We start from the raw sequence: 144,179 nt of genomic DNA, 5'->3' as shown, positions 1-144,179 counted from the left end.
GTGGCTCAGTGGTTGAGCATCGACCCCTGCACCAAGAGGTTGCCGGTTCGATTCCCGGTCAGGACACATGCCCAGGTTGTGGGCCTGATCCCCAGTGGGGGGCATGCAGGAGGCGGCCAATCGATGATCTCTCTTATGGATGTTTCTCTCTCTCTCTCTTTCTCCCTTCCTCTCTCTCTAAAATCAATGAAGAAAAAGAATTTTTAAAAAAAAGAGAGATTCATTCAGCTGGAAAAGACCCTTCCTTCTGGCCCCCAGCACCTCAGGGCTCAATGGGTAAGTGACCCAGCTGGTTACACAGGGCTGTCAGCCTGATTCTGGATTCCCAGTGCATTTACCCCCAGCCTTCTTGTTCTGAGCCCTGTGCTCGCAGGTCCCGGTCTAGATGAGAGGCCCTGTTGGGAACGCAGATCCATGAATCGGACTTAGGAGCCCTTCTTCGCCCAAGCCTTGTTCCTTCAAGCACCTGGTAGTGAGGAAGAGGCCAGACCCCAGTAATCACCAAATGTTGCCGTCGGGGCCTGCGATTCACGGTGCTTTACTTCCGGGGCTCCTGGACCACCGCGGACCGGCTCCCTCCTAGAATGTCATCACTCTGGGGCTTGGACTCAAGGGACAAATGGCCACCTGTCAGCCAGTGAAGCTTACCTGGCCAAGGTACCACCCTTACCAGGACGGTCGTCTGTGAACCTTGGCAGGGAAGCCTGGGACTGTTCAGAGAGGAGTGGAACTTCTCAGGGGTGCCTCCCACTGCGACATGGTATCTGCCACTCTGCAGCGGCACGAGGCCCATATCCCGCTGAAGTAGATCCAGCCATGGTCTATGCCCAAGGATCCCGCCCTCCTGAAGTGACCATCTACAGACGCAGCACGACTTCACCTGTCATCCTTCTCCCTTTCACTTTTTCAGTCATCTGGTTCTTAAAGTACTGGGGTGTGGGACCGCCACCCTGTCAGCTCCTCACAGAGTCACGGCCTGTTTTAGAACACCCAGATCATCACTGGGAGCTACAATCTGATGAGGTTCCAGAAGGTTCTGAAAGAGCCCGTGTTGGGGTCAGCTCCAGACTGTATAAATTCCCCCAATGCCCCTCCACCCCTTCAGAGCTCTGAATGGGGTCTTCCACTCTTTCTGGACACTTGGACACAACTTTATTCATTTGCATAACCTCATCTCAGATGCCCGTCACATTTGTGACATCTCTAGATTTATTTATCTATTCATCCAGACAACACTGGTTGAGAATCCGCTGTTTGCCTGGTGCAGTGTGGAGAAGTGGGACTCTAAAGATGAACTAAACATAGTCCCTTTCCTCACGGAGCTCACAGTTCAGGAGAGGCGACAGATCAGTAAATCCACAACTAGAGAACAACGTGGTAACCGCTACTAGCTTTGGGGACATGGAGATGGAGGCTTCTGATTCAGTTCCCAGGTCCCTGTAAGGAGAGTGTGACACCAGCAGTATGATCCTCCCGACACCACCCTCCCATCCTAGGATGTCCAGGGGTAGGTGCTAAGATGACCAGTTTCTCCAGGTCACGCCAGTGTGGAGCTGGGGTCATGCTCCGGTGGGTGGCCTCGACCTCCAGCTGCAGTGGAAGGCCTTCATTCACAGGCTCTCTGGGTCTTCTGGGAAGTCACCCGCAGAGGGGATGTCACGTAAGTCCTCTCGGCCCCCTCGATCTCTGGGGCTCTGCCCTACGTCGCTCTCTGGAGGTGTGCCTCGTCCTACCACCGTCACAGCTGCGACGAGCGTGCTGATGTCTTCCCAGTGGCCAGTGTCCCTGCTGCCCGCCTCTCCCTGCTGCCATGTCGCTGTGCCAGCCGCGATGGGGCGCCCACTTCAGGTTGAAATGTCCCCCGTCCTACTTTCCCGTTTTCACCCTTCCCACCATGACCCCTGGAAACTTCCACTCTGCTGAGGAAGAGCCTTTCTGGACTTCTGTTCCACACTCACGTGCCCTGGCCCCAAAGTCTCCTGCCTCCCATGTCCCACCACTCAGAGGCCCCTGTGGAACCAGCTCCAGGCTGTTCACGGGCCGCAGGGCTCAGGCCCGGGGGGGGGGGGGTCATCTTCGCCTGCAAAGGCATCCCTTTGATTACCATGTCATTCTTTTTTGTTTTTTTAATCCTCACTTGAGGATATTTTTCCATTTATCTTCAGATAGAGCCGGAGGGAGGGAGAGGGAGAGAGAGCGAGAAAGAGAAACATCCACGTGAGAGAGACACATCGACTGGTTGCCTCCTGCACAACTCTGACCGGGGCCAGGGACCGAACCACAACCGAGGGTCATGCCTTTGACCAGAATCGAACCCGAGACTCTTCGGTCCACAGGCCGATGCTCTAACCACGGAGCCCCCGGCCCGGGCACCAGGTCATTCTTCTGTAGTCTAGTTCACAGGCCTGGCACTGTCCTCAGCACGAATATTTCCAGAAGATCCTTCCATGACGATTCAGAACCCCTCCAGCAGCTGGCACATCCCGCGGCCGTGCCCAGGGCCGGGGACCCCTGCGGAGGCCGCCACTAAACTTTAGAGCTTTGGGGCGATGACAGGCTGTGTCTCCTGGGGTTCCTGGGGTTCCTTCAGCAGTTTATTCTTCGCTTCTCAACTCCTATGTTCTCATGTACCCTCTAAAGAAGTGGCAGCTGAATAAGGGCGAGTCCCCAGAAACCAAGGAGAATTTCAGATGCAGAAGCAACATATCTTATTGGACCAGTGGTGCCACTCCCATTTCCCCCCGGAGCCAACACCCAGCGTGGCCTTCGTGAGTACCCCGCACTCAGCAAACCCACATTCTGCTCTCACAACCCCCCTTTTTGCAAGGGAGGGCAGCCTTGCACGGAGCCCCAAGGCTCCCGCCGGCAGCGTAGCCTGAACCCTGGTGGGGGCAAGGGCCTCACGTCCAGCGGAGACTGGGCTGACAGCCTGTCCGGTATCCCTGAGCTGCACGAATGTTACCTCAGTGGTGCTCTTCCCGGTGTTTAGAGAGCTTTTCTTTTCCATTAATTCCAGATATGGAGGGTAGTTGCTGAATAGTTGATTCTGGATAAGTGAGATGTTGCATATATCCAAATTAAGCTACTAAACAGACTGTACCCAAGGCACATTGTGTTGGGTGCCTATAGGCATTCCCTGCGATCTGTTTCTGTGGCTATGGAGTGATGGAATTGCTGAAGCAAAACCCTGATGAAGGCGACTCCTAATTTAGCATTTACCATCATATGGAAATGTCACTTCCATCTACCAAAAAGAGTTTTACAGGCATGTTCAATATAAAATGCAAATACGACGGCTCAGTGGGCCGGAGGTATCAGCTGTGTTTCACTTAAACCTATTACCTTGGCAGATTAAATACAGTTCCAGATCTTCCGCAAGGAGGATATTCTAATGAAGTTACATCTTCTATCGGCTTTTGTGGTTCATCAGTTCAATTGGACAGGAGTAAAATGAGGACAGAAATAGGTCAGGAATAAGAACAAACGGAACGCAGCCACGGAGAAATGGAGGACCTGCCTCCCGGGCCTTCCAGTACCAACAGAAATATTGTTATTTGCTCAGTGATAAATGTGAGCCCTTTGTAGCAAACATCCACCTCCTAGGTGACGAAATAGGTGAGGGTCCCCAATCCCACCAGGCCTGCCTAAGCACTAGGGTGCCATGTCCACCTGGGAGCGTATGCAGCCATTTGGGGCACCCAGACCCCTTAGCTGAAGTCCACAGCAGTGCGTGCACCCTCTCGCATTTGACCACGACTCCGGACCCTGACCTCAGCTTCACCTTCAGGACTCATGTGCACATCACAGCTCGTCTTGCTGTTGCCACCATCCGCTGGATAGGACGTTTTGCTTGAATGCCATGTCATCCATCATTCCGTGGCACCACCCAGTCCCACAAGAGCTTGTGCAGGGCCACCTTGTCTCACCTCCCCCCCACACCTCCACACCGATGGCAATGTTGCTGGTTTCCGAAGCCCCACCCAGGCCCTCCCACAGCTCCAGTGTCCCGCCAGTCATGCGTAATCAGTTAGGAGCTTTTGGAGTTTGTGTGTCCAGCGGCATTTCCCTGTGGGCTTTTCCAGGGGAATGTCTTACAGATTACTACAGAGAACTGCAGAAATAATTGATCCTTTTAGAAAGAGCATATTTTTTTATCCTCACCCAAGGACATTTTTGCATTTATCTTCAGATAGAGTGGGAGGGAGAGAGGGGGGAAGAGAGAGAGAAACTTCAATGTGAGAGAGGCACATGGACTGGTTGCCACCCACACGACCCCAACTGGGGCCAGGGACAAACTGCCACCGAGGAAATTACAACAAAAGCAACAATTGCCAACTTCCATTTCCATCATTTCTGCCAGATGTGGCGCTCAGCACTCTAAATACATCACCTCATGGATCCTCACAGTCATTAATAGGAGACGGGCACCATGGACCCCATTTCACAGAGAGGGGGCAGTTCTCAGAGAAGTTGCCCCCGAGTTAGGTTCGCAGAATGGACGGAGGCCAGAGCAGCGACTCCTCTCGTGGAACCAACTCTCCGCTCACTTGTAGTGAGACGTACCAGAGCCTCTTCCCGGGACCTCACTGTCTGACATCTCGCCGATGCCTCTCCCTCGGTCCAGCCTCCGTGCCTCACCACCCCCTTTCCCGACTCACGCACACGTGTGTCTGTGTCTCCGGCCGGTGTGAATTGAAAGCAGTAGCCAAGTGTTTGAGAACTCCACACCCACTCACTCTTTGCCACAAGATGGGACCCAGTAAAAAAAGAACAAAATTAATTTATCAGCAGCCACTTGCCATGTCAAATGTAAGTGATATGACCCAAAGAGGGCAAGAGTTCACTCAGAAGGAAAACTTTCCCAGACAGTCATGTAAAATCCTTTTCATGGGGCAGAGGCCTCACATGAGCCATTGCAATCTTGCCGAGGCCACCTTTGAACCATACACCTCGGGGCGCCAGCAGTGGACACTTCTCCCAGCTGGCGATGGGGCCTTTGCATCTCGTCACGGAAAACCAGTCTTGTTTCCTTGAGGAAAATGCACCACCCACACCCTTCCACTCAATGACTTCTGTGCCGAGGCCTAAGCAAGTGCAAGTGACCCTTTGCCAGAAAGTAGAAGTTTTGTTCAAATAAAAGAATGGACTTCAAAGTCAGGATTGTGTGTGCACAAGGTCATCATAGTCTATATTTGGAAGTAAGCAAAAGCTCTACTGTTTCATTTCTATTCTAGTAGCACAGCCCTTCCTCATTAGTCCCAGATTCCATATTTGCCAGTTCACTTACTCACATGTATTTGTAACTCCGACATCGGTCCTCGCTGTGCGTGTGTGCGGTGCGTGGACGCGTACAGAGAGAGGCTACAGTGTTGAGTCATCCAATGCAGACATTCCCAGCTGAGGGCGAAGAGACAACGCTCTGCCTCTTGATCCAACTCGCATGCTGTAAACAAGTGTTCTTTCTTTTCACAGTCTGTATAGGGTCATGCTTTTCTGGGTGAACTGTTTAAAATGCCTCCAAGTATAGTGCTCGACGCTGTGTCCGTGTCATCGTGTTCACGGAGGCTGTGGCGTGCCTTGTGGAGAAAACGTGTTAGAGAAGTTTCAGTCAGGCATGACTACAGTGCTGTTCCCGTGCGTTAAATGCTAGTCAATTAACACTATATATTAAACAAAGGATCTTTAAACAGGACTACACATAAAACCAGGTTTTGTATTGATCAGTTGACAAAAATATTGGCACCAGAAGCTTGGAGGAACCTAACCTTGGAATTCCTCTAGGAGCAAAGGCTCTGTATTTGCTCATTCAGAGCTCCAGGCAACTGCAGAGCATAACTAGCTGCATAATGAGGACCAACGGCATTTACAAGTTTAAGAATTCCTAACGATGTCTTGAGACAGTTCTTGGTACAGCCAAGGGGCTACTGTACATGATCCCAAACCATGGTCTCCTTCTTGAAAGATGGAAACTTACAAAAGTGTCCTCCTTCCCTCTTCTGCAGTGGGCATCTCTTCTCACTCTTCCATTCGACCAGTGGTGATTGAGTGCCCCAGGACCTGCTGCCACAGGGGAGATATGCAAAAGAAGCATTTAGCAAGCTCTGAACTCAAGAGATTTCATCTCTGTTGGAAAGACCAGGCTTGGGTGGCAGATGCAGCCAGGTCGCGAGGAAAGTGGAAACATCTCAGGAATGGCAGGGAGAACGGGCTCCCCAAGGCATAACCTAAGGGAAGCAGTCTATTTTTCTAATAGTAACCTTGAACTGTTAATTTAGTGTTTCCTCCCAGGAACTCTGCAAAGGAAGTTCAGCTTTAGCCAGAGCTTCTAATTAACTCCAAAGTTTCTACCACATCAGCAAACACCTAAAGACCACCCCAGTGTTCATTTCTCACCCGACAGAAGTAAAAAAAAAATTAAAAAAACTGATGTAAGTGAGAATTGCACCATAGGAAATCCTTTTTGCACTATGGGAAATGGTTGCTGTATTTCCCCTCAGTTTCATTATTTGGGGGGCCTGTAATTTTCCAGCTAAAACTAATAGTATCTCTGATACTTATAATAAAATAGTAATATTAATTGATTAAGCACACACCATATACCAGGACCTGTGCTGGGAACAGAGGGACAGAAGGCGCAGTCTCTGCCTTTAAGTGTCTCGCGACGAACTTGGAGAACCTGATCACTGTAAAGTGGAGTAAATATGGGAGCGGGAAGCAGGGGTGGGAGCCCATGGCAGTACAGCACCCAAAGTGAGGGGCCTGGGGTGCGGGTGATGCTTCTTGAGGAAAATGCACCACCCACATTCTGTTCTGCTGGAACAGAATCTTGAAGGTACAGAAGAAATTGGCCAAATGAACAAAGTAGAATTAAACATTCCAGGAGGCAGGAACATTGTGTGAAACCCTAGAAGCATGAAACACCACGGGGTGTTCTATGACCTGTAGCACAGAGTGGGAAATGCAAGCGTCCCAGAAGAGAAGGCTGGGGAGAGGCAAGGTCACGGGGAGCCCTGTAGGCCAAGTTAGGAAGGTGGAATCCACTGCAGGATTCACGGGGGGAGCAGAGGGGTCGTATTCGCATGTTCTATGGATCAAGTAGAGGAGTACAGAGGCGCATTGTGAGCAAGGGCCATCTGAGAGTGAGGAGGACATTTGGGCTGTTGGGAAATAAACCAGGAGAGGAGCAGGAGGAATAGAGTAAAAGAGAGGTTATAAAGGAATCAAGAAGGTAGAATTGGAAGAACTTGAAGAGTAACTGCCAGTTAGAGGGAAGGGGGAGAAGGGATGTGGGAGGAGGAGCATCTTTGCAGATGCTGATTTCAGTTTGGGGTGCGTTGAGTGGGGGTGCCTGAACCATTGAAGGAGAGGTCAGTGGGCAGCCAGATACCCAGGACAGAGTCCAGGAGATTAGATCATTAGTTTACAGATGACTACTGAAGTCAGGGGGTTATGTCTACACAGAGCAAAAGATGTACACCCTCTTGCAGGAACAAACATTTAAGGTTTTAAAAAAGAAAGATAAGTCTGAGAAGAAACAGCCATGAGTGAAGGAGGAAATCTAGCACAGAGCAGTGTCAGAGAAGAGTGTCGTGAGGAGGGGTGGCCAATGGAATCCAGCCTTGCGAGGAAGTCGAGTACCACATAATTGGTCACTAATGACCTGGAGCAGTTTTCATGGGAAAGTAGACGTGAAAGCAAAGTGCTTTGTGCAGAAGGGGGTGAAGCAGCAGAGACAGGGTGAATGCAGACCAGCCTATGGGTCATTGTGACTCCCAAGGGGAGGAGGGAGACAGGAGCAAAGAGCGGGCACTGGAAAGCTAAGGAGGATGTCTTCCACTGGAACTTAGCAGTGGTTCTTAATTGCCAGCAGAATACAAGGAGTGTTTTCAAACTGCATGACTACAAATTACACAGACTGCAGGATGAAAACCTCGCAGTGAGGAGGTGAGATAGGGGGATGAGAGAGGATCAGGAATAGAGGAAGCCTTGGGTCGGGGGTTCTGAAGAGGATATTTTTATGAGAACCTATGAAGAAGAATAAAATGACATCAGATTAAGACTCTAAAGACCCATAAATGCCTCTTACCACTTTGAACCTTATTTGAACCTAATTTCATCCCTTCTCTGAGCCTGAATATCCTAATCTGTTCAATAAGCTAAAGAGTGTCTCTCTTGCCTAGGTGGGAGAGCGAAGCAGGAGGGCGAGTGAGCAGAGCCCCCTGGGCGCCGGAGAGCCCTGCACGGCCGGGGAGAAGCGGGGCCTTCTTGCTGCCCTTCCGCGTCGCTCAAGAGCTTTTCTGGTTGAAGTTATTTCAGGTGTCGTGGAAAACGTTCTTCCAACCGACAGGCAGGATCTCTCTCCTCTGGGGATTTCTGTCCTTTTTTCCTACCCTCTTGAGGTGTAGAGTTCTGTGGATGAATACGAAGAAAACTTTTTGAAAAAACTTTTCATGTTAAAATAGCACTGATCAATCGTTCTAACAAGTGATGGAGATACACATGAAAAATATGCGAACCCGTTTCTTTCTAGATCTTTAATCTTCCCAGTTATGACCTCTGGAAAGCAATCTTTGTGCATTGTCAGGTAAAGAAGACAGTGGGCCATACCTGCCAAGATGCCAGGGACCGCAAGGCCGGGAGACCACACAGGCAGGCGCCACCCCTTCCCTTCTTTCTAGTTCAAATTAGCACTTGCCTCCTGCTGCAGCAAAACACACATCCCGTGAGGTTTGCCGTGCAGTTGCTACTACCTATATTTTTAAAAATTACAACAAAGTAAAATATTTCACGGATAGACTGGACTTAAAAAATATACAAAATAAAATAACAACAAAAACACCTGTGCTAGGTATTTTAGATCAAAACGAAGACTGCAAGCTGGCATGCTGTAGGCCAAGCTTATCCTCACAACTATGTTTTATTTGACCCATGGAATGATTTTTAAAAATACTCTGAGCCAATATTTCAGTATACTTATATTTTGTTTTTAAATACCCCGATTTCTACCACCTCTTGTAACATTGGAGGGTCAGACAACACAAGGCACAGCTTTTACTTCCCTGAATAAGAGCGAGTGGCTGCTTCCAGTTCTTCCCAGGCCTCAGTCCTCCCTATTGCCCCCTCAAGCTGGTGCTCCCTGGTCCCTAGAGATTTCAGAGCCTGCGACCCCTGGTTTAAAGCCAAACAGTAGAATAGAGTAGGAGAGAAGGTATTTATTTCTGAGGACAGAGTGGCTAATATATAAAAAAAAAAGGGGGGGGAGCAAACGTCCCCCAGTCCAAAGACTTGGGTGGAGCGTCTGATTCTGTCCACTTCAGGGGGGCTGGCTCTGCAGAAGTTGGAGGCCACGTGTTTCGTTTGTGTGCTTCTTTGTATGACAGAGATTAAAATAAAAGCAACTACTTTCTTCAGGAGAAGCCTCATGTGTAGCCCAGAAGAAAAATGTGCACTGCTTCAAAAGCTGAAGCAATCGGCCAAAAGATTCCACAAGCTCTTCTACCCTCCCAAGGTCAACAAACTTTGCTAACCTGGGACGGAAGGAAAGACGTCTGGCAGACCACACTGTAGAATTCGGAAGATAAAGCTCATTCCAGGTTTTACTGACACAGACGTACTGGCCATGGCTGGTCTTTGCCACAGAGAAGAAATTCCCCAGCAATACATTCTTGGCTCTTGTCAAGTGGTCTGTTGTCTGTGGAATTTCCTATTCTCTAGCCCCAGAGCAGAAAGCAGCCCCCACCGCCACCCCCCACCCCCGGCTTTGGCCGTCAGGAGGTTTAAAGAGGATCATTTGTTTTCATTACAGCCCCTTGAAGCCCTTCCTTCCCTCCTCATTAATGAATTTCCAGTCTTTCATCAAAAAACAAAAACAAAAAAACAAACACAAAAAAGGACCTGACAGAGGACATGGTTAAGTGGCTGGCGCGCATGGCGGTGTTGGCTTTTAAAGAGAGGAGACGGCCATTTACTGATTGCAAGGAGGGGTTGACATCCTTGGTTAGTATGCTAATTTCGTCTCCTGCATTTAACATTCAGATCAGGTCTGCACAGGCCCTCCAGAGCGGCAGTCCAGGGGTGGGTGGCTGGCTGCCTGGCAGCACTGGACATCCTCTGCATGAGTTACAGAAATGCCCACACACTCCGTGTGCTCCGACTTCATTCTCTCTTCCACCTCTTGGAGAAACACACAGACACAGAGCCACTCACATGCACGCACACACTTTACATAATGCCATCACACACGTCTCTATGAATGCTGAAGAAATGCAATGCAAGGTGCCAGAGTCATCCGCACCTGGCTTATTTCCTCTCCTTTGGGTCTCCAAGGCACACTTCTACTCGATATATTTCTCCTGCTCCAGAAACTTGCAATATATTGGGGGGTCCGAAATAAGGAAGCAACGTGACCAGTAAAAACCTCAGTCAAAAGATGACATCTTATCTATTGACTTTCCAGTCCCAGAAATAAAAATTTTAAAAAGCCCCAACTCCATTCATGTGACAGAAAGCCAGACAGCTCAGTTAAGTGAACACCCAGAAAGAAGGAAGAGCCAGCTCGTTCTACTCCATGGAGTTCCCACTTTGTTATGTGTGTTTGGAAACTTACATTTAAACAGCCCTATTCATGGTTGGTTTGGGACTCACCAAGCCACAGCTGGGTGACAAGAGAAGAGGCACCCCAAACCAGCTCCCGCATGGCAGTCCAACTGGCAAAGACAATCGGCTGGCACCTTTTGCCAGAAGCCCAGTCGATGGAAATCTGAATTTCCTCAACCTCCTTCTCCAGCATATTTTTGTAACATTGCAGCATCTTCCTGGAGACAAACAGAGAATCAGCAGCTCCTATTATCAGAAGGCACATTTAGGGGTTGCTTTTAATAGACTGAAGCAATTTTGAGCAAGCAGGAACTCCAATTAAAGGGAAGAGACAAATGGTTTTTATTATTTCGTTTTGTTTTGTTTCGTTTCTCAAAGTATGACATAACTGTGTAACCTGGCATGCCGTGGTGCCCTCCTCCAGATATCTTGTGTCCCTGGTCCTGTCCCCTGGTGCCCACACAATATTCCAGATTTGGCTGAGGAACACCGGGCAGTTCCTATCGGAGTCTCCGACAGGAGCGACGGGTGTTTTCTCCAAGCTGCAGACTTGATTTGCCTCGATTTTTTTTTTTTTTTGGCTCTGGTCCAAGATGTTTTCCTGTCATCATTTCACTGTCTTTTCCAGTAATCCCTTTTTTAAACATTGCCAACAATTAGTCGATTTATCTCCACCACCAACACCCCCACCCCCATATCCACGTACACACACACTCCACTGAGCCCTATCACTGCCTTGTTTTGCCTTGAAGTATAAGAAATTACAGCTTCTCATTAGCTGGAGAGCACGTTTGGAACGGCTTTGTGTTTACTCACTTCGTAAGTGATGCCGGCCTTTTTAATTATTCTCCCTCCGCGTGCCATCGGAGCTGCGAGCGGTTCCAGGCAGACCAAGCGGCTGCGTGTCCTCCGCAAGGCTGCGGGAGCGACCGTGTTTTACCTCGCTGCTGCTGCTTTCTTCCTGTCCTTGTCAGCACGCCCAGGGATCCCCCAAAGCTCTTACGTAGGAGATACCAAAACTGTGAGTCACTTCTCACTCCCCGAGCAGAGTCCACGGCATGTGGCACGAACAGCAGACCCGAGACGGGGCTTCCCTCCAAGCCACTGAGCTCCCTGGATCCAGACGTCCGGCCATCGCCTCGTTTTTCTTGCTATTGCTCCCTCTTTCTCTTCCACCCGTGTCCAGCCCTTCGTGTTCCAGCGCGTTCCTCTGCTCCTCTTCCTTTCTGTGTGCCGACAGCCTCAGACCAGCCAGAGCTGGGTCCCTCTCGCCTTCTGTTATTTTTTTCCCCCTGCAGCAGGCTTTGGCTGCAACCTCTGCAAGCTGGATCACCAAAGACACACGACTCACTCACAATGAATAATCAATACAGATATTGATCTGTGGAAAATGTTTGTAAATTCCTGAAAGGGAATCAGGAGCAGGGGGCAGGGAGGCTCGTGGGGGACGACGCTGAAGGGCTGGCGGCGGTCGGAAGCAGAACTTCATTTGGATCCCAAGTCTCGCTGGCTCCGAGGCGACGGTACCGGAATGCGTGCGAACGAGGGTGTGCGCGTGGGAGCGCGCGTGTGACGAGGGTGTTCTGTATTCTCCTTTCTCTACAGCTGCTCTCCCCGAAGAATCAAGAGCCAAATGGTCGGGAGCCCCCCCCCCCCCATCAGTGCCATGTCTTGGCTGCGGGCCAGCACTGTTTTGTTTTCATTATCACACGCTACTTTGCAATTTGCATAAATACAGGGTTATTTTTTATCGTGTCGCCCAAAAGATAGAAAGGGGGAAAAAAAATAGAAGTCTTTGTTGTGTACAAGAGGGGCTTGCTGCCTACTCATCATGGCTAAGGATTTAGTGTATGTGGAGGGCTTCAGAAGAAATACTGGCGAGGAAGTGGTAATCACAGAGGGGAAAGAACATGGGAGAGACAAAAAGAGGAATTTAAAGATGACTGCAGGGCACTCTGCTTGGTGGAACCAAATATTAGGGGTATATTGTCCTCTGTGGAGAGGTGGGAGGGTCTTAGACAAGCAAAGAAGAGATAAAGACCACCAAGGTCAAATCCGTGCCCTGGAGTATCCACATTTCACTCGATCTGCTGGAATGAACTATTTATCCTTGGTAGAAAGAGTACACAGGACATTGAACACAAACTTGCTTTTTCTGCCTCATCCCAAACCTAGAGAGCGTGGGAGCTGAAGAAGCTCTCCCTCTTCAGCTGCTGTCCATGGCTTTCCAGCAGGCGAGAAGTTGACATTTCCACCTTGGTCTGTTTTCCTAACCTTCCTACAGCTTGAGCAGTTCAACTGGGTTTCCTGAATTGCTGGTGCCCTGGTATTGAATGGGATTTGCACCCTCCCCTTGGCTTTTACACCTTCAGGAAAGTGGGCACAAGAGTATCCTAAGTCAAATGACAAGCCATGGATGACTTCCTTCTGCCTGCTCTGATCCTGGTTGCAGAGATGAGACCCCCTGAAGTCATGCTCTCGCAGGCCATCGGACGGTCCGCATCCTTTGGTTTCCTATCCTTTTTTGTCTCTCCCCCACTAGCTCTGTTTTTGTGAGTTGCCAGTAAGATCTCTTTGGGATACCCGATTCTTTTCTCTCATTGCTCTCTCTCTCTCTCTCCTGACCTGGCAACAGAGGGATGTGAAACCTTTGAGATAGTCATCTAGAGAAAGACTCCCCTCCTTGTGAGGATTCGATTCCAGCACCCTCTGTCTTGAAAGGAGCTGTCCGCTTTATCAGCAGCAACAGCAGGAGGAGGGGGAACATAGATTTTTTATTCCCTTTCTAGCTTCTGATTAGCTCCAGCAATCTAATTAGCAGAGGAATTTATATCACACAGGCTGAGGTGCCTCTACTCATCACAGCAGCTCAAACCCACTCATGAATTCCACCAATACTACACCTTCCTGTGACATGGATTAATTGCAGCACCAGGCCTTCCTGAGTAGGTCTACCAGTGCAGGTGTATATGAATATCAGAATGAAAGAAAATGTAAAATGGGATGACTTTTGTGTGTTACCAAGGATGCCTGAGGGTTGCCCTGTGCATCCTTCACTCTGTGCATCTGGGTGGGCCAGAAGTGAGCATTATGGAGGATTCAAAAGTGGCTAAACTGTGGCACATCCATGTATTTTCTTCCTATCATTAAGACATTAGGAAACTTCAGGGCTCTTAGAGACTAATTTCCTGCTTCCAGTCTATACATCCCCCAACATAGTTAAACTATTTAAAATAGCTCCACAAAGAGAAATGTCATTAACTTCATTGGTATTCCACTCCAGTTGGGCACAATCATGATATGGTTGTACCCTTTCATCTATCTACAATTTCATTCCAAATTTATCCTTACATACATCAATCTCTAGCATCTATCTATCCATTCATCTAGCTATATTCATTTATATATCAACTATTTATTCTGCTTCCCAGTCATCTATTCATCCATGTGCATCTAGATATCCATTTTCTAACCAGATATTGATCTATGGATATCTTCCTATTATCTGTCATCTACTTGTCTATCCATCTGTATTATTCATCTATCTGTTTTTCAATTCATTATTTTTGTATCTATCCATTCAGTCATCTATCATTTGCTTATCAGTTACCTTTTTAATTTGTGCCTTTTGTTAGCTATGTTCTTAACAGAATCCCAGATTCACATTTGCAATCATTTTTGAGGTAAATAATGCCTAATTTCCCAATGAAGTCCATAAATGCTATATGCTTGGTTTCTGTTCACTGGTATAAAAGTCCTGTGAACTGAAGAAGTCGGTCAGTAAAATCACATGATTTTCAATGAGTTAAAAACTACAAGGAAGACATTTTATCCTGGTTTCCTGGAGCTTTTTTTTTTTTTTTTTGCAAATAAAAGTGTGCGTTTTTTACTCTCTCTTTAACCATGGCTTTAGAATGAGGGGATTTCAGATAGCATATACATGTAAATCTCATTCGGGCTCTTATAGTGACCACTACGAGACTTTCGTAAAAGTTGTCCAATTCAACCAGAGCTGATTTCAGATTACTTTTTACCATAAAGCAAAAATAGATACTGAACCTTAACAGGGTGATGAGATTATACATGTTTGCCTTGTCCTGTATCCAGGTCCAGGGTCCAGTAGCAATTTGAGAACTAAAAAAAATGTTTTTTTTTCTCATTAATTTATCCAGACTACATTAAAGTCTGGGCCAAAACTTGAGATTCAACACCCTCTCAGAGTGACCCCTGAGGGTTCGCCCCAAAGAAACTGAGTCCAGCAAAGCATTACTGGGTTGGGGAGAAATGTTCACGGAGGACTCTCCTTTCTCAGTGGGCAGGCAGTGTGGTTTGCTGCCCGGAGGGAGGGAGCACTGGCGAGTCTGGCAGAGTTTCGCTGTGCTTTGGTGAAGACAGTAGTCCAGGTCCGAATCCTAATCAAGCAGCGGATCTTGTCTCTGACATCTCTAGTATTCTGTTAGTTTTTAGGCAGTATTATCAGTTAAAGATCCAAATTATTCTTTTTAATCCTCACCCAAGGATTTTTAATTAATTTTAGAGAGAGAGGAAGGGAGAGAAAGAGAAAGAAACATCCATGTGAGAGAGAAACCTCAATTGGTTGCCTCTCATACACACCCTAACCGAGGATCAAACCTGCAAACTAGGTATGTGTCCCGACTGGAAACAAAACCCACAATCTTTCGGTGTACGACATGATGCTCCAACCAACCAAGCCACTGGCCAGAGCAAGGATCCAAGTTGTTTATAAAAAGAAAAACTAACCAGCCCTGCCGGTTTGGCTCAGTGGTTAGAGCGTCGGCCTGCGGTCCAGAGAGACCCGGGTTCGGTTCCCGCTAAGGGCACGTACCTCAGTTGCAGTTTGTCCCCGGCCCTGGTCGGTCGTGTGGGTGGCAGCCACTCGATGTGATCCTTTCACGTCGATGTTTCTCTCTCTCTCTCTGTTCCTCTCTCTCCCTCCCACTCTACCTGAACAAAAAATGGAAAAATGTCCTCAGGTGAGGATAAAAAAAAAAAAAGAAAAACTAACCATAAAAATATTGATTAAGGTAAAACTTATAAAAACCTCATTCATTCTGTGGTTGCGATCACCAAAGAGCAGGCAAGAACCTAAGCCGTGTGTCCTCCAAAAAAACAAGGGAGGTGGAGACCACCTCGTTCCTCTTCTCATGTTATTTCCATTCGTTCCATCACCATGGCTTTCTGGATCCGGTTGTAATCAGAAATGAGATTACATGATCTCATGTTCTACTCTTGGCTTTTTTGTCATGCTAACCAGGGCTGACTTCTCCATTAGGCACAGTAGACACAGTGCATAAGGCCCATATATGTGTTAGAAGCCCATGAAAGTGTTTTCATTTCTTTTAAAATCATTTAAAAGATATACTTTTTGGTCAAATGATATATATGTTTTAATATATGGTATTAAGATATATGTCAGTGCAATCATAAAACAGAAGTTTGAATAAGATTTTAGGGTGGAAGGGACCCATGAAGGCAAAAGCACCCAGCTGTAAGCCCCCAGTGAAAGCCATGCATAACATGGTTCTGTTGTCAACCAAATAGATCACTTATAATCTAGTTGTTATGCTTGACAGAGCCAGATTGCCTGGGTTCAAATTCTGGTGCCACTACTGCTAACGTCATTTAATTTCTCTGAATCTCACTTTCCTTGGTTGTAAAACAGGTAATAATAGTACCTAATGCCTAACGAGGCTGTGATGATTAAATGAGATTATACATGTAAATTGCTTCACATAAGCCTACACATAATGAGGGCTCAACAAAATGTGTTAGAATAGTTGTTGTTATTGTTATTGCTTTAGCTTTGATGTTTTTGCTGTAAACGTCTACCCTTTTATAATCCAGCAGCTATGACTAAATCAATTACTTTTCTTTTAAAAAATGAGATGATCTTCTAGTTAGCATGGGTGGGAGAAAAAAGTGGTACTGGACGTGTGTTCCCTACTCTGGAAGTCAGACGTTTTGTCTTCTAAGAGTAGTAGGTTCTGCACTCCACCTGGAGCTGGGTCCTTATTCCATATTATAAAACTCCTCAAATAAATCAGTGCCACCTCTCCAGATCGGAGAGTTGATTTTTTTCTAACCTAAAACAATTTTGCAAAAATCTTATTAAGAACCACAGGTTAAAAAGAGTATTGTCAAAACTTTCTTTTTCCTTTTCTCTCTTTACTTTATTATCCCCTCATTTTTTTTGTCATTTAACTCCAATTATGAGATGCTAAGTGCTTTTGGAAATTCCATTGTTAATATCTTCTTACAGTGCTATTAACGTAAATCAAGTTTAATAGTGTCCCAGCAAGTGTAAAAGCAATCAAAAATTCAGTACTCACGAATCATTCTGTAATTTCAGCATAAAATGTTAATAGAAATAATATCCAATACCATAAAATATCGGTAAATTCAACTTTAAATATATGTGATGAATTATTTTACCATCCTATAGCATTGGTGGAATTTTCTAGCATGAGGTACTTAATTGGCAGAGCCATACCTCAGTCATGCTCAGGCCTCCAGGAGTCCCCTCCTCTGCGTCCCCCTTACTAGCCAATCGTGGCAGAATAGACAGCTCAGTGACAGACATTTCTTCATCTCAGATGCACTGAGTTATTTGGCTATAAGAAAAAATGACTCCGGATCAGGGTAGGAAGTACTGTCAACTTGAAGGAATTCAAATTAATAAGAACAAAGACATTCCATTTCAATTCTAAGGAAATTGATCAATAACTGTAAGGCCATAGCTCCTTTCAATCAGCAAAGATGGCTAAGATAGAGGCCCTGTCCTTTGGGAGCTCACCTCTCATGAGACAGGCCTCGGCCAACAAACCTGACGCACAGTATTTCAGACCCAGCAGTGAGAACAGTTAGCATGCATGCCCATACTGAAAGCTCTAATGGACAAGTAGTTGGTCAGTTCATTTTAGAAGTTGGCTAAAGCAAGGGGCACATAAAAATATGTATAATGCCATGCACTTTAGGCATTTTAAACTTAAAACATCTTTTGCATGAACCACTGCCATGTTGCCTGACTACAGCGTTGTCTTTGAAGTGAGGGGAGAACTTAAGGCACCAGGAGGCCATTGGAGACAGAATCCTTCAGTTACAGTTGCTGTGCTTCCTCGGCAATGTTAGCAACTCACCTGAGACCAGAGAATGCAATGTGGGGTCAGAACATGGGCCAATATTTAACCTGTGCTGGGATTACATGCTGCAGAGCACAGTGTTAATGGGTCCATCTGACATTAGAGAGTCAAGTTAGCATCTTGAATACCCCTAACTGAACAGCTTTCTGTGGCTCTTAGACCTGCAGGCATTCATTCAAGTCTTCTTAACGGGGCTTTATTTATAGCCCATATGGATATTCAAGAAGCAAGCCTCAGATGTTTTCTATCTATTGTAGACAGTCCTATTTTTTGTATTTGGCCTAAAAGAGCTTTCTTTGAACCCTAACCCTCAAGTGTGGAATGCATATCCACAGTGATGCGAAAGGCCATGTTTGGAGGTACACTGACACCTTTTCCTTAATTGTAACATTTAGACACATATAAAAATATAACCAGCACATAATATCAGGATTTGATGGATATTTTCTCTTACCGTGAAGCTAAATCTATTTAAGCAAAATTGTGAGTCCACTGGAAGAAAGCTAGTAAGTCAGCCTCGATGCAGTACAGGAATAAGACACCATCCTAAAGGTGGCAGTCACATGACTGAAGTGGAGGAAGGCCAGCTGAAGCTTTGAGAGAGGTCCGAGATCACGTGGTCTACAGTTTAGCCACTCTACCCTTCAGGCTTTTCAAGCAGACGATTCCAGAAGTCGTAGGTAGTCGGTGTGTATGAGAAGCAACTCACCTTGCTGATTTTGTGCCTATTTCCAGTGCCTTCCCGCCTTTGTCCATTTGACCGAGGCACTAGGGCGTCCACTTTCAGGCCTACGTTTAAAAAGACACCGGAAAGACCTCTTCTCAGCAGACAGTCCCAGGTGGTTGGTGCAACTTTTCATCCATCTGCCAACATGGAGTCCCTTTTCCTATAAATAGAACTGTGTTGGCCACAGCTCTGCAAAAGCTCTCCTTTCTTGACAGGCCACACCTGGACATGTGGTGCAGGGCACCGAGAAACTGCCCTTGAGGAACACTGCTGATTTGACTTGACTTGCTTAGGTGAGCTCCGCCCGCCCTTCGTGACTGTCCAGTGGAAAGTTCCATGGCAAGAACAGGGATACAACCATGGAGGAGCAATCTAGAAGCTCAGTATGAGGCTGATTTGAACAAGGAAAATTTCTGAGTATTTTTATATACATATTGTGCTGCTAAATGCACTTTTTACTTGGCATTTTTTTACATTGTAAGAGAAAGTAATACTGTAAAGCCAAGTATTTTCAACATGCCATTTTGCATTGTTGATCTTGGTATATGGCACTCGTATGAGGAGAGCTGATTCACACCTGGTAAGTATCTTGTTCATCTTTTAAAAATAATTATAACCAGCAGTGACAATTCAGGGTCTGTGGTGTTACACAGAAGTATAAGGAAAAGATGTGAGAGGCTTCTGGGAAACAATCAGAGATGTGAAATAACAAAGGGCTTATTGCTGACTTCTGTATCATCGGAAGCAGAGTGAGTAAAATATAATTGTCCATACAGTGAGCTACACTGTGCGGCCGTGTTGTGAGGTGACATTTAAAGACATGGAAAGTATGTACAATACATTGATAAGTGAGTTTTTTAAGTTAAAAATAGCATAGACAGGAGATCCCAATTTTATTTTTAAACCTATAAAAAGATGTAACATTTTAAATAAAATGTATACTTATAAGCAATATATAAAAATAAAATACAGCCCAGCCAGCATGGCTTACTAGTTGAGCATCGACCCATGTACCAAGAGGTCACCAATTTGATTTCTATTCAGGGCACATGCCCAGGCTGTGGGCCTGATCCCCAGTGGGGGGCATGCAGGAGGCGGCTAATCGATGTTCTCTCTCGTTGATGTTTCTATCTCTCTCTCCTTCTCCCATCTTCTCTCTCTAAAATCAATAAAGGAAAAAAATTTTTATAAAATACATACTTATATATAAAGATGTATAAATATATATACCAAATTGTGACTGTAAACAGAGGTATTATGGTGTTTTTTATTTTACTCTTTGTGTTTTTTGCATTTTCTATAATGGTCACTTATCCTTTATAAGCAGGAGGAAATAGCACATGATATATAAATATATGTATGTATGCATTTATTACAAGGCAAGATACAGATAGCTACCTGACATGCAGAATTACTTTCATTTGTCAGCCTTTGGCTTTTAATGCCACCAATTTTGTAATTATAGAAGCAGGTTTATCCAGTAAACCCTGTTTTCTGTTGTGATCATGGCCATGGTTGGGATGTTGTGATTAGACAAATCTTCGTAGAAGTATCCCACATGGAGTACCAGTTTTCAGAGAATTCGAATATAAATACATGAAAGTAGGCAATATCAAAAATAATTGAATCATCCTGAGTTGACTCAGAAGGAATCTCATAATCCCTTAGTGCTCCAATATTCTTTTCACTTTGAACATCAGTACCCTCTGCGCGGGGAAGCCAGAGGTGAACCCTAATAGATGTGTCCGGTTCCAGGCCAGCGCAACGCCTCCCTGAAGACTTTCCAGCCTGTCCGTCCCCCTGATGACTCCCTCTCTGCGTCCTTAGGTTTTAGAATATGTAGCTCATCCTTTGGCCTTCTGTCAGCTCTTCCTCTGCGTCCGGGGTCCCAGGCCCTCACCCCGGGCTCCCTGAGGCCCCGTCCTGACCAAGGAGGAAAGCACAGCCTCAAGCTCCATCCTTCAGGGGGGCAGCGTTGTCAAGTCCAGGACCTCAGCGATGGCGGCTTGATTACAACAGTGGGGTCCTGCCTGCTCCCTGAGATTCCTTGTCCCTGGTGAAGTCCAAGCGCAGTGGCTCCAGGGATAAACCTTTGAGTGCCCGTCTCCATCCATTCAGGCTGCTATAGCAAAGCCCATAGACTGAGAGGCTTGTTAACAACAGAAATGTACTTCTCCCGGCTCTGGAGGCCGGGAAGTCTAGGAGGACGGTGCCTGCTCAGGGCCGCTTCCTGGTCCACGGAGGCCTCTCTGTCCTCACATGGCAGCAGGAGGAGTGAGCTCCCTGAGGCCTCTTACAAGGGCACTCATCCCATTGGGAAGGTTGCACTCTCAAGCCTAACGCCTCCCAAAGGCCCAGTCTCCTAATAACCATTGGTTTCAACATATAACTGGCGAGGGAGGGATACAAGCATTCAGCCTATAGTAATTACTGGCTCGTGGTGACGGTGCTGCTCCCCAGGGCTGGAGCCTCGCCCCGTATAAGACATGCCCAGCAACTCCCTAGAACACTCTTTTGTTTTGTTTTGGTTTTTGGTTGTGTTTTTTTGTTTTTGTTTTTTTGGTACATGCCCCTAGCAGGAACCAAACCCGGGACTCTCTGGTCCGAAGGCCGATGCCCCAACCTCTGAGCCAAACTGGCCAGGGCCCAGAACACTCTTGTTCCCTGCCTGCATCCTCCCCCGGTACGCAGCCAAAAGGTTTCGGCAACTCTAAAACTGAAAGAGCACCCCCATGAAAATAAGATAATGGAGACTATTCTTAGAAGACAGACAAACACACACAGGCATGCAGCCCCACGCGCCTTTAATTTGGCCAGCAGAGCGCAAGGCACATGCATTCAGCTCCCGGTAGCTCCCTTCAACAGGTACCTTTGTGTAGCACAAAACTACGCAATGGGCACAGCGGCATCGAGGGTTTTCATAGGGGATTTTAGAAAATCCTGCATGTTGCCTTGGAGCTTTAGAATGTACATGGGTATATTAAAGGGCTCTGGAAAGACCTGGATCCCAAGACCTACTGAACTCCTGTTAACCTACATTTGGACCACATTTCTCAGACTTGTCTGTCAATGAAGACCATGCCATTAAAAAAAATGGTTTATAGTTCACCTAGCTTTTCCTCAAATACATTTTACAAAGGAAATCGTACCCAGTTTCCTGGGGCCCTCCTGACCAGAGGAGGCAGCCTTCCAGCTGCCCCCAGCCTGGCCTCCTGGAGGGCCAGCAGCTGCATCGCAGCACCCTACTTCCTGTCTGGTGGGCCACTCATTACTCCGGGGTCTCTATCACCAACTATTTGTGGAAAGTGATAGGGCATTAAAATACCTCTCAGAAAAGGGCTCACCGGTCTAACAGGGCTTTGGCTGTCAACAGGGCATGTGTTAGGTACAGGCTCTGCCAGAGTCAGCAGGTCTCACCCCATCTCAACTCCCTCCTGTTCCACAGGGCGGTGCATCCATAGGCCACCTGCATCATCCCCTAATTACTTTGTTTAATTCTTGTGTTATGACTGGTATACCCAATCAGAGCCCCTGGAGGCCAGGACGAGAACTCATGAAGCAATATCGATTGAGTGCCTCTAGTGCAGGTGGACTGCTGAGAGTAAAAGATGTTAATAACATGACTTGTTAACAACAACCACCACATTAGATCTGTGTGTTGATTATGTGAATTATCAGTTTCCACAAAGAGAAGCAAAAATCAGATCTAAGAACCCAAATGCCTATCAACAGATGAACACGTAAAGAAAATGAGGTGTATCCGTACAATGGAATATTAGTCAACCATAAAAAGAAAAGAAGTGCTGATCCAGGCTGCCGTGTGAAGGAGCCATGAAGACACTACGTTCAGCAGAAGAAACCAGACGCGAAGGGGCCACATGTCGTGAGATCCCATTCATGTGGAACATCCAGAACAGGCAAATCCACTGAGACGAAAGCGCACTTGTGGTCGCCAGGGACTGGGGAGAAGAGGAAGTAAGGAGTGACCACTAATCGGAACAGGATTTCCACTGGGGGCGATGAGAAAGTTCTGGAACTGGGTAGTAGTAATGGTAGAACATTGAGGACGCCTTGATACCACTGCGTTCTATTCTTAGAATGGTTCAAATGACCCATTTTAGGTTACGTGTTTTTACCACAATTTTTTTTTGTAATCAAACTAATTGTAAGGAAGATCTGGGTGCAGTAGAGATGCTTAAAAGAATTCATTTGGTCATTCCCTGGAGCCAGCCCGGAGTTATTCTCCATAATCTTCCGCGAAGTTTCATTGGACACGTTAATCACCGCATCTCTGTTGTGAGATTTGGCCATTGGAATTTCCTTTTAGTTGCGTGGGCCAAGCATACTGAATGGTTCTCTTTCTCCCGTGTAGGTGCGGTTCCGAAACATTACAACGGTTCTGGTGTCCTGGGTCTGGCCTCCTTGTGTATGTAAATCCGGGTCAGGCCACACTTTGTATTAGGCTGCGTTCTGCACACCCCATTCTGTGGGATGAGTGATTCCAACTACATTAACTATGGAAAAACCGAAGAGACCTGAGAGTTGGGGGAAGGGTGGGGGGACACAAATGCTTTCACTCTCAGAATGAAACTGGAGGAAACCATGACTTCTATACTCTAGAAATGACTCATGGACAACATAACTCACCAACAAATCTTTTCTTCATAAATCCTGGCATCTACAGGTTAAAAGAAATTAGATATTTCTGGGTTAACTTCAAAGCCACCAGCAGGGGGGAGTATACAAAGGGATGTTGGGACCGCCTCGGGGCCCCAAAATGTCCTGGGCTCCTCTGTAAACAGGGAGATTTCCTTTGTGCCTTTAGTAGAAAAAAATAGTCCTATTGTGAGGCTGTGAGAGAAACAACCTTTAATCCTTGCAAAGCCCAATAATATTATGTATATTGACTAAGACCCCGTTGAGTGGGCCTGACGGGGTTTTTTCATTACCACGGTACATTGTAACCTAGCTACCTTTGAAAAGTAACCAGCATCAAGAGGCACTTGACATTTGCAAAGTATTATGGGTGTCCTCTCTATGTCCTCTCAAGTTCCCAAATTTACAATGGTCTTAATTTAAAAGTTAAGCCAGGGGATCAATTGCTTAGTGTAGGGCCAGGCTGCCCTTTTTAAAACAAAACAAAAAATACCAAACCCCTGTGGGCCAGTGTGACCTGACTTCCTCATGTGGCTCAGGGTTTGGTGGGTCGCATGTTGTGTTGTGTTTAATTTTGAAGGAAGGTGTCTGAACCCCCATCAGACGGTCATGTTCCACTCCTCCAGGTGTTGCCGAGATGTACAAAGGCAGCAGCAGCTGGTAATGAGTTGGTGAAAATGAAAAAGGAACATAAGGAGCTTCTTTAGCAAATCCTCTGGAAATGACACGGAGCCTGGAGGATCGATAGCATCGATCTATCCCAGGGCTATAGCGCCACTCCATCTGACACGTCTGCAGAAGTCAGCCCAGGGAAAACAGCAACATTATTACTGGCAAAACTGTGACCAAATCAACTGGGAAAATCAAACTCTGGCCTGCTTTCAGCTCCCTCTATTTGGGCAATGGCTGTGGGTCAACATTAGAACAAGGATCAGGCTGAAATCCCAGGGGAGAACTTAAGTGGGTCACGGCCTTGCTTTCGGCACATATCTTTATGACCTTCGATGATATTTGCGCCACTATCTATCTCCTCCCGAAACCCAGACCCGTGTGTAAACCTGGACTCCTGAACTAGGAAACGGGGGAGTCTGAGATACTGTTTTTGAAAATGTTCAGGTAACATTTGAGTCTGTCAGTGTGTCCTATCAAAATCAGGCATGTTGTAATCATTACTAAGCAAATTCTATTTGTTTACTGTAGGCTTGTTCTAGGTCTACAGGATGATGGGCTCACTCTTGACTCTGGAATTCAGTCATTCCAGGGAGAGAGATAAACCCGGTGACATCCAATATAACAAATACTGTTGAAACAGATCATGGGAGTTCTCTGGAAACCCAAAGGGGAGGAGCCAGCTCAGTTCAGGAGAGTTGAGGAGAGACTGACACTGCGGCCAGGACTGGACTGGGAGAGGCTCTGAATTCCAGGGTGAAGAGTTTGCCCTGTTAAGTGGCAAGGAGCCATGAAGCAAGGCCCTAGCTACTAGGGCCTAACACAATCCCAGGGCAGTTTTGGAAAGTGGACTCAGGTGGTAAGTATATCGGTCAGCTATTGCCACAATATTGGTGTGTAACAAGCCTTCCACAAACCTAGTGTCTTAAAATGGCAAGATTTGCTTTTCCCTTGTGTGTCTATAGGCCAGCTTTGGCTCTACTGTGTTTGTCTGGGACCAGCTGGCTTGGCTCCAGGTTGTGATATGGGTTCAAGTCCACTCCAAATGTTTTGTCATTCTTCTTAGATCAATTGCTATCCAGGGAATGTCATTCTCTCAGTAGATCAACCGAGCATAATGGTGGGAACAAAGGTGCGGTGCCACTCCAGGTCTCCATTCAAAGCCAGCACACACACATGCACACTCACACCCTCCATTAACCCAATCAGGTTACATGGTTGAGCCACACACCAGTTCAATGAGGAAATACACTCCACTTCTAGTGGGAAGAACCACAAAGTCACAGGGCAAAGGTATAGATATGTAATTCTAGTATATGGAGGGCATGAAGAATTAGGAACAGTGATTCATTCCACTACACCAGGAAGAGGACAAGCTGTGGGTGGAGAAATCATAGGCAGCCTGTGATATGTTGAGGGGGTCCATGTGAAACAGAGGCGAACAATCCACTGGGCAACACAGAGCACTTTTCCAACGCTGCCTAGTCCAACCGAGTTGGCCTCGCCCATCTATTTAGAACAGGGAGAAAACGCTAGCTAGAACATTATTAAATGGTTGGTTGAAACATTTAGGAATTCCTAGTTGAATTATAGTCTTGGCAGCAGCTGCCTTCCAGACCCATCTGGTTTGAATTGGCAAAACTGCAGCTGTGCTTGTTGGTAGGGGTGAGCCTCTCCTTTGAGTAATGGGCCTGCATGGAAGGGGTGGAGAAAGGGAAGAGAAGGATGAAACTTGTCATGAAAAATGGGTAGAGAGAACAACAGAGCTACTACCGTTTTGCTGTGCAACATGGAAGTGGCCTGTGGTTCTGGACCGGAGGACAGATTCCTGTAGGATGACTGGGTCCCCTCTGCTTCTCTTGTCAACTCCAGGAGATGCTGTCACATCCATATTGGGTTATGAATTGATTGTTTCGCTTTTATGGGACTGGTATAATTAGTTTCACATTTTTAATTTATAGCATCAGCTAAGCTTTTTAATCCGTTATTTATGGCAAAGAACTAAGGACTAAATTGCCCCCCGCCCCCCTCACAGAAAGCGTTTCAGTCCCACAGTTTGTAATCAGTTGTTTGGCTAAGACATGTGGCCTTCTTCAAGGAAAACTTCTCACAGAGGAGTTACTGCAGCTTCTTTGGATTTCTTTGGATTTCAGTCCTGGAAACCCTGAAGAAGAAAAAAAGCCTGAAATGTTTAAATGGAGAAATGTTTCTCTAAACCTCTGCTTTAGGAGAAAGTGAAGTTGGCAGGGAAGAGAAACTCACGCCAGAAAAGTTCAAGAAAGACTCTTGTGTGTGGTCACCTTTTCTGTCTGTGGCCGGCCCTGTGCAGGACTCGGGCGTATCGTTATTGTTCTGAAACAGCTACGGACACGCTGGTAGATGAGAAGTGAACTCAGCGAGTCGGGATGTGCGAGAAGAGGTTGGCATCATAAACCAAGAGTCTTGGAGATTAGGCAAGTGAAGGGCGAAGGAGCCTGATAGAGAGCATCCTGATATTCTCAAGTTCACTTAGCAGGGCTCCGACGCAGCTGGTCTGGTTGGGGAGAGCAGCTGAGAGGTTTTTGGCATCCTCCTCCTGTTGAGTGGTATTGATGGCCACACCATAAGTCACTTAAAAAAAATTCAGTCACACTTGTAGATCTGGAAAGACAGGATGCCCCAGAGCTCACTCGTAGCATCATTGCTGAGATGGCACCAGGGAGCATGGACCACATCCAGACTGGTAGCCCCCGGGGAAGCCAGAGCTGGAAGCTACAGTTTAGGCTTTAGTCCTGACTTTGATCCTTTGCCTGAGCCCATTTGAGTTGGAGTGTTGAAGGGTTAAAGATGAAGAACGAGACTGCAGCAGGAGCAGCTCCTACGGGACGCAGGAGAGCATCGGTGCTGAGCTGGGGGCCTCCCCTTCCCCGCCCCCACCCATGCCAAGGGGTCTCAGTGTTTACTGAATGTTAGAAATACCAATTGAATCGTATGTTTAATGAGGTGTATCAAACATGTAATAAGATACACATCTATTAAACAGTTGTGAAATCTCAGTAAATATGTTCTTAATAATAAAGGGTGCAGATGGCTTACAGATTGGACAGAAGAACAAAGACTGTAGGAGCTTATGGAAGGAATAAGAGAGCCATCTTCTGAAAACTGAGAAGACAGCTGATTTCCAGCCAGAATTTGATACATGTATCTGCGCTCGGCTAGAGCAAAAATGGGACCCAGGCCCACAGAGGAGAAGACTATAAACTTCGAAACCTGAAGACTAGGAGAAAGAGCGACACAAATTAAAGACAGAAAAATGGTGGTTCGCAAAATGTCCCCAGTATTTTAAATATACCTTCAGGTTGCAGCAGTAGATGATTCTCAATATCACACATTTACCCCTCAAATGTCTCCAAACTGCAGGAACTAGCCAAGTATTAGAACACAAAAGAGTCACATGATATGTGGGTAAAGGATTATTAACTTGTTTTTCTTTCTCTAAAAAGAGGTCATTATCATATTATATTGCAATATGCTATTGAAGTTACATCAGAAAACTACTATTGAAAACCAATCTCTTCCTTCTTGCACACGTAGGTCAGGCTAAGAGCGTGCTTAAGCGTGACTGTTTGCCAAATAAGGGGTGCTTAGCGTTGAGAGGGAAGAGCAGGCAAAGCAGATTTTGCAGAGCCAGGGCATCTTAGAGTGAACTCTGAAATAAACACAAAGCTTATGCCCATGCTGCCCAACCTTTTACAAGTGTTTGCACCCAACGAAAAAGACTCCGTTTGTTCAGCAGACTGGAGTCAGCCAAGACTGGATGCTGTCTGCCCAGGACCTCTGATGCCCCAGGCATTGCCATGCCATCTCGAAAAGAATCAGTCTCATCACACCATTTGAGACCCTATGTTCTAGACCACACAGAGACACTAGAGCTTCTAGATCCCTGACGCAACATCTGTCTCTCCGATCAGAAACCACCCCAGCTTTGAAATAGTCAAAAAGTGTGCCAATGTATGTACAGAAATGATAATAATTAATATTGTTTAATGCTCCCCATGTATTTCACACTATTCTAAGTATTTACATGTATTAACTTACTTAAACAACACAGTAGTTATGAGCTAGATAGCATCATCACCTCCACTTAAGAAATGAGAAAATTGAGGGACACAAACAGAAAGCCACTTCCTCAAGACCCCCAGCTGGTAAATAGTGTCACTGAGACTCAGCCAGCTGGTTTGCCTGGAGAGGGTATATTTGTAACTTCAACTCTATAGCAGTACTTTTTAAGCATTGAAGAGTCCTGGGTCACAAAGAAAAGCCTGTTTGTAGAGTACATGGAGATAAACCCAGGTAAACACGAGGCAGCTCACAGCCCCAGGCACAGGGGTGAGGGCAGATCAGCCAGGGGGCTGAGTGGCCCATCCCCCCGCCCTGGAGCCCACCTGCACTCTGCCAGTGTGCCATGGCACAGCGGTGCAGAGGTGCTGCTCTGTGGAGCTATCCAGATGTTCCCAGCAGGGTTATTTATAAGAGCAAAACTAAAGCCTTACAACAAGGCAGTGGCTAGACTAGATGCATGATAGAAACGGGCAAAGCCCCGCTGCTGACATGCTGGGGAGTCTGTATAACATTTGATGGAGAAGTACATTTGTTGGCATGAAGAGATGTTCATGATGTATTATGTAAAAAAGAATCAAGTGACAAAATAGTATGTAGAGTGTGAACTCATTTTCATTGTAGGAGAGAGTCACCAAATGTTTACAGCAATGGGATTACACGTGGTTTTTTGTTTTCTTTTCTTTTTTCATGTCTGTTTTCTCTATCCTTTTTCTCTAATGAACATGGATAACTTTATAGTTTTTTTTAAGAAGAGGAGTCACCTGCTTAACTCCTGCTGAAGAATTATTAATGCTCGGGTTCCATGTCCCCAGACCAGTGACTTTCAGCCTTTCATTGTCATTGTGTTTAGCAGCAGAATTCTTTTTCTAATAAAATCATACTTGTAGCCTCAAAAGAGTAAAAAAAAAAAAAAAAAAAAAACCAGATCAAATAAAACTTCTCTGATTGAACACAGGTGTGAGGCCCAGAGCCTGCCACCCCATCCCTCATGGGCTTGGTTCAGAAAATACTACCCTGGACCACTATAGGAGATTCATGGTAACCCACAAAACATGCTCTGAAGGAATAAATCTATCGAAATCATCAAAATGTAATCACTAAGATAAATAATAGAAAATTTGATTGTTAAAAAAGAGATTATTTGGGATTTAAATTTAAATGCATAGGCTTTTGCCAGATCCTACTCTATGGATACCAGCTAGGGGCCACCAGGTGGTTAATCCATGTAGCAGCCTCATCACAAACACAGGGGACTGCTTTGTAGCTATACTTCTACTGCTTGATTTATGCTCATTTCTGTATTGTCCTTAAGTGTCATTGAACTTCAAGAAGAGTCCAGAAAGAGGCCCGATGCCTAGAAACTGTACTTTTCCACACCTTGTTTAAGCTTGCTTTCATGTTTACCTGCCTCTTCAAGGGGCAAGTCAATTGCACTTGGTAGAAAATTATTTTAAAGAACTCTGGGTTGTCGTTTTTTATGCAGTATGGTTTCCAATAACCAATATATGTGGCAGATAAGTAACGTCAAGGGGAGACAGACCAGAACCCAGCCCTGATGCGAACTTTGAATCTAAAGCCAGGGGCTGTTAACCTCATCCTCTCTTTCTCTAGCATGGACCCAACTGTCAACCAAACAGATACCTTTCTGCTTATATTTATCACTCAATCTCAAGAGGAAGGCTGAGTAGATCCATAATGTCTAAGAATGTGTTGAGTCATTGTTCAATCATTGAACAACTATGGTTTTGTTATCTTTGCATCCCAACTGTTCAGGAAACCAAAATAATATTTGAAGACAATTTTTCTGAAAAAAAAAAGCTGAGATGTTTCCACTCTGTTCCTCTTTCCATGGTTTTTGTGTCTGCCATCTCCGGTGTGTTCCCCCACCTACGAGTAGCCTCTTGACTCTCAGAAAGGATTAATTGTGACACTCTAAGCTCAACTCCACTGAGCTGAGTTGAAACCTTATTCTGTACGCTACAGGTTATTAGGGTTAGCTGAAAGAATGTGCATTTATTTGCTGAAGGTACTTTATAAATCAATACCTTGTTTTTGAATTCAGGTCAATAGGAATAACTCTGAAACACCACCAACAACTACAGCAACCCTAAAACAGCACTTTCAACTTATTGATTTTTAGAAAAGTATCTTTTCCTGGCATTATTCACACACCCTTGATAAGCAACTCCATGCAATAAAAAAATTTAATGGATTTTTTTTACCCCAAAATATTTATTTATATATTTTCAACATGTCTTTGAATTGAAGCCAGGTAGGTCCTTTGAAAATGATAGTGTGGGGGAGAATGGAAGCTGGAGTTTGGGTTTATTACTTCCTGTTTATAGGGGGAGGCATTCTGCTGATTCAGTGTTAGAGCAGAACTAACCAGATCCGACAGCTATTTACCATTTAATTTCATTAAGTCTTTTGGTGATTTTAGATATTTCCCGAATTTTGCTGAGAAATTTTTATCTGTCATGCAACACTACTGACCAAGCACTTTTACTGAGCAATTATGTTGGGGTACTTCAGAAAGCAAATGTGGCCAGCATAATTCTTACCTTCCTTCCAGGCCAAGTATTCTTCATCTGGGTATCCATAGGCTTCGGGGTGTTAGTGAACCCCCCAAGTTATTTGCAAACTATTGTGTGTGTATATGTACATGCACTACATTTTCCTTCCTTGGAGAAGAGAGAACATGTATGGTCCTTGGGGGGTTCATGACCCTGAATGGCCATGAGTCATAGCTCTAGAGTGCAGTTCTCAGTGTGGGCTGAGAACCCCTGGGTTTCCTGTGGCCTCTGAGGTCAAGTGATGTTTATACAAAGACCTAACAAAGACACGCCTCTTTCTCTCTCATCCTCTCACAAGGAAACGAGCATTTCCAGAGGAGATGCAGAAGCAGATCTGAGAATCCAGCTGCCCTCTTACACCAGACATTAGAGATTTACCAAAATGTGCCACAATGCCATGCTTCTACTACATTATTTTAGTTTGGAAAATACAATTATTTCCATAAAAAATTTTACCGTCGATTTGTCTGTGTTTTAGTTGTAATTCCAGTTTGGTTCTGGAAGACGGTCTGTGTAGCTTCTGTTCACTCCGCCGCCATTTTTTCGAGTCTGATAAAAAAATTTAATTAGGTTAATCTGTAATGGTTTATTACTTTATTTTTAAGAGAATGTATAAATATCTTTTTAATTTCTGTTTCAGTCTCTATTATATCCATAGATAGAATGCAAACAAATTAAAACTCTTTGGCATCCTTAATCATTTTTAAGATTGTAAACAGGCCCTGAGACCAAAAAAGTTTGAGAATCCCTACTTTTGAATTTTACAAGCATTCTCTGAACAACACTAACAGGCTAAAGTAAAAATAACAATAGACAGTCTGATAATTAATTTTATAAATAGACAGTTGTGCTGTTCCTCATATATTGATTTGAATCATATGAAATTGTCAATGTTTGACCATCATTTGCTTACAAAAATTGTCATTTCCTCTGGTAAGTCTAAAAAGATGATATTATTGTTAACCTACCAAATGGGTGATAGTTACGTCGGCATTTCCGAATTAACTGGCCAGTGTTGGTGAAGAGTTGTCTACATTCCACTTATAAAATAACATTTTATTTTCTAAGTATTTTATTCATTAAGTTTTATTATAAAAGTAATACATGGCTTGGCCGGTGTGGCTCAGTGACTGAGCGTCGACCCATGCATCAAGAGGTCGCTAGTTCGATTCGCGATCAGGGCACATGCCGAGGTTGTGGGCCTGATCCCCAGTCGGGGGCATGCAGGAGGCGGCCAATCGATTGTTTCTGTCTCTCTCTCTCCCTCCCTCTCTCTCTAAAATCAATAAAGAAAAAAAAATTTTTTAAGTAATACATGACTTAGGAGAAGTACAGACAAGTATCAGAACGGGCACCTCTAATCCATCTTCCAGAGGTAGCCTCCTATAGAGCATTCTTATCAATATATTACTTCACTCAGTTTTCTTGGCCTAGTTCACCAAAATACAAGCATACTGTATTTTTCCGTCTTAAATCCTACTTTTGTCACTTAGCACTCTTATATTAACATTAGCCATTTTCCTTAAATCTCTTCATTAAAAATATGTAAATATTGCCCTGGCCAGTTTGGCTCAGCGGTTAGAGCGTCGGCCTGCGGTCCAGAGAGACCCGGGTTCGGTTCCCGCTAAGGGCACGTACCTCGGTTGCAGTTTGTCCCCGGCCCTGGTTGGTTGTGCGGGTGGCAGCCACTCGATGTGTCCCTTTCACATCGATGTTTCTCTCTCTCTCTCTCTTCCTCTCTCTCCCTCCCACTCTATCTGTACAAAAAATGGAGAAATGTCCTCGGGTGAGGATTAAAAAAAAAAAAATGTAAATATTTTTCTGAATATAAAAATTAACATACTCATTTTATTAACCTTTGAAAATATAGAAAATTATGAAGAATTAAATTACATATCCTTCTCCAGAATAAACATGCTTATGATTCTGGTGTATTTTTCTCTGTTTACACATATTGTCTTACATTCCTGATGCCATATTGTTTACACAGTTTTATATCCCATTTTTCATTATGAGGAACATTCTTCATGTCAGTGGGAAACTTGTCATAGACACTTTGTTTATGGGATAAATTTTATCATATGCATGGGCTATTATTAACTATCCCACTATTTTTTATGTTGTTGGCACTTTTTCACGAACATAAATAAAGCTGATGTGAACATCTTTGGGCAGACATAAATCGTGTTCTCTCCTGGAGCGTTTTCACCTTGTTTCTCAAAACAGGAGTCACCGCCTTCCACGCAGAGGCTCCTGCCGCACACGCAGGAGCCCGTGGGGAGACTGTTCCAGAGGAAAAGGGCAGCCTCCCCAGTTCGGTGGGAGACATTTCCAGGAACTACAGAGCCAAAGGGGATGAACACATGTTTGGCTCTTTTAGTGCCAAACTGTTTTCTAAAAAGGTGTCCCAATTTACATTTCCGTCCGCCGTGACAGAGCGGTTCCTGTCTTACTCACCCATGCCGGGACTGGTTTCTGTGTCTCTTACTCATCTCTTCTCCTTTCTGCCCCTCCCCTAAGTGATCTTAATAGGAAAAGTGTTATCTTACTGTAATCTGCACAACTTTGATCTGTAGTGATGTAGCAATTGTTTCCCAAATATTATTTGCTGGCCACTGACCATGCCACTCTCTCTAGTGAGTCACTTATTTTCAAGGTGGTGACTAATGCTGGAGTCAAACCTTGATTTCTCTAGTCTGTAGTTATAAAAGGAGTGAAGCCAACTAGCCCACAGGGCACTGAACTCATTCTTTTGGCTTCATTATTACCTATTTGCTAACCGAGTCCACTAACCAACCCACTGTTAGAAATATCCCTGGCCAGAATGCAAAATGTAACCACATATAGTAACCTTCTAATTACACCCTGCACTGGTCAACACCCCGCTATAGTCTAATTTGGGGCCTTATAATTTAAGAGGAAAGTGAATAGCTTATATTTCAAAAAGAAGCAGTAACAGGAGAGTGAACTTGGACCTGGTCTCGTTGAACTGGGAACGAAGGGTCAGGAGGCCCCGCACGGCAGCTGGCTCCCTTCCTCTGCTGAAGTCCCTGAGTGATCGTGACAGCCCGTCTCTGGATACGTGCGTCCATCTCACAAGACGGGCCGTGCGAAGTCTTTCTTTGCAGTTTTGCACAAAGGATTCCTGGAGAAGCAATCGTTCTGTTGTACAGAGCTAGCGGCCGTGTGTGGGGAGGGAAAAGGAGGGTGGGGAGGACAGTTGTTGTAAATGTATTTAATAGAAAAAGTACTGAATGCAAGGTAATAAAGGAGAGGACCCCAGACAGCAGTAAGAATCCTTGAAGGAAAAACCTTGAGAAATCCTACTTATAATGTGACAAACTATGGCCTAGACAGGAAATATAATCTTCCCTAGGGATATAAAGAGATCAAAATTGAAAGGGAAACACCCTGACATAAATGTCTAAAAACAGCAGACGCCCCGTTTTCCTGTGTTCTGTTGACCAGATCTCTTTATTAGCTGTCTCCCAGGCCTCAGCAGAATCAACAGTCGTTCGTGATGATGGCCTGGGGGCAGAGCAGGGTCTCCAAGTGCCCTCTGACTCATCAAAGAAATATTAAATTAAACATATTTTGTCGTGGTCTAATTCTTTTAAAATTGGTAATCCATGTGTGGTATATATGACGATTCCCTATTAATCCAATATGTGTTGCGACCAGAGCAGTATCTGAAGAGCCTGCTCCCCGGCCAGAGCGAAGGGTTGGGCTCCGTCTCCAGCGCGGCGTCCACGTCTCCATTGTACGCTACTCAGGAATTTACATACGTGCTGCTGCCTATCAGCCGTGTGCCTGCTCTGTGATAAAAGTTCATTCTTAAAACCTCAAATTGCGATTTGTCAAAGTCCATTTGCCAGTTCTTTAACGATTTCAGCCAAATTGTAAATTGTATAACTGTCTGCATCATTTGCATACGTAATCATGTTAGAGTGATGGTATAATCTAGGCGCATCATTTATGAGAAGCGAGAACAATAGCAGCCAGCTTCCAATTCTTGGGATACTCAGAGTAATTTATTACGTGGCTGATGTTTTCTTTCTAATTTCCGCCAAATGATCTCTTTTAGAATGATGAGCACTAAGGACGGCTGTCCCTCGTGTATTATCTTTACTGCTTTCCTAATCCTGAATTGAGAACCAAGAGGAGCACCATGTTACATGTCTGCTTCATCCAGACACGTGCGCGCGCACACACACACACACACACACACACACTCACAGTGATTTCAGTCCAAAGAATATCACAAGGGTTCAATGAAACATTCTCCTCAAATGGTACCCCTGTGTTAAATTAATTTAATCTCTGGATCTGGTTATTGAGTATTCTTTTCTGTGCATTGACAATTTGCCAATTGCTTGCTTCCTATTTTTAATCAATCTTGCAGATAATTTACCAGCCAACTAAATCGTTTTCCTGGCCTATCACACGCCTCTACCCGACAGAGAGCAAAAGTAAATACAATCATTCTTGTGTTGCGCCATCAGAAATTTATGATGACCCCAGGCAAGTAGCTTTCTGCAAGACTAATTTATGTATAGTCACATCTGTCACTATGGCACTTGGACATGTCTTAGGCATTTTTATTAGTTATTCCTGGTAAAACCCTGTGAGATCACAAGGTGGGTCAGATACACCCTTTTTCGAGAGGTTTCTGAAATTGCATCCAATGCCTACATTTTGGAACCCAGCCCTCAAATCAGGAGTATGGTCCAGACCACAGATCAGGGTCACCAGGAGTCCTAGAACTACAGCTCTCTGCCAGGCCCAAGTTCATTATTCCACTTATTAATTTCTTCCCTCACAATAAACACTGCAGCCCAGAGAGGAAATCACATTCCTAGAATCATAAAACAATTTAGAGGTAGTACAATTATGCTCCCTGGTAAGTTAAGGGGTAACAGACTCAGACAGATCTGGATTCAAATCCTGGCTCAGCCACTTACTGTGTGACTTTGGTCTAATTGCCTACCTTCTCTGGCAACACTGTCCTCTTCTTGAAAGTGTGGAAAACAATGCTTACCCTGTTGGGGTTACTTTGAGGGTTAAAGTAATAACAGCTCACCATGTGAGGGTTTTCTGGGCTAGGCTATTTTTACTTCTTATTGGGTTTAATCCTTGCCCAAGCCTTACAAGGGATGGAGGGTGTCTCGTGTGGTGCTCCCAGTTCCGGATCCTCACTCATCCTTCAGGAAATCATAGCCATCTTTATTATGATACCATACAGTAGAGCATAAAATACCATCTTAGTTGTCATTCTCTCCTGTCTGAAAACCTGCTGTTTATTTACTTTAAACATCTTGGAATTCAAAGAGACATCTATTCAATTCAAGTTGCAAAGACACAGGTTAATAGGATTTAAAATAATTTTGGCTTAAAATGCTCGTGTGGGCAGAGAGCAATTCATGAAGCTCTCTGCTAATGCTCAGAACAAACCCATACAATGTCAGCTTTCATATGCAAGCCTGAGACTCACTAGATCCAACTCTCCCCTGAGCTGTAGATGTACAGTTGTCACTGCCTCAAGCAGGAGTCATGCTCACATGCACTGAGCATCACTGGGTCATGGTTTTATGCATGTAAGGCTCTTAGAACAGCAAGGGTCCTATGGCAAGTGCTCGGTACATATTAACTAGGCTTGTTCCCACTAGCATTACCCTGCCCTCATCCCACCCCACCAGTTATATTTGATGGGTCAGCTTTTTTAATATCTGAAGCTAGGAAGATTCTACTATTCAGTTTGGTATGAATGGCTTTCACATTTTTCGCCTAACAATATTGTGCAAGTTTCTTGAAACATTTATGGAACCAAAAAAAAATGTGCGTGCACTGTGCACAAAGCGTCTTCAGAGATATAAAAGTGGAGAAGCCTTGAATCCTGGCCTGAAAGCGATTCCATGGTGTTGAAGGAGCGATGTAGGACTTGTCCACAGTGCAAGTCAAACCTAGGAATTGTTTTTATAATGTATAGACGTTAATGCAACAGGAGAGGAGGGATTATAGAACTTCTCAGAGGAAGTGATGTTTGAAGGGTTAAGACTTCCTTCCTTCCCTCCTTTCTTCGTTCTATCCTCTCTTTCTTGTTTTCTTTATTCCTTTGTTCTTTCCTTCCTTCCTTCCTTCCAGCCATCTATCCACCCTTCCTACTGAACGCCAGGTACAAAGTGATAGGAAAAAAAATTAGTGGACATATGATCTTGACCGTCCTGGTCATTCCAGTCATATGGAAGGTCATTCCAGTTACATGGAAGAGATGCTCATGTAGTCAGTGGCTACTGGACAGTGGGGGGTGGTACAGAGGGGCTATCGAAGTCCTGAGGAGAGTCCCCTAAATGGGAATGATAGATCAGGGAAGGCTTTCAGGAAAAGGTGATGCATGAGCCAGATTTAGAAGACTAGCTTGGGGAGATCAAGAAGATAGAAGATGGGAAAGAAAAAGAAAAAACAAGCGTGGTCAAGGCGTGGAGGCAACAAAAAGGATGGAGCTTTCTGACATGCAGGGCAGTTCAGACCCTGCTTGAGGGCGGGGAATGAAGACAGGAAGGTTGGGGAAATGCTTAGGACTTCAATGGGGTGGAAGAAAGCAAAGGAGGTAGCTGTTTCAGACAGAGCGACCAGCATCCGCAAAGGCACAGGGATGAAAGAAGTGAACGACACAAAAGAAGGCCGACAAGTGGTGTAGTGTGGCTGGAAGGGAGAGGAGCCTAGAAAAGTAAAATGGGGCAAAGTCCACCTTCCTCCTGTGGAATTCCTGCCTGCTTCCCTCAGCCCCATCTGCCTGGCCCATTCTCAGTGGTACAGTACAGTCATTCCAACTGCAGCAACCCTGACATTTCCCCTGCTGGAGCGATGGTTTTACAACTCTGATGTTGATCCTGGGCCAAATTGGCCATATGGCTGGGCTGCCTTAGCACAGAAACTCTCTGAGCCATTTGCCCTAGGTAATGTTCATATTTTCTTCTTGGGCCTCAGATTTCTCTTCCATGTGCCTTTTTTTCCTTTGTTTTTTATTTAATTTATTGGGGTGACATTGGTTAATAAAATTATATAGGTTTCAGGTGTTCAGTTTCATAATACATCATCTGTATATTGTATTGTGTGTTCACCACCCCAAGTCAAGTCTCCTTCCATCACCATTTTACCCCCCATACCCTCTGCTACTTCCCTTCCCCCACCCCCTTTCCCTCTGGTAATCACCATACTGTTGTCTGTGTCTGAAGTTTTTTTATTTGTTTAATCCCTTCACATTTTTCACCCAGCCTCCCTACTTCCCTCCCCTCTGACAGCTGCCAGTCTGTTCTCTGTATCTATGAATCTGTTTCAGTTTTGTTTGTTAGTTTATTTTGTTCATTAAATTCCACATGTAAGTGAAATCATATGGTACATGTCTTTCTCTGACTGGCTTATTTCACTTAACATAATACTCTCCAGGTCCATCTGTGCTATCACAAAAAGTATGATTTCCTTCTTTTTTACTGCCAAGTAGTATTCCATTGTGTAAATGTACCACAGCTTTTTTATCTTCTCATCTACTGATAGGCTTTTGATTGGCCTCATATTTTGGCCAACAGTTAGTGTCAGAAAAAAGGTGGTTAGGAAATAAATACCTAAGAGATAGTTGGTTCAAAGTGAAGGCATTCTTTTAACTGTGTTCCTTCTAGAGGATTTCAAGGGCTCAGAAATATTGGATCTAGCTCAGATTTTAGCCACATGTACGATTCTAATGAGGGTGGTATTCTTACCCACTGTCCTGAGGTAAGTCCTGTGCTGGGCTACAACAGACACAGGATAGATAATATTGAGCTTAAATATTTGCATTTAAATGTCTTTTTGTAGAAGGTGATTACGTGAGCCACACAAAGAAGGCTCTTCCCACTGATTTCTCTTCTTGATGTTTTCTGTGAATTCTGTCCATCTTCAGAAAACAGTCTCAATCATTTTTAGATTGCATCCAATTCCTCAGAAACACTGGCATGCCACAAGTGTCTCTCAGTTTTTTCATATGTAGTACGCATCAATAACTGACAGCAATTGTCCTAATAAATGTCATCAAATAAATGCCTACTGTGCCCTCTGTTTGGTATTATAGATGCCAATGAGACACAGTGCCTTTCTTATGGAGATTTCATATAATCCAGGATTATCTAAAATAAAACAAAAATAGTAAATCTTCCATTTTTTTATTTTTTAATGAATTTTCACCATCTCTTTTCTTGCTCTACAAAGGGACTTTCTCAAGCCAAGGTAGTTGCAGGGTCAGGTCTCAGATGCGGTAGCAGCGTTTCTTTCTCAGATGGATAACACAGCCATTAAATCTTTGAACTCAGTAAACCCACTTAAACACTCCAAGTCTGTTTCAGAACAATAGGAAAATCCACTGGAAACATGCATATCCTTCATATACAAAAGCGCCCTAATTGATCAGGCTATTTTGGTTGAAACTAACTGAAACCAAACTCACATTAGCTTAAGTAAAAATGGTAAATTATGACTTCATTGACTAAAATAGCTCGGGGATGTGGCTTCAAGCCACCTGGAATAAACAGCACAAAAAATAACATCTGTCTTACTCCACCACCTTCCCCACACCTGCTCAGGTTCAATTCGCCTCATTTCGAGGTGGGCTCTATGCTTTGGTAGTCCCTGCCAGCTCCGGGCTCACATCCTACCACTATAGTCACCCCAGAGGCAGAGAGCTTCCTACTGCCAGGCTCCAGGAAGCCCTGCCTTGGGCTGTCCGTGTCTCAGTGTCTCAGTGTGGACCCAGCACTGTGCAGAGTGGTGCAGTGTCAAGCTAGCCAGGCTTGGGTCATCCCAGAGCCAGTGGGTAGTAGGGTCAGCCCTACATTAACCAAATAGACTGAGAGCAGGGTAAGGTGCCTCCCCTGAAAATAAATTTGGAGGCATGTTCCAAAAGAGAGGAAAGAGAGACAGAGCACGTAACAACCCTGCCCGTTACAATTGCCTCCATAAATCTGCATGTATTAGAAAATCCAGTGGGACGAGTCAGATAAAGAATGTATAACCAAAAAATAACAATAACCATGTAATTGGAAATAGACAATTAAAAAGTCAAATGTGTCATCAAAATTTGTGGGAGTTTTTTCTCTTCGAAGGTCAAATAGCTTATTTGATTGCATTCTTTTCACTGATTTCAATAAATTAAACTATAATAGGCCCAGATGATTCCTACACTCGCTTTAAGTTAAAAAAATTTTTCAGTAATTCTATGAATTGGTTAGTTGATTAGTTCTTTGTTTTGGAACCATCTAGAAGTGACTTTCGGGTCATAGAGTTAGGTAAACTACATGATACTGTGTAAACAGTCTGACACTTACCGGGTTTTCCAACTATGGCTTCCCCACAAGGCCAGTATAAGACACACTCCTTCAGGGAATTCTTTATTTAATATCATTTTGTAGAAGAAACAAGGAGAATTCAACTTTTTATTTGAATAAAAATATATCACATCATTTTTATATGATTATTTAATAATGTTAAAATATTCCTTCAAATTTATAATTATATTCTCACCATAACTCTAAATATATAAAATAGAAATTTATGAAAGAACTTTATGGGTAAAGTAAAAAGTATTTTCTAGAAATATATAAAATGTAGCTAAATAATTTTTAATTATTAACTTTTAAAGCAAAATATAAGTGCAAATGACAGATTAGAAATTCTGCTAATTTGATTTGATGTAGTACTATGAACCTCAATTATACTTTTCTGAAAATATATATGATTTTTTAGTTTATTTCCCTCTTTATAACACTGATGTGTTTTACCCAAGCAAAAACTCTCCAGATGATAGTTATCATCTTAGTCTGTTTATTTCATCATGCACACATTTTCCTTTACTTCCATTTTTTTCCATGGAGAACCTCGATTACAACAAAAGGCAAACATATCCATCACAAATTGACAAGAGTGGTGATTCTTATGTTTTTTTAAGATCATCATAAATCCAGATGCATCCACTGTAGTGTTGTTTCATAGGTCTTTAAATAAAAAGAAGAAGCTAAGTGCTACAATCTACAAAACACTCTTTACTTCATTTCTGAAGCAAACGTTGTACGAAATTCAGCATCTCCTCAAGAATGCGACCACATTCTTTTCGGGGTCAGCATCCTTCATCCTCTCACTGCAGCATCTGACCTGTTCTGGGGCTCCATTTTCATCCATCATGGCCTCCCAACGGTATTGTTTTAGTGATGAGATTCACCAATTTTTCATCATTCCAGAAAAGCCAGTAGCCGACTGTCTCTCTCTGGTGGACTCGGTGATCTTACCTCGAGGTGTTAAGAATCGCTGAAGGCTATCAGGACTTGTGTAAATTACAGCCATGCAGAGCAGCGTGGAGAAATCAATAAGTAATGAAATCGTACTGGAGTGAAGTAGCCAAGAGAGCAATGGGTGGGAAACTCCCAAGGATGCAGTTTCATTTTGTCAAAAGGTAAAAGAAGATGTTCCGATGTGTTTCTATGAAACGGGCTTCCTTGGAAATGAGAGGCTATTGATATGGGTGGCAGGAGAGTCACTTCGGCGTATCACAAAGCGGGATGAACTATGGACTTGTTGGGATGACAGTTTCATTTTAGACAACTGTGTATTTTATTCCAGGCAAGCAATACACAAGGCATTTTCTTCATCAGTTTTGATCTGCCCCACCACAGGTTTCTGTACCATAGATACCCAAGTGTACTGCATTTCTTCCATTCTGTAAGGGACCATCCACTTGCCTTCACAAACCACCCTCATCCTTTCTGGCCCTTCATTAGCAGTGGTCCCCGAGGATGAGATGGTGTGGTTGAACCTGGACATCACTTCCCAAGGGTTCCACTCCTTCACAGACGACTCCAGGAACATCAGCCTGGATGCTAAAACTCTAGTCTAAGGAGCACTTCTGTGGTCGAGAGTCCCTGAGTTGATATTTAAATCTGCTGGTTTTTTGTTTTGGTTTTGGTTTTTTTTTTGAAATTTAAAGTTACATCGTTCATGTTTTTGATATTGAGCATTTGTTTTGAGATGACAGAAAAGATTGTTCTATAAAGAAGATTGTGGAGTGTTTGAATATAAGAAAGAAGTAGGTAGGGAGAGGGATCCAATGTAGTCAACTTTGCTTGGGAGAGCCTGCTTCTCTCTGCTTCTGGGCGGAGGTCCCCTTTCATCACTGCCCTTCCCAGCGGTGACAGACAGCCTTTGGCCTTACACATCCACCTGGTGTATAATGAAGCCATCTGTATGAGCCAGCCTCCACTGAATCTGGGATCTAGATCAAGGAAAGGGGCACCATGAGGATATTACCAAGAACTTATTGAAATGATGGGATTATAGCAGCTTTTTGTTTCATATATATATATATATATATATATATATATATATATATATATATAGCTGCTGGCCTTTGTTTCTCAATAGAACAATAAAAACTAGAGAATATCCACCAACCTCTATTTTGGGTCAGTTGGAGTCACTCCAGCTATGGGGGTTTAAACTTAAAAAAATAAAATAAAATAAAGTGATACCAGCATGGAAAACAAGAAAATAACCATGGGTGTTTGTTCAATGAAAAGACTTACAATCCTAGTGATATTGTGACTTGAGTCTTAAAACACCAAATAAAACATTCTGCTTATTTCCTTTCCCTTTAACGACACCCAAGTACATTTGGATCAGTGGCAAGCAGAATCTTTCTATCAGGGCAATAAACATGAAGTGAAAAGCTTTGAGATGTAAACCAACGGCCAGCCCGTTTCCAGCCCGGATGTGTGATATGTTGAGTATGTTTCCTGATAATTAATGAACTAGTCTTAATTATCATTTTCTACTCTCAGTCTGTGTCCATCTGTGTTATGTATCATTGGAAATGAAGGCATTATTGCATTTAACAAAAATATGTGCAATTCGGGTCCTAGAAAAACACTTTCCTCTGTAATATCTAGATAAATAATTAATGAGGAAGTGGTTTAGTCAGCCTGAGTTATCTGGTAGGTTGACTTCCCTCTCCTTACATGAACATACAGAATCAAATTGTTGTCTTTGTCCCCATCGCATGCTATCATCATGTCTGGATGAGGGTACCAAAATGAAAAGTCTAACAAAGTACTTGTTCCACTCACCATACCCAGATTGCTTGTCTTCCCTCTACTTGATGTTCTCACAGTAAATACCTGCTCGTCATGCTCCCATACAATGGACATAGCAATACCCACCTCCTCCAACAGTTCGTCCATTGATGACATTATCCATTGTTTATGACATTGCAACCGCAGTAATGAATTGATATGTCTTGATCTTTGAAATGCTTAGACAGGAGGCCACACATTATAAGAAAAAACAATGTCAAGACAACTCTATTCAGCACGGGCTGGAAATGGATATTGTGCTGGAAAATGCATTAAAGTTGAAGAGGGTTTTGTTTAACATGATGGTTTTAAAGACATAAACAATTATGATGTGCAATAGCTCCTTCAATCAGAAGATTGTGGAGAAGCCCTACTTAGGCCAGGGTGCTGGTATGATTCCAAGTCGTGCTACCACCATGAAACACTAGGGGTCACCATATTAATACCAGTGTCCTGGCTCCATTGCCCTCCAGAGAGCCTACCATCCCACAGCTCTTGGCTCCGTCTATTCAAGGAATGTTGCTCAGTGCCTATCATTCCTGACGTGACCATTTGCAGTTATCTCAAGCACCACTGAAATAATGGGGTAGAGTCCTCTCTAAGCCTCTTTCTGGTGAATGACATCTTTTTAAGGGCTACCTAAGAGTTATCCATCCATTATTTTGGGCTAGGTGTAGTTACAAGGGGTGTGCAGACCAGTCAACCAAATATAGAACTTTTTCATTCACTAGCTACACGGTATTCCAATTCAACGGTTCTGTTAAAGCCTCAGTCCCTCAAACCCCAGACAACACTTTTTATTTGCCAGAATTGATACTTCTATTGACTGTTGACTGAAAAAAATGAATGTCTCTCCCTCCCTTTGTTTCTCATCTCTTTATGTTTGCAATCCTCAATTCGGAAATTCTTTTTCAAAGAAAGAATGTAAGCAGTTGTCTAATCTACAGATATGTTATCGCCAGGCTCGACCGCAGTTCCTAGCATCAGAATGGGAAACCATTGGCCTGGGTCCAGAGGCCGCCCCGACCTCATAATGATATGATTCCACCTATTCCTGTTTCACCTTTAAGAATAACCCTACCCACCCCATCACCATAAGCAGGAAGCTCTAGTCATGTCGTTCAGGGTAGAGCTTCTGAGGCTAGGATTAAAGCAGTTGAAGATCTATGAACAGCATTTAAGCATTAAAAAAAAAAAAAAAGTATTGCAAGGAGAACAGATGGCAATTGAGAATAATGGTAAGATCATAACCTAGATAAAGTGCAGTTCTAAATTAAAACTAATATCAAAGCTTCTGGGTTTTTTTAGACATGTTCTCTTTGTTTCTCCTCCGTTTGTACATTGACTACCTAGTATGTGGGGGCATGTGTTAGGCAGGGGAGGAGATATAAAGATATATGTGTGCAAAGAAGGTAGCCAGTGATTACTGTTTTCTCTTCCCTGCCCTCACCATTTGTGCAACTACCTGACCCAGATATATGCCTTCTCCATCCACCGCTTCTCTGCCACCCTGCTTGGTCATGGTCATGGCCTCTTACTGGCTCCTGCATCCCTATTGCTCTGGACTCCCTGCCGCTTATCTGCACTACTTCCTCTTTTTCTCTCTCGAGCATGTTGAAGTGGACATAATGGTACAGAAACTAAAATGTAGAACAACCATGGTTTAGTGGGACAGTGATTTAAAATATTTCTATCTAGCAAACTAATTTTGCAAAGCCAGTGGTACAGAAGTAGAAAAATAAATCAAAAGCATGCACAAGCTGGTATTTGTTAAGTAGGTATTTGGGGAGACTTGAACTATGCTCTGTCTAACCTGAAAATTAAACTCTTGCGGGTCCAACTCTTAATTCCTATCAAATTACGATGGGGTTGTTCAGGGTATAATCATATCTAAGGGTGTATTTGCCATTATTTGTTTTTTTATTTCAGTTCTCCCAAACCCTAGCCTGTAAACACCATATGTAAGAGAGTCTTTATCTTACTTGAAATAAGGACACTTGCATTGTTAACTGACAGCTTCGCACCTTTAACATTCCATTTTTCCAGAGTTGGGAATTCTTACCAAAGTGACCCTTGACTATTTGCAGCAGCCAAACAGTGGGGATAGAGGGAGAGAGAGAATCTCTACAAGACTGCCCCAGAGCTAGATGCATTGGGCTTGGACAAAAATTGCAACGGTGTGCACCAAAAGCAAAGTACCTGAGAAAGAGATTGTGTGACGTTTAATTCAGGTTCCGTTATATCATACACTTGACTTTCTTTTGGGATCTTTAGTTGATGGTAACCATAACAAAATTGTCTACATGGAATGCTTGTCCTCACTGCGTTTAGGGCTGTACCTGGATGGCCCTGATGATGTAAAATGAGAAGGTAATAGACAGAACTTCCTAACCAAGGGTCTGGGCCCCAGTAATTTCGTGGGTGGGTTGAAACCCCTGAAAAACTACATGTGGCATTTTTAGCACATGTTAACTTTCTTCAGAGAGAATCCTTAACATGTATCATCTCGAACAAGCCGTGCCTCCCAGCAGCTTAAGAACCCACTGGGCTTGAGTGTCTAGACTTAGTGAGGTCTTTCATAACTGAGTCAGGAATCTCCTGGTCTGGCTCCATCACTCTGTGGACTAGAAAAATCTGATCAATAAGAATAATACTCTTTTTTTTTTTTTAATCCTCACCCGGGGATATTTTTCTGTTTATTCTCAGATAAAGTGGAAGGGATGAGCAGGGGGAGAGACAGAGAGAAAAATCGACATGAGAGAGACACATCGACTGGTTGCCTCCCACATGACCCTGACCAGGGCCGGGGACTAAACCACAACCCAGGTACGTGCCCTTGACAGGTATCAAATCTGAGACTCTTTGGTCCGCGGGCCGACGCTCTAACTGCTGAGCTAAACCAGCCAGGGCGATACTCTTGATATTTCCTGAGTGTTTACCATGTGCCAGGGACTATTCTAAGCACGGTATGTGTATTCATTTAATCCTTGTCAGGCAGAAACTATTATGGTCACGTTTTATAGCTGAGGAAGCGGAAACACAGAGAGGTGGCAGTGTCACCATGACACAAAGTGGAAAAGTGGCAGAGTTAGGATACAACCAAAGCCTGGCCTCTCATAGTCCATGGTCTTGACCAAGTGCTTGACCATTAGGAAACACTGCCTCTTGACTGCGGGGTACTCCCAGCCAAGGGTTGTTCCTTTTGAAACAGAACAGACTAAGGAACTGTGGCCACTAAAAAGTGAGTGAGAAAATAAACCTCACCCCACTCCTCATTCCCAGGATACTGGCGATTCAGAGGAATACCAGCAAAATGCCAAGGTACTCCTTGCTGCTAGAGAGGGCTCCAAGGACAGCAGGCAGGGTCTGTGGGCCCCAGGGGCTTGGCTAGTCATCTGCCTGCAGGGCCCTCAGCACGTGGCGTTTGGGGTCAGATGCGCTGCTGTTGCGCCAGGAGCTGGACCGAACACATCGCGTTTGAATAGCAATTTCTAGTTGACCTTCCACAGCCCTGCCTCTCCTTTCAGTTGATGTTCCCTAGTTCCCTGCAAGGAAGGCAGGGTGGAGATTATGCCACATTTTGGAAAACTGGGGCTTAGAGAGGTTGTACCTTCCCGGGGGTCACAGGACTAGGTTGCAGTAGAGCTGTGTCTAGTCTAGAGCCCAGGACTCCAGGGTCCAGCTCTCTCCCCGCTGCTCCTCACTGCCTGTCCCCTCGCATCACCTGGCCCTGGAGAGCAGAACAGCCAAACAGGCAGGCATCCACATGCACCCAACTCTGCTGCAGTGGGCATCTCGTTATTTGTAGGCATATCGTAGGCACGGTCCCACACAAATGCAAAATACATTATTGCTGTTATCTCATTTGATCCACAAAACAACCCAATGAGTGGTCATCATTTCCCCAATTTCACAGACAGGGAAACTGAGGCATAGGAACACAGCTAGTAAATTACAAAAAGGGGACTTCAGACCCCTCCGCATCCGGTTCCCCAGCCTTTGCCATGCCACCGTGCAAGGAGACAGGAAAGAGCAGAGGAGGGAATGAACAGCCCGTGTGTGATGAGCAACGCTTTCTACCTTCTCTGAGGACGGGGCGAACGGAAATCTGTTTCAAGCGCTAGCACATGAGGTTAAAATTAAAGAGGATAATTATGAGCGATTAGTCACTGGAGTGGGGCTCCATGGGCGTCTTCAAAAATAGGATCAGCTCTCACTCACTTGGACCTGGCACAGAGGAGCCGCTGGAGAAGCCTTTCCTGGGCCCAGGATTCTGTGATTAACTCTCTTAAAGGAGCCAGACTGCTGAAGCCACTGGAAACAATGGCCCCGTTTCTCAGGGGCTGTCGAGTCAAGTGGGTCCTGAGGAGATTTCTTGGCACCCAGGGATCCTGAAATTAACACCAGAGCCGCTGGCCCGGGATCACTCTCCTGCGCTGAGGCCACAGGAAGGGAACAGCCGCTCCACCTTTTTGTTCTAAAAACCCAGGAAGCCCGGGCGGCGGGTGGTTTGGGTTTCAGCACCTCTGAATGCTTCGTTTCAAACAGCCGCTCCTCCTAAATTTTCATTCATTCCCAGGTCCCAGGAGAAGCATCCTGAATGGACACAGAGGGGTGGGGAGGGCTCTAAAAGGCCGTGGGGATAAAGTGTTTGGGAGGGAGTGTCTGAGCTGGAGGGAAGGCCACGGCGGGCGAGGCTCACGTGCCAGGGCGGAAGGGGCCCTCTGTCACCGAATCCCCTCGGAATAAGCAGCACGACCTGAACAGGGCCTTCAGGAGTTTTGCATGAACCCCCGGCACAGACAGCGGCCCACGCGCCTGAGCTTCTGCCAGCAGTGCTTCCCAAGGGAGAGGCCCAGGATGCCACATCTTTGATGTGCTCCGTGGTGAAATTCCTCTTTGTGGAACCTTCCTCGGCTTCCAACATTATGTCTACTCAAGAGTGTTTTCGCAGCACGGAGGAGGCCTGGCCCCCAGGCGGCTGCAAGCCAGAGAGGCTACCGGGCTCCCTTCCTGGGATCCCTGGGACAACCCAGGGCAGGTACCTGGCCCCAGCTCCCAAGAATTAGGTTTCTACTCCAGCAGCAAAAAATATATTTATCTTGAGGGTTCTTTCCAAAAGAGCTATAGGCAGGAGGGAGCCAGAGAAAGGTCTGACTTATGGCCACCGAGAGAAAAGGCAAGAACTGGAGAGAGAAAACCTGACTGGGGAGGGGAGAGGAGAGGGGAGGGTTTTTGTTTTGTTTCTGCAGCAGTTTCTCTTTTGGAGATCTAATATCTGCAAGTTTTACCTCAAAGCTTTCTCCAAATGACTTGATGGAGGGGTTTTTTTGTTGTTGGGTTGCTGCACTCCCAGGACTCATTGGGATGGCAGGATAGAAATTAATTAGAGGCTGTTTGGAGGGGGCTTTGCAAGACAGCCCGAGGCTACGCTTCAGTCTGGTTGTTAGAAGCAATATCATCACCAGCTCCTTGCCTAGAGAACAGGCCTGCGCTGGGGCGGCCGGGGGGAGCCACGGAACGTTCAAGGCAGACATCTGAGCCCAGACTTTCTCCCAGAGAGATTACTTACCACAAACCAGTGGATCTACCTGCTGACAACCTCAGAAATATGTCTTGTTTCATTTTCAGGTTTTTAAGGGGGGCTGCATAGGAAGCTTACAGAACCCTGATGAAACAGCTAGAGGAGGAGGAGGTGCCCCTGCCACGCCACTGGATGTGACATCCAGGCCCCCAAGCAGACAGAAGGAAGGCAAGATATGTCTCCTTTTAGGGGGTGGCAGACTGAAAAGGGGACTTGAGGAGTTGGCACATTCTTTATAATCAAGGCTGACCAATGCTTATTTCAAATTCAGAGAATTTACAAGAAACATAATCCAAGCCTGCTTCGCTCTTCTGGTCTTTATGTTTTTCCCTTCCCGTCCTTTGCCATGTGACCCTCACACCACCTCTCCTCTCTCATCTGTTAATCCCCCTCTACCTGAAGTACTGGTTCAGCGAGGGAACCTGAAGTTCAAATAATTGGGAACTGGCTCCTCAAATCTGGGTGAAACAGGGCCAAGCACGATATCAATCCTGGCATTTCATCAACCCCAGCGGGTTTCCCAGCTATGAATTCCACCCCGAAGACAGAGAATGCAAAGTGAGCGATGCCGGGGTCCCCTTCTGGAGAGTACTTCTCACTAGCGTGAACGCGCCTGTGCACGTCACATGTGTGGTGCATCTCCAGACAAGTGTGAAAGTGTTAGCTGGTTAGTCCTTAGCACATTTCCTGTGATGTGGGCAATAATTAAGATCCCTGTTTTATGGATGGAAAAACTGAGATTGTTCATGTTCCCCGTGTCCAGAAAAAGGCAATCTCTGTGTGAGCTAAAGGAACTTTGAAAACTCCTAGCGCCCTTCCCTCTCCCTGAGCTTAGCCGTGTCTATTTTACTGCCTGTAATTGCTTCCTTGCGTCATGTTGAGGGTGGGGGTGGGGTAAGCCAACGGGAACAATTACCAAAAGAAAAACAGCAAGTTTCCCCCCAAACAGCCATTTCCAAAATGAGTTCACCAGCTGCATTCGCAGCACCGCACACATCAGCAACTGCCGCTTTCAAGGTGCGTCTCTTCAGGTGAGTCCCATTCTCTTGACCTGGGATGAGGATGACCGGGCGCTCCCCACATCGTCAGAAGAAACGAGGAGGTGCCTTCCTGGAGAGGCTTCCGCCGATCTGCAGGCTCGGTCACTTCAGACGGATGTGAAGAGCGGTGAGTGGAGCTCACATCGCTGCCAGGCCCCGACCTCGTTCTTCCGCGTGGGAGCCAGGCAGGTGGGAAATGCTCCCCTACCTGACAATAGGAGCTGGTTAGTGAGCTGGGGGGAGCCTGAGACCACCTCTTGCCCCTTCGGTCTCTACAAAGGGAGGTGAACGGAGCCACACGAGGACTGCTCTCAGGAACCAGGTACCTGCCAAGGTGAGGGTCAAGGGGCACGGCTGCCTATCGCCGAATCTCCTGCAGCCAGTGCTTTCAAAACTGACCAGTGACCCGACAGTCAACCTGCCGCTTTCTCAGCAGCCAGCATATTTCGAACCATGGGAACTAAAGATGGAAAAGACCTATTAAGTCTTCTAGATCATTCCCTCGGGCCCCGTGCAGGCTCGTTCCCTGTAGTGCATTTGTTAGCACGATGTCAGGCCTCATTTCAAGTGTCTCAAGCAATGAACATACAGGAGGCAGAGACAGTGGTGTCCGCCCCCCCCACCGAGCAATGATCATGTGATTAGAGCTCCCTGAGCCGCTCCCGGCCTTTGGCATGCCCAGAAAGGGTTTGGATTCCCCAGGGCTTCGCCTAGACGAAAGCAGCAGCTTCCAGAAAGTGGAGACATTTAGAGAACATCACCCCTCTGTGTTTAAGCAGAGGAGCACACTGCCTTCCGGAAGCATCCAGGTGCCAGCCTCTCGGGAAATACATCGCCACCGAGGAAGAAGAGAGTCCGATCGTACCAGGACTCGCTTCAAAACCAGACAAACCCTCCCCAGGGAGTCCAACCCTCTCTCAGTTTTATTCTGGGCTGATCGGCAGTCAACTAAACCATGTTTCCAACTGGTGGCAAGACGGAAGACGCATTTTCAGAGATGCCAGGACTTTATTCTAGAACATTCAGGACCCAGTACTGTGAAAATAAGGGCAGATGACTTCACAATAGTACAGTCAGGGTTTTTCTGAGAAAACCATTTTTCTTTTATCTTTGTTCCCAGCTGGAGAGGAAGCAGGTCGAATTCACAATTTCAGGTGGAAGGCTCTGTAAATGAGGGTAAATAGAAGCCAAAGCTAATAGGTGCCAGAGTACAAAGGGATCAAACCTAAAGCAGGCAATGTTCTTCCAGCGTCTCCTTTTGAAAGAACGGAGACAGTCTCTTCAATATTCATATTTAAAATCCCGAATCCGTGTGCTATATGGTCAGCTCTGTTAGATGACGTGGGTGAACTGCAAGAGATTATTCACTCATTGGCCCAATGCAAAAACTGTGCACCAATGATCGTGAAAAACATGACCACTTCACATTTCCTGGAATAAGACCATCCAAAGAGACTCCCTTGTTCTATATCTGGTCTAGAGAATGAGCCCATCCTCTTTGCTGGCTACCTCAAGCGAAACTGAACTTTTAAAAGCCTGGAGTTGAGCTCACAGGCCAGCAGCCCATTCACTTTTGAAGTCCCCCTCCCCCACCTCCTCCCCACAGTCCTTTTCTCTTCCCCTCTAAAACATTATCTCATCTCAGCATTGCAGCTTTTTTAAGTTCAATGTCAATAGCTAGTTAGGAGAGGGCAGGAGGGTCAGAGCTTAGGACTCCAAACCGTCCTTGACGCTTCTCTGTAGACGGATCTGCTGTTTGCGCCAGCCCAATGGAAAAAAAAAAGAAAAAGAAAGAAAGAAATCCCTCTCTACTATCTGAGAAAAGATCAGAACAGGAAAATGTCAGTTTGAGAGCCGACAGAATTCTGATAAGAATGAACTGGAAATGAGAGAAAGAAAGGGAGAAACGCTGTCACTCTAAGAAGTTTTTAATTTAATGTCTTTGGACAAATATGCTTCCCGCTGCGTGTGTGTGTGCTTTTCACACACGGCTCTTCCATTCCTCCATCTCTCTTCCAAATGCCCTTCTTCAGAGAAAAAGAGCTGTCCATTTTGACTTGATTTGATTTGATTTTTACGGTCTCTCCACAACCTTTCAAAGATCTGGAGGGGTCAACCTTTCTGGCCTGAAGGCTGGGCGCACACTCACTCCCACAGAATTTCTTCTAAGCCCTGGAACAGTTTCCACTTTCAGAAGTATCTGTACATATTTTTAGAGTTAGAGAGATCATTTAAATTCTCAGGCTTAATTGAACCGACAGAAGGGAGAGTGGACTGCCGCAGATGGAAGCAGTTTCCACGTGGACGACCTCCGAGTTCAAATGTAATACCTACATCATAAAGGCTGGAAGACAATACAATGGGCATTGTTTCTGCTGCCCTATTTTTCTTAACTTACATAGCAACTTTACGATGAAAGGGTATGGCTGGTGTTTTTAAATACAGGCTGCGCACAACATGGAGAAGTGACCTCTATTAAAAGATATATCTCTCACGAAGGAAAGGCCAAGTCGTTGATGAATAAAACACTCGACAGGAGTTAAGTATTCTTCTGAATGAAAAAAAGAAAAGAAAAAAAAAGAAAAACTTTTTCTGGAAACTAGAAAATTCCTAGTTCACAACAAAACATTTACTGAGCACCCACTCTCTGCCTGGCACATTTTCGGGCATTTTATATCATCTCAGTTAATTCTGTAATAACTCTACGAGGTAGATATTATTATCCACATTTTTCAGCTGAGGAGAATGAGAGGAAGAGAGGGTAGGTTTGCCCAAGATCACTCAGAAATGATGGAATGAACCCAATGTGCACACCTGCTGGGGTTACTAAGCATCCTGTGTATAAGGGACATGTCCTGTGTTTGATTATTTTGTCCTGTACCTTAAATTTTCTGTACTCAGCTATTTTCTACCTCTAACCAGGTATTCTGTATTTTTCTTTGCTAACTCTAACATCTGGGTCTTATGCTCCCAAATCTAGAAGTGCCCTTTCCTCCACACAGAGGAAATGGGTTTTTGGACGCTGGATAAAACGAGCAACGTATACAGTAAGTTCAATCTATAGTCGGTATGAGTGTAGACTGTCATTTAGACTTGGGTTCAAGTCCTTGCTCTACCACTTTCCAGCTGTGTGACCTTGGGCAAGTGTCTCAACCTCCCTGAGCCCCAGGTTGCCTATGTGGAGATTTACAAAGTGAATGTATATAATAAAATCATTAACCCAGTTCCGGGCACATAATAGGTGTTCAGGAAATATTAACTATTTCCTGTGTGTTCAGATGGGCATTCTACGGCCCATCTAAGGCACAGCTCTGCTCAGGTCATCCCCGTGTTGAAAAGCATTCACTCTTGTAGGCGACAGTGCAGAGCCCTTACTTTGCCATCTTGTATGTACCAGCCCTGCCAAGTTTGCCAGCCGTCTCCCACTTCCACACTAGGAGCTAGGCCGTCAGTGTTTGCCAGGATCACTTGGTGAGTCTAACTCTGAGTTTGGTTAAGGAAATAACTACATTGCCAGTAGGTGTGAATTTTTCTTCTGCCCAGTAGGATTTCACAGATATTGAATCTTTGGGCCCCCTCATCCTTATGGGTAGATTTCACTTTTAATCCAAGATGCCAGGTAACTTACATGTCCTAGAACCATTCCAAGCAGGAACAGCACACTGGAGTGGCCGGAACGCTAGACAAAGTGTCAGTAGGAAGACGTCTATGAGGAAAAGAATCTGGGTTTGGACCCTCCCTCAGGCCACGCCCACTGGCCGTAACTTGGGGAGTTCGCATCTCACCTCCTGGCTTAGAAGTAGCCAGGCCGTAAACACCAAGGAGGAATTTCACTGGCCCATCCTCAACTCGCTCTTTTATTGTCTGGAATTTCCGCTACCTTCTCTTGAAATGGACAAAAATATCTTCTATAAAACCCGCGTTTGGTTTTCCGGGCTTGCATCCCATCGTGTGGGGAGGCTTCCTACATAGCCGCGTTGTCTCCGTGCCCCCTGCGGTCTGTCCTTGGTCGTCCTGAGTTCTTGTAACTGAAATGGGAGGTGTCAGCCACCGCCTGGACACTTCTATCGCTGAGCTGGGCGGTTCTGAGAAACACCCAGGCCCTGGTGGCATCACTGTTCCTGTAGCAAACGCTAGCACCCCAGGAGGTAGGGGGAAGCCTGGCTCAGAAGGGAGGGTGGGAAACACCCTCCAAGCACCGACGGTCCTCTATGAGGGAAAAGCACTGGGCCAAAGGCCTGCCTCAGTGAAAAGCAAGGATACAAAACAGGCCTCTTTGTAGACACAGGACCTGCACCCCTGAGGCCCTGCTCTTTACAGATTCGTGCACTGGCATAAGCTCTAAATTGCTGCCAGTTTCACAACTGTTTCTAATTTAAAGGCCTCCGGGCCACGATATTCCAGGGCAAAGAGAGATTTTTCAGCAAGCAAAGCAAAAGAGCAAGATCAGAGCGCCCCCACGGCTCGTGACAGCCGACGTCACCTTCTCAGCCCGTGGAGTCGGTCTCTCCCCATCGCCGAATGTCCTTCCATTCGGAGCGAGGCGCACATCTGGAAACCGGCGGAGGCTCCAGGTCCAAGGGGCAGAGCCGTCAATGCAGCAGCTGTAAACATGACTTGCTTTAAGAAAGAAAACGATATATATATATATCTCAGTCTCAGAGTCGTCCAGACCTTAAGACAGTGTGACGTCCAAACGGTAGCATCTCCGGCGTTTATGGAGAGATGGGCGCAGGGACACTCCCAGACAAGGAGTTCATTCAGGCAGGGAATACTTGACAACTCCCTTCAGGGAGGAAAAAACAGACAAAGGAACACTCACCTGGCTTTACGGTAACCTCACTGTGAAAGAACAGGAGAGCCAGCTGGATGATTAGGCAGACATTTTATTACTCACGGCTGCCTTTTAAAAGGTGAAGTACGAACTTCCAGCTGGGCTCTCCTTCGCCTCCTCTTCTTCCCAGCTCCAAGGAAAAGGCCGGAAGAGTCAGGGCCTTGTCCAACCTGTTCTATAACTGTGTGCCATTTAGAAAAAGGCACTGCCTCTGGAGGGACAATTAGGAAAAGGTACCTGCGTGGGTAGACACCAGTCCACGGGCTGCACGCTTGATTGACTGACTGCTCCTGCGTACGAAGGAGAAGTTATCTGTTCCTCCAGGTGGACACTGCGCTGCATCAGGGCACACGGCACAGCAGCTTGACAGGGAGGACACTAGCTCGTTTTATTTGGGCACCTTTACAAAATCCACAAAATGCCCACCATGACCATCTCCTCCTCCAGATCATCAAAGCCTGTTTCTCTCAGAACGTTTTTGCCCGCTCCCCTTCGCATGAATGCATAGTCACAGCCAAGGGCACAAAAGAACAGGAATAGAGCTTGGGTTCAGAGGGCAAAATGTAACCCTGAGACCACTTGTAAGTAATGAGGCCAGCAGTGACATGAAACGGCCATGCAGACTCCCCGTCCATCAGGCATAAATTTGCTGTCCCTCATTGAAACAGTGTTTGGGGTGATGGTCTCACCCCCACAGGCAGGGCTGACAGAAAGGGGCAGGGGTCTCTGAAAAGTAGGCTGCAACACTGCTTTACAGCCCTCCTTGTGCAGCTCACTCCCAGACATCCCCACAGGCATTCTCTGACTCCAGAAGAACCCCATGTAAATAAGCAGAATGACATTGACCATATGACACACCTGGAGAGACCAGGATGGCAGAGCGCAGCTTCGGCTCCCCCTGGGGACATCAACACGGGCACACCAGAAATGGTTGACAAAGTGGGTTGGCGTAAAAGGATTACTGGCGACAGTTACCAGCCGCCAACCTCTCTGAGAGTAACCATGCCTACTCATGTCTCTTATTGTCCTCCCTTAAGTATCTGTGACCTCAGGACCTCCAATGGCAGGCAGTGCATACAGACCAGTGTTCTGGATCCTTCTAGTGAGTCTAGACCAGACATGAGAGTCAAAGCTAAATAAATAAATAAGAAATAACAAGATCCCTTGTGAATGCATCTGAATCCTGAATCTCTTCCCAACAGGGCTTTAAATTTTTTCTACAAATACTTGGATCTGTGCATAACAAGTCTGATTTCATGGAGCAACTTGCTCTCTTGGTGACCCCTAGGTCCAAGAGTTGGCTAAAACAAAAATGACTGGCCAACGCCTGATGGATTCAGCTGGGCTCAGTCCCTGAAGGCTGTGTTCTTCAATCTGTTTATACAGTTTCCCGTAGGAGTCTGTAATTTTAATCAGTAAATATCGCCCTTGATTTATCACCTTCTATTGACATAGTGGTAATTCAGGCAATGGAAATAAAGCCGGGCCTGCTGTGTGTTTTTTCTCCTCATGGTGCCCGGCCTCTGTTTGATTTTTTCTCAGTCCTCTTAGGTAATTGGTCTGCTTCTGACACTCTGTCTGTGACCAGCTGTGGTCAGGGGTCAGTGGGTTCTCCCTTCTGAAGAGCAGAATATTCTAACCAATCACAATGCAACCCCATCTAGAGTTTGCTAAAACCAGAGCAGACAAACCACAGACTGATAGGACCCAGTGGATTTCATTTTAAAAGTAGAAATCCAAGATGCTTAGAAAGAACACTGCTATTCTCTCCAGCCCCAGAGACAGTTTGGAGACGGAATCCACTGATTTAGTATCTCCCAGTTGAGCAGGGAGGTCCTTCTTCCCAAGCCTTCTGGAGCTGCCAATTTCCACATTAGCAGATTGATCCTTCTGTAAACATGGGGTTGGATAAGGCCTGGTATTCAGCTCTACTTTGTATTAATGCATATATTTATTTAGTATTTATACCAGTAAATTGGTAAAAATTCTCTGGGCACACAGTATCCTGATTTCAGTATCACATTTGACTAAAAATGATTTATTTGATGGCCAAGAGAAAGAAATGAGGACTCGTGAGTCACAGAGCTGAGTGGTGCAAAGCTGGCTTGCTAGGCACACAGGTTCTGTGCTGGACTACTTGTGTGTGCAGGTGGGAACTAAAAGGAAAGGCTCAGTGTGGAGGACAGGGCCTAGATTCCCAATAGATCTCAACAAAGTTAAATGATAAGCTGAAAATTAAAAGGATAAAGTCCATGTAAAGTTCTGAAGTTTGCCCAGCCGGTGTGGCTCAGTGGTTGAGCGTCAACCCGTGCACCAAGAGGTCGACAGTTTGATTCCTGGTCAGGGCACATGCCCAGGTTGTGGGCCCAATCCTCAGTGGGGGGGCATGCAGGAGGTGGCCAGTTGATGTTCTCTCTCATTGATATATAGATATAGATATAGATATAGATATAGATATAGATATAGATATAGATATATAGATATAGATCCCTTCCTTTCTCTCTCTCTAATCAATGGAGAGGGAAAAGATTAAAAATAAAATTATAAAGTTCTGAACTTTTGTTCCAAAAATCAATTGCCATGGCACCAAACAAGGGCAATCTGTTTAAACATGTTTTGTGAGACTATGTTAAAAGTTTAGGAGTCCACCAGCTCAGTAGGTGCTGACTGTGTGACTCACGGCTGCCAAAAATACTCATGACATCTTAGGTTGTGTTGGTATGAGTGTGCTTCCCTCCAGTCATGTCACTAGACATGACTTTCATTGAAGTTTTTAGTCTTTTATCCCCTACAATAACTAGAAAAATGCCTCATTATCACAGAAGCTTATTTAAATGTCATTTGAAGGGAGGAAGGGATGGATGTAGAGATGGAGAGGTGGATGGATGGATGTACAGATGGATGAATGGATGGATGGATAGCAAGGGTAGAAATGAACACACTGGTCACTACTCAGTTTTCAATACATGTCCATGTTCAAGGGATAAAATAGAGTGAAATGTGTTAAGAGAAGAATGTCCAGGTAGTGAAGGATCTGGGAATCATGCCGTAGGTGAAAGGGTTGAAGAAATTGTGGTATTTAGTCTGAAGTAGGGGAAGGAAAAGGAGTCACTGGGGGAAGGGGTATTAGAAGAGAAAAATGTCATCTAGGTTTAGAATTGTGAAGGGAGGTATATGGGAGAGGGATTAAAATATTGTCCATGGGTTCAGAGGATAAAGCTAGAACCACATGGCGGAAGCTACAGACAGAACAAGGAAGAACTCTCTACCAGGTAGGGTTCCCTGGTGCCTACAGGGAAGTGGCCTGATTCTACTGATGGGTCTTTCTCTTTCTGTCTGGATAGGCAGCCCTTATCCAGAGCAGCTCCTCCACTATGATACCTTCACAACTGTCAATATCCCTCTCTCAATGCTCTATTTAATAGTGGTTACATTACATTTAGTGTATGTGTCTATAGTTATTTATTCCTCGAGCACAAGGCCTGTGCCTTTCATGTTTTTTATGCATAGTAGACACTCAATCAACATTTACTTTGTCAAGTTAAATAGAACTTGGCTGCCTCTTTGATTCAAGACTAATACCAAAAACATTCATTTGGTCTAGTCTGAGATCTGGGGAAACACAGAAGCTCTGGAATGGCAATATAGTGCTGTTGGCTCTCCTTCAAGTTTTGGGGTTTGGGGGAAGAGCTCGTCTGTGAATCTATTCTTTCCATTTCTAAAGTAAGGGTACCTGTATTCTTGAGGTTTGCAATACAGTATGCATAATGTCTCGTGTTCTTTCAAACAAAGGTAAGCTCTAAACTGAAGGTGTCAGTAAGATAATAAATACTGTATTAAAGAAACATTTCTCCCTGCCCTTTTCCCTCTGCGTTCTCTTTTGTTCCCAACATTCCCACCATGAAACACTAGACAATTCATTTTAATAAAACCCATTTATCTGCTACCCATCCAAACATGTATAAACCAGTGGAGTCTCTTTTGCCTATAATGGAAGAGATTTTTACTTTCTTCCTAAAGGCATTCATAACGAATTGGGCTTTTCCTAATAATTCAAATCACTGAGTAGTTTAGTCCAGGGCATATGCATATTTCACCTTCAGACCACAGTCATGGAAGAGACTGGCTCAAAGGTGCTGATAATCTTACTTTCATGACTTGGCCATGCTGGTGGTACCAATCCGGGTGGGGGCTACGGGTAAAATGATGAAGACAGTTATCCTTGTGCTTATTCTGTTGGCTGAAAAGAATCGCTGTGATGCAAGTCTTGTGCTATTTCTCATGATTACATCATTGCCTTCATATTGCATGAGATTGTAGGGTGGGGCTGGGCTGGGCCAGCACTTCAATGAGGAGACCTTTCTGGAAGCTTAGCTCTTCTCACGCCTACATTCCATCACACTACCACGTTCATTCCCAAAGGTGGCAGCACTCTGGTGAATGGTAAAGGAAAATGATTTCCAGAGAAGTAATTAGTAAAGTGCACGAGGAGGCTTAAGGAGGAAAAAAAAACGACAGGCTATCAATCAGTAAATAATAAAAAATTCAGTCGAGGCATTTTCCATCTTAGTGTTCTTGCCTATGAGAGAGAGAGAGATTCATGAGGACAGGTCAGGTTACCCCTTCTTAGCTCCGTTACAGAGCCTTCATATAATTCAATAGACACTCAGTGAATGGTGATAAGGATCAAAAATGGGAACTATGATTGCGCCTCTACCTGGTTTCCTCTGTCACTTCAGGCTTTTGGGTAGGGCAGCGAGACACCTGATCTTGGATATTCATGGAGTAATTGCACAGACATCGATCTCTTGATGGTAGATGATGAGTTAATTCATTCTCAAACCCTTCTAACTTGGCAGATGTGGAGTTATTAGTCATCAAACTCACTCTGGGCATTACATATTCTATTATTTATAATTTACATATAAATGAAAGTGTGAGCCTCTCTCAGGCCCACAGCAGAGGAGAGTGGAGCTGTGGAGAAGGGAAGGGACAATCCCCAGGTGATTCAGAACATTTCCATTGCCAACAGACCGAGGTCAATATTGGCAAGAGGATGAGAGGAAAAAATAAATAAATACCAGATTTAGGGAGAAGAACGTGGCCCAGGAGACAAGGTGGGTTGGGGTGGCTCTGGTATTAGGAGTTAGATTCATTCACTCACACATTCATTCACAAATGCTTCTTATGCTAGATGAGGCTATACAGACATAACCTTGCCCTCAGGTAAACAAATAATAACTAATTACAAGTTGGAAAAAGTGCTATGAAGGAAACATAGGATGTTACAGGAGAAAATAACGGGAATCAATTTGAAGAGATTGGTCAGAGAAGATCTCTAAGGGGTTAACAGTAAACTCAAACTTGGAGGATAACAAAAAGCCAGTCACAGGAAGAGAAAAAGGTGAGTGACAGAGGCTTTTGTGAAGGCCTTGAAGCAGGGGAGTCCTTGAGAAATTCAAAGAAGTAAACGGCGAACGGCTCTTCCCTTGATTGAGCACCTGTCACGGTCAGACCTGGTCTGGGTGCGTTATGGTGTTAAAGCACTTCCTCCTCCCAACCCTGTGAGTAGGCACCGTCATCACCCCCACTCATCCGATGAGGAAACTGAGGCTAGTGTGTCTGGGCCATAAAGGACCGAGGAGAGCGCTCAGTATCCAGTGGGGGAAGTGGGAAGGGACCAGAGGATCTCAGCAGGGAAATGAAATTAATCTGATTTGGGTTTTTAATTATCCCTCTGGCCCTTCATTGATGGGTAGACTGAAACAGGGCAGGAGAGGAAGTGGAAGGACCATTTAGAAGGCATTTCAGGTCCCAGGCAAGAGAAGATGTGGCTGGGACAGGACAGTGGTAGAGAGGACGGTGGGAAATGGGGGTTCGAGGCATGTCTCAGCTCCAGTGAGACTTGGAAGGCAGCCACACAGTGAGGACACAGGAAGAAAACATGGACTCAAACCTGATACAAACTGCCTTCTAAGAAAGACAGGAAAAGGAGAGAGTTGAGAAACAGACATCTTGAAAGTGGAAGATTTCCAGACTCTTAACCAGGATCCTGCTTGCTGTGAATATGAGAATTAAATACCTTTGCCTATATGTTGTGGATTGGCTGCCCTAATTCCGCTCATGTTCTTCTGTTGGATGGACACGTGCGTGAGTGCGCGCACACGCCTCCTACCTCTGAGCCCTTGAAACAGTCAACAAGTAAGGCTTCCTTCTGGGACCAAAGAAGTCTCGTGCGAAGGAGACAGACAGACCTGCCGCCAGCAAGTCCAGTTACAGAAGAAAATGACCAACTGTGAAGGCGGCTCACCTGGGGGAGCAGGTCCAGGGCCCCTCCAGCCAGTCGTTAGCTCTGCCCACGGCTCCCAGGACGTGCACACTCGGGAACTTTAGGAGCCCGGAAACTCAGAGCAAAGTTTATTTTCTGAACAAGGCCCGAAGAAGGAAGCAAAGGATAAACAGGGACCAAATGTTTTAAGTATTTGAAACGGTTTCCACCCCAACACCATTCCCCAAATCTTGAAAGAACAAAGGTCAGGAGGACTTGTGGGAAAACGTTTTCCCTCAGCTCTCTGCCACCCAGGCTTGCCACTGCCCAGGGCCCCCGCTTCCATGACGTTGCCTTCGCGGGGGCAGCTGGTGCACCCATGGCCGCTGCGACTTGGGCCAGAGCTGGTGAGATTTCCCGGCGGCCGTCTGGAACTGTCCTCGGCTGCAGCACAGTAGCCACAGCCGGTCCTCCAGGGACTGCCTCTGAGTTTCATGCGATGCAGTTCTTCATCTGGCTTTTATAGAGCACGGAGGTCCTGACCCTGAATGGAGAGAGCACAGCCTCGTTAGCAAACTGTCCGGGGAAAACTTGGAGGCAAACGAATGTGGAGGAGGAGAGGGGAACGGGGCGAGCTGGAGGAACACAGGCCCTTCGTGGGCGCGAGGCGAGGCCCCGGCAGCTCCCTGGGTGTGGCCTTCGGACCAGAAAATCAACTCCAGATATCTCGGGGAGATGGAGAGGAGAGGACAACGTGTCGGGGAAAAAATAACTGCTAATATGATAAAATGCGAGTGGATGTGACAAGCTGTGGCCCATCGAAGATCTCAGGAAACACAGCTCGGAAAAAGTGCAGAAGTCCTTCAGTGTGAGGTAATGAGGCGCATCTAATTATATTCCAGAAAAACAGCAAGGAACGCCTCGCAGCCTTCCCCTCTTTCTTCCCTCACGAACGAGTCCAAATCCCAAACGGAGAGACACCGTTATTGCAGAGAAAGTGAGGAATTTCCGAGAGCATCACGGGAAACCAGGTTGGGATTTTCCCAGAACTGATAAAAAACTGCCACACAAACCCTTCCCTGCCTGCTCTCTCTTCCCCTCCCCCCAAAAACTCCCATCAGGAAACAGCAGGGGGAGGAAGGAAAAAAAGAAGCAAAAAACACACAGGCAGCCCCACCATGAGAAATCAAGGCAGTCGGAATGACATTTGACACCGCCAGGCCACAGCTGAAGAACAAGGGAAAAGTTTTAGGGTGACTGTCACTGACCCATAGTCTCTCACTCCTAACCTTGCTCTCCAACATATGTTTCTCATTTCCTTGCTTATAGCTGGTCCAAGCTAATGATATGTGTTTTGGCCGGGATCCCGTGCTTGGCATACAGCCGGTCTTGTTCTCATTGTCCGGGCTACTTACAGAAACCTCTTTCTCTGTCTCTTTCTCTCTCTCAAAAAACCAGCTTTAAAGAACAGTAAATATGCAAAACATCCCCCATGCTCTATACAGCTACCATCTTGAACATGGCCCCCTCTACCCTAACACACCCCATCAATAAAGGCCTAAAGAGACTGCCCACGGGTGAGGGGTACGTTCAACACAAAAGCAGTGGAAATTCAAACAAATTGGCCCATTAGAGTCTCACACGGCTATAAATACAGCTCGGCTCGGGCTATTTTGAGGGACGGTGGCATGGGAAAGTTCGGCCTGGAATCTTGACTTTGTCAGAAGAGACAGATCTCTCCCAAGACATGGGAAGGAGATGAAGCACCCAGCAGGCAGGAGGAAGGAGGGGGTTTCTGGTTCGTTCCCCGCGAAGTGGACGGGAGGTGGAGGGCGTGCAGCCGGGCCTTGCCCCCGTCCCGGGCCTGCCATCCTTGATGTTAGAAGCCTGGGCTCTGGCGTTACTCAGTGTGTCCATAACCTCTGAAAAAGCTGAACATGCCCTTCTGCTCCTCAGGGGTCAATGGACCATTTCACTCTTCCTGGCGGGGCAGGCAGGCCAGTGGAGGAAGGGTGGGAACAAGAGTGGGCTGGCCAGTCTGGGCAGGTCCCAGGCTGCGCCCAGTGCCTCTGGCTCACCCAGAAGGGAATCGTGAGGAGGCTGAATGTACTGATCAGACCCCAACGTGTGACATTCAGTACATGCGTATTATGAAATTAGGGTACAGTCACATGGATTTTAAGAAATTAGGGCCCATAAATGTGCTAGCAAATCATATGAACAGAGAATGTGTGTGCAGCGTTGAGAGTTGCTTCCCGCTTCCCCTCAGGGTGTGTCAACAGGTCGGCGAATTGCAAGCGGCGGAGAACAGGGAAACCGCACAGAGGTTCCTCGGTGCACCTGTCCCTCTGGGGCCGCGTCGCTGCTGGGGCCGCTCGGCCTCTGGTCTTCGCAGACCCCATAACAATTTCCGCTCAGAAATCACCCCAGGACAACTTTGGATTTACTCATTCGGTGAGTACGTTTGAGCACCTACTGGATACAAGCATGTGGGAGGCACAGAGGAACAGACACAGCCCTGACCTCTGAGTCTTCCAGCCCCGTGAATGCGTTTGATGTGTCCCTGGTCCCTACAGTTGTCCTGACAGCACATCTCAGTTTGCCTGGTTTATATCTATTGTCCCTGGGTAATTATTAATAGCGCTTCTTTTCACTCTCCAGCGTGTCCCAGTTTGGATGATAAATTATAGGGTTACTCCATCCAGAGTCCCTTTTTTAAAAATGCTTTTTTTGGGTATGAAATCTAATACACAGAGAAAAGTACAAAAATATAGCATCCTCTATTTTGAGGTTCTTTGGGACTTGCAAAAGGCAAGACAGGGTTCCCAAATTATCAAGAAAACGGCTTTAGCAGATTAAATTTTAATTAGTTCAAGAACAGGTTCCACCGTGCTCTGGGCTTGACTCCTTGCCACATGCTGGGTGATTCTGCCGTCCCAGCATTGTCCGTCCCGGACTTTCCACGATGCGTCTGAAACCTCAGCGGGGCTGCCCTCTCCCACCACACGTGGGGACAGCTGGGGCACACGAGGGTGCTTGTCCCAGTGAGGGGAAGAGCCAATGCAGGTTACCATGACAACACTCTTTCCTGAAAATCTCTGACTGACACTTCCTGGGGAGACAGGAAGTAAGGACAGGAAGACACCGAGGTCACTCTCTTCCCATGTTGAGCTGTCCCACCTCCCAGACTTGTCTGCTATTTGAACTTTCCTAGCTCAGCCTTTTTTCTCCCGTTCCCATCAGCAAAGCTGCCCTGGGGCTGAAAGCAACCAGCCGCGTCTGTCCCCTTCTTTACAGCCAGCCCATGGAACCCCAAACCACTCAATAATAAGCCATAGAGAAGTCCCTAGTGAGGTCAAGATGCTTCCAAATTTATGCAGTTGATTCCAAAGTAAAAAGTAAACAACTCATGGACTGTCTACACTTTTGTAATCAGTATTATGATATTAATAATCACTCAACAAATGTTCCTGAGTACCTACTGTGTTGCAGGCCCTGTGCTAGGGATTGGAGGTGCAGTACTGAGCGCAATGCACATGGTCCCTGCCGTCATGGAGTTTACAGTGTCCCGAGGGGCACGGCATTACAGGGATAGCCACGATAAATGCCTAGCTCCCGACTAGTAAGTACTACAGAGGAAAAGTACAGAGTGTGAGATACAACAGGGGCCTAAGGTACCTTTAGATGAGTCAGAGAAAGCCCCCTAATAAAGCAACTTTAATCTAGGACAGAATGATGAATAGCAAGTAGGCAAAAAAATCCATTTATATCAAGAGTCCATAAGAAATATTTCACTTCAAGATCGGAAGAGTTTTGGGGGTATGACTTTCAAACTTGCACATTCAGAACCAGCATCAAAAATAATAGAGCCCTGGCCGGTTTGGCTCAGTGGTTAGAGTGTGGTCTCGAGGACCAAAGACTCACCGGTTTGATTCCAGTCAAGGGCACATACCTCCGTTGCGGTTCGGTCCCCGGCCCTGGTCGGGGCTGTGCAGGAGGCAACCAATCAATGTGTCTCTCTCACATTAATAATTCCCCTCTCTCTCTTCCTCTCCCACTCTATCTGAAGATAAATGGAAAAATATCCTCAGGTAAGGATTTAAAAAAATGTTTATAAAAAGCCAGCATGGCTCAGTGGATTGAGCACCGGCCCATGGACTGAGAGGTCCCGGTCGATTCCTGGTCAGGGCACATGCCCGGCTTCGGGTTCATCTCCGGTCAGGGTGTGGGTGGGAGGCAGCCATCGATGGTTCTCCCTCACATCAATGTTCCTATCTCTCTCTCCCTTCCTCCCCCCTCTCTAAAATCATTTAAAAAAAAAAAAACTTACCCTCAGGTAAGGATAATAATAATAATAATAATAATGCAAGAGGATAGCAGAGCCTCACTTCTAGACGAACCATGTGTGAAAGAACTAGTGCAGGACTTTGAATGCGAAAGTGCTCTGAACATGCCAGTCAGCTCCCTGGAACTATTTTAACCAATGTCAAGTCTCATATCTGGATCCCCAGCACCTAACACAATTCAAACTATTGCTACTGTGTACTCGTTTTATGTATGAAGTGTTCGATATACATTGAATGAATGAAGGAATCCATGAACAAATGAATTAACTGCTACAGGATATTTTCTATATCCAGGCACAGTGCCAGGTACTTTCACAAATATCCTCTCATTTCATCACCATAACACTGTCGCACCTTTCTCGAGGCTGGGACTCTAAAGGGCTGAGCTAAACAATGGCTCTGAAAATCATAAAATATAACCCTAATGAAGTTTTCAGACACAATAAGGGAGAAAAGGCATTTGGAAATGTCAAGGGAAGATGCAAGCCAGCGAAAGGAAAAGACACAACTGCTCCCAAGTAGCAACAGGAGGAGAAAGAGGCTTTCAAGTGGGCTGAGAGGGATGGGCAGCGTTGCTGAAACCCAGAGCACAGTCTGAGCACCTGAAACAGTCCACAGAATGTTATGTGGACAGAAATCATAGCATTGGATTCTGTCGTCTTTGGGACAAGCGTTGGATACACTCCCTGGTTCTTGGGAGGGGATCGGGTTCGGAGAGTGCGGAGAGAAGAGGATTTGAGCTCAGAGGAACGTCTAAGCGCAGGGAGCCCTCGGAGGCAGGCATTTATGGGCCGGGGGAAGAAGGCCGCCTTCTGAAACACAGGTAAAGAAAGGAAGCATGAGCTCAGGAGCAGCTCTGAGTCTCACTGGTTTAAGAAACGACATTGGATCAGGAAGGAAAGTAAGCAGATGATTTTATATTTTAAGAGGTCCTTCAGTCTAAAAGAAGCAAATCTTATTGTAAGCAATTTCAACAAAACAAAACTTACACAGAGGTAGCAGTTTATTTCATCAAAGAAGCATAGACGTGCCCTGGCCAGTTTGGCTCAGCAGTTAGAGCGTCAGCCTGCGGTCTGGAGAGACCCCGGTTCGGTTCCCGCTAAGGGCATGTACCTTGGCTGCAGTTTGTCCCTGGCCCTGGTTGGGTCGTGCGGGTGGCGGCCACTTGATGTGTCCCTTTCACGTCGATGTTTCTCTCTCTGTCTTCCTCTCTCTCCCTCCCGCTCTATCTGAATAAAAAGTGGAAAAATGTCCCCGGGTGAGGATAAAAAAAAAAGAAGCATAGACTTGTGTTAGGGTCGGAAATCTCTACATTTTAAAACTATCCATCTTAAACTGGGGATGAATGGAAAAGGAAAATATTTGACAAGGTTCAAGGGGGGTGGGGAAAAACCCAAAGGCAAAAATAATCCCCCCTTGTAGGAAGCTCTAATGTTCCAGAGGATTTTCTACAGAACTGGACATGGGTTTGAACTTGATGCTCTTTGGTTGAATCCTGGCAGTTCTTTGAGATGGTAACAAGCCCATAATTGTCCTAGCTTTATTGTTCTTCCTCCACAAACCTATTTGTGAAAATGCCATAGAGTTGTCCTACCCAATGCTCTCAGTTTCAGGAAATATGATACACAGCAGATCAGGAGAAATGACTTTATTTTTTCCTACGTTACAGCATCTTGGCACAAGTTCAGCACTGAAATGGTTAAAATATCAGCACATTTCACTGGTCTTGGGTTACTCATAAACATTCAGCAAAGCAATTTCACTCAATCGCACATATTAACTGCTTAAGTTCTTTTCTCTGAGGATGTGGACTGTTATTTTATGCCAAAAGTCCTGTAATTAAGTTTGACATAAGCGCATGGATTAAATATGTGGTTGGGGTTGGGGGGGAGACAAGGAATGGAAGGTTTTCTCCCCTCGCCTTCTTGCCATATGGAGACTGTAACCAAATAATGTGCAAAAATTTTTAAGAGAATTTCTAATCTTATTACTCGGTGTTGTTTATCAGGTAAGTCTTAAGGCCAGTACAGTTACAAAAGCAGTTCTTCTTTTCCCCAATTTTGCAATAAGATCAACAACAGAACATACCCCAGGCAACAGCCCCGGACCCTCAATAGTGTAGCCTTTTGTAAGGCAGAGAACAGAACAGCTACCAGAAGCTCTTCCGATGGACAAGCCACTGTGGCTATGGTTTGGCACCAATTTCTCCAACTGATCTTATTCGGGGATGTGTCTGAAATGCTGAACCCATGAGGAGGGTACTGTGCATCGTGTTGCTTTTCCAACGGTCGGGGGTGCTTTGTTCTGTGGGGATGCTCATCCCCGCCCAGATTTCCCCTGTCTGAGGTTCCTCAGGTGATCTGAAAAGGTCCCGATCATCTAAGGCAGGGTAATGACAAATTTGCTTTCCATTTCTAGCCACATTCATGAAGGTTTCTTGTGGTTTGAGAGAGGAATGCTCTTGTTCCTCCCTTCCTGAGAACAGCTGAAAATAGCCTTTTCAATGTTTGAAAGAGAAAACATCCTCCTTGAGTTTCCCCCAAATCCCAAATCAGAGGGAGCACAGAGGAGATTAACCCTCAGAAGGAAGCTGGGCAGCAGCACCCCCACCTTTCCTCCCCACGAATTTGCTCCCAACCTCCTCCCCTCTTCCAGATCCTGGTCGCTCTTCTCTTCGCTGGCATAACTGAGTTGACCGCCTTCCTGCCATATACCTTCCTTAACGCAGCAAGGAACGTTATCCAATCACTGCCAGGCCCATGCTCTTTCTACTTTGCCGTGATTCCGAACAATTTCATTGTAGTCGCTGCTGATTGGTCTCCATTTCTCTGAATCTTTTCCTATCAGAGGGGCCACCATCCAGGCTGCTCCTAACATTCGCGTTGGAAGCCCCATAAATCTCCACATTGCAGCGGGCCTCTGACCGCTTCAGCGGGCCTATTTTTACGTTATCGTTGGTGGCTCAAGCCAAGCATGGTGTTGAGATAAAGCCCTGAAATTTGCTACACAGCAGTGAGAATAATTTATTTAGGCTCAATACAACCTTCTGTACTCTCCGTAACTTGGGGGAACTATCTGCCACGTGGTTCAAAAGCTCATCCCAAGCCCACCAGGAATAATCTTGTTTCTTAGTTTATCTTCCTCGTTGTATAACTTCTATTTCTGCTCATTAAATTACATAAGCCTGTTACTAGGCCCACAGCCTTAATGTATTCCAGGCATGCTGAACTGTACTGTACTCTTCTGTATTTACCTCCAATTTGGTACGAAATATAATTAACTTCGACTCTACTGTCCATGTCATTGTTAGGAGTTGCCTGGTTCTCTTAAATGGCTTTTGCTTTAAATAATAATGATAATGATAATAACAATATATCTTAGGTAGTTCCTTCTATTCCCAAACCTAACCTTACTCTCCAAGGGGCCAGTTTATAAGATTTGTCCCAGACGGATAATGAAATGCATGCCCCGCCCAGAGCTGCCTCCTGATTGGGTCGTGAGGGGCGGGAAGAACAGACTCCAGGGGGTTGCTGCTCTGTGAGTCCAGTCCAGGGACCTGAAAGTAATGGGACTGGTCCAGTCCACTCGGAGAGAGCTGGATGCGTTCCTCTTTCCAACCGCATCTGGCAGCATTCTCCACGAACCCAAGTCGGCCACTTTATTCTGTCAAAGTCTGATTTCTCCATAATGACTCCAGAAGAAAGCAGAAGTCCAGCAAGGACAGATGTCACCATAGACAGGGGCCATGTGGAGTGTATCTGGTTGCGTGTCGCTGGTGTACGTGGGGCAGAGTGTGGTATATTAAGGATCCAGGGCCTCCCCTCTCTCTAGTGATGCGGCCCTTCTTGGAGGCCTGTGGGAACCTCTCTGCACTTGAGCCTGTCCCACCTTGGTTCCAGATAAGAACTTATCTCCACTTTTTCTCTCAGATGCTGTCATATTTTGCCTTCAGGCTGGGGTACCTCCAGCACAACCATTCATTCTCCAGCGCTTCCTGTTTCCCTCAGAGATACCTGTAGGACCAAGAACCTGTCAGGAAAGTTTGAAGTCTGTGCTCACCACTTTCTAAATCTGACTAGAGCCACATTGAATAGGATTGTCTTTTTCCCTATAGTTTGTGCACAGCATTCTTGGCTTCCAATCTTCTTGAGCATGATTCAAAATTACCCTCCCCTTACTTATCAATGAGTGACGGCATGTCATGGTACAGTGAATAAGAATGCAATGTCGGAAGCCCAACCACCTGGGTTCAAATCCTGGCTCTGACACTTATTAGCTGTCTGAACTCAAGCATGTTAACCCAACCCTCGTGACTCACTTGCTTTATCTGTGTAATAGGGACTAATAGTACCTCCCTCTTGGGGTCATTGTGAGTATTGAATACATAAAGGGCTAATGAGAGTTCTTGGCCCATGGCAAGCCTTCAGTAAGGTTGGCTATATTCCAGATTTCCTGAGGCGTCTCAGCTCCGTTGTTTTTGGTCTGGGATGAACTGGTCCTTCAAAGACCTACTATGCTTATGCTCCCAGGGGGTTGAGTAGTAAGCACATCCACGTCTGCAGGTTGCACTGTGGTCGGCAGCATTTAGACTCAGCCTTACCTCAAAACTGTCAACCCAGGACTCAACCTCTCACCACCTGGTATTATTTAAGGACATGGAGACAGGGGAAATGGAAACATTGGCGTAAAAATTATTAGAAGAATTTCATTTCAAAGTTCTTATTGTTTCCTCTGCTGCACATAGATATAAATTGCAGAGTTCTCGACCGGGCTCCCTGTAGAAGCCAGAACCTTGCTACCATTTCAGGTGGGCTACCAGCTCCAAACACTCCGGCAGGGCTTTCGCCCACCTCTTCGCCCTCTGCTGCCAAGAGGGCATGATTCTCTGCATGCCCCCCTCACAAGGCTGTTGCAAGCAAGCCAGAGAGTAGAGATCTTGGAAATAAGATCGTGGTTATTATGAAACACATAGCTTCCACGAATTAATCTATCTTGAAATCAATAATAATGCATTTTAACATTGATCGCTTTATTTATTTATATTTATACAAAATGTTGCTAAATACCCTTGGAGTACTTCATCTCTCCTGTCTTGTTGTCCAAGTTCTACCCTTTCCTGATGCTCAAATTAAGCCTCCCTTCTTCTTCTGAAAAACCCCATACACACACACCGAAATACAACATTAAACCTTCACTCCCTTGAGCTGTTACCCTCTTACTATTGGCCTTTCCACTGGTTTTGGTGTTTGCCCATCTATTTCAGGAGTCAGCAGGCTTTTTCTAGAAAGCTCCCGATAGTCAATATTTTAGGCTTTGTGGGTCATATTCTCTGTCTCAACCACTCCACTCTGCTGTTGTAGCCCAGCCACACCACAGACAACATGTAAATAACATGGCTATGATCCAATAAAACTTTATTTACAGAAACAGGTGAGGCCCACAGACTCTAATCAATAGCCTGGCTTTGTCCTTGAGCACTGTCATCTGTGCCTTTTTTGTCTACCCAATGAGACTGCGATGACCTCATGACAAAGTCTCTATTAGGGGTTTATAATGCCCGATTCCCCACTTCTCCTGAGCCAAGAACCTGGTTCAGTACATACTTGTCAGATTAAACTACCTCATGGGAAAATTGTGTATTTATTGTGAATAGATGAATTTCAGCAACCAATCCCTGTCGAATGCCCTGAAGAGTTAAATTGGAGAAAAGAGACGTGTTGTCTCTGGAATGAGAGACGGCCATCTGCACGTCAAATCCGTGAGTGCAGGAGAAACACTGCCCACTGATCACTGTCAGATCCTGGGGGGAAGCTGTGGAAAACACCTGAAGACCACATGTTCCTGGAATCTGAGCTCCGTGTATGAATAATGCCATGAAAGACCAGGAACGTGAGTAGCCCGACTCTTTCCTAAGGACATAGTTATAACTCTGAATTCACAGACAACTATCCTTCTTTAGAGGCAATTCTTTGCTCATTATCCTCAAATTTAGAATAACTTCACTATTGTTTCCCATTTAGATTCATCTGAAAATAACATAATACTCCAGGGGCAGGTAGAACGGTGGCTGAGAGCAGAGGGCCTAGAGTTATACCTAATTCACACCTCTGGGCCTTGCAGTGAGTCAAAACTCTCTAGACGTCAGTGTTTCCTTCTGTGAAATGGGAATTTTGTGAGGGTTAAAGGAGACCAAGTATATGAATAACTTAGTATAGGGCTCAGGACAGAGTAAATACTCAATAATTATTAACATCCAGTAATAGCAGTAGTAGTAGCAATACATCACAGACGTGAAATATATTTCTTTAAACACAGAACTACCATTTGACTAGGAATCCCATCCCTAGGTACATATCCTAGAGGAATGAAAACATCTATCCCCACAGAAACTTGTGCACAAAAGTTCATCATAGCATTATTCATAATAGCCAAAGTGGAAAAAACCCAAATGTCCATCAACTGGCAAATGGATAAAGGAAAAATGTGGTATATCTATACATTGGAATATTATTTGGCCATAAAAAGCAACGAAGTACTGATACATGCTACAACATGGACGAACCTTGAAAACCTGCTAAGAAGTGAGTCACAAGCGACCATTGTATGTGTCTATTTATACGAAGTGTCTAAAGTAGGCAAATACACAGAGACATAGTAGATCAGTGGTTGCCAGGAGCTGGGGGAGGGATGCAGGGCAGAAGAGGAAGAGGGACTGTTAGTAGGAATGGAGGATTTGGGGAGAGAGTGATGAAAATGTTCTAAAAGTGGGAAGTGGTCATTGTCACACAACTCTGTGAAATACTAAAACCACTTTTAAAGAGTAGGTTTTATGGTATGTAAATTATATCTCAATAAAGCTGTTTTGTACAGCATTTCCTTTTTTAAAAGTAAATTAACTTAGCTATCCTCATCAAAAATTAATCTGCAATATATACCTTTTTCCCTTGATATGAGCTAGAAGTTTATAGGCTAAGAATTCTACACAAAGAAATGTGTTAAGTACAGAGATCTTTTTACAGTAGATAGTGTAGATAGTGATTAAGTTCATATATCCATGGTGTTTAAATGTCCTTACCAAAGGCATGTATAGACCACTGTCATTCACAAATCCAGCTAGCTGTCAGAATTACTCAGAATCAGGAACTGTGTCTTGAGGGCCTGCTATGTGCTGCCCACTACCTCGGACATAGGGACACGGGAGAATATGATCCTAGAGTCGTGAGCTTATGGTCCAGCTGTTCTTTGCACATCATACCAACCAGGATGATGTGGTCATGCTCCCCTTTTCTGGAGTTTATATCATAAGAGCAATGGCATTTCCCCCCAACATAAATATATCATCATCTTAATCTGCCTTTCCAAACCCTTCTTCCCAGGGGCACACCACCCCCATTCCGTTAAAAATCAGAGTTCTGGATTCTAGAGTTTTCAATACGTTCAGGATTCCTCAGTTTTACCTGAAGAACTAAAGGGCCCAACCAAGCCATCTATGGATTACATTTTCTCCCTTGAGGACTTGCAGCAAAAGGGGAATCTCCAATTTTTATTCACAGAAGACTCTTTCGGACACTTGTTTACCACACAGCTTCCTGGGTCTTAGCCAGAGAAAGGCAAGTTCAGCTGGTCAGAGAAGGGGCCCCGGGGGACAGAGTATTTAACAAGCACCCTAGGTCACTCTGCTGCAAGAATGCATGAACCACACTTTGAGAAACACTCACTCAAGTGTTGGAAACTCATGCAATGCCACATGTTTATTGAGCACCAACCCTAAACCCATTCTGTCTGGGCACTTTGGGTGATCTAGGTCATCTAGTCTCTCCTGCAAGGGCACATATTCAAATATGGAAGACTTGACACAGCAGGATAACTGGCTTTACGTGCTGGACACGATTAATAACAAATGAATAATGAGACCCTCAGGGCTGTAAGAATTCAGCAGAGCAAAACCGTTCCTTGGGCCCAGGTGGCCGCAGAACTTGTCAGAGGAGCAGGGTTACTTAGGCCTACACATAAAATGTAACTGTGATTGTAAAGAAGAAAATGAAAGAATCTGGAGCAGACAATGAGGGAGATTTGCCTCAGAGCGATCAACTATAGTGTGTTCACGTGAGGAATAAGTAAAACGAGGCCCAGTTGGTAAAGCAGAGTGAGGCCACATTCTGGAAGGCCCTAAATGCCTGGCAAGGGACTGAGACTTTACCCACAGAGTGTGGGGGCCCTCTGAGAACTTTTGAACTGGAGAGTAGCAAGCTGATATCATTTCTGTAAAGGATTAATCCAATAACAAAGTCATGTGCGTTTTGGGAATGACATGATGCATAAATAATGAGCAATAGCATGATAGAAGAAGGATCCAGAGTGGATGGAATGAGAGGAGTCTAGAAATAAGAGAACCATTTGGAGGCCCTAGGAATCATCCCCCTCAACAGCTTTCCCCCCAAAGAAATAAGCATGCCATGACAGAGTTCCTATTTTACCTGAAAGAAAAAGCAATACTACTGCCCTTTCTTTATACACTCATGATGAGAGAGATGCCAACCTGAAAGAACAGTTCTGAGAGAGGTAATAAGGGACATGAGGATAGAAAGAAAGATTTAACCAGCTCCAGAGATTAGACAAAATGCTGTGTGGTGAAGAAGAGGATGGAAAACTGCGTGTGCCACACCCCGCGTGGAGTCCTCACCCCAGGACCTTGCTTGGAATAGCTAGAATGAGAGCCATTGATTGCTTCTCCTTCAACTGGTCCACGAATACATTAGAAGCAAACTTTTACAAATGACCACTATGGAAAACTTGATAAGACTCTTCTTAACCAACCAGAAAGAGAGTGGTCATTGTGTAATAGTTAATAATCAGATATCCAAACAATGCCTTATATTTAAAGAACAATGTCCCTAATAATAGAGCTTCAAGGAGAAAAATAACAAGTTCGGTTTCCGTTTGTTACACAGCTTTTGCCATGCAACAAGCCACCCCAAAACAAAATAGCTTCAAACCGTAAATCATTGCTCACGATTCGGTGGGTATGCTGGACAGGGCCCCTGGTCTGCATCGGCTCGAGCGAAATGGAGAAGCAAGCACAGCCTCGCTCCCATGGCTGGCAGCAGGCTCGGGGGCCGCTGAGTTGATTCTCTCTCCGTTCACAGGTTAGCCTGGCCTTCTTCACGTGGCGGCCTAGGGCTTTCAAAGGCAGCCAGAGGACCGGGCTCAAAGAGTAGGCACTTTTCAAGCCCGAGCTGCTGTCCTATATGCTGTAGTCCTGTTGGCCAGAGAACGTCACATGGCCAGACCACAGTCTTGGGAGGCTCTGCTCAAGAGCATAGGGACAGGGGAGGGGTACGTGTGACCATCCTAACCACCACAGCGACACGTGCTGAACAGAGCGTGCACTCTAAAGGAAGTGACAATTACCTACTTAACTCTGCTTACAGACGCGGGAAGAAAAAGGGTCACTGTTGGGCTTGTGCAGTACTTGTCTAAATGTGAATATCTGAACTGTTGTGAAAGAAATTAATAAATATATATACTGATAATACGGTTTTTTAAAGGAGGAGAGGAGATGAAAAAGGTAGAGAGAGAGAAAAAAAAGGAAGGAAGAAGGTAAGGATGGAAAGAAGAGAAGAAAGGAGGAGGAAGGAGGAGGAAGGAGAAGAGGGGAGGGAGGGAAGGAAGGAAGAAAAGAAGGAAGGATAAAAGGAAAAAATAGATAGATAAATAGATAGATAGATAGATAGATCTTTCTTAGCATACCCAAATTTATTATTTTGTGTTGACAGAACACTACCAATCTTATAAAGATCCTAACTTTTTTATTGTCTTTAGTTGTCTTGTAAAATAGCCTCCTGTTTCCTGGGCTCTTACGTGATCAGATTCCAGCCTGTGCGGAGGTGCTCAGCAGGGCATGTCCAGGACCCTCTCAGAGCTCAGAGTCCACGTGTCCACTCCACACAGCAGCCAGCGCTCGGACGGCTGGCCCGGCCTTGGACAGACGAAGATGCAGACCAGCAACACCCCATTCTTAGGACATAATTAATGTGCTGTTAATTTTTTTTTTTTTTCATCAACAAAGGATTACCAAAATACCACATGATTTCCTTCAAAAATGTGACCCTCCCTTTCCTGTCTCATTTTTCTTTTCCTGGATCTGACTGTGGTTTCCATTGGCCTCATGAAAAGAGTTATTTCTGTTCATTTTCTTCAACTTGTCTCGGCTCCGTGATCGCAAGGAGTCCAGAAAGGCTGAAGCAAGCTATCAGCAGAAATTCAGGGGCTGCTCCCCTCGCTCAGAGCTCTCTCCGCAGCAAGTCCCCTCTTTGTGAGGCCAGTGGCTTCTCTGCGTCCACAGCAAACCTCATGCTGTTATAAAAAGCCAATAACTAAATAATGCCATAGGAATCTTAATGACTAGGGTCATTTAGCCAACAACATTACACAGCCTTTTCCTCTCAGGATTCAAGCATTTAAAATTACAAATATTCCATCCAATTCACATTTAATTACCACTGTTCAAACTTAAAGAACTTTCTCATTTTCAATTATGTAAAATTGGAAATAATGAACTACTGTGAAGGGATAGCCAGTTGACTCCTTTTCCAAGGGGGAACAGGAAAGTGACATAATTGTTGTCTCTTTCTAATCAAATTTCTCTTGTTGATGACCACTTCTTTATTAAATATCCCTAAATTGTTCCCATCAGTTTATCCACCTTTATCATCAACCAAGTTAACCTGTGATGGGCCCTGATGTGTGATTGACCATAGAAACCTTCGTTTCCAGCACAAAAGTCCATGTTGAGGGCTATCCCAGTACAAGAATGGTTGAGGGCATTCTAAGGAAGAACTGTCGTGGGAGACCCAGGACTTGACAGTCACCACCAACTCAGACTGACTTGGAGCTACTCTGACCACCTGCTGGGCGAGGAAAGAGAATTGAGGTTGGGGGAGGGGCAGCAGGTGCCAGCACCTCTGGGGTTTCTAAATGATCCCACTCATGACTTGCCCTCCTTCCTGGGAAAGGCTAGACTTTCGAATCAGCACATCTGGCCGTGCACTAGGAACGCACACAGGTGACTGCTGAGAAGGCGGGGCTAGGAGCAAAGTCTTCCTTCGAGAGGGAGCGCCTTGCCTGTTTGTGAGTGTCTCCTGGAAACAACGGTGGACTTATGGTAATGGCTGTCTGAAAATACACCTCAGTTTGCTTTGCAATCTAGTCCATTGTCTCTAATGATCATCTTTTCAAAAGAACAAAAAACACACTTTCACATGCTTAAAATCGCCTCTTTAAATGGGATCTCCTTAACCACCTATCAAATAGTTCTTACAACAAGCCTAACTTTTGCATTACCCAAGAAAACAAGTTATATATATATACATATATATATATACACACACACACACACACACACACACACACACACACATATACAGGGTGTGGTATATAAAGAGTGGGCAAAAGTGGGTTCATAATAATGATAATAAGTACAATAATTAAGTAATAAATAACAATACAAGAATAAACCTTTTTTAAAAAAATTTCCCTTTTATTGGTTTTTAGAGAAAGAGGAAGGGAGAGGTAGAGAGAGAGAACATCGATCTGCCACCTCCCACATGCCCCCCCACTGGGGATCAGGCCCACAACCTGGGCATGTGCCCTGACCAGGAATCGAACCAGCGACCTCTTGGTGCACGGGTCAATGTTCAACCAGTGAGCCACACCAGCTGGGCAAGAATAAACTGTTTTAGTGAGCTCACAGCTGTGAACCTACTTTTGGCCCCCTCATTCCCCCCCCTTAATAGATCCGGTGTAAGTGTATCTGTGTGTGTGTGTGTGTGCGCGCGCGCGCTCGCACCCGCGTTTATGTAATGACATGGAGCCAAAGCACGTGTGTGTCCATTGTATCATCAGCCTCCATTTGATGCGTTTTGTCACCACTGTGTAGGACTGGGATAAGGACTTCATTTTCACTCAGCTTCCTTTTTGGAAACCAGTCCTTGTGTCTGGGAGATGCTCGAAGTTTCTGGGAGGAACAGCATCCTTTCTCTTGGCAACTAAACCCTGAAGCCCTAAGGAGTGTTTCCCTTTAAAGTGTGCTGTCTGTCAGGCTTTATATGTCAGCTGGAAAAAACAAACCCTTCTTTATTTTTATGGTGGAATTCTGTGCAGGCTTCTTCATCTCCACAATCTTGCCTTTCCGTTTGTTTTCGAGTGGCCTTCACTACACACGTCTCCCCCATCCTTCACCCATCTTTCTGAAGGTTGAGCGTTTTGTATCTGATTTACACTTTTCCCCCAGAGCATATTTCTATTTACCAAAATTTCAAATTACCATGGTAACTATCAACAGGCCCTAAAATGTTGCTTTTTCTGTACTTCACCTACGCAGAGTCACCAAAAATGGCCACAGGGATGACATAGCAGCCACATCCAGGGCTGAGAAAAGAGCCAGCGTCATTCATTTCTTTCCATTTCGTCCATCTCGGGGGAGGCTGAGTGGCAAACCTACGAGGCTCATACAATGGTCAGGACAGACTCTTGTTATCTCCGGGCAGGGAGAGATGGCCCAGGGCCCAGTGCCCAGTGCCCAGTGCCCAGCCCGCGGTGGAGCAGAGAAGAGGAAGTGCTGAAAAACAGAACAGGAAACAGATGGGAGATGTGATCTCTCAAAACTCCCCAAATTCTGAAAAACCTCAAACCAGCCGGGTAGCTTGAAGATTAGGACAACAGTGAGGTTGTGCCCTGACTGAGGAAAGGCCCGCGCAGCGGGGAGCCGGTCATGTGGACATGCGTCCGGCTCCGGGCCACAGCGCCAGGGGACAGGAGGAAGCCCGGCCGCTCCTGAGCCGTCTGGCCGAGGCGGGAGAAGGCGTCCACTCTCGCAACAGCCTCAGCTCTAGTTCCACATTGACGGCTAAAATCTCTGCAACTGTAAGACTTTTGTTTCTTCATTAAGCATTCAGAGGTATTTGCTAAGAGAAAGCCCAGAAGCAAAGGACTCAGTTTTCCACATCTGCAGCCTCAGGGCTCATGTGAGGGAGAGAAGGGAGCCGTGTCTGGAACAAATGAGTTGGGGTCATTTTCCCTGACCCCAAAGCAGAAACATCAAAGAATCTGAATGGCTTCATTAAAATTCGTCCCAAGGTGCAATTATGTGTCTAAAAACGATAAACTTGAGTTCAGAGCTCTGGGAGAAAGTGTCGTGGTGACTGTTTTTTCAGGGCTGGACGGACTACCCAGGCTTGACTTTCCCCTTTCTTTGCTGGTTTGGCAAGTCTGGTGGGGGTCGGGGGAGTGATTTCTCCCCAACAACCAGAACGTTAAAGAGATGCTAAAATCTGACAATCCAGCTGACCTCCTCCTAACAAAGCCCAAGAGCTGAGCCATCCAAAAATCCCAGACACCCCTCCCCCTTTCAGGCAACTGCGCTTCACTTGTGACCTTGCACAGCCTGTGGTCAGGAAAGAGCCTTTGAACACATCTCCAGAGCTGCGGCGATTAGAAGGTCTTTGATTACTCAGCTCAGCTGGTCCTCCCTTCTCTGCATTTCTCTTCTCCCTCCCCCAAGCCCCTTCACTTCACCCAGTAGCCTACGAAGTATTTTTTTGTTGTTTTTTTTTAAAGCAACCAATTTTTTTTCTCTCTCTTTTCATTTTCCTGTAACATCCTAAACCTCAAGATGCAGTTAACACTAATCCCGATTTATTTAGGGTTTATCTGCATTATTAATTCCAATCATGAAAAGAAAAAAAAAAGTGCTCCAGGCCCTCCTTTGTATACAAAGTTTGGGTGTTTGTGAAAGGAGCCAGCGGCCACTGAGAAACATATTTTCTTTAGATAGCTTTTAAATTCAAACAACTTTCTCTTCTAGTCTGAAAATATTCCTGGGGATGGGTCCTATCCTTAACAATTGCAGTTATTATTATTTTCCCCCCAAGTCGGTATCCTTTGAAGCTGCTTCTTGCATTAATCTGGACTTAATATGGATTTAAACATTTACAATGGAAAATAATTTGGGTTAAAAAAAATAATCTCCCTTGATAAAACTAGAAAACCCCCCACAACTGTCACTATCTCTGTCACCAGCCAGGAATGGGATGAGATTCTTGAATATGCATACTGAAGAAAAGGAAAAGCAAGACTAACAAGGTGTATGTTATATTTTATATTTGTCAGCTGTTATGACTGACTGGAGTTGAGTGATATCCAGGGTCTTGACTTGTTGTTTGAATGAATTCATCATCACTCAGGACATACGAGCAGTTATTTGGTGCCCAGGATATACTAAAAATATCTTCCATTGGAGCGAGGTAGCAGCCTGCATCCGTCACTCACAAAGAGGGTTCTCAGCAACTAACAGGTTCCAGCCCCCTTCCCTCCCATCCTTTCCATTTTTGCATTCTTCAGTCTATCAATTTGTTCAGCGCTAGAAATAGAAAGTTTACATTTCTGTGGGTAGGCCCCCGGCAAGGCCAGTGATATCAGGGGAATTCTTCCTGGATTTGACTCAAGGAGCTTGAGGGGACTGGAATATTTTCATGGGAATTTGAAGGAACTCAGCTTAGACCTCCAACTCCACTCTGTCAGACCTCAACAGTTGAGGCAGACCTCAAAGTGTTTTGATTTCTTGGGGACTTGCAGAATGAGGCTAGGCTGCATTGGAGAAGCGCCCCTTTTCCAGGTTAGGGAAACACTGTGCACGGGTGCCGTCACTCCTCACACCTGACCTGTGGCAGACATCACTAGTCAATCACAACGTCCTTGCACCCTGAGCCGGGGGCAGCTTTCGTATGGCTCTCAGCACAGTGCCCTGTGAGCCACCTGCAGTGGATCTGACTGGGAAGGTACATGGAAAGCCATTCGCCATTCCTGCTGGGCCCTGCGCTGCTCCCAGAGACCCTCGGCTGACTGCCTGGTTTTTAGCATTTCCTGTCGGCCTGTCTGGTGCCCTGGCCCTGGCTCCTACTCTTGTTCTTGATAATGTGGGGTCATGGTGTCGAGAACAATTCCAGAAAGACTATAAAGACCAAGGACATGGTCCCTTTGACTGGTGTAGCTTCCAAAGCAACCAGTGCTAACCAAACACATTGGAAACTTGCTCAGAAGGGGCCACCCCACTCCTTTCCCCGAGCCCCAGAAAGTCTGTCTCCTGCAGATTTCCTTCCGACGTCCCTGTCATGGACCAGGATGTCGTGTGGCTTGGATCATCTTCTAAACACTTGACCTCTCAGAACCAGTTAAAGCAGACTCAGAGGCTTCTCATAGTTCTTCAAGGCCTTCCTCCAACATGCCTCTGGCCACCTCACCAGGCTCTTCCTCTTCCAGCCCCGACACGTCAGCCGCTTGCCATGTGCCACGTGTGACGCTTCCTTCCTACCCAGGGAGCCTTTCTGACAGCCAAACCCGCCTCTGCCCTCTGAGACACCCGCCCCAATTCACAGACCCTCGCCTTCGCTCTGTGTCCCTGACCACTTTTTGTCTCTATCGTATACTTGATTTTAGTAACACTTATCTCTTCTCAAAGTAATATAAGTTAACTGTAGAAATTTGGGAAAATACAGATATACAAAAAAGTAGAATATTAAAATGACTTATCATTCCATTAAGGTATGTATATTCATGTCTATGCTTCTAACTCTTCTTGTAAATGTTTCTGAATTTTAATTTTTTTTTAAATATACATACACTTAAAGTGGGTGAATTTTATAATTTTTATATGTGAATTATATGTCAAAAGGCTGATCATATATCTACATATTATACATAGATTGATGTATATATTATACATACTTAAGATTTTACAATCTTAGAACATTTACCTGCATTATCATTATTCCAAAGATATCTCAATGTTTGCCCATTCTTTTAAAAATTTCTTAACACCTTTCTCGAGATATAATTCACATACCAAACAATTCACCTGAAGTATGCAACTTAATGATTTGGAGTATATTCAACCATCATCACCTTCAATTTTAACAATATGTTTATCACCCCAGAAAAAACCTCGTATCCAGTGGCATCTCTACTGCCCCCATGTCCCTCCAAGCCCTTAAGCCCTGGTCCACCACTAATCTGCACCCTGTCTGTGAATGTTCACACTGTGGCTTCTTCCACGCAGCATGTCTTCAAGATTCACCCGTATGTTTTAGCATCCTCAGCTTCCTTTTTATTGCTAAATAGTATTTCATTCTGTTTGTCCATTCTTTTTTTTTTTTTTTTTTTTTTTTAATTTTTTTTCTTTATTGATTTTATAGAGAGAGGAAGGGAAAGGAAGAGAGAGTAGAAACATCGATGAGAGAGAACATCGATTGCCCTCCTTCTGCAAGCCCCCCACTGGGGATCGGGCCCACAACCTGGGCATGTGCCCTGACCGGGAATCGAACCAGCAACCTCTTGCTTCATGGGTAGCCGCTCAACCACTGAGCCACACCGGCCAGACTGTCCATTCTTTTTAAGAGTTTCTATTTGTTTTTGTTTTGTGTGTTGATGTCTGTACTTGACTGAACTAAGTGACTGTCATACCTCCCCTCTGCACACTTTTAATGATCCCAGTGGTTACTTTTCATAGGATTCCACTACATTTATGAAGAACTTCAGTTCAGTTCAGTTCAACAGACACATCGTGCACGTTGAAAGGCTCAAGCTTCTTTGCTAGGAAATGCTGGGGATACAAGATGAATGGGCACAGCCTCTGTCGCCCAGGAGTTTACAATTCGTTTACATCAAATTGTAAGAGTACACTCCGATACATTTAGTTGTTTTTTTTTTATGCTCACCTGAGGATATCCATTGGTCTCTAGATAGAGTGGAAGGGGGAGAGAGAGAGACATCGATGTGAGAGAGACATATCAGTTGGTTGCCTCCCACACAACCCTGACCAAGGCCAGGGATCAAAGCTGCAACCCAGGTGCGTGCCCTTGACCGGGAATCCAACCTGTGACCCTTTAGTCCTTGGGCCGACACTCTAACCACTGAGCAAACCAGCCAGGGTGATACCTTTAGTTCTTAAGTAATTTTTATTTTACATTATTTGGATGTAGATGTGTAAATTTTTTCCAAGTTTATTTCATATGTTTATACAATGCTATTCGGTAAGTGACCCCAAAACAGAAACTATGTGTTCTGTTTCTTTTCTAGTGTAATGATAATAATTACGGCAGTTACTGCATACTGTGTATTTATTTTATTTGATCTTCAAAACAATCCTGTGAGGCAAATATTGCTTTTTTTGTTGTTGTCGGGTAAACTGAGGCTCCGGGTGATAAAGCAACTTGGTGGGGTCACTCTCTGATAAGGGTGGTCGCTGGACTATAGCTCCCACCTGTGTGGAGGACATTCTTAGCAGCCAGTAGATAATATTGTCCACCTACCACTCTGGTGGGCAATGCTGTATCTTGGTCCGGGCAACCTGAACTAGTTTCTGGGATGAAGGATAAAGTCACAGAGTCTCAGTCTTCATCTCGTGGCATTTGTGGTCAAGTCCATTCCACTGTTCTCTTGACAGTGATGGAAAACAACTCCCCAAGGAGCTCCTTCTGCTTGGTGCAAGAAATCACTAGATGACATTTTTGGCATTTACCACTTTGGAATCAAACTGTAGAAGAGGCACTTAGGGGTAACCAATTAGGACCCTCTCTATACCCCAAATGCGCCATTTGACAGGGTAACGTGACACAGCGGATCTGAGAGCTCTGGCCTCCCGTTTGGGGCTTCTAGAGCCACACGCGTCTGGACAGTGCTGTCATCTCCAACAGGAAGGCAGGTAGGCTACCTCCGTGCGTCTACATGTCACAGTGAAGACACTCAATAAATACTAAATAACAATTATTGTTTCTTTCACATTCGCTGACAGGATAAAATCCCGATAAAGAAGCTTTAAGGTCTAATTACTTTGTAGGCATCTAAACCAAACTGCTCGTTGAAAAATTAATTCTGGAGCTATTGGAGATGGAGTAGTAGGAAGCTATTTTGAGCAGTGGTGTCAGTCAGAAAGCCAACGTACGACGCAGAGCAGTAAGCACCATCGGGACTGCTGAGGGGGACTGAGGGGGGGACCCCAGGGTGCCCTAGCGCCTTGCGGCCTGCGCTCACGGCTGCTCCCCTGCACGCGGAACGCAGCTGGTGAGCACCCAACTGCATTAACTAACGAACGGGAATGGCATCATGCAGACGCTGTCCACAGCAGAAACGAAGGCCCAAAATATTAACAGTAATAATTACAACAGTAATTAACATTCACTCCGCACACACCATGCGCCAGGCTCTAATTTCAAGTGCTTTAAATATTATTTCACTGAACCCATTCAACACATTGCAAGGCAAATATTATCCTTATTTTTAAAATGAGAAAACGGAGGCACAGAGATGTTAAGTAACCTGCCCAACATCACACAGTTCATAGTAAAGAAAAAGAAAAAAACAAAACAGGATTTGCCAGGCATGGCTATTCACTATGCTATTCTCTATGTCTGAAGAGATCACTGAGTTTCCAGGGCCTTAAAGAAATATCCAGAGATTATTCAGTCCGTGGTTTTCAAACTGCTCCATGGAACTATGAGAGTTGCTTCAGAGTTCTACCAACAATCAAGTATTTGTGCTAAACGAGAATGAGTTCCGCTCCCGGGGAAATATCTGCTGCTTGAACCTGCTTTGCGTATTGGATTTCCACATAACATTTTGTTTCTAAACAAAAGAGTGTTCCAGTGGAATAGGTTAAGGGCTAACACAGGTTTTCTGTAAAGGGCCAGAGAGTAAACATATTAGGCCTTGTGGGCCACACTGTTTCTGCCACAACAACTCAACTCCGCTGTTGTAGCAATGGGCAATGTGTACATGAATGCGCACGGCTGGGTTCCAATAAAACTTTGTTTATAAAAGCAGGTGGTGAGCTATAGTTGGCCAACCTCTGGTCTAGGTCATCCCCCTGTGGTCGAATGGAGTTTGCCTAACTTTGTATATGTGGTTGTCTTACCTGCTCACAAAGAGGAGTTATATTGTCCAAGACCCTTGTGTTCATTTACGCCCCTCATCAGAAAGCTCCTGCCACAGTTTAAGGGAAAGGAAACCAATGTGCCTCGCATGTGAACTTGGTGTCAAGTATGCTGCTCACAGCTCTGCATCTGAATTCGTCCTCATTGCAACTGTGTACGGTGTATGGCGTGATCCTCTTTAACACAGAAGGAAACTGAGGCTTAACGAGGAATCAAGTCAAAAGCTCACCTAATGCCGTCACACCATACTGATGTGGCTTAAAGACACACCACTTATCCTGTCGTCTGATAGATGGGAAGGTCGTTGACAAGTCACCCTCGGTCAGTCTTCCCTGGGAAAACCATTCAAGTTCACTTTAGAACCTCACCTTGCTCCTCGAAGATGCTTCACCATCTCTATCCAGTGAGAGACTTAAAGACCAGTGGAACCGCCCTGGCCAGTTTGGCTCAGCGGTTAGAGCATCGGCCTGCAGTCCGCAGAGACCCGGGTTCGGTTCCCGCTAAGGGCACGTACTTCGGTTGCAGTTTGTCCCCGGCCCTGGTTGGTCGTGCGGGTGGCAGCCACTCGATGTGTCCCTTCACGTCGATGTTTCTCTCTCTCCCTCTCCCTTCCTCTCTCTCCCTCCCACTCATATCTGTACAAAAAATGGAAAAATGTCCTCGGGTGAGGATAAAAAAAAAACAAAAAAAAACAGTGGAACCATTTCTACACGCGTTTTTACAAAGTATAACACGAGAGGAGAAGAACCTTGCAATTTCAATAAGCTGTTCTCCCATTAGGCCTTCTAGTCGTTTATTGTCTATCTTAACAGGCACTTAGGGGCTGAATTAGCTGGTGATCCTCCACGATCCACACTTTTTAAAGATCATTTTCTATCTCTACACTTTTTTCTCTACCTCCTCTACTCATCTCTCATGAATTCATAGCATGGTGGAAAATTTGGGAATTCTAAGTCTTCAGTAACCTCCTGACTTCAAATATTGAATGGCATGACTTGCTTGGTTAGATACTACCAGCAAATAATGGTGTGTAAATTCTTCCTTCTACAGGGGATAGGTTAGAAATTTGGCTGAGGGTGATGCCCAGGACGCTGATCTCTTCCAGAACACACACTCATTGCTTCTTTCACGTTCACCCAAAAATACCTTGGAAATGAAGGACCTCTTCACATCTATTTTCAACTCATTTGGGGTTGGTTTCCTTTCAAGAACCAGTCAGTCCCATTCAACTGGCAATAGGAAGTTGGTGTCACCCCAGAAGTCAGTGGCAGCCTCACCTCTAGCATCTCTCGGATCCAGAACAACTCAGGTCTGAGTCCCACGGCCCACTCCACAGCGGAACAGTAACCCAGCTGCGTGTGCAGCAGAAGAGAAATCCATCACATGTGGAAAACTCAGCCATCAATAAGCAGCTTTGCAGGCCTTTCCGTTGGGGACCGACCGCAGAACTGGCTCTCCGTCAACAATCAAACAGTCTTTAGCTGTGATCAGCCACTTCCATCACCTCTGAGACTGGCAGGTTTCCAATAAAGCCAATAGCCCCCTCCCTCAGGGTAAGGTCATCAGCAGGAGGCCGGCATTGTCGTTTAGCCCAGCAATTTGACAACAGTGTTAGCTTACACTCTATTAGCCAGCAGCTACACCCTGACCCATGACCCTGACATTGACCTCAGGCCGCCCTCTCCTGAGGTAGACTCTGATCATTTGAGGTGGCTTGCCCTGCTGGTTAGCATGAGAGAAGGCCCATCAAGACCAAGCAGGGCTCCCTGGTCACCCCTGCTCCCAACAGGGGGCTTAAGGCTTGAAATACAGAAACAAGCCAGAGTTGAACCCAAGATGGCAAAGGTGAAAGTTCAGAGGCATATCCATCAGCAGCCTGTCACCAAAGGACATGTAAGAACTATGGAAGCTTTCAACACAGGCAGAGCCGTTGTCTGCAGACAGTTCTGCTCCTTAATGGAAAAGACATATCAAAATATGGCTTACAAAATACAAAATAATGGACTGAGATGTACATGATATGAGGGTGTTAGATTGCAGCGTACTTTACAGTGGGGGAATTAGATTGAAGTGTTATGCCAGGGTAGTTAGGTTGAAATATGGATTATCCTGGGCATGTTAGCTTGAGATGTGCTTTATAACACAGCTGTTAAATTAAGATGTGCTCTTCAGCGCAGGCGTCGCCTGAGATGTGCATTACAGCAAAATCGTCGGGGAAAGGTGGATTCCAGCTTGGGAGGGGGTGCGAGAGGGGACACCGTTGTGGAATGCTGTTCAAGCTGACGGACTGTCTTCTGCCGTACGTGGATTTGGGGGTTGGAATGCAAAGGGAATGAGCATGAAGTACATGTAATGATCCTTCCCTCCTCCTCCCTCCCCAGCCAAACAATCTGCCACGTTCCCCACTTTTCCTGTTAGAGACTTAAAGGCCTCCCCCATCAATAAAAACATTAGCTCACTAAACAGTCTGATGGCTTTTCCTTCCCTAGCTTAACCCTTCGGGAGCTGGGGTTTCCTTTGGATTTGTAAAGATATTGATCCCAGATAATGTTTGCCTTTCTAACTCTCTCTTCCCTGGACTTGATGGATAGGTTCAGGGCTCCATCTCGGCAGCCAGCTCACCGCAGCTACCCAGGGAAAGGGAGTGGAGCGAGGCAAGTGTTCAGTAGTTAACACCCCCGGAACGCTTTCCCCGGGATGGACAGGCAGACACACAGCGGCTGGGGAGACGCGTGGGGGCCACGGTCACTTCCCATCAGCCCAGGATTTCACTTTCAGTTTCCTCACTCTTGTGCGGATCCCTCTACCAATATTTCTTCAGTTCAACTTATAGCATTGTATAATTTCTAATTAGTATCAGATGCGATCTCGAGGTTGGCCACCCCGAGCTGGGTTTTTAAAGACTGCTTCCGCAGTCCAAGTGCTTGTCTACGGCATTGTCAGCAGGGATGAATGCAGGTAACCGTGTCGTTAGCTTGTGCGACCGGCCTAGGTGGGATCGGCTTGAATAAACCCTCACCCTAGATACAAATCTTACGCAGGAGAGATAACTAAAGAGGATGGGGGAGCATCGTCTCCCTCATTAACCACTTGGCCTACAAAGGTTCGCTGACCGTCTCCCCAACAATGATTTTGTTCTTTTTTTCTCTTCCCTAGCTCAGAAGGTATAATTTACAGACTCCAGAAGCCCAGCCGAGTGCAGTTGGATGGTGTCCAGCTTTGCCGGAATTAGAGAGGTGAGTTCCAGCCTTCTTGTTTCTCAATGAATGAAAATGTTATACCAGGTGAGTTACGGCAGTCCAAAAGACCGACCTGCCAGACAAGGGCACCAAACAAAACTAAACAGATCAAAGGAAACTGCAGTGTTACTAGACACCTCTGCATTGTGCCTTGAGGTGCCAGGAAAGAGGCAGCGGGCACTTGTGTGTGCGTTTTGTCAGGCTCTGTCTCTCTAGCTAGGAAGGTGGCTTTTTTGCGGGACAACAGCACTTACCTTCCCTGGTTGAGCTTCTGTGGGAAACACACAAGGAATGTGGCAGAAATGTGCCATCCAGGTTAATAAAAAAAAAAAGACAGTTCCACCCACCCTGGTCTGTCTTTGCCAACTTTGGTCTGTCGGCTCTGAGCATCTCCAGGTTAAGCACTCTAGAAGTGCCTTGTTCTCCAGCCTGGTGTGCTCTTTTCTCTTCTTGGTGTCCATGCCTGCCTCGTTCTCTGACATCACATTTTCCTTAAAAATAGGCTCTGAGAGCTATTTCTATCCACCGTCAAGGGATCTGTCCAGCCAGACTCCCACGGGATGTAGGAATGAGTTTAAAACCAATCCTGAAGAAGAAAGGAAAAAAGGACTTGGCTTGGTCCCAGATTCCACTTTTAAACAAATCTTCTCTTGGGTCAAGTGAGATAGTTGGGGCCCCGCCCTTCCAGAGGAATTATAACATGGTTCTCTTGAAACACCACCTAAAATCCCCTCCCAAAGAGGACACCAAGCAGTATCACCGCAGAACTGTGGCAGCCTGGTGGTCACCAGCAGCCTTGGAATCAGTCCCGTCCCCATCACCTAGTTGCTTTGTGAATCTGGGCAAATCACAATACTTTTATAAACCCCAGTTTCTCCATCCATGAGATGGGTTAATGGTAGTATTGGCCTCACAGGGATAGTGTGCAGATCAAATGGGCTAATGATATAGAAGGCTTAGTCTTACGCCTGCCACAGGGTAAACACTCAACAAACAGTGGCCGTCAACTTTATCATTTCGTCACCACACCAACCACTAACAGGAGCAGCTCCCTCGGCACGGCCCTATCACAGACCACCCGAGCCTCGTGTGCTCATTCACACATCTGGTTTAAGAAACACACTGTATTTCTTAGCCTCGCTCCTTTCCAGGACAGCAGTGCATGAGGATGTTCTCTGTGCAGGAAGAAGGACAGCCCTGCCAGGGAGGGGAGGGACGGGCCAGCAGGGCCTCCGTGATGGAATGCAGTCCCTCCCCTGTACTCACTGGTAACTAGCCATGATTGTATTTCAAAGGTAACAGTTCATCTCCACCGTGGGGATTGGTGCACCGTCTACAAATAGGGCCTAATGTGATCCGACAGGCCTGATTTCTCTAGATATATATTAAAACAACATGCCCGGTGCCGATGGCTCCAAGGTCCTGACCTCTAACAAGGACTTATGACGTAAGGCAACCTGCCCAGGAGAGCAAGCCGGGCGGGCCAGGGGACAAGGTCATTGGCTAACGAAGTGGTCAGCATTGAGTTCCTGTCACTCAGCTGGTTAAGCGGAAACTGAGAGGGAAGCAAAAGAAAATGAGAACATTTGAGAAGCAAAGAGAAGGAGCATGTTTGAGCGAACACTCCGAAGGTGACCTGATGCTGTCAGGAGGCCGGGTAACGAAAGGCAGCCGGTGCGAGCCTTTGTGGGGCCTTCTCCAGTTCTGCCTGCTGATCGTGGCCTAGTTGGAAGAGGGTTGAAAGGCTCTAACTCTATGTAAATCCCAGGTTCGATGGAAAATCAGCAGGTACTAAACCAGCCTGCTCTTTGGCTCAGATCAACGCCAGACGCACAGTGAGTTAAAGCGGTCAGGAGCCCTGGGCCGGAAATGGCTTCCAGATCGGCTCTCTCTGGGCTCTGAGCACACCCTCTGAGCTTCAGGGTGACTAGACGAGAAAGTTCACGTGAAGGGTTTAGCGTGGCGGTTGGCACAAAGTAGGCCTCAGCATCCGCACTTGCTCTCGTTACACGCTCCGGCAGCCTTGGAGAGAAGGTGTGGGGGTTGAGGTGGATGAGTTGTGCGTTGTAGAGTCAAAGGCCGTTTGTTTGCAGTTCACAGTAGGTCTAAGACTGTTCTCCAGTCTCCAGACTCCCGGGAGGGAGCCTTCTCGGCGGCAGCAGGGTGAGCTCCGGCCACCGACGGCCACGGAGGCCGAAAACATCTCTCCTAAGCGTAGTTCCTCAGAGCCGGTTTACTCCAGCGCCTGAACACCAGTGCGCCAGGACGCAGGTTTCAGCTCCATTTCCTGGACTCTTGAAAATATCCTTTCAACCCCTTTTCCTCTCATTTCTAAAAGGGAAGCACTATTGTACATCAGCTATAATCCAAGATTTAAAACAATAATTAAAACTAAAAGGGAAGCACTAAGGTTTAGAGGAAGAAGCACTGAATGGAGAGATCGAGGACCAGCACTGGTCTCGGCAGCTCATGGTTACCCTCCGGTTTCATGGCCACCGACGTCTCAGGTCCCCAGACCAGGAGACTTCCCTGCCCACTTCTGCCTTGCAGAGATGACGTTAGGATCATCTGGAAGCATTGATCTGAGGAAGCCCTCGGAGTGTTTAGTGGGGACCATAAAGTTCTGACGGAAATGATTATCAAATTAGACTGTAGCAGCCCTGAACAACCAACTTCTACTCCCATCATCACGCAGCCAAACCTCTTTCTCAGGGTTCAGTTCTTCGGGACTTTGTGGGTTTGGAGACCCCAGCAGAGCAGCACAAATAGTCATATGCCATTACCCAAGGCTGCTCTCTTCTTTCTTTCAAAGATAGACGTAGCTTTAAACTTTCTTTCTCATTATAAAGATAATATTTCATCTGTTTTTTAAATGCAAGCAATTTATCAAAGCATAAAGAAAATTTAAATCACCCAAAATTCCACCACGCAGAAGCCAACACTGTTAACCACGACTACATCCTAACAGATGTCTTTTCTGCACACATATGCACAAATGTGCCTTATTTAATGTCAGTGGTTTCATATTTTACATGCTGTCTAGAACAATACACCATGTCAGTGAATGACAGGTTTGCATGTTCCTTTCCAGTGGCTACATTGCATTCCAGTGTTGGATGTACCATCAGTTATTTAACTGATCCCCTATGGATGGGCAGTAATATTGTTATAAACAATGCTGTAATGAACATCCTTGTGCTTGGTGAATCTGTCCAATTGTCTCCTTAGGATAAATTCTCACAAGTTGGAATTGCTGGAAAGGCTGTCCCCCTCAACCACATATTAAGAATGGTTTCCATGGAGCAGTGAGGGGATAAAAGGGCAATGGCTGGCCAAGCTGAAAAGCCCCATCAATCCTACTGACCCTTATCTATTCATCTCTGGGGAAATGAAGGAGGGGGGTGTATTCTCTTGTCCCTGAGATAAAGCACCGTGCCTTGAGGTTCTAGAACTAAATGCTCGCTTTATTTTCCTTACCCACCTCCTACTCTTCTCACGTTGGCCTTTGGATCCGTTGCTCAGCATGCAGCACGCTCCGTCTCCTGACACTTGACTGTCAGCCAGGGGATTCCATTTTCTCTTGACTGGGTTTTTTTCCTGGTTGCTTTTCTCCATATGGGGCCCGGAGGTTGATTAACTCCTTTGGGTAAGAGTCAGCTCTGAGACCAGCCAAGCAGTGAGTTGAGTTGGGTGATTACATTGCAATGTTTTAATTTACCTTTGGACAAATTCTCATAAGCTTTCCTGAGAAAATCTCCCATTAGATGTAGTCATTTAATTCAAGAACAGTTGGGAGAGGAAGACGAGCTAGGGCGCCAGATGGAGGAATGCAGATGTGAGTGTCTGAGAGGCGCAGAGCACGCTGGGGTCTGGCACCCATGGCTGCCACTGCCTGTGTCCGTGGACTTGAGAGATTTTCATGAAAACACAGGGATTTTCTCAGATGACAAGCAGATTTCATTTCATTTCTTTTGCCTGCAAAATCATAACAAGGTCAACTAAAGAACTGGATACCCCACAACTTACCCGAAGACCAGCAAACACACAAAGAAACAAAAACTTGAGTAGCCCTGTAGGAAGGCAAAACAAAGCAAACAATAATAACAAGGCCGCTGTGAGAAGTCTCCTTTGGTCACGTTGCCACAAAGATAACATTTTTAATTCCATGCTTACTCTGGTTTCCTTCAAACGGATTTTCTGGATATCCTAATTTGGCATTTGTATAATTCAACATCTATTACTGTTTTAGGACCGCAGTTATTATTTTAATTATAATTCAAAGCTGCCTAATATACCCAGAGGTCACTGGGCACCTAAAAGAAATCAATAACAACAACTTGCCATTTTTAAAAGCAGCATGTTTATTTGGAAGTCCCATGAGCTACTCAACGAAGACATCATAAAACCTTCAAATAAACTAAAACGGAAACAAAATAAAATGTCTGGTCTTAATCTCCTTAGAAGGCAAGCGGGAGAAGGCTGCAGCTAGCTGACCGCTGGCGTGAGAACTCTCAGAGTGATTTTATTACCGATCCAGGGACGCCATGTACGCCTTGATTCCCATACTCCTTATTGCAGGCTCTGTGGCCCTAGTTCTGGGTGTGTAATCCGTGAGCCTTTCATGGAATTTTAGTGAATGAGCGCTCAGTCTAGGAACAAATTTTGAACAGAAAAAGAAAAGGGCACGCTAGAGGCTTGGGAATGACTGCCCACTGACTACTTCATCCAGGTGGCTTTGGATGGTATAAGTGTCAATAGAGTAGATTCTGGTCCCATTAGCTTTGATATTTTAAATGTAGAATTGCTGAAATATCAACATCTAGTGATTTTACATTGGGAAGGCTAAAGAAATTTCAAAACAGTTCCATAATGTTTCTACATGTGAGTTCCCATAACAGAAAACAGTAAAATCATTTTCAAGCCATTTACTGCTAGTATTCTCCGTGTAATCAGAGCTGTTATGGTTTGTTAAGCAACAGAATTATCTAGTGGGCAGGAGGTTTATGCTGCTTCAAGACCTAGCTACACAAGTATGCAAACCAATAAATATTATAGAATCCATTGAACAGGCATGGTCAGGGTTTCCAGAGAGAAGCATCTATTCCCTCCACCCCTAGAATGGTTTTAGATAGTGCAGGGTGACTCTTCCTGGGGACCAAGGAGCCAGACAGTCAGATTTGGGCCACTCAAAGTTCTGAGAAAAAGGTAGAGTGGGGTCCAGAGGCAAAGAACAGGTTCCCAGAGATCTGCTTCTTTACTGTGGAAGAAATAACAAAAAGAAAAGAAGTTAAACAAATGCTGCATGGACTAAGTGAAGTCCATAAATAAGCGAAGTGGGTATAGTATAAGGCAATAGGGAAAGGTGGGGACTGTGGAAAACATGCCCAGCCTAAAGAGCAACTGCTGCTCAACTCCAGCTGATGTTTCTCAGACCCAGGGTAACCAGAGTTCTCAATTTAAGAGCAGCTGTAAATATAGATTTTTTTTGCTTGATATATCTCAAATTTTAAATGTTGGCAATCAATTGAATATAAAAATCCACACAACCAAATATAAATTCTACATGCTACATTCAGCTCATGGAAAAATAAGTTTGTAAACTGTATGAGACAGTTGGGAACTAAAAATAGCAACAGGTTCTGAAATATGGAATGGATCATTTATGTAAAAGAGTTATTTCATTCCCTATCTCATATAAGGGAGAGTCTTATCACATTTTGGTACTAATTCCCATTTACAAAGAAAAATATATACATTTTCTCTCCCATTCTACCCAGTGCCTTCAAACTTAAAATGACCTTTAATCTGCTTCATCCTTCCTTTATGATTCTTTTCGTATTAGACTAATGAGTGATGAACTCAGGATGTACTGAGCTTGGCAAATGCTTATGCTTCTTAGTCTTCTAATATGGAGATGGATCACTGCATTGAAAGTATTTGTAGAGATGGAAAGCTGTTTTGAGCTTGCTTGCAAGATTTCTTGGATTAATTATAATACAGTTTATTGGTTACTTAAGGATATTTTCTAAATAGACTTCCTTGTATTTCAGCTTAAAAACATTAATATTCAGAGGGTATATCAGTCAGTTTTTGGTAAGCAATGTTGCAGTAACAAATAATCCTCAAGTCTTAGTGATTTATAACCAAGATACATTTTTCATGCACAAAATTTCATGATTGTATCTTTGCTCCATATCATCTTCATTCTGAGCCCTGGGCTGAAGGAGTAGTTCCTCCCTGGCTTCAAAACGATACCATGCTAGAAGGGAGAAGAGAAACCACATGATAGCTTTTAAAGCTTCTGCTCAAAAGTAGCATACATCACTTCCTCTCACATAGGCACATAGCTAAGCCTGATGTTGAAGAGGCTGGAGAGTCTTACCATCCCACTGGGAAGGGCAGTGTTTAGCAACAATGAAACAATCACCCACAGAGGGCACTGCCTCAGGGTCTTTGAGGGAAAGTAGTAGGGAAGCTTCCCAACAACTATTGGAGAAACAAAGCTAGCTCTCCAGCCTCCCTCTGATCTCCATAGGAACCACTGAGGTAATTGCACTGATGAGGGCTTAAAAACACGGTGTCTGGAGTCAGACATCCTGGGTTCAAATCCTGGTTCTACCATTTTATTCTGTAAGACCTAGGATATTTTACTTAACCTTTCTGTGTCTAGGTTTCCTCGTGTAAGCATAACTACCTCATAGAACTGTTGGAAGAACTTAATGAATAAAGATAATACACAGCATGGGGCAAAAGTAGGTTTACAGTTGTGAGAACACGAAACACAGAGTTTATTCTTGTATTATTATTTATTAATTATTGTATTATTTTCCATATGAACAACTGTGAACCTGCTTTTACCCCACCCTGTATTTAGAGAGAGAAAAAACTTAGAACAGTATTTGGCACAGAATGTGTGTTGACCATTCCTATAGGGAAGATGATTGGAAAACCGTCAGCTCAAAAATGCATCTCGGCCACTTTCTCAGTAGGGCCTAAACCCCTCTGTTAGAGCTGGATTACTCCAGGTTCTTTTTGTGTGTGTGTGTGTGTGTGTGTGTGTGTGTGTGTGTGTGGTACGTGCCCCTAGCTGGAACCAAACCCGGGACTCTCTGGTCCGCAGGTCAATGCTCAACCGCTGAGCCAAACTGACCAGGGCTACTCCAGGTCCTTTTGACTTTAAGAATCCCATCTTAAAATGCATTTACTCCTGGGAGGCTAAAACCTTAAGTCTTTATTAACTAATACCTTGTCGGGGATTACTTTGACTGCAGGTTCCATCAAGATAGGGTAGATAGAAGACAGTAAGATAGAGAAAACAGAAGTTGAGAAACTAAGACCCCCCCCCCCAAATAAACTTGCCACACCTGATGATTTTACTAAGGGCCACCCTAACCAGATCACCCTCCACTATGCGTTAGAATCCCCTGGGGATGCCCAGATCACTCCCTAGACTGATGACATCAAATCTCTGTGGGTGGGATACAGGACGTGGAACCTCCTAAAGCTCCCAGGTGCTTGCTGTGTAAAACCAAGATTGATCAGCACTGGAGCAGTCTACCTTCCACTAAAAGCACCTGATTGCTTCCTTCTTAGTCCAGATTTTGCTCCACCATGGACCTGCATTAACCCACATTTCTCCAGCACAATCCAGAGGGGCTGACCAGGAGAAGAACATTTGCTGACAAAGAAGAAGAGCAAGAGATATAGCCAAAGTCGAGCATTTGTCTTTCCGCTTCTCCTGATTGATCACTTTATACAATAATGAAACTTTTAAAAGGTTGAACCTGAACTGAGGCTGTGACTGTGACACAATTAATCAAACTCCTGAAGAATCATGTTACATTATGTGCTTGAAGCATTGATCCACTTCACTGAAGTTGGCCTGAAATCCAACCTAGACATGAGATATTCTATCCATAAGAGATGGCCAGGGTGCTGTCAATGGCTTTGCATCTCCAGGCAACATGTGGACCTGCAGCTGACCAGACCATAAATCAGGACACATTCTAACACATCAGAGAGGACGTCACCAGTCCCCACCTTGCCCCAAAAAGCATGGAATGGAAGTTAGAGAAGACAGTGCTGACTCTAGTGGGTTCCTCAGACCTGCTGTAACTGTGCCTAGGTAATAGTGACAGTGCTCATCCACGAGCCCCCAACCTCCCTACCTGTTCTTGACTTGGTCACAGACTATACTGCCATCCTGGCACCATCAAGTCTTCCCCATGGAGGCATATTTTACAGGTCCTCTCTAAATCTAAGTTTTATAGGACCAAATACATCCCCCCTTTAAACTCATGGGTATGCATCAGGTCAATAACAGTATCTAGCCTCTCTGTGCAGGACTTTCCAGTCAGTCAAATAAGTCAAGTCCCCAAGCTGATTTGAGCCTCACAACAGCCCCATGAGGTACATGGGTGAGCCACGACTTATGATCCCCATTTGACAGAAGAGGCAACTTGCTGGCGAAGTGATGCCAGCTACCAAGGTCATGGAACTCATGGCGGAACCAGAACACCTGGCTTTAGGACTCGAATCCGGTGGCTTCCAGAAAGTTCCAGTCCACATGGGAGACCACAGAGGAAATCAGATCTAGCGTTGGCCGCATTATAGGCAAAGCTCCTTGGACGCCTTTCCTTGACCCCCTTGCCAACCTCCCCACTCCTGCAGGCATCCCTCCCACCCGTGCTGTGCTCTGCATCAGCCCACACTTCACTACAGCATCTCCAGGCCCAGGAGTCTCTCTCTGTGCTCCCCCCTTGAAACTGCCTCGGCCTTAGCTGGGCCAGAGGAAAAACAGATGTGCCCTCAAGGCTAACCTTGCCCTTGAGACCTAGCTGCATGACCTTGGGCATTACATTATGCTTTTTGTTTCCTCCTCTGTAGAATAGATTATTACTAGAACCTACTTCTTGGGGGTGTAAGGAAGATCATATGAGTCACACACATAAAGCACTCCGGACCCTGTCTGTCACTCATCAAGTACTCAGAAAGGGCCGTTGTTTTTAAAATCATATACATTTAGTTATTAATTATAATAGGTATAATAGCTAGTATTTTCCAAGACCTACTCTGTAATGCTATGTATTTCATTGTTCTCGACACATCTATTCTTCCGTTGATTTCTCATGACAACCCTATGAAGCAGGTACTATTATTACCCCACCTTACAGAGACAAAACTGAGACACAGAAAGGCTAAATCGACCAGCAGGGGGTAGAGCCTGAATCTGGCCTAAGTAACTTTACTCCAGAACCAACATTCTTAGTTCAAGCACTGGCTCCGGTTGGAGGAGGGTGAACGTGGGCAGCGCACGTTTAACATTACTTCTTGTCACCTGCGTTTTTAAGTAAGAATATCTATGAATAAAAAAAGTAGCTTGAGCAGATAGTACTGACGTGGAAGGAGCGAATCTGTGACAGTGAAATACCAGTCATTACAGCACAGAGGACAGACAATGAGTAGGTTGAGGGCTGCTAAAATCAAACCACGAATATATGCTTTAAAATGAAGGAAACCATGGTGGTCTTTGTGGAGCAAGGAATAAGCTCAGGTGAGGATGGCAGGGGTTTTCCTTTTTGTTTTGCTTTGTTGGGTTTTTTTTTTTTTTTTGTACTTCTCTGTATTACTTGAATTTTCAAATGTGGCCCCACAAGTTGGTTTTGTTTTATACCAACAGCATTTATCTGGACGATTGTTTTATTTTGTTATTTTCCTCCTGAACTACTTCATATTTTAAAGTTAATGAATGTAACGTTTAAAAATTATACTGTAGAAACAAGCACATGCTTTGCGCCAGCAGCACACCCGCAAGCTGCTTATCATCGCCACGCAGAGGCCGGACGACCAGGCGCGCCCAGAGCACGTTAAACTAAGTGCCAGGGACACAGCCCTCTCCTGAGACTGTAGGAGTGGAGCTGTCTTCCCAAACAGGGTATTTTCCCCGATGTTTTTTTCTTTTTCCTCCACCAGAAATTTTCCACTTTAATTATGTGGGTTAGGTTAGAAGAGTGCACCTTCAGAACTGGAAATGCACAGACAGCTAATCCCTTCCAGAAGACACATTTCTGGGAACGCCCGAAGAGCCATGTTTACAGCCTGTGCTGCGAGAATAGGGCCCAGGGCCGTTCAAAGTGATTTGAGCATCCTGTGCCCGAAGAAACGAACCCCAACCTCTGCATCCTGGAGTTCTGACCTTGGTTTTCACTAAGAGTGGAATCACTGGCAACACTCATAGGTTAGATTTTTCCCCCTTTTCCTGGTTTTGCCTTCAACTTGAGGAGGATGGTAATTAAAACCATACTTAAAATATTAAGTCTACTACCTAAAGGAATGAAGTTTATTAAAGTTGCTAAGCGTTAAGTACAGAAACTCAAAATAGCCTGAGCACACTCCCCTCGGCATACATCCAAAATATTGGTTGAGAGGAGCCCAAGCATAGAGATGGTGAGAGATGTGTGCACGCGCACGCACACACACAACCACATGTGCACGCACACACATCAATATATTGATATATCAATAAATGGAATGTATTTCTCAAGTAACTTGCATTTTTGACAAGCAGAGAGCAAAGATGACCCCCTAATTAAGGTACTTAGAAAGGCCAGTTACTCAGCAAAATTATGACATGATCTCATAAGGATGTAGAGAAAATAAGGACCAATACTAGATACCATTTAACATCTTGTATATGGTTTCCTCATCAGTCTCATGGGATCAGTGAGATCCCTTTGGGAAGATGCAGGGAAGGTGGAAGGAGACGCCTAGCACAAAGTAAGTAGGTACTTAGTGCTAAGCCCCTTATTCCTAGGGGGTCCCATAGTGGTTCAGCTGATGAGAGATGAGCACCCTTCTTCCTACCTGCAGGGCTGGATGGAAAATCTACTCCTCAGTTCAGGTAAATTCCAGCTCACCCAAGGTTATAAGGAAAGGGCGGCACGGTATCATGGTTAAAAGCCCAGTCCGGGTTCAAATGCCAGCTTTGCACACAGGACAACTCATGTCGCCATCCTGAGGTTCTTGTGAAGAATGGATGTGATCCAGAATGACAGGTGCTCAGCACGTAACAGGTCCTTGGCTGCTCTGGCTGCTCCACTCTCCAGGGGCCCCTCTCACACCTGCACAGCTGCCCAAATGCCCTGCTGGCTGGATGTGGAAGACACCTTTCAGCAGGACCGAGACCCACCAAGAAAGCCCGCCAGCTCCGTGAGAGCTGCTACTCCCTACATCCTGCCCACTGGGTTGGCCTGGGGGCCCCTCTGCTCAGTGGTTTCTAGGAATCTGACACCGGGCAGGCCAGGGATATCTTGAAAAGCACTGTGGACAAAAAGTGATTTCCTTCTAAGTTTGCTTTCAAAGTTCCTTGAAGAATTCCTTTAGGAATTTCTTGGAGCACCCTACCTAGAGCATAGTAGTTGCTCAATGAATGTTTCTGTTTGAATCATAAGTGATAGCAATTATGAAGTTACTGCTATGTGCCAGGCTCTGTACTCCCAAGGAAATCGTAACTGTGCCATTTCATTCTAACTCCGCAGGTGGGAGAGAGCCACTCGAGTTTAATAGAAAAGAAAACTGGCTTTGGAGTTGTGATTTGAACTGGCCCTCATCCTTCATTCTAGCTGGGTGATCTCTGGAAAGTGTTTACATTCTCTGAGCCTCAGTTTTCTCAACTGTAAAATGGACATAATATATCTACCTCCTAGGATTGCTGTGAAGATTAAAAGAGATTGAGAGATAGATACATAGATCAATCTTTTACATATGTGTGCAGGCACACACATATATATTGATGTGTGTACATATATGTATATATAATCACATAGTACAATGTCTAGTGTCTAAAACCTAGAATATGATGTTAAGAAAACAAATGAAAAAGCAGTGTATTATAACAAGCCAGTGCAATGGGTGTTGTTATCCCCACTTTATAGATGAGAAGGTCCTCAGAACAATATCCTCTGACCGAAGTCCAGTCAGCCTCTCTCACTGATAAGGAATTCCCTGGACTGTATCCCAAATGAGTAGCTGCAGCTTTAGAAACACCCAGGATTGGGTGAGCCAGTTGGAGAAGGACATTCCAGACAGGCTCAAACCCGCAGAGGCTTCTGGGGGCTGAGGGTGGGTAGTAAAAGATCAAAAGAAACACTAGCCACATCTTCTCTTCCCATAGACGGCTTGAGTGCAAGTCAGTGAATTTATCCCCGAGTCTATACATGGAGACGTGTTATTTGTTAAGTACCTAAGCTGAGAAGCAGGATAGAAAACAGTTAAGAACGAACAAGAGCTCTGGAGTGGTCTGCCTGGGTTTGAATTTCTTCCTGTCGTTTATAAGCTATGTGGCCACCGGAAAAAGTCTTTTAAACTCTCTGATCTTGAGTTCTATATTTGTAAAATGAGGATAATAATAGATCCTTTGGAGGGCTGCCTTGAGAGTTAGACAAGTTAATATATGCAGAGCCTGTGCCACGCCTATACCCCATAAGCATTCAGTACATCATCATTTTTATTGTTGTTGCTGTTTTCATGTGGTTTGTATATGTAATTCAAGGTTTGGGTGGATTGAACAACAAGCCAAATCACCCAACTAGTAACAACCAGTACACGCAGGATTCTAAAACCCAATCTTCATGTATTAGTCAGAAAACATTAGGTTATGCTGGGAAACAAGCAAGCCCCAAAATTCCATATTGTGACACAATGGACATTTTTCCTCACTCACACAAAGTACACTGCAGTTCGGACAACTGACCATGTGTTAGCTTCACAGCCCAGGTGGGTTTGCTCTTATCCGTGACCAACACAAGGGCCTGTGGTTAGCAAGCCAAGAGCTGGAAGGCTGGGCACCTCCAATGAGATGCCTCTACCCAGAAGCGGCACATGTGTCTTCTACTCACATTTCATTGGCCAAGACAAGTTACACAGTTATACCAATTCAAGAAAGAAATATGCCACCCTTCTGTGTGTGTAGACATTCGAGAAGACAAGGTATCGGTGGACACCGTACCCCGAAACAGTCTTACTCTGTGTTGCGGCGTTCTGCCTCTCTGTGCCGCAGGCCAGCCTTTGTTCGGTTTTTCCTCGCTGCGACAGTTCAACACCACTTCCTTAAAGTCAGAGAAAAACATCAGTGCTGTAAATGAGCTAATTAATCAGTGGCTGTTTCACAAATTCCAGCCTAGCTCTTGTCCCTTTCCTGCCCGTCAGCAGCACTCCTTGGTCGGTGGCTATCCTCCGATGCCCCGGTCAGCCCAGCCAAGACCAGGGCCCCCCATCCTTCCGTCCGGGGGGCTCTCCTCTTCCCCATCCGTCACCAGACCCTGCAGTCTCGCCTGTCGATGCCAGCTCTTGCTTGATGTCTCAGTTCCGGAATAGAGATGCTCCAGCTGCTACCTGGGAAGGCTCTGGCCCCAAAAATATTTAGTTAGCAGCCATTCAGTTAAGTGGAATTGACTTTTTATCGGCTTTCCTCTGTACGGCTGCCACCAGCGAAGGCTGTTTCCTCCTTCCCTCCTCGCTACCTGTCAGTTCACTCCACATTCCTATCGGCAGCCTTTAGCTCTGATCAATACTAACCGCTGTGTAACAGCTCACGCACGGCTGCCCTGGTTTGCATCGATCAGACCCTTCTTCCAACAGGTAGGCAGCTATTTGAGGCAATGACTTGAGATAAACACCTACTTTTACTTCAGGCTAATTCATTTCAGGTGGGTTTCAAGGAGGCTCTGCACCCCGTGTCTGTTAGACAAGCTGAAATCATAGAGTCAAGATCAACTCCTCGTGCACTCGAGATCCGAGGAGACCTTTCTTCCTCTCCCCATTTCCCCCTTCCCTTGTATGTTGTAAGTGCCACTTATAAACAAGATACCAAGACTTGGGGCATTGAAAATGCCACTTCATAAAACGTGTCAGCCAGCCGTCCCTCTTTCCTTTTAATGAGATGGATGCACGGGGGACGGCAGGAAACCAAGGGCTGCTGCGGAGGCAGCGCTGTCGCTGGGCAACCGAGCATCCTTCCAGCTTCCCCAGAACTTCTCACAAGATCCTGCCACCCTGGTTCTCTTGCCACCTCAGGGGGCAGCCTTGAACCCACCCCTTGTTCCTGGCTCACCAATGAACTTGCCAGGAAGCTGATATTGCAAAACCAGTCGCGATGTTGCAATTGATTTGGAGATTGGTACAACTTCATGGCACTTGTGTTATAACCAAAACACACACAAGACTGGATGATAGGCGCTCTTTTTTTTCAACATGTACTCAACCTGTTTCTCTTTCTCCAGCCCCCATGACACACCCACCTCATCAGTCCCCAAGTCTTGTCAGTCCTTCCCTGGCTGTGTAACCGGTGTCCCTGCCCTCCATGTCAGGTGTTATCATCCTTATTCAAGCCTTCATGTCCTGGTGCGTGGACCACTGCGGTAGCCTCTAGCAGCTGGTCGCCTGGCTTTCAGGTGTTCCCTCCTTTGTTAGTTTCACCCTGCAGGTAGATTAATTTTCCTAGTGCTCTGCAGTGGTTGCCTTGCTCTTCTCGAAAATCCTCAGTGGCTTCCCATCCCCTGCCAGATGGAAGCCAGACTCTCCAGCCCAGGGCCCAGGCTTTCAGAGATCTGATGCTTAGCTTTCTCTCCAGACTGTCTCTCACTGTCCTCCAGCAACAGTCCCACACTCTAGTCCATCTGGGTGACTTCCTGCTTCCTCTACAAGAGTTTCCTAGCTCTGTGCCTGAAAAAAAGAATGTATGCCACACACCACCTTTGAAACTGGTTCAAATCCTGGCTTTACTACTTACTAGCTTTGAGACCTCAGTGGAGCTATCTAACCTCTCTGCCTCAACTTCTCCTCTGTGAAATAGGGATAATCATATCTACTCTGTGAGATGGTTATGAGGATTAAATAAATCAATGTATCTAAGGCATCTAAATGGCACCTGCACGTAGTAAATTCCATGGAAATGTTTCCTCTTATCATCATTGTTATTATTCTCCTCTCCTCCAAGCCACAGCCCAAAGCATACCTTCCCCATGTACTCTCCAAGTCACCCTAGCAAAAAATACAAATTTCCTTTTCTTCCACCCATAGTTTTGGTCTATACTGATAATAATAATACTTAGTGGGCGTTAGCCCAGTGCTTTTGATGCATTATTGCTTTTCAAGCTTTGGAATGGATACCCTGCATCTGCCCAGATCCACTCTGCCTCCTGCTCCACCCTGTTCTTTGCCAAGGGAGGCTGATCTGTATGTCCAGTAGTCCTCAGCTGGATTTGGCCAACAAGAAGCTCTGGCAAGAAACAGGAAAGAAGAAGACATGCAGGTCGGAGTTTTTATTCTCCTAGCTCCTTCCTGGTTTTGTTCACTGCAGAGCAGCTTCATCTCTCAATAGAAGTCGTGGCTCTTGTCAGGCGGCCCTCTCGGCCCAGCCTGCTCTGTCTCCAGAGTCTCTCCTTGCCTCTTCACCTTGGCTGGTAACATGGCCCCCGGGCATCGCGCTCTGCCTTGTGGTTCCCAGAACCCTGACCACATCTTTCTAATACAATTATCCCTATAGAAACACTCACCAATTCCCAATCACCACTCTGGCTGACACAGTTCTCGTTACAACCCTCCCTACCAACTAGGCCCTGTCCTTGTGACCAAGGTTGCCGAGATCACATCAAGCGCCCGATGGAACACAGCTGCCTGGCTCAAAGCCCGTACTCCAAATGACTGCTCTTATAGTAAGGTGTGAGATGGCTGCTTCTCTATGGATTCCCACGCCTCTTAGCCAGAATGTGCTCTTTGGCTTTTGCCACATATCTTAGAGGCTTAAAGCAGCAGTCACTCATGGGCTCACCCGCTGGGGTGTCGGCAATTTGGGCTGGGCTCAGCTGGGAAGTTCTTCTGCTGAATTCACCCCATTTGCTTCCATGGCTACAATCAGCTGAAGGATTATTTTCGGAGGCCTGGTGGCTCGGATGGTGTCACCTACATGTCTGATAGCTGGTAGGGAGCTACCGGGCTCGCCAGGTCGTGTGTGTCCGGTGTCTAGCAAGCTAAGCTAGACTTCTCCAGGTGGTGGCTGGATCCCAGTGTGCAGGCCCTTTTCCAGCTTCTGCTTGCTTCGGGTTGTCTAATGTCCCATGAGTATAAACCAGAGTCAGAGGTTGGCAAATCCACTCCACCTCTCAGTGGGAGGAGCTACAAAATATTGCAGCCAGTCTACCACATGGGACACTCCTTTCTGGAAGGATCTGTGTCCTGAAAACTTTATATCCTGTATCCTCATAACCCAAGTCAGAAAAGCAATGTAGGCAAGTCCTGTGTTTAGGGGGTGGGGAGTATCCGCTTTACAGCTTGGTGAGCATCTGACACCCTTCCTGCCTGTTACCACCAGACTGAAAATAATTCTGAAAGGGAAGTCTCTTAAAACTTAGCATGAGGGAGTGGAATTTTTTTAATTAGGCTTCAGCAGAATTTTTAAAAGAATCTTTCTTTTCTTCAGTTGCCTCTCCCTTGTTATAAATTTTAACTCCACCCAGTGGCATACCACAGCCGGCCTGGCTTCGCCTTCCCAGCCTCCCACACCACTGCTTGCTTGGCAGCAAGGCTCAGCTCTCACTGCCGCAGAAGGCACAGGGGAAGTCTAGCTTCCTGCTCTCCTCACTTCCTCCTTTCTTTTCTCCACTCCTGGAGCTCATCCTCGTCTGCTCACTGCTGCCCTGTGCCCATCTGGTGCCCTCCTAGGAACAGAATTCTAGAAAGAGCTGGAGGCTTACCTATAGAACTGCCCTGTATGCCCCCCGCCCCCCGGCGGGCACTGCACACAGTGATTTAGCCTAATGGCCAAGAGACTGGACCTCCAGGAAGCCCTAAAACTGAATATTAATCTGTAAGGTTTTTGTGCGGGAAAATATACTTAAAAACACCTGTGAGAGTATGAACTTGATGTGGCTAGCCATTCACTAGTTTATTTCACGAGTATTTATTGAGTACCTACTATGTGCCAGGCACTATGCAGTCCCTGGGAATATAAAACATAGTTTCTGCGCTTGAGAAACTTGTAGTCTTGGGGCCAGAAGAGAGACAGACACAAAAAGAGATAATGTCAATTAATGAAGTAGGTGCTATGTAAGAGGGTGTCACGAGAAGACAGGAGGCCACTGTTCCCAGCTGGGGTGATTGGGGAAGGCTTTCTCAGAGGACAATGATCAGGTCTTGTCCATTGCCATCCAGTAGAAATATACTATGAACCACATGTGTAATTTTAAATTTTCCAGTAGCCACATTGAAAACAAAATACCAAGAGAAAATAATCCTAATATATTTCACTCAACCCATCCAAGATACTACCATTCCACCACACAAAAATATATAAATTATTTGTAAGATATTTTACATTTTTTAAATCGTACTATGGCTTTGAAATCCGGTGTGTATTTAATACCTACAGCACATCTCAATTTGGACACCAAATTTTCAAGTCAAAGGAAAATGTAGCCCTATCAAAGCAATGAACTGGTGTTTAATAAAAACATATTTTATGTTGCTTCAGTTAAATTTTTGAAATTTAAGTGAACTTAAATGAAATAGAGTTAAAAATGCAATTTTTCATTTCCACTAGTCACATGTCAAGTTCTCATAGCTGTGTGTGACTAGGGGCTACCATAGGGGAGAGTACAGGTCGAAAGGACAAATAAATGTGAAGCAAAGAAAGGAGAGAAGCTAGGTTGTTCTTGCTCAGGAAAAAAAGAAAAGAAAAGACTAGGGTGAGCAAAGGCACGTAAAATAGTGTGAGGTTTGGGGCTCGGCGCAGTTTAATATCACTGTGACGCAACGGGCAAGACCAGGTGGGAAAGGAGCCAGCGGGGGAGGGCGAGGCAAGAGACCGTGATAATGAGCTTTGCGTGATCCGAAAGAATTGAGAATCATATATTTCATAAGTATGTACTTAATATGGGGGAAATTGAGCACAGAGGGAAGTCTCTGGCTGGGGCCACTAAACGTTAATGTGAAAAGCATCCACTCTCCTGGCGGCGAGGGATAGGGACTCAGCAAGTCCACATCAGAGAGTGTTTGGCAAAGCATAGTACAGAGTGGGTGGAGCGTGTGTTTTCTGTGATGTAACTAACAGAAATCAACTCAAGTAGGTATCAATTAGTGGGCTCACTGGCCACAGGGCCAGTCCAGAGGTAAGGCGGGCCATGTGTCTGCCTAGTTCTAGTGCTCAGGAGCCCTTGGTGGCCTCCACCTGTCACTCACACTGCTGACCTCATCCTACGGCCTGCTCCTCTCCAGTCAAAGGGTAGCTGCCCGCTGAGTCTAGAGCCCATGTTGGCTCTCGCATGTTCAGTAGTGGAGAGTGCTTCTGTACCATTATTCCAAGTAAGTTTCCTGAAATGTACCTGACGGGACCATCTCAGGACACAGTGCCCATTCCTGAAAAAATAAGTAATCAGGCAATAAAATGTGCTGACTGACTCAAGTTATTCAGGGTTCGTAGCTGGAATAGCCCACCAAGTCCACGGGCTGCATGGGGGTGCAGTTACCTGAAGAGAATCTGCATACAGCTAAGATGGTGGACAGCATCCAGTAATTGTCATCCACAGTCCACCCCTTTGATCGCTCAACATCCGTCTATGCCCACCTTCCACAGAAACACTTTCACAAATGCATGACCACAGAAAAATGTAAGCAGCTTGAGTGGAAAGAACCCACAGGCTCATACAATGACCACATTCTGTGAAATCCCTCTCCCTGAATCCAGAGGCAACTCTTTGTGGTCCAGGGACCTGTGGTTAAAGGATGAGTTATTTACCCCCAATACACCCAGTACAGTAGGTAAAGAACAGGATGTATGCAATAAAACTCTGTTTGGCGAAATGAAAAATATCATACCCTGCAGAACAGAAATAATTAGGACCCATGGCAGTAGAAAGAATTCTTAGTATCCAGTATAGACCAGAAGGATCATCTTGTCCACGTGTCCATTGAGTGTATTTCAGGAAGGCATTTTTTCCTACCAAATTAAGCTTTGATAGGTACTCAGTCTGCATCCCTAGGTACAGAAACGAACGGTTTCACCCATTGCATAACGAAGGCCTCCAACCCCCCAGCCTGGGGTCTGGTGCTCTCCCTGGCCACCCCTGGCCTCCTCCACTAGCAAGTCCATGATTTAGAGGGTATTTCTTGCAACAGTTTCTGATCCAAACTCTCATTATGCCTCTTAAACGTTAGTCTCAGTTCCCCAAGCCCTTCTGTCCTAAGGAAGCAGCCTTAAAGTAACTTTCGGTAACTCTTAATGTATTAGTCACAATTTTCAAAGGAGCCTCCACCAACCCCACTCCTCCCCCAACACCTCTGGAGTGTCTGGTTTTATGTGGAAAGTCTCTTGGCGGGAGAATGTTTTCAAAATCCAAAAGGCTACATCTAGTGGTAGAATTTGGGGCATAGGCTGAAGGCAGGAGGGTGGAGTGGAGAGCAAGCCTTTGGGGCCCTGTAACTCTGGGTTTGCACATTGGCTTCATCATGACTGTGAATTAGAACCTCTCGAAGCCTCGTTTTCCTCGTCTGTGAAATGGTGAAGAGCGGTACCGCTTGTCATTGTGAAGGCTAAACAGAAGCTATGAAGCACCAGCTCCGTGATGGCCGTAGAGCAGTTGCCGAAAGACTGTTGGTGTCTCGCTCTGGAAGCATGGAGACGCCGTGGAGATGCTGCAGAAAGTATGGACAGCAGGCTCTGGGACCCTGCAATCTCAGGGCTGGGGTGGCACTCGGACCACTGGATCAGGCTCCAAGGTGCCCCTAGAGACACCAACTCGGCAGTGTCTGCTGAGACCTGGAGATGAGGGGCCGTGGGCTCCCAGCTGGCTTTCTTCAGCAGCTGGTCCTGACCCTCCAGGTCTTGACTCCCTCAAGGGAAAACCATGCTCAGAGTTGGTGGCCAACAGAAAGGCCTGAAGAGAGAAGCTGAGTCTGTGACTCCTCTGGAATAGTTAGAGCAGGGCCTGAGCCCCGGGGTGAAAAGCAAGGCCACCCTTGCCTGTGAGCTGTCCCTGTGATCAAAGACAGGCTACCTGCTGAGACAATGACGCTTAGATCCTTGAAGAAAATCGCCAAATGAGGCTGCCCAAAATTTTATGACAACTTAAGTAAGGGTTAATAAAGAATATTAAAAATGCAACTTCAGTGAATAACATGCCAACTTACCTTCAACCCGTGTTAGACTGTTCACCAAACAGCCTCAGAAAATGAGTAACATATGCAAAGCCCATCCCCTTAAAGTTTCTTTTCAGAAAGTCCTGGTCATGGGGACAACCACTTGATTTAAACCTTCTACCCTGGGATATAGAAACTGACACCATTCTACCCCACCTGTTGGAACCAAGACGTCTCATCCACGCTTGATCCCGCTTCCTGTTATCTCTTCTAGAGCATTCTTTCCTGTGCGTTTGTGGCCCTCACCGTCTCGCCTCGCCCCAGTGGTTCGCGCAGTGGGTGTACGTGATGATAGCCTGTGGCGGTTCTTGCTGAATGATAATTACTTGCACTAAAACAACGCCTTGGATGATGCTTCATTCTCCAGATAACATGGACACGGGTGTGGATGGGCCTGGGCCACATGTCTCATGCCTGAGGTTTTTACTTCCGGGAGGCAGCTTTATGGAAGCTTTTGTACTTCTTGGGGTTTTCGCTATCCCTCAACTCAAACTTATTCTTTATTTCCCAGGAAGGTTTGTTGACCATCAGGATATGGTGAAAGGTCTTACATTATTCCCTCCTAGGGATGTAAAATGCCTCCTTCTTCCCTTCCATTTCCTTCTTTCTGCCAGCGGCTCTCCCTCCTCTCCTTGTTTCTTACCCTCTCTCTTTTTCCTGTCGTCTCGCCTCTTCCTCCTGCTGTCCTCCTTCCTTCAATCCTTGTCTTTCCCTGACTCTTCCTCCCTCCCTCCCTCTCTCTCTCCCCGCCTCTCCCCCTCCCTCCTCTCACTCTTCTCGCTCCCTCTTTCATCTCTCTCTCCTCATCTCTCTCCTTCCCTTGCCCTCACTTCCATGACTCATTTATCTGGATCGCTGCTCCTCTGTTGAATTTGGTCATTTTCGATGTATGCACAGAGACTCCTGGGCAAATGGCAAACTCTGAAAATCCCTAAGACAGCAACAACCAAGGTGCAGGGCCTGTGGGTGTCTGGGCCTGAAACGTACAGAATGCTTCCTGGGCCTGCAGAGCTGTCATGCCTGTAGCCATGCGGGCCGCAGACCCCCAGCTGGTCGGCCAGGCCCCAGGGCAGTGGCTGGGGCCCTCCACCGCTCCCCTTGATGCAGAAGGAAGTGGTGGTGTCTGGGTGCTCTGTCCTCTCCCCTTACACTAACCCCTCCTTCCCCTCTATTAGGAAAAATGTGTATTAAAAATATATATTTCCTGTGTGACTTTGTTGGCATCCTTTTAATTTACAAGTCTAAGACTCCCATCGTTCCTTGTGTCATAGATCCCTCTGCTTCCGTTCTGTCCCTTTTCTCTGTGTTCCTTCTTTGTTGGCTCGTCTGTGCTCTCTGGCCTCTTTCTCTGGTTACCTCACCCTTCTTCACTGATGTGGCTCCCTATTTCACTCTGGCATCTCTCTTCAGATGGGGTACCACGGGCAGACAGAAGCAGAGAAAGTAGGGCACTGTGGAGGAGAGTTTGACGAATGTGCCCAGGGCAGCACCCAAAGCTTTTCTAGAGCATCCCTAAAAATGGAGGGTAAGGTCAATGAGACACCCAGACCCATGAATCCAAGACGCCCGAGCGGCAGATCCACTCTCCAGCCACTCCTAAGTGCTCCTTGAGAGAGGAGGGTCAGTGGCTTTGGGATCAGGAGGGACTGAGGCTGAATCTAGGCTCCGTCACCTGCCGCTCGGTGTGCGCAAGACCTTGCAGAAATTTGTGAAACCTTCTGAGCCTCGGTTTTCCCATCTGTGAATTGGAGGAATAGCAATATTTTTTGGAGTTTTAAGCACAGAATGAAAGAGCAAATATGACCCTTGGAATGTGTTAAGCACATCGTGAATATTAATTCCCTTCTTTCATCCCAGAGAAGGTTGAATCGATGAAGACAGAATAAAGAATAAAGCTTGGCAGTTGAAGCGGGTAAGAGCACAGCACTTTGTGTATTGGGGTTGGTGCTGTTTCCTGCCGATGGCAAAAGCCTGCAGGTCAATTTTTATTCTGGGTACATTTCAGTAACTGCATTCGAGTCTTTAATGTTTAAATAGTGCCTGCTTTCCTGAGCTGGCATGATGGTTAGACCTCCCATTAGCGTGTTTATTTATTTATTTTTAATTTCACTAGCAATGTGTGAAAGCATTCTCATGGGCAAAAAAGCAAAATCAAACTAGTAGGGTAAAATGAAAATGCCCCTTGGCCGTCCCCAGAAACCCTAACCCTCTCCCAGGGGTAGTGACAGCTTGGCGTGTCCGTGCCAACCAAAAGGAGAAACTCGTTTACAAGTGTAGTGTACGTACAGAAATGCATGGATAGATTTTGCGATTTTGAACATAAAATGTATCTTCACTTTCCTTATTTTGCAACTTGGCTGTTTATTTCGTTCTGCGTTTGAAAGGCTCTGCAGATCTCTTCTTGTCATTGTACAGAGCCCGTCTCATGTTTCCTACCTGCTGCCGTGCATTCCATAGTCCTCCCACTAGAACGTAAGCCAATAAAAAGATGTGTTTTCATTCCCTTATCCCTTAAACTGCTATATCACCTGCCACATAATAGGTGTTTTACTGCTGTGTTAACATTTACAAACATTCCTTAAATGATCCAGTGAATTAATATGGCTATACCATATTCCTTTGTGACCACCCCCCTGCTGCTGGCCATTCAGTTTATTTCTTCTTTCAAAATTCCTGTTACAAAACACACTGCAGTGAACATCCTTAGGCCTGCCTTATTGGGCAAGGATGACTCTAGCAGATGTCCCAGGAAGTAGAACTGCTGGAGCAAAGAACAGTTCTTTTTCCAAATATTGATCAACACTGCCAACATATCTTCCAAAGACTGTGACGTCAGACTATAATCCAACTCATAATACTTTTTCTTAGGTGTATGCTTCTAAAATAACATGTTCCAAAATAATCATATGTAGCTCTTTTCTGTTTTGATTTCAGGGAAGGAGGAGGAAAGATGATAATGAGAAAGAAAATAATGGAGGTATAGAAGTCCATTCCTTCATCCATTTTTCCAGTCATTGATTCCATTCCATGTCTTGCTCTAAATGCTGGACACCTAAACATAAGTGAGGCCTGCTACAAACCCTGGAAGATTTCATACTTAAATACCTAACTCCTTTTTTTAATTGAATTTATTGGGGTGACATTGGTTAATAAAATTATAGAGGTTTCAGGTGCACAGATCTATAAGATATCACCTGTATGTTGTTTTGTGTGTTCATCACCCCAAGTCAAGTTTCCCTCCATCACCTTTTATCCCCACTATACTTAAAATACAATGGCATAATGAGACACAGCAACTGAATGAAAGGTCTGATCCTGGATTTGATCTTGGACCAGAAGAAACAATAGCCATAAAGAAAAATATTGGGACGTTTGATGAAATTCAACTGTGGTCAGTGGATTAGATAATTTCCTATTGATATTGAGTTTCCTGATTTAGCTCATTGAACTGTAGTTGTGTCAGAGGGTGTTCTTGTTCTTAGGACGTACACATTGAAGCGTTGAAGGGTGAATACACATGATTTCTCCAACTGGCTCTTAAATGGTTCAAAAAATATGCATTTGTATAGCTCAGAGCTCCCCGTGGAACTTTCTGCAATGATGAAATGTTCTATATCTGCTCTGACAATATGGGAGGCAAGAGCTACACGTGATTTACCAAGCACTTGAAATATAGCTAATGCAACTGAGGGACTGGGTGATTAATTTTATTCCATGTAAATTGAAATAGCCACACGCAGCTGGTGGCTACCATATTGGACAGCATAGATATAAACACCGGGAAAGGGAAAGAATAATAGAACAAATGGGACCAAATGTGAAGAAATTGGTGTGTCTGTATAAAGGGTGTGCAGAAATTCTTTAGATTATTCTTGTAATTTTTCTTTAGGTTTGAATTATATATACAGCATTTTAATTACACAATAAATGCAGTGTCCTGTCAGAGAAATTCAAATTAAAATATCACTGACATATATTTTATTACAGTTGAATTGTCACAAATAAATAAAATTATACTATCCAGGAGCCACAAGAGGGACAGGCTCAGACACTACCCCTGGGTATGCAGATAGGCACAATGCTTTTGAATGCACTCTACAGAAAAGCTTGCCGAAGCACATGAGAAAATGGATAAGGATGTTCACTGCAGCTTTATTTATAATACCAAGAAATTGGAGATGGTCAAAAATGTTCCACAACAGGAGAACGGGTCAATATATTTTGCTTTGTTCTTATTCTGAATTACTATTATGCTCTTCACCAGATTGAAGTAAATCTTTATGCCCTGATATAGAATGGTGTCTAAGATGGATTGTTGGGTGAAAAAAAAAGCAAGTTGCCAAACAGAATACTTGCGTTTTTGTAATAAAAACACTAACTAATGCATGCACACACATTCACTCACATTCATACATACATAAGGAAAAGTTTGGAGAAATGGACATGAAACAGTTACCAGACCATTCTCCAGAAATTCCCCGAGTCCTGTGGAAAGACCACCCAGCTCCATCTCTTGAGTCCTCAGGCTAGCTGTGGAGGGTCCTCTCTGAGGCATGTTATGCTGCAACAACAGAGGTTCCTCCGGCCAGCCAAAAATCCCAAGCTGGTGCCCATCAGCTTGTTAGCTGCACCACCAAATCTCCTGGAAATGCCCCTCACATGGCCTGCAATTTCCAGGCCCACACAATGCCCCTCCCCATCGCCCCGCAGGCAGGCAGGGTCATTACTGAGTTCCAATGAAGAGAGTGTTTATTATTGTTGTCGGTTTGATGCTGATCCCAAAAGGACCTAATCAACAGGTAATAAGACCTCATGGGAGCGATTAGAAACCTCAACTTTAACCCTGTTATAACCATAGCAGGGAAAGCCAGACTCACTGCAGTCCCGTGCCTCCCACCGTGCGGGACCCGATGGAAAGGAGAAGGCGTAGAAAGTGGGGGGAGAGCCAAAAAGGTACTGATGGGTCTGCTCAGGGATGGGCTGAGAAGGGAATGGGGAGGGGCAACCTCCAAACTTGAGTCTACTCAATAACACAGCATCATCATCATCATGCTTAATTGAAGAGCTGTGCTAGGTTTATGAAGAACAAAAATAAATAATCCATGATCCTGCCTCCAAGATGCTCTCAGACATGGGAATAAGGATTTACAAGACAGTCAGAGGTACACTACAGAATAGGTTCATTCAGGACACGGGTGGTGCAGAGAAGAGAATTATCAACCTTGTTGGGTGGATCAAGGAAGACAAGTGCACCAGTGAAGCGATATCTTGCAGTATATACATGTGACAACATCTCTGGGTTGGCCGTAAAGGACTTACATTTAGACACCAACTTCTAATGTGGTTCTCCTTTTGTCTTTGAAGCTGCCTTAAATCCTTTTTCTTTCTTAAGAAGGTTGGATATAAAGAAATAAAACTAAATGGTAATTAATTTTAAAATACATACTTAAATACTTGCTTTTTAACTTTATTTTTATTGTTGGCACTATTACAGATGTCCTCATTCCCCCATCTTTGCACCCTCCCACCCAGCCCCACCCCTCTTCCTCCTGGCCATCACCTCACTATTGTCTATGTCTATGGTCTATGCATATATTTTCTTTGGCTAATCTCTTCATCTTCTTTTATTCAGCCCACCCCACACTTTTTGATACTGTAAGTTACTCACCTGTCAACCAGTTTGATGGAAAGTTAGTCCCACCCATTAGCAAAATTTAATAAACCTGATAACAGTGTCATGACCTATTTCTCATACCCACATAGCAACCAAGTACATTGTTACATAATTATCACATGAACACACCCTTCGAATTGGACCGACTAACTGCACACGAGCACATCGTCATCCTTGCTGATGGACAGTTGATAAATGTTTTGATTACTTAAAGTTTCCAAAGCAGGGCCTCTGTGATGGAGACAAGGAGACAAAGTCACATCTACAAAGGCCAAATTGGCCCCCGGTCTTTTCCAACTTGCATGGAATTGCAACAGCTTCTCTTGTTGTTGCCCAAGATTATGTATTTTGCATAAAATTAGCTGCAAACATATCAGCTTGGGGGATAGATCTGACCAGGCCCGAGAGCACCATGAAGGCAGTGAAAGTGAACAGCAGCACTGCAGTCCCTTCACTGCTCAATCCCTCAGACTTGGAAGAGTACCACCCTAAGAGGAGAGTCTGTAGTCACAACTGGCTTCGTCCCGGTTCTCATTCCACTAGAACAAAGGTCCAGGAAAACGAAAACTGACAGCATACACCAATCAGTGTCCATTTAAAGCCTCTCAGAGGTGGTGAAGAGCATCCACTTCATTAAAGCAAAAAGAAATGTCAAATTGCACAGATTCTTATTTCATGAACATTTATTTAGCCACCTGGCACCTGATGCTGGATGTATAAAAAAGAACAAGACAAAATCCTTGCCCTTGGGGAGCTTACACTCTAATGGGAGGAAACAGAAATAATCAAAGCATGAAGAGAAAGGCCAGGCAAGTAGCAGAAGCTCAAGGAATTAAGAGGAGAAACCTCTGACATGGCTTGGAGGGAAGGGGTCTGGGAAGGCTTCAGAGGACATTTGAACAGGGTTTTGGATGATGGAGAGGACTCCTCTGGCTCCGGGACAGGTGTTCCAGGTGGGGAGGACTGGATGTGCAGAAGCATAGGGGTGGGGGATGATCAGTGTGCATACGGAAGGGTGGGAGGGTCGAGGAGGCACAGAAAAGACCCGATCCAAAGAGGTCTCAGTGGTAAAGGTCTTGAAGGCCATGAGAAAAATATTTGACCTAGAAAACCATAGAAGTATTCATTTTTTTCTTTTTCTTAGAATTAACAAGTAGAAATTGATTATTTAAAAAAGGTAGCCAAGGACGTATTTATGTAAGTGTTCGTGTCATCACAAACAATGAATGGTGGCTGGGTGTAATGACCTGAGGTCTTGTAGACCAGGTGTAGTAATGGCCTGGGTCTTGTAGTCCAGCTCCCTCTGCAGGTCACCTGCACCATCTCGTGTGCGCTCTGAGTGGTCCGGTGACAGACATATTCGACAGACTTCTGCCTTCAGGGAGCTCATGGTCAAGTGAGGTATAGACTTGAGTTTGATTACCTGACAATGTGATAGTGGAAGCGGACATAAAAAGCTGTGGGAGCATTTGGGGGGACTGAGGACAGGGTTGAAGGTGGCCAAGGAAGGCTTCCTGAAGTGACACTTGAGCTTTGTGTTGAAATTTGCTAGGAGTTAGCCCAGGGAAGGGGATTCAGAGTCAGGTCTATACCTGAAGTCAACTGTGGCCCAGAAGGTGGTGTTCTCTACAGATCTGTTTGTTCGCGTTACTTTTGCACACATTAGCCTGTGAATGATCAGCCCGCCTACCCTAACTGGTGAGAGCCTTTTCAGAGACTCTCAAAAAGAAAATATCCTCATTCCTTCACAGAGAGATTTGTCCAAATGGTCCTATTTGAATCCATGAGTAGCACCGAATTCCAGGGTACAGAGACTAAACATATCATGTTTACCCAGTTACTGTGGCAATGGTCCCGATGGATGTCCTTCTGGAGACCTCGTAATGCTCCAGGTGGGGACAGGTGCACTTCATGACCGAGCCTAGCATTTTACTTGGTCCCAAAGAGACTTGGCCAATTTGTCCTCTGAGGCTGGCATCACTGAGTGGTCCAGGAGATGCCATATGCCATGAGACAAGGAGTCTGACAAAGGGCATCAGGATACCCACAGTTGGCTTGGGATTTGGGCAAAGTTATCAAAGTCCTTGACTTGGTTTCTACATCTTTCTCATAGTATCTGCCAGAACAACGCTAGTCTGGTCTGAAGGTCCAGAAAAATAATTCTATGTAAAATATCTCTGTAAAGAGGCCTACAGATAGAAGGTGTTTTTATTTCATTAAATCTAAAAAACATTCATTGAACTCTTAGAGTTTTCCTGGGACACAAAGAGGCATGAGACAGAATCCCCACACTGCAGAATTCATGGACTCACAGGAGAATTCGGATACAAAAATAAATTAACTGTAATTCAATATGAAAAGTGCTGATAGAGGGAGGTTCAAAGACTGTGGAAACATGGACGAGGAAGGAATTAACTCTCAGAAAGTATCTTCGAATGGGTGTCCCAGGGGAGGAGAGACAAGTGGAGGGAGCTGCTCAGGGACAGGCCTGGGAAATGAGGGCGCAGGTCTTGCTAAGGAAGAAGGAGAGTTCCGCATGAGGTGCTTGAGTGTGACCTGCCTGGGACAGTGCCTGGAGTGGGGACTAGAGACCTGAGATGCTCGTGGCCTGGGATTCTAACCCCTGTCCAGTGGAACTGGGGGCCAGTGGAAGCCTTTACAGAGCTGTGAATGGAGGGACATGGGACAGAAGGCTCCACGTACTGGGCACCTAACGTGCCCAGAGCCAAGTTAAGCACTTACATGTGTTCTCCACATGAGCGGTTAGAGCATTAGCCCTGTGATACAGAGAAGCAGAGAGAACTTAAAGCAAAGAAACTCACTTCTGGGAGCTTCAAGTCCAGTGAAAGAAACAGAGAAGCATGCAGAAATGTACCCCCCACCCTAAAATGGACAGAAAATAAATGCCAGCAGAGACGAGGAACATGTACCCTGGACTTAGAGTCTGGAGGTGACAGCTTTGGAGATGCATCCTAGGACTAGCTCACATATGTGGCCCCCAGTTCCTAATGCCGAGGAGCAGAACCAGGATGGGAGACCCAGGACCGCGGCGGTACAGCTGATCAGGGAGGGGCACGTGGGTTGAGTTTTGAAGCTTGTAGCCTGCAGAGCAGTGGTGTCATTAACAAAAATAAGAAAGTCAGGAAGGAGCCAATCTCCACAGGAAATAGATTTCAGAAGAAGTGCTAAACTTCTTTGTGGCTCTGAGTTGGATTTCTCTTAGAGCTGTGGTCCTCAACCAGGAAGATTCGGTTCCCACTCCACCCCAGGGGGGGCACATTTGGGAGATGGCTGTCACAACTCAGGCAGGCATGTAGTGAGGAAGGTCCTGGGATGTGGCTACAATGCACAGGAGAGCCCCCCACAACTGAGCCTTTTCATTTCTTCTCTGCTCAATTAGCCAAACACTCAGTAATTAGGGACAGGAGACGATATGAAACTCAACCAGTGTGTCTACTTGCTAAGGGTTTTAGTGAGCTGTTTGATGGTGGAGCCAGACCTAAGGTTCTCTCCAAGAGCTCTGAGTTCTCCGTGTCCCCACCCTGGAAAGGGCCGATGTCTACAGGGAGGTGGTGAGCAGGAATGGAGCCTCTCAAGTCCTCAAGACAATGTTCCCTGGAGGGGGAGTTCCATTGAGAGGGCCCCAGAAAGCCAGAAGCGGAAGTTCCCCAGGGCACGGTGGGTGTTGATGGCAGGCGAAGGGACCCTGACCAAGATGAACTTGTGATCTGTTCCCACCTCATTGCTGTTTCTGCTCAGGACACTCAAAGCTTACCTCTGAATGTTTCCAACTAATGCTGCTTTTGAACCTGGCTGTCCAGTGTGTGACAAAAATTTAAAAATTCTGACAACAAAAATTACTATTCAAAGTAAAGTATTATTTTAGGGTGACATTATTTTTTAAATTCACATTTTTCATTTGTTACAACATGTAGCAGTTCTGTGAACACATAGATAAGAGGATACAATAGCTATTTGACAGTGTAGTTCTCAGAATATTTGCATATCCAAGAGATTATTTCAGCAAATATACTTAGACTGACCCTATTAACCATTCACAATATTTTGTCTTGAATCCAATTCACACTCTATAGACATGTTCAATTCACATATCAGCTCTTACGCTGTTTTCCCCTTTAGACTTTATATTAGGAAATAAATCCATAACATCAAATTTCATGACAACATCTGCTCTGGCTGACATGATTGAAAGGGAATTTCACTCATGCCAGGTTATTCTGTTTCTTAATTTGTTCTTTATCATACCTGAGAAGCAGCTGCTTTATTAAGTCCGACGCAGAGAATGGAAGTTGCTGGTGCAGAACTCACAGCGTGTACCAGCCCTGACGTGCAGGAAGGTGACTGCAGTGCTGATAGGAGGGCAGAGAGCAAGTCCCAGGCATGGGTGGCTTTCCACGTGGGCCCGGGCCAGCACTGCCGAGCTGGCAAGTGGAGCATCCAAGATCAAGTTAGATCATTATACATAATGTGCAATGGCCTTTTATGAAGAAGAAATGTGGTGGTCAAAAAATATTAGTCCTTTTGTATTAGGGACTCAGATTCTCATATGCCACTGTTCATAGCAGCATTGTTCCCAACAGCCAAAAAGTATAAACAACCCAATTGCCCATCAGTGATGAATGGATGAACAAAATGTGGTATATCCATACAGTGGAATATCACTCAGCTCTAAAAAGGAATGGAGCTCTGAGACATGACACAGCATGGAACCTTGGAAACACGCTAAGTGAAATAAGCCAGACACAAAAAGACAAATATTGTATGATTCTACTTATATAAAATATCCAGAACAGTCAAATCCATAGAGACATAAATTAGATTGGAGGTTTCCGGGGGCTAGGAGCAGGGGGAAGCCAATGCTTAATGGATACAGAGTTTCTGTTTGGGGTGATGAAAAACTTTGGAAATGGGTGAGAGTTATGTAACAGTGTAAATGTGATTAATGTCATGGCCTTGTATAATTAAAAATTTTAAATTTTTGTATATAATTATAATAGTTTTATATACACACATCTATGTGTGTATATATGTATATATACATATAGGTGTGTGCATGTGTGTGCGCGTGCACGCACGTGCATATCCAGGTAAACCACAAAACCAGACAATCAAAATAAAGAAAAACAGCCCTGGCCGGTTTGGCTCAGCGGTTAGAGCGTCCACCTGCGGTCCGGAGAGACCCGGGTTCGGTTCCCGCAGGGGGCATGTACCTCGGTTGCAGTTTGTCCCCGGCCCTGGTTGGTCGTGCGGGTGGCGGCCACTCGATGTGTCCCTTTCACGTCGATGTTTCCCTCTCTCTCTCTCTCTTCCTCTCTCTCCCTCCCACTCTATCTGTGCAAAAAGTGGAAGGGTGTCCTCGGGTGAGGATAAAAAATAAATAAAATAAAATAAAGAAAAACATAAAAGCTATAAATGGGAATTTAAAAACCGAAAGTAGAAAAGACAGTAAGTGACCCTTTCAGAGCCACTCAGTTCAGACTGTCCCAGAGAATAATGCATCTACGACCTTCGTCTGGCCTGCCTGGGCTTCTCCTGTGGATGTAGGTGTTTGTTTAAAGCACATATGTGCAGCTGCATTGGAGACCTCATGGCCAAGTTTGGGGTGATGGGCCTGTCTTTGGCTGAGTTCCCTCTGTGCCAACACACCTGACATGAGAAGAGGCCCCAGGAGCAAGCTTGCTCCCCAACACGTTCCTGCCTTGAAGAGGCGTTTTAGCATGACGTCACACTTCCTGCCTTCTCCGGGCCCTGCTTCCTCTTCACCGTCAGAATGTCAGCTTCACCTACTGCATATAGAAGTTCTGTGTTTCCACCGGTTTAAGAAACGTGAAGGGAACCGTAAGAGAATCTGTGGAATGTAGGGGAGTCCCCTGAGCTCGCGGCCGTGAGAGACCTGCCCGCCTCTCAGCCCCCAGCTCCTACCTGCTGCCTAAGGAGAAAAGGCTTCTTTCGGAACCGTTATGGGAGCCCAAGCCCAGCGCCAGCAGCAGAAGCAGGCAGGCGGGCAGTCAAGTTTCCAGAACCCCAGGGGATAGAATCACATTCTCCAACCAGGTGCTGGGTGTGAGCCGGCGGCATCCAACCTCCTTGGCCCACAGCCAGGGTTTCCAGGCCTCCCTCCACCCTTCAGCTCCTTCCCATCGTCTTTCCAACCAGAAGCTTGTTAACTGTTTTCCTGGGCTTTTATTCAGATTTCAAGGCACCCTCTGGTGTTAAACTTCAAAGAAAGTTTGCTGCAGTGAGCGCAAAGCCGTAACAAGTGGACGCTCCAAACAGCTCTGTTGAAAATGGTTTTGTTAAAATGAGTGGGGCTGGGACTCTCCCCTCCACCCCTTTCTTTCCAATGAAATTGCATTTGTGTCTGGACCAAGTGGCCCCGTATCAATCCTGAAATGTTTAAAGATGAAAAGCAGAACAGCCACACCATAGTTAAAATGTGAAATGATTACAAAATGGCACCAGGCCAATGTTTATGAATCATTGAATATGATCATAAAATCATAAAAAATAATCACCAAAAGGTAAATAAGTTACCCAGCTTACTGCTTATTTTCACGGAGGGTCTGACACAAAAGCTGCAGCCATGAATGATTTATACCTGTTTTAACAATAATACTCGTTTTACTGAAAGATGGTCAGCACTTGGGCTGCTGTGGGCAACATGCCAGTTGTCGAAAGGTTAATGTTTCAGCAGCAATACATTAAATTATGAATAATACTGGTCCCAAAATGGAAGGTTATTAGCTCAGTATGCTTAATTAGCCCAGCTAGAACTTTGCCATCAAGCAGCAATGCCCATTACTGCAGCCCCGGCGATGATGGGGGATGGCAGCGCTGGGATTCGAACAGCAGCGCGGGGCAGGTCGAGGCAGGAGCAGTGTGGGTGTGTCCTTTGTTTTCATCCAGTGTAGCACCACAAGAGCATCTCAGAAGCTGGTTTTCTGGATGTTGAACTCTCCCATGGTTTCTCCGTGAAAACTTCCCAGAAAGAAAGAGCAGACGTTATGTGGGAGGGGCATGATGCTTAGAATTCTTGACCCACCATGGTCTGCTTCCACACTTGCTTGTTACTTCTTAGCTTGGGACCTGCCAAAGCAACATACGGTGTCGTTCACATCCAGGCCACTCCATCAGCACTTACCCAACACAGCCATTTATTGAGCAGCTACTATGTACCAGGTCCATACAAAGTAGTGAATAAGGTGAACACAGTTTTCGATCTAAGGGAGGGGTCAGTCCTTCAACAGCCAATCAGTGCATTAATTACAGCCACATGGCTGCTCTGAGGGGGGCTTTAGAAGTCCAGGGCCTGGGCCCAGTCTGGAAAGGGGCTCTGGGAGAGGGCTTTTGAAGGAAGTGCCATGTGCTCTGATCTCTACAGGGTGAGTAGGAAGTAGCTAGGTGAACCTCCAGGAAAAATTCCTCCAGGCAGGGAATACCTAAACCACACCTGAGTCTCCAGAAAGAGGAGTGTTAGAGAAAGATGTCTCACAAGGTCATTGCCAGCTGACAGGCTTCCTTCCTTTTATTGCTTAAAAGGAGGATTGGAAGAGCATTTGCCAGCAAGGGCCATACAAGTGCCACTGAGCACCCAGCCTGCATGGGTACGTGTGCCTGTGCATGCGTGTATGCGTCCACATCGGGCCCCACAACCGCCCCATTCCTCCCCCATCCTGGGTGCTCCGGCTCTGAAGTCCACCTTTCCAGCCAGGAGCAAGGCCGGGCCTCACCCAGGCCGGGCCGCTGCATCCCGCTGTCTGCATCACCGCCCAGCTCTACTTAGTACTATTAGTAGCTTGTTTTTCTAAGCCCTAAAATTCATTTTCTTTTCCCGCCTTGCTTCCAGAAAAATAAATAAAAGTGAACACATCACTCATTTAAGACGAGGAATGGAATTTAGGTTGCGTTTTTCTTTCTATTTTTATGATTAGTTAGAATTTTCCTGGGAACGCCGCCAGGAGGGCATTATGGTGAGATAATGTCCCGTATTTAATCAGTGCTGCAATGGCGAGCTGCGCTCTGTGGGGAGCAGCCGGGGTAACGCATCCTTCTCCGTCTTGTCTGTTTTCAGGGTGCGACGGCTTAGCCCAAGATGAAGACAAGGCTGAGAGGCGGCAGGGCTCCAGGCTTGTGTGATGGCCCACAGGTGGACAGGGTGCAGCTGTGACTCACCCTCTTCATGCCAGACTCGTCAGCTCTGGGAGCCCTGCAACCCCCAAAGGAGCCGAGTGAAAAGGGCCCCAAAACTGACCAAAGTGACCATCCCTGGCCTTGTATCCAGTGGACACTGCTAGCATCTTCCTCTGCAGCGTTCAGACGTCGCAGGCCTGGACTCACTTCCTGCTTTCACGTGTGCACCTCTCCTCTTTGCAACCCAAACATGATGTGTGCAGGGCAGCACGCGGCTTCTAAGTGAACCTGGAAGTCAGCAACAGGTAGGACCAGGTCAGCTCCTTATCTCTGCATGTGCGTGGTCGTCCAGAGGTCCCTAGAACCTCTGCTGGAGGTGACAGCTGGTGCTTTGCAGGTTTCAGAGCTGTTCTTGTTTCCCAAGATGGTTGGTCCACCACGGAAGAGTGAAAGACTTTCTGGCAGTGGTAAAATAAAGAAGGATCTCAGAGAGATGTCTGAGAGACATGTCTGCAAGGAAGGAAGAAAAGGGAGCTGGAGGAAAAGGAGAATGAATTTAACCTCGAGGAAGGGAGCAGAGAATAGGTGCATGGACGCAGATTGACCTTTCTCTGCAATTAGCACTGGTGGCCAGGGAAACGGGAGCATGTGGGGCGTGCAGAGCCGTTCCCATTTACTGTTGTCCCTATTAAACGCGGGGTCTGCCGGAGCCGTCTGTTCAGGTAAGGGCAGTGGAGAGAACGGGATGCCCCAAGCAACCCATAAATAGCAGGGTGAAGACAAAGTGTTTATTACTTAGCCTCATGAAGCCCATATAAGTGCTCTCCCAGGGTGCGAGGGAGCAAGAGCATGTGTGAGCTGGCCCGCGTGTGTCCCGGGAGCAGGCGTCCCAGACCCGCTGTTCGCGCTTGGCTTGATTCTATGAAGGCGGCTATTTGATGGAACGGACTGGAGCAGTTCATAGCCAGCCCAGCAAACCTTGTGTGGAGACAGAGCTTTCTTTTTCTCTTTCCTTTTCCTGTTTGCAGTGAGAATGAGGCCTTTCTCTTCTCGGCCCTTTGCTCTCCCCAAAGTTGTCTCACGAGGTCATTGCCAGCTGACAGGCTTCCTTTCAGTGCAAGGTTTGGATGGAAACAATGTTCTGTTTTCTGGGGGGCTGGTAAGGCTCTGGCCTATTCCTGCCCTAAATGTAAATGGGTTATTGTTTCAGTAGGTCTGTCAGTTTCTGCAGACAGATCAGTCTATGTGAGGGAAGACTCCATCCTTCTCTGTGTACGTGTATCTGTATTACCATACGTACACAGACCATCAATACCAAGCAGCAGGAAGGTGGTTTAAGGTCACCGTGTTTGGTTTCTAGCCAAATTTGACCACTCACTAGCTGTGTGTCCTTGGACAACTTGCTTATCCTCTCCAGCTGGATCTCAGCATCCTCACTTCAGACTAGTCTGTCTATAAGATACCTTCCAGCTCAAACATTCTTTAAGTCTGTGATTACAAGATATTACATTACCATGCCCTATAATGAGCTTAAAAGCACTCTCTTTAAATAGCTGCTATGTCTACAGAACCAATTTCTAACAACAGTCAAGGATATGTGCTGAATGTTCTATTGAATCTACTGAATACGAAATTTCTTGGTTTGCGAAGGTGCATGGAAAGTAGATAAGATCTGTGTTGTCAAGTTCTAGGGTCCTGAAAAATCCTTATAAATGCACAGTCGTCCCTCGTTTATCGCGGTTAATTAGTTCCAGACTCTAGGGGTTGCACCTGGGGTTGAAGGATTCCTGGGGTGCTCGAATACATAGGCCTACAGTCCATAGGTACAGTAATTTTAATTGTAATTGTAATACGGGGTGTATAATTGACTCAGACAACCGAGTGTGCGCTGTATCATTTTCACTGTCTCAATCAACTTTTTAATGAGTATATTTGAAAAAACCGCGATAGATTGAAGCTGCGGAAATCGAAGCCGAAGTGGCGATGGACGACTGTATTCCGGATTGTCGGCTACAACCATCTTTGCCAGCAGTGGGCAATAGTTTGAGAATTAAGAAGCACTTTCAAAAGCTCTATATTGGGAATTTCTGAATGAGGACCCAGCTCTGCAAACTCTTTCATCTGAGGAGGATGGCAAATAGATGAAAGCAATGCACCAAAACTGAGGTGGGCGATCTTTGATCGTTACTAATAATGACCAAACACAATACTCTCACATTTCAGAGGCCTCAGAGGAAATCGGTTGGAGAGTGACAGGACCTAGCAAGGCCCAGCCTCTGGGATGCTAGAAGCTCTCTGGCATAGCCAACCTCGGGCTGGGGCTGGCTGGCTCTGCAGATGCGTCGCCAGCACAGAGCTGTGCACTGGCCTTCCAGGGAGGGAAGTCATTAGCTGGGCCAAGAAAGAGGGATTCCCGGGGGTTCTGCCAGTAAGTGCCTGGGAATCACACCACTGCTTTGTAGCTCTCCCTGAGGTGGCCTCTCCCAAAATCCTTTCAGAAGAGCCTGCCACTGCTGTCTGCCGAGTTAGTGGTTCCTTACGGCTACTTTGACCTCTCTACCTACCTCTTCCCTGCTTTTCCTCCACAAACATTTATTGAACATATACTATGTGGCAGGCTCTGGGCAAGGCACACGATACTCATATACTTAGACAAATGGTTCCTGAGAGAAATAGTTAAGTAGAATAATAATTACCAATATAGTTTAGATAGAGTTATGTGCACTGACTTGGTGAGCAAAGTGTAGGAAGCAAGGGTCTCAAGGAGACATTTCGGGGAGCTATTGATGGAAGATATTCCCAGGAGAGGAAACACAGCCTGTTGGGGAATCGTGGGTGGACATACTGTAGATTCTGTGTAGGATTTGGGCAGGAACCGAGGCTGCAGATGATATTGGGTGCCAACAGCCTCAGAGTAAACACAGTTGGGTTCAGGAATATTTTTTCACTCTTAAATCCTACAAACAAATCCCCAGGTCTGGACATTGGTGAGGGGAATCTCCAAATATTGCCAGTCATTCATAAAAGACTTGCTGATCCTTATTAAATTATCCATCTCTTGGGGGTCAGTCTCTTGGGATCTGCTGCTGGTTCTCCTTGGCTATATGCCACCCCCAAACCTCCACTATGTAGATTAAGTGTTCTGACCTCCCCTTCAGAACCTATGGAGGGCCAAGACTCTCCAATAACCAGCCAGTACGATAGGGATTCGACTGTAGATGTTAGAAGAGCAATCTTCTTGTGATCAGACAAGTGCCTGTTAGTTCTGTCTTCTGAAACTGATGTGTCAATATCCTGATCTCTTGAGCCCATACATTTGACTGCCTTGACCTTCAAGACCTACTTGATGTTTTTAACCTCATTTGATTACCCAGATTCATGGCCCCTCTCTCTACTCTGACTTGCCATACCTTCCTGGTCCCTAACGCCCTCTGTGAGTGTGAAGCCCTAATCCTCATCTGCCCTACTCATTTCTCCCTGATCCTCTCCACGCCTAGATGGGACCCCAAGACAGACGTTACTCGGGTGATTCCTCTGGTATTCTAGGCTATATGACATCACAGAGATGGTCAGTCCAGGTGAATGAAATAAAAGGAATCAAAGTCTGGCTCAGCTTATACACTTTCTTGTCCCTTATAATTTTAAATATTTCCTGATCTTTGAACAACATGGAATATCATAATATGTTAAATTTGGCAACACTAACCTTTATGACTGTGAAGAGCCCAGACTGATATGAACAAAGATACCTTTTTGGTGAAAGAAGTCGTATGAATGCCACTTGCTTAGAGAGTCCCACGGGATTCTTGTCTGTCATTCTCCATTTTTAATTAGAGCTGTAATCATCTCTCATGGGGCATTGGAGGCTTCATTAAATCTACCAGCTTCCCTGTGATGTATAAAACTGGTGAATTTTAGAATCTTGGCCATATCAAAAATAATAGCAAGTTGGGGGAAATGTATCTGTCATCTGGGGCTTTAGGTAAAGGGCATTTCCCTTTCATTCCTATAGGAGCCGGACTTCCCTGCAGTCAGCACAGAACCCACACCCTTTCCCGCTGGAGCACTTGCTTTCTGTTCTCCTCACACTCCTGAATCCTACAGTCTCCAGTTACATCCTGTTACATCGACGTGGGAGAGATACATTGATTGGTTTCCTCCTGCACGACCCCAACCAGGGCTGGAGATCGAACCTGCAATCCTTTGGTCCTCGGGCTGACACTCTAACCACTGAGCCAAACCTGCCAGGGCTTTAGTTATATGTCTTTATAATCTGTTGTTCAGGGCCCTTTTGTGACCATGGACGTGGCTCATTGATGCTTCTTGCACAATTCTACTGAGCCTGAGTTCCTCCATCTGTAGAGAAGGAGGCTGCCCTCTGAGTGGAGGGACTGAGGGTCTTTCCAGTATGTTACTCTGAGGTCAAAGCTATAGGTATCAGAAGTGTCCAGAACCTCTCTACTTCCACTCAGGCTGCTGTCCAAACCACCGGGCAGAGCTCCCAGCCTTGGCACTCTCCCTTCACCATAGCATTGCTAGGTATCTCACCGTGTTTGCCGCTTGTGAGTTACATCTCAGGCCCACAACAGGTACAAGACCCTTTGATATGGATCCATCTTTCCAGGTTTGGGACTAGAATCATAGCCCTAGACTAGGGATTCCCAAAAGCAGTGCTCTTGATACTTTTTAATTGAAAATTTTTATGGAGATAATTACTATTGGCATTTTGAAACAAATAATTCTTTGTTGGTGGAGGGAGGCTGTCCTGCGCATTATAAGATATTTAGAAGCATCCCTGGCCTCTACCCATTATAGGCCAATGGCACCTCTGTGCCAACCAAAAAAAATGTCCTCACACATTGCTAAATGTTCCTGGATGGGGCGGAGGCAAAGTCACCCCCTAGTTTCAAACCACTGGCCTAGACATCATGCAGAAAGTTATGTGGAGCTGGGGGCTGGGGCTTTTCCCATAGGGGGTGCTCTGGGGCATTTGTTGAATCTTCTCAGGTCTGTAAGAAACAGGAAAGACAAGAAGACAAGATGTGACCATGAAGAAAGTCATTTGACCCAAGGAAACCACAGAACTTTCCACCATTCATTTATAGTTGTTTACCCTTGCCATTTTATACATTAGATAACTACTCAGATGTGTTAGCAGTTGTCATGTAGAAGGAAGCTAGATGTCCTTGTCCAGCCATCTCATGACCCATTGATACACTTAGTCTATATCGTCTCAAGGGGTCTCATTAGACTTAAGCCCATAAGAAACTTGTTTGCATGTTATGCTAACTTGCGTGGCTCCAGTAAGCCAAGGTTTTTCAGAAAAGGTTTCTCAAGTCTTATTTGGCCATTGCCACAGATTCCAGGAAAGTTGTGATGTTTCAGAAACTGTGTCATCATTTCTCAGTGTTTTCATCACACTTCGTTGCAAAGATTGCCTTTATTTTAACAAGCTCATTTGAATGAACAGTGACTAAGAGAAACAACTGGGCCTGTGGAGATCTGTCCAGACACACCACTTCCTTCTGCCTGAGAAGCACGCCTCCAAATAGTCACTGCAAAGTCTGCTTTCATCCCGCACAAAAAAAGAAAAAGAAAAAGAAAAGAAACTAGTGGGCATAAATATAAAATGCATTTATTCAGAGAAAAGTCACTGAGTAGGGCATTGTGCTCATTACCACAAGATATTTAGAGAAATTGTTCAGCTGGTGTGGCTCAGTGGTTGAGTATTGACCCATGCACCAAGAGGTTGCCGGTTTGATTCCTGGTCAGGACACATGCCCAGGTTGTGGGCCCAATCCCCAGTGCAGGGCATGCAGAAGGTGGCCAATCGATGTTCTCTCTCATCAATGTTTTTATCTCTCTCTCCCTCTCACTTCCTCTCTTTCAAATCAATAAAGGAAAAAAAAAGATATTGAGACACATAAGACACAGCTTCAGTGTTCACGAGCTCTTTGTCTAGTAGTAGAGCCAAAATGTGAACAGGAACATTTATAGTACAAGTCAGGGGTCCTATGACCTAAGTTCCATAGATGTTCAGAAAAAAGGCCACAGGAAAAGAAGGTGGATTCTGTGGACACTCCAGTCCACTGTCTGGCCACAGAGTCTACAATGGGTGTGTGAATGGCCCATGAGAATGCTTCATTCACCTCTGATGGGATTGGTATAGACAAGTGGATCAGGGGCATTTGTCAACATGACAAATGACAATTTGTCCGTTTACCTCATAGGAAAGAAGGTGAAGTATGAGTTTGTTAGTAATTGGTTGACTACCGTTGTGGAGGGAGATTCCTGGTGCTGGGACATTAAGATTTTTGGTCTTGATCCATGTGTGGTTTTCATGAAGTCATATGTTGCAGAGTAAAAAACTCAACAGATTTTGATAGACTGAGGCAATGCACCAAGTCTAACAAGATGAAATATAATGCAAGAAAATGGAAGGTCTTGTCTTGGATCCAAAAACCCATCTGCACAAATACAGGGGGAGGGGGCCAGGCTTGGCAACAGATGTTGAGAAAGCATGTTTTCCCAATTTTGTATGTATTAAGAATCATCTGGCATACTTGTTTAAACATAGATTCCCAGGTGCCACCCCAGACTGTCAGATTCAACAAGTTTGAGGTGGGCCCAAGAATCTGCATTTATTAAAGTTTCCTGGGTCATTCTGACATAAAAGCTCCATGCACTACACTGTGCAAACCACTATCTTGGAGGTTTAAGTTAACAGCAGGAGGATTCAACAACCATACTGAGCAAAGTGTAATGAAGAGAACAAAGGAGGCGAGAACCCTGCTATATTGTGCTAGGTAGAGCAGATACATGAGTTTACATTTACTCTGGCCACAACCCTTTAAGAGACAGTCAAGCTGTAAATAGGGAGGCAGAGGAACTCAGAACCAGGTCATGTAAAGAACAGTTGAAGGAACTGGCAGCGCTCGGCTCAGAAAGTTCAGAGAGAAAAAGATGAAACAGGGAAAAGGTCTGCGTCAGGGAATTAAACTTGCTTTGTGTGGTCTCACAAGATGACGCTAGAACCAGGGCAGGACCTGCGGGGGAATCCATTTTGATAATGACCAACCATCCTTCTCTACTAGTCCGAGCCATCCACAGATCTGGAGGTATTCACTCATGCACTAGAGAACCTGTTTAAATGATTTTGGGGGGGAAATTGTGTAATAAATAGAAGGGTGGCCTGTAGAATAGGTGGTAGGCTCCGGGGAAGTTTCTTTTTTAATAGAGAATAAAATATGTGTAGGTCTCCAAAAAAGAAATGGAGTGATTAAAGGAAGATATGAGGGTGATGAGGGCAGGTGCACCGTGGGTGCAGGAGCAGGGGGGAGAAGTAAATGAAGGAGGAGGGGAGTGGAGGGACCTGGAAGGGTTGGGCTCTAGAGCTCAAGGAATATTTGCATTGGAAGCGAACTAGACTAGCAGAAGAGAGGCAATGGTTAAGGATACGAGGCATTTTATGATGGAAAGGGGGAAGCCATGCATCACCTCATGGTAATGTGACAGGAAAGTGGATGAAGTTCATTCCAATCATGGTTTCAAGAAACAAGGGGTTTCCCTGGCCAGTTTGGCTCAGCGATTGGGGCGTTGGCCTGCAGACCAGAGAGTCCCGGGTTCAGTTCCCGCCAGGGGCATGTACCCCCAAAAAAGAAAGAAAGAAACAAGGGGTTAACTGTTTTGCCCAGAGTTAAGAAAGAATGGGGTTGGTGGGGGCTCAAGGAGTGTGAAAACAGTGTGTAGTAGCAGGTTGGGGAGTGTGTTGAGCAGTCAGCAGCCATCCATGATTGGCTATTGCATTGTAGAACTTTGTAGAAGGTGCAGTCAATTGAAGTTCTTTACATCCCAGCAGTATGGAGCAATCCAGAGGCCTAAGTGAAAAGAGCAGGTAGCTGGGAGTAACCTAGGCTGGGAATCAGCATGGTAGACTGGAGAAAGGATACCGGACTTAAATTTCCAGCTCACAGAGACTGGTAAATACCAAGCTTTGACCTGTTAAGGGCAGTGTGAGTTTTCTACATCAAAGCACTCAAATAAGCATCTGTCTCCATTAAACTTAGAAACACCAAAACCGAGAGATATTCAGAGGTACCCAAGATACCTGAATTTCATTTCAAGAAGTCACCTTCATTCTCCCATCTTGGTTTTTACAGCTTTGGGGCTGTTCTGACTTTGAGGGGATGCTGCGTGTGTTCTGGAAATGTTGGGTTTTTATTAAGCCCTGAGATTTTAGCAAGTGTGCAGACCGTATGGCCACCGTAATTTATGTTAAAAGGTATAAGCTATGAGGTTTTTCATATATTTTCTCCCATTTACTTCCTAGTGGATTTTCAATATACTTATGGAAAATAATGACCTGGGCTTGCATGAGACTTACAAGATTGACCCAATCTGAAAGTTCGCCATACCTGTCTTTGCCCTTGAATCCATTCAATCAGAAATCCCTTCAGCTAACACCCAAATCCATGGGAGATCTGGAAACGGGGCTCTGCAGGTAGAGGTCCTAAGCCTTGACCATTCGCTTCCTCATTGTTTCTGCATGATCAACTTTTAAATATCCCATAAATACAGATAGAAACACCTTTTTTAAAAATTATTAATAAAAAAGTAGATTTCTTGCAGGGTATAAATTTTTATAAGGGCATTGTTATTATTGGCTAAAATTGTGGGAGAGTAACTTCATTTTTAAGAACTTGGAAAGACTGAAAAGAGCTGGGACTAATGCCTCTATTTTTACAAAGCAAAAGGGAAGTTTGTAATGTCCTCATCTGGAACTTTACCTGGAAAAAGTGATCTCCAAATCATTTCTAGAATAATCTGCAGTGAATAGAGTGGTGGGAACTTATATCACTGTCAGAACAAGTCCTGTCAAACTGATTCATTTCCTTCCATGAAAGAGTAACAAGGTTTTAGTAGATTGAGGGGAAATGATAAATGTAATCTATATTTCATTTAGCAAGATGCTTGAACCTGCTCCATCCAACATCTTGGTCGATAAATTCAGAAAATTTGGGGAATGGCATTAGGTGTCCAGGGAGCAATGGAGCGCCTATCCTGGGGTCTGAATTTAATAGCACATCCTTCCTGAGAGGCCCAGCAATAGGGGAGAAGTTACCTGATCTGCTTTAAGAGGAAGAAATGATGGTAACTTACTCCAAAAGGATCACCGAGTCCTGAAAAATGTATTTGATGTGTTTATCATTCATGGTTTTGATTATTTAGATATGCTCTGAAGATTGGTTATGAATATATTTTTTATAAAATAGAATAAATGCTGGCTGCTCACAGTCATTCATAGACCCTGATTGTACATCCTTCTGAAAATTCCCCAAGAACTTCCTGACAGAATCAGTTCTCAGGCCTCTCTATCACCAAAGAGGGGGGAAAAATAAGAGGAAACAATAACTCTGAAAGCAAGTGAGATGTGTGGAAATAAATCTGTCATACTCTGTAATTCCAAAAGGGAAAGATAACTTCTGGAAATTCTATTCCAGCCTAAGAAAGTCTGTTGCTAGAAATGGTAAGGGTATTATGTTGATAATTATTCCCTGGATTTGCATATCCCCTCTGCTTCAGAGAGCCCAGGCACCTTAATAACTTGTGTCATTTTTAACTATTAATCTTCACAAGACTCCCTCCCTCCCCAAGGAAGTCTGGTGAGCGCTTGCATTCCTCATGTCTCAGTAACTTTATGGCTGGAATTAGATACATCGAATATCTGTATATGGAGAAGGTTTGTCCTTGATAATATATCTTTATCTCATTGCCCCATTTCCCAATATTCATAGATTTAACCTAGAGCCCAATAATACCTAAAAAGAATATCTTCGATTTGTTTGAGACTCTCTAGCTCATGCAGTACTTCCACAATTATTTGATCTTCAAACTCCAGCCCGGAAGTGCAGACAGGTAACTAGTGTCAGGATACTATTAATCATTCCTACCATGTATTGAACACCTGCCAGGTGCCAGGCATTGTGCTAGACACTTTAAATCTACCATCTCAACCCTGTGGGGTATGTACTGTTATCTCCATTTTACAAGGAGAAAACACACTCTGAGGATTAAGTGACTTGCTGGAGGCCATTTGACTTTTAGTGGCAGAACTGGGACTACAACCCAGAGAGTGATATTTTTCACTCTCTTAGTTATAAGAAATGATCTTGAATTTTCCAGGTAGTTAAGGAGCTCTTTCTTATACGTACTTACTTTTCTATATATTTTCAACCTCTTTATTGATTTATATGTTGTATATCACTGAGAGGTGCTTCCATCTCTGGCTGACAGTCCTTCATGACTTGACCATGAGGCATGTTTGTCCTGAGCTACCAACATCACGTCTCTGATGTCCTGCCTCAAGCAGAATAGGTAAGAGGTTTCACGTTCTAGGTACCTGCAAAGGCTCTCTGTTCTGTGGCCATTTACCTTAAGAGAGAGAAGTATTAGGTAACTGAATCATATGTATATGTGTGTATATATATATATATATATATATATATCTCCTCACCTGAGGATATTTTTCCATTTATTTTCAGAGAGAGAAAAACACTGATTTGAGAGCGACACATCATTTGGTTGCCTCCCACGTGACCCTGACCAGGGCCGGGTACGAACAGCAACTGAGGTATATGCCCTTGACCAGAATCGAACCCGTGACTCTTTGGTCCGTGGACTGATGCTCCAACCACTGTGCCAAACTGGCCAGGGCCTAAATCATATATTTTTAAATATACCGATGATGAAAACTGACTGTCAATCATTGTTGTGCCATTTTAGCCCAGCCCACAAGCTTGTTGCGATTGTTTCTTTTAAAAAGTAATTATTTTTTAAGTAAAGAACCAGATCTCAGAAAAACACTTAGTGGAAGACTTAAACTTCAGTCATTCATTCATTCATTCATTCAGTCAGTCAGTCTTTGTTAAGCACATCTCTATGCCCAGAATACTTCTGATCCTGGAATCATTATTAGCAATTCAGTGCTGCATTCATTGTCATCAACATAATCATCAACATTATCATTATCCTCCTCTTCACCATAGGCACATCACTGAGTACCAATTAGCACTGTGGGTATTCATGGAGATGTGGATGGTGTGTACTCCATATGGTACAAGATGGGGAAGCAGGCTGGGTAACTCATAACATGAATACAAATCTATTCGTAAGTGCGTGTGCATTTCCACATCATCACAGGTATTGAGTAGTGAAACAAAGGATCTTACTGATGTTATTTTGGTGCCTGGATAGTTATAAACGAATCCAGGAAATCTGCCCAGACAGCTGAATATGAGAAGCAGGGTGATGTCAACTCCAATACTGGGCCTGGGACAGGGTCCACACGAGGAGGTGAGACTGAGCTAGACTCAAGAATGGGAAAAGAACTTCCCACATCCCTCTCCCAGATCCCTCCAAAGCCAGAAGGCACTATATTAAAAGACCCAGAACCCAGCTGTGTTTTTTACATAATTCCCACCACCCTCTACCACCTCTCTCCAGCACTCTGGGATTTAGTTTGACAAACATTGATGATAATTGGATAGTGTAGAATTCATGACAGAGGAATCTCTAACCCACAGCCAGGGAGTTTAGACTCTGTGTTCCACCTCATTCTTTTGTACTTTAATTCAGCCAGGGCCCCATAAATATTCATGGAGATGAGAAGAATGACACTGAAACTCTCAACACCACTTTATTTGGGTTCTAAAACCACAAAAATCATTTAATTGACCAGCAGAGCTATCTACCTAATTGACAACTCAAAAGAGCGAGTCCTTGGCCTATAACATTTGGAAGTTTAAAATTAGAACTTGTACAAAATATTTAAAAAGCTTGTAGAAAGCTCTGGAATCAGCATGTCTGAAGAGGATTAAGATCCTGACATGCCTGAAGAGACAGATCTATAACTGGACCTCCTCAACCAGACCCCCTGCCAACCTTGTATACTGATCTGTGAAAAGGTCTCCAGAAGGTAACCTCATATCTGAATTCTTCCTTACTGGCCGCCAGGGCCATCTGAGCGGGCACAGTGCTGGAGATGTTTCTCAAGGCATAGGAAAGCATCTGCACATGGAAGAGCAGTACTATTTTAACGCTGATGGTCTCATCTCTAGATTTGTCTACGGTCTTCCAATAGGATGCTGTGTTTCTGACTTTCTCCATAACTCAGTGGTAAATATGCCCACTACAGTACCATCCTGGTAGAGTCCCACCTAAACTCACATTGGGGATTCCAAGTGCACACCTAAGTCATGATTACTTAATAGTCTCAGTCTTGCATGACCTTCCCATATGTCCTTCTATCTGGAGGCCCCACCCCAAACTAAAAGGTGTGTGAGCCCAGGATATGACAGCCACAGAGTGGGAGGCAGGAGAAAGGTTGAGGCCCACCTTCTGCCCCTTGGCCCAAGCAAGCTATTCCCTTTGCTTCCTCCAGCTGTTTCACCCCTGGCCTCACTACCTTGTGGTCCATTTTTGAGGCAGATTCCAGGGACATCCTATCTCCACCTTTCTGTAAGAATAAATAAACAGCCAGGCCAGTGTGGCTCAGTGGTTGAGCGTCGACCCATGCACCAAGAGGTCACCGGTTGGATTCCCGGTCAGGGCACATGCCCAGGTTGTGGGCCTGATCCCCAGTGGGGGCCATGCAGGACATGGCCAATCGATGTTCTCTCTAATTGATGTTTCTATCTCTCCCTCTTCCTTTCTCTCTCTCTAAAAATCAATAAAGAAAAAAAAAAAACTTGAAAAAATAAGAATAAATAAACAGTTTGAGGCTCCCATGTCTTTATTAAATGTTTCCTCTAAACTGCATGCTTTGGCTCTGGGCCCACGTGCACCAAGAAAGCTTTTCCTGAGCAGACGAGCCCCAGAGCCCTGTCACATAGTTCCTCGTGCAAATAGCGCTTTGAACAGGCAGGAGGCACCTGTGCTGACCGCCGCCCCTCCTCTGCCTGGGCGTCTCCCCAGCTCCCCGGGTCCCAGGCTGGAAGGATGCTGAGAAGCCTCCTAGGCCCCTGGCAGAAGGAGGAGCAGCCGCCGCCGGGAGAAAAGCCCAGGAGCCGGTTGCACGGGCTTCCTCCGCACCAGGCCGGGAGCGGCTGGGACCAATGATCTGGCTCCGGGAAGAGAGGGCACGGCGCCGGCGCTGGGGCGGTGATGGAAACGTGGGAGGGAGACTGGAGGAGAAAAGGCTGAAAATAAATAAATAAAGAGGGCATGTTTGACCAAACCCCCAACACCTAAATCTCCAAGCCCACTGGAGCAGGAAATTGAGTGGCTGGACAGAGCAGCTTTGCTCTGCCCTCCCCCATCCTTGGCCTGGAAGGTTTTCTAAGACTTGCAGACTTTTTTATTTTTTTTTAGAAAGCTCGAATCTATAGAGAAAGAGGAAGTGTATTTTTAAAACAAAGTGAAGATTCGATGGCCGCAGATCTGAGATTGAAAGAGGAAGAAAGGCTTATTGAAGGAAAAGGAAAAGGGGGCCCAGAAGTGTGTGTGTGTGTGTCCGTCCGTCCAAGACTATCTATGAGACAGCCTACAAGGAAAAAGAAAACAAAGGAAAGTGTGACAGGAGAAAGACTGAGAAATAAGTGGGAGAAGGGGTGAGTGTTGGGGGAGGGGCGGCGCTGGAGAGGCAGAGAGGATGGATGCCGGAATGCAGGCAGAGCTGCCTGGGAGGGAGGGAGGCCGCACATGTGTGTGAGAGAGAGACAATGATGTCAGCATTTCCTTCTGGATTGGTCACGTGGCCCTTTCCAGGTAAACAGACTGGAAATAGACTCCATAAAGGCAGTGCCTGCTGGGGGAGGGCGGGAGGCGCTGGTGCTTCACCCTTTCCTTTCTGCTGCGTCCTAAAGAAGCCCGTTTTCATGTTTGCGACAAGGTGGTCTCTGAGCGGAATTGTATTTTTACGAGCCCAGGAATATGACTCAGGGAGGGAAAGCTATTTGCTTTTATAATTAGCTCAAGGAGTTTAGAGACATTTTGATTTTAAAACGCATGGAGGTGGGGATGAATGTAAATCTAAGCTGGGGTGCTGTGAGTGTCTGGGGCAGGGGATGGTTTATCCTCATTGGTCTCCTTGGGAAGGGGGTCAGATGGGTCTAGATTAAGGATGGATTAGAAGGCTGCAGTTTCTAATGAAAGGATCAGATGCTGTGATTATCAACATTAGGAAAAAGAAAATGCTAAGAGACTCAAGGAGAATATATTACAGGAGTTTGATACAGCTCAGTATGTGACCGTGATGCCACAGGGAGGAATTGAGACCTCATGAAAGAGATTAGGTGGAAAAAAAACAAGTTACTATGACTTTCAAGCAGAGTTTTTTGTTTGTTTTTTTTTTAATTATATAAAACAGTCCCCAACCAAAAACATGGCAGGGACTCACAGCATTGTAGAATGGCAAAGGCATGTCTGGAAAGTTTTCAGATAGAAAAGCAAACTAGATGGAACAGGTACATTTTCCACCTGGAAAACTCTAGAGTGCAAAATGGTGGAGGGTAGGGGAAATATATTGCTCTTCAAATTCCAGGAAATAGGGCTTTTGCATCTGTGATGAAATAGCTTATTTAGGTCATTCTTTGAATAATTTTGAATTGAAAGGATCTACTTTATTTTGGTCATAATTTTCTGTGTCCTTGTGGAAATTTGGCCAAAGCTTGTAGGAGGGAGAGTGATTGTCTGTCTTCGTTTTCCAGTGTCTGAGGGGTTCCTGGGATGCAGGGTTGGCCTGGGAAAACTGTCATCAGTTGATCGTTGCAGTGGGAAACCTGGTCTAGCCTAGACAGAAATAACAAGGTAACTTGCCCCCATTCTGCTCCATCAACAAACAAAACAAAAATCCCTTTCATTCTTTTTCTTCTAGTTTCTTCCTCTCCCTCCCCTCATTTCTTTCCCTCAACCTTTCTTGATTCACTTATAGCAGGGACCACTGCAAGACTGATTTAAATATATCTGACTCTGTACATGGACTTAGAGCTGGCAGAATATGTCTAAGTTGAACAGTGGGCTTTAGTTGTACCTCGGAAAAAGAAGGGGAGAAAAATGTTCATCCTTGATCATTCTCCCTCATCCCCAACTTCCCTTATTGGGTGGGAGAGGACAAGTCCATCAGGGCCACAAGTGTACTTTCAGCCCTTGAGTTGAAAGATAGATATTTGATACCCCTCTCCATTAACAAAATACGTCACTCTGACAAGACTCCCAACCCAGAGTTATTTTTGCAGCATTATGTAATTGGATTGCCTGGTCAGGAGTACTTCCTTAACAAGGCTTTCAGCAGCCCCTCCACGTGGGTCGGGACAGTCCTGCCCAGTCACACACACTCTCTTCAGCCCTAGCTAAACAACAAAGAGACATTAACCCATGTCACTGACCTGACCACCACATCACCTTGCTGCAGACTCCCCTCCCTCCAGAGGAGTGCTACAGCGTCTGGTGGCATGTGTAGGGCCAGAGGTGGTGGAAGACCCCCATGGTCAAACCTCCATATCAACAAAGCAGACATTTTTCTTCTGAGGGAACTGCAGCCAATACCACACATGCCCTTCCTGCCCCTGTGGCCAGGAGACCCTCCAAGCATTTGGATGTTACTGCCCTCTCCCCAATTTTCTGGGTTTCCTCATATTTGTTCATGAGTAATTGGTCATCTGATCATCTTTTCCTGTTAGCCCTGCTGACTCACAGAAGTTAGGAACTTGTATGAGCTTCAGACAGTAAGAAAATTTACAAAGAAAAAAAACAAAAAAAGGCCTGGTATGAACTTCCCCTGGTATAGCCAGCGCAGGCCTGCAAATCCAGGGGGTGATAGTATGTTGCTGTCATCTTGGGGGCTTGTTCACGTTGTTGTATTTTATTGTCATTTCTGCCTTTGGCTTTTCGAGAACATCTGCCATGACTTTCAGTGGCGTGTCTCTTAGCCCTAAGTCCATATCAAAACCAAAGCACCCTTCCCAGAATGTTTTTTTTCCCTCTCCTCAGCCTACCTGTGCTACATAATCTCTCTTTTATTTTCCTTGGGTCCTTGGTTCTCCTGACCTTGACAAGAGGCAAATAATGTAATAAAAATTGCTTTAAAGCCAGGTAGACCTGGGTTTGAATTCAAGCTGAGCCACTTTGTAGCTATGTGACCTTAACTTCTGAGTCTGATGGGACTAATAATACTGGTTTCCCAAAGCCCCAGGAGAAATAAATGCAATTACATGTAAATTACATGCAGGTGTCAGGGAACTAACACATAGTAGGTGCTCAACAAATGAAGGAGAGAGGGAGAAAGAGAAAAGGGTCAGTCTGACAGAATTCTAAGAGCTAACACCCGTCTCCTTTACTGTATCACCAGTCTCCTGCAGAAATGCCCGTTTTAAGGGTGCTCAATTGAATGTCTCACTGTCATTGGGGCCAGGGGTCAAGAGAGAGAGGAAAGAGGGCTTCTTGGTCCCAGGCTTCCAGCACAGGGTGCCTAGGATAGAGAATCTCCATGGCTGTTCCTTTTGGGGAACCGTCCCTGCCTGAAAATGTGGACCCTACTTGTCCCTGTACAGTGAAGATTTCCCTGCAGACCTTCCATGCTGGGCTAAGTCAATGTATTAGTTTCGGTTTTGCCTGCACCAAATTGCAGGGGCAACCAGATACTCAGATCAAAGGGACATGGGACGAGTGTGATTTCTCCCAGAGTGTCCACCTGTGTGAACCTTACATCTTTGTTGCAAAGGAGGGTTCACTCCAACTCCACAGCAGGAACTAGTTGGAACCCACGGGTCAAGGATTCCCAAGGGCAAACTGAGGTACAAACAACCACACAGCAAATTGTGAGGTGGGAAGAGCCAGTCCTATGGGCACTCTCGCTGGAGTCCACAAATGTCAAAAGCCCGTTAGGTTGGCTGTACCTGTAGGGGGGTAGGGCGGGGCAGAGGAGAGCTTGTAGCAGCCCCAACCACTGTTCCAGTTGGCAGGAAGCCCTTCCCTGAAGACTGTAAGTTTAACCTTTAGCATTCAAGTGTCGGGGCTTAAGTGTCGTTATGAGCAGTTCTTCCTGCTGCAGCGTTCCCAGACTGCGGGAAGAGGGGTCTGCACAAGTTGGCCTGCTTTCCTTTTTCTTCCCAGACAAAATGAGAGCGCAGCGACGTGCAGAACCGAACACACAGGCACACTCGTGGAGTGGGCCCCTCTGTAACCTTCAACACCCCCTCCCGCCTCCGTGGAGAGCCCAGTTCTGACTGGCCTCAGAGGCGAGCAGGGGCCCACTGGCTTCTTCACTCCCAGCCCTCTGGGGGCTGCCGGGTACAGAACCGCCCTCTGGTCCCAGCCTTCGGCCAGAGCGGCTGCCTGGGCACCCCGCCCCATATCCCCCTGCAGTTGGATTCAGGGTCCCCAAATGCTCCCACCCGTGACACTGCGCCCCCACTTGATGCCCCACAGGACAGAGTTAGAGCACCTGTATCCGGAAAGAAAGCTGGTAACCCGGTGAGGACGGTGGAGAGGGAATCAAACCACGAGTGACGGGGTGGAGAGTGAAAAGCGAGCGAGAGGCAGGCACTTGGCCTGGGCAGCTACAGCCACCGACACAAGTTGCGCCCCGCAGCGTTGCCCAACCCTTCCCAGGTGGCTGCTTGGCCAGGCCCCCCGCCCTGGTGGTTTTTCTGGGGGGCGCCCGGGAAGGGTGCAGTAGGTGATGAAATTGCTCCGCCAGGGGCCCTTTTCCCTCCCAGCTGAGGGGCCGTAGGGCTGTGCCATGCGCGCACCTGTGAGGGGCGCCTGGGTCCCAGGGCAGCGCTTCTGCGTTGGCTGAAGTTCCCCGAGCCGGCCCTGCCAGGGGCCTGAGCCTTCCAGCTTCCTCTTGGGAGCTCCTAGCCAGCAAGAGAATAAAGGTTTCCTGACATGGGAGTGGGTGTGCCAGACATTAGGGACTCGAGCCCTGGCTCAGTAAACTATGGTCAGTGTCTCGGGAAACTGTTGGGATCCCTGAGGTTATGGATCTTGAAGAAGAGAGAACGGCGCCTGGTCTCAAAAAACGCCCAGCCCTGGGGGCAGGAGAGCAGCCGCGAAAAGGGCACGCCCTGTGCCTGGGCAAAGAAAACTAGCGTCGATTGTCCCTGCTGCCCCACTGAGCCCTAGAATTAAACGGGGTAGGGGTGGGGCTGTGCCCACAGGGGGCCACTGTCCTGCTCGCTGTCTTGGTAGAGTCGGGGTCCCCAGGACATACGGAGGGGAGCTCAGCTAATGGGAACCCCAGCCCCTATACTCCGGGCCTGCTGTGCACTGGACTCTTCGGAGCCTGCGGCCGCGCCCTGCCCTCGCCTGCCAGCTTTAACCAAGCGCTGGCCCCAAATTTCGTGCCATCCTCATGCAGGAAGAACGGGTTTGCCTATTTCTCTATTTCTAAGAATGGGAAACAAACGAATTAGGAAATTTTTGCTTTAGAAAAATATCTGTTCGATGTCGTTTGGTGCTTAAATTGTCCTTGGAATTTTTTTTTTCAGCTTCATTTGAAAAAGAAAAAGAAAGTTGATGCACGCCCCAAACCTTGTTTCTCTTTAAACCGTCTCCTTAGACGTGCAGTTGTTTTCCGCAGATGTTTTCTGGGGCGAAGAGAACGAAATGGAGTGGGAGGGAGGCTGGGGACTGGGAATCTCTCATTTTAAATCCCATTACTGGCTTTGAGGAGTGGCACAAAAAATCAGGTAAAGATAGTTCGTCCCCCACTGATTTCTTTCACTTCAAAGATTTCCCTCACCCCTTAAATCAGAAATATTATGGTGCTAAGTATTTCTCAAGGAAAATATGCACACGTTTCTTCAGAATATATATACGGTATAGGTACCTTTTTACATTTCTCAGCAAAAAAAAGGGGGGTGGGGAAATAGGCACTCAATTCCCTGTCTATTAAACAAGCCATGCCTGCAAGAAATGCAGGCATCGGGAATCGCTCAGCCGCGCATCTCTCCATTAGCGCACGCCTTCGTGGCTCCGTGTCAACAATGCACGTGCCACCATGGGCACCTACCTACTCCCCAGCTGGCCCTAGCAGGCTCTGTGCAAATGGGCACCAGGTCTCAGCTGCCGGCTTGTAGCCCTGCTCCCAAGCCCACTGCCCATGCCTCTCGGGGATCCCTTTTTCTGCCTCTGGCTGGCAAGTCGGAAGTCGATCATTCCCCCCAAGTTCCACCTTTGGAAATCCCTAAACAAACTAGCCAGACCCAGGGTGTCTTGCCCTCAAGTTGTTCACTTTGCTGCCTTGAGCTGAGGTTAGTTCCCTCTCTTCTTCACCTGCCCTAGGCTTTAGATATAGTGCAAACTTCTGGTACCAGGTCACCAAAGTGAAGCCAGCGCTTGCCTGTAGTGCCGGCGCTGCAAAACCCAGAAGAGCCACCAGCTCCAAGGCGCGCCTCCTGCCCCAAGGTTGGATTTAAGATTTCCATCTCCAAGGAGCGAAGGAAACTGGGAAACTGACTCAAACCCTGGATTTGCCCGGCATTTTCACAATGCACTAGGTATTCTAAATGAAGGGCAGCTTTATTTATCATTTGGAATTCTTTCAAGAACCCAGGCACTCCAAGTTTGGGCTAATTCTTTAAAGGTTTTACTTCTGAGAAATGGAGGAGTGGGGAGAATGAGACATACCCATAATTCTTGTACTGGGATGGCACTCAAGAGTAGGCTGTGGTCTCTTTTGAATCGGGAGTTCAAAAAGAAAAAAAAAAAGGGCTTGTTTCCTCCCCCTTGCCCCAGGGATGAAACCTCTCTAGATTTGAGCAGCCAATTTGGTTTGATTTCTGTGGTTTGGAGGCTCTGGTGGGGTTAGGAGGTGGCAGGGCTCGGAAGACAGACCTCAGCTGCCTTCTGGACCAGCTGGTCGGCTTTTGGCCCTGTAAGAAGCTGAAATCAGGGTGATTCGCCCTTACTCTGGCAGCTGGAAGGAGCATCTGGGGAACGCATCCTCTAGCCTCCCTGGGCTGTGCCCTGCATACCTTATATGAGGACCTCCTCCCTCCTGTTTCCCTGTCTACTTTCAGCACCCCCACCTGCCTCCTGTCCCCCAGGGATCTAGTTCCCCTTTCTCTCGCTCATTTAGAACCAGCTCTTTCCCGACCCCAAACTCCTTTTTCTTGAAGTAACTTTCCAAAAGAGCTGTCGCTGTCCTAAAGTGCAACCTTGTGGGGGTGAATTTGGGAAGCTCTTTCCCAATGAAAGCCCCTTTGTGGACACCCTGTACGAGCCCCTACAGTCTTCAGAACATCACCTGAGCATGGATACCCACAACCTGGCGCGCCTCTCGCAGCGCCAAAACAAAAGGGGACTTCAGGTGCTTTGCTCTTTTTCCAGTGAACCGCCTCAGAAACAAATCTGAATTTGGTTTTTAGTTATCTTTCAGGCGTGAAAAATATTTTGACAAAAGTATTCTGCAGGCTGCCTGGGTTGGGGGGTGGGGGGTGGGAAGCTTTTGACCAAAAATGTGGGCACAAAGCAAGAAGCTGTATGTAATGGACACCACTGTGTACATCCGCTTACGACTGTGAGGAGCATGACCAGATTCTGAGAGGCTGGCACCAACATCTAAATTCCCCCACCCTGCTGAAGGCACCCCTATTTTCTGCAAATTTTTACCCAGCCCCAGCTGCTCACCCTCTGGAGCATTAGAGCAAACTTTTTGATTTTGTGGTTGAGGCTCCGGGCACAGTGGTTTAACTGTAGAACAGAGCTGCGGGTGGGGCAATTCTGGACGTTCAGAACAACCTCACCTGCACCCCAAGGAGAAAGGGGAACTGTTCGATTTGTCTGGGGGTCAAGAGGTGGACTAGGCGGGGTGGGGGGAGGGAACGGATGAATGGAGCGCCAAGTGCCGCGCCTGGCTGCCTCTCTCTCTCTCCTGTTTCTCCCTCCCTACCTCATCTTCTGCCATTTCCAGAGGCAGGGGAAAGGTGATCTAGGACTTGACCCCTAAATCACAGCTGCTGGTGACTGCACCTCACTCCAGGATGAGCGCAGTCGCTTCCCCCGCTCTCGGGCAGCTTAACCCTTTCGTCCCCATGCGCGCTCTGGGGCACGCAGCAGCGACGCCTCTGACCCCGGCACAGCGAGCAGTCGGCCTCCTCGGCGCAGCACCTTGGATCCCACCAAGAGACCACAAAAGGGCCAGAATGCTGGGCGCTGCAAGCTTAGGGCAGGGGTTGGGCAGCCGGGAGCGCTGCCGGGAAGCCCGGGGAAGAGCTGGAGTTAGCGGAACGAAGAGGGATGTTTGGATCGTGTTAACTAGCCAGACAGATGCACTTCGGCATGTCTGCATTTATGGAATCCATACGTTGTCTTGGCAAATGAAAGGACAGTAACACGTACATACAATAGACTCGGAATAACAATACACGTTTAAAAAGGGATCCGCACATTCTTCACCCTGCAACCATTCTCCTTGATCCAGCTCTAGAGTTATATGGAGAGGCGTCCTTTCAACCACCCCTGTCTCCACACGGGATTTCCTTTTTTCTTCTTCCTCCCATTTTTGTTTTTGTGTCTCCCCCACCCCCATCCCCAAGCAGAATAAAATGCAGGGCCCAGGAGCTAGGCTCTTTGAAAGTAAAATCTCCTAAGATCCTCTTCACCTCCCTTTCTCCTTAAGACTGGCCCATTGCACCTTGGACCAAATAATAGCTGCTCACATTGCAACCCCAGATTCTGAAAATCGCAAGGGAGCAGGTTCTTACTCAAATTCACCATCCACATCTTCATCATTAAACCAACACTTCTATGTTATATTTGCAAAAAAAGTAACTTCAAACAGATTTGGAAACAAAAAGCCCCCCAGGGAGAGAGTACACACAGAGCTCTGTGCTGTACCTGCATCTATGTACACCTTGTATATTTGTGTGTGTGTGTGTTTGTGTGTGTATTCACACACAGAGATGCAACGGCATCTAAAGTCATTCAAATATATATGTCCCCATTTATGCATATATCTTTGTGTTTATATATGTATATATCCATTCCTTTGAACAAGAGGCAGAGAGATATACACATCAATGCAAATTTAACCTACATTCCAATTTCTCTCCCTACTGTAAATATCTTCAAAACACATTGGTCTAAAATTTTCTGCCCTCTTGCCAACTAAATGAAGGATTTAGATTCTGAATTTCTTGGTTCTTTTTTCATTTTGTACATAAAATAATCCATATAGATGCTGGATTATTGCCTAAGCATAATTCAATCATACAGGCTTGGTACCTCTCCTCCTTATAACGAATTCATTCAGTAAAATTAGCATAAGTATTTACCAGATTAAGCTGACATTTTTCTATATTGCAACATGAAATACATTTATATCCAGAATTTCCCCCAAATAGCTTACACTGGTGGAGATACTGACTTCCTCCGCATCGTTCTGTATAAGAAACAAGCTACAAGTTCACTTCTAGTACTATTTACATTTTTAAAAGAAATGAAATACATAGCATTTAAGTGAGTTTTCAAGATCTACAAGGAGAAATTTAATTCTACTACATCTTAAAAAATAAACTAACAGATTTATACAGATTCGTGAAGACAGATAAATAGGAAGCAAATACACTCCTGAGGGTCTGAACAATTTTCCTTACCTGAGGTGTTATGGAAAAATTCAGAATTTACCAGTCTTCCTTCAGTCAGCTACATTTTACACTGACCTGCACTTTGGACTGAAAGGGAAAAAAAAAAGATTAACTGTTGCCAATGAAAAATTTAAGATAATAATCAGAAACCGGACAAACTGAAGGTAAAAATATACAATGGCTACAATAAAGATAAATATTTATTTAATCAAAGTAGAAGTTGTGTTTGGACTGTAGGAATGTTTCATCCTTCCCTTAAAAAAAAAAAAAAAAAAATCAAGAAAGAAAAAAGCCAGAGTCTTTGCAGGCTCCTGGAGAGTTCCCATTGTCCAGGGCTATCGAGAGCCCAGAATGGCATTAACCTCACAAAAGACACATTGTGCAGGGAACAAAAAAAAGCCCCTTCTTCTACAATAACTTTTAGCTTTTTTATTTTTAGAAAATGACAAAGGTTTTTACAAGCACTGACTGGTGAAACCTGTAGCAAGCCAGGCTGGACTTGGCTTTATTGATCAACTGTCCCGCATGGAAAAGCAGCCAGGAAAAGTTTGAATGGCAATCCAGATTTGGCTCATAGAGAGTAAACCCCCGATTTTTCTAAATGTATTTTCTTTTTCTAAATAAAACAGCATTATTCCCAGAGTGAATTCAGA

The sequence above is a fragment of the Molossus molossus genome, unplaced genomic scaffold, assembly GCF_014108415.1.
Source record: "Molossus molossus isolate mMolMol1 unplaced genomic scaffold, mMolMol1.p scaffold_m16_p_21, whole genome shotgun sequence".
Taxonomy (NCBI): Eukaryota; Metazoa; Chordata; class Mammalia; order Chiroptera; family Molossidae; genus Molossus; species Molossus molossus.
Note: the sequence above shows the minus strand (reverse complement) of the source record.